At 38.9% G+C, this 144,179-nt stretch overlaps 1 long non-coding RNA gene and 2 pseudogenes across 3 annotated transcripts; 1 reads left to right on the plus strand and 2 right to left on the minus strand.

Annotated features, from left to right (window-relative positions):
* Nucleotides 1–23,772: 23,772 nt before the first annotated feature.
* On the minus strand, nt 23,773–25,343 carry LOC143676121 (keratin, type II cytoskeletal 8-like; annotated as a pseudogene).
* Nucleotides 25,344–27,769: 2,426 nt separating this feature from the next.
* On the minus strand, nt 27,770–118,889 carry LOC143676123 (uncharacterized). 3 transcript variants are annotated; one of them, XR_013171833.1, is made up of 3 exons: nt 118,653–118,889; nt 36,795–36,854; nt 35,502–36,106 (listed from the first exon to the last, which is right to left on the minus strand). It is a non-coding gene; the product is annotated as an uncharacterized LOC143676123 (long non-coding RNA). The 3 variants fall into 3 exon arrangements; XR_013171835.1 differs by lacking the exons at nt 35,502–36,106; nt 36,795–36,854 and adding an exon at nt 27,770–27,867; XR_013171834.1 differs by lacking the exons at nt 35,502–36,106; nt 36,795–36,854 and adding an exon at nt 96,056–96,242.
* Nucleotides 48,890–49,330, plus strand: LOC143676122 (ubiquitin-conjugating enzyme E2 variant 1 pseudogene; annotated as a pseudogene).
* Nucleotides 118,890–144,179: the final 25,290 nt, after the last annotated feature.

Below are 144,179 nucleotides of genomic sequence, written 5' to 3' on the forward strand. Positions count from 1 at the left end.
ATATACTCACCATTATAGCACCTTACGGAATAGGTGCCCTGCCCTAAAAATGCCCCATGCTCCACCAGTTCATTCCTTCCCCTGACCCCTTGGCCCCTGGTCATCACTGGTCTGTTAACTGTCTCTATAGCTTTGCTTTTACTAGAGTGTCAGACAGTGGCGAACTGTTTCAGACTAGCTTTTTAAACTAAGCAATATGATTTAAGATCCCTGCAGATGTTTTCGTGGCCTCATGGCTCCTGTTTCTTCATCTCTGCCTAATTCTCCATTGTGTGACTGGACCGCAGTTTTTATACAAACTGTGGAAGGACGTCTCGGCTGCCTCCAAACCCTGGCCTTTATGAACAAAGCTGCCACACGTTCTTGTGCTGGTTTTTGGGTGGACTAACACTTGACTTTTCTGGGTAAAGACCTAAGAGTGCCATTGTGGATTGTGTGGAAGTACGGCACTCAGCTGTGAAGAATCTTCCAGACTGTTTTCCAAAATCACAGATGTGATGTTGGCAGCTGGAGCTGAGGCAATGCTGGAGGGAGGGAGGTGGCCTGAGCCGGGGAACACTTACTCAAGTCTCGGTGTCACTTCTGGTTGGGTGGCAACCCACCAGAACACGGTTGTGAATTACGCAACAGAATGTCCTGTAGATAGAAAGAGCCAGAAGTATGTTGAATTGTGCACAATTAAAAGAAGACAAGACCTGCATGTCAAAGCTGCAAACAAAAACAACAAAGTTTTTGTTGTTCTTGTTATTTGTTTTTGTTTGTATATTTGTTTGTTTTCATCAGGAAAAATGCAGAATTTGGCTCTGGGCCAGAATAACCCATTATTTGAGGAAATAATGTTTTTTTTAAAGAAAAAGAAAGTTTTTCTTTAAAAATTTTAGTTACGCAGGCAAGCCTTAGGCACTGGGGCTAGACAGACAAGAAAGGAACGGTCCTGCCGCCCGGGAGCACAGAGCCTATCTGGAAGGACAGGAGTGGCAAATGTTGCAGAGAACTGGCTTGCATGGGTCCTCCTCGCCTTGTTTGGGGTGTGAAAGAGAAGGGAGGGGGTTTTCCAGGCTCAGGGACAGGACGTGAGGCGGAGTCCTGGGCAGAGGACCAGCGCACATGAGGAATTGCTTTGGCTGCTCAGCCTCTTCCAGAGCTGGAAGGAGACCCGTGAGGCTGAGTTCTGGGTGGTGGCAGAGCAGAAAGAAGCAGGAGAGCCTGGAGGCTCTTCTAGACTGCAGGACCCTGACTTCTAGCGAGTGATCATAACCTGACATGGAACACCTGGATGCTCCACAGATGCAAAGCAAATGCCGCCAACTGGTCTTGGGAAGGTGTACGTCATAATTAGCCTGAATGTAGGAACAAGAACCTTGGTTCCTAAAGTTGTGGCAAAGTTTGAAGAGACTTGGGCTGTTAAAATCACAAAGAATTTGCAAACTGAAAACTTAGCCCCTCAATGCATACATCCAAATTCAGATCAATTATTGTTTGCTCTTGGTGCCATGGACAAGGTCCTGTGTGTTCATTTTTCTCGTGCATTTGCTGATAGCTGACTGGGAACATAGGACTAAAGCAATGTGTGCATATTCATTCTGGTTGCTTTCTAGCTGGGGAGTGTGACGTTTTGCTGCTCCACTGTTGACATACTGCTAATGCTGAAGAAAGAATAATCCAGAATGTTCTGGAGTTCCACCATGAACGTTCTGATGTGATTTTACTATCCTTTGGAGGCCATAGTTTAGGACCGTAGGCTTGTAGATGAGACTGGGGTTTTCCAAAAGGGGAGGTGAATACCCCACTATCAGTCATGCTAGGATGAGACTAATTTGGGGACAAGATTCTAAGCAGGAGAGAATCTCTTCCCTGGGGCCACGTGAGAGCCAAAGGTGGAGAACGTTTGTGTTGGGGAAGAGCTGGAGCCCTGCTTCACAGAGGGAGGTCAGGGTCACAGAGCACAGCCCTATTTTGGACACACAGAGGGTGGATCTGCATGTGGGCACTGCAAACTTGACGGTTGCAATGTCCTCTGCATTGTTCTTCTGTTGCCCAGTGAGCCTATTGTTTCAGAAAGGGAAGAGCGTGGTGGCTGCAAATGCAGCCCTGGTGGTGGAACACAAAGACCTTGCTCCTGAGAACCATGACGTAGTGCCTTGGAATGGTTTGGTAATGGGGGTATGGTTGGGGTCTGAAGGCTGGAGCTCCTTTTGTAATGTAAGAACCTTCAAAAAATATTTGTATTGAGAAATCTTCATACACATAAAGTCCATACATGGTGTGCAATCAGTAGCTTGCAATATCATCACATAGTTGTGTATTCATCACCACAGTTGTTTTTAGAATATCTGCATCACTCCGGAAAAAGAAAGAAAAAAAAAGAACAAAACTCATATATATTACACCTCTTACTCCTCCCTCTCATTGACCACTAGTATTTCAATCTACTCAATTTTTTCACCCTTTATACCCCCCATTATTTATTTATTGTTTATTCTGATTTGTTTTATGCATCTGTCCACAGCCTGGATAAAAGGAAGATCGGACGTAAGGTTTTCACAATTACACAGTCACATTGTAAAAGCTATATCTTTATGCAATCATCTTCAAGAATCAAGGCGACCGGAACACAGCTCAACAGTTTCAGGTACTTCCCTCCAACTACTCCAATACAGCATAAACTAAGAAGTGATATCTATATAATGCATAAGAATAACCTCCAGGATAACCTCTTGACTTTGAAATCTCTCAGTCACTGAAACTTTATTTTGTTTAATTTCTCTTCCTCCATTTGTTCAAGAAGACTTTCTCAATCCCATGATACTGGGTCCTGGGGAATCCTAAGAGTTCTATCCTACGTTGCCAGGGAGATTTACACCCCTGGGAATCATGTCCCATATGGGGGTGAGGGGGTGGGCAGTGAGTTCACCTGCTGAGTTGGCTTAAAGAGAGAGGCCACATCTGAGCAACAAAAGAAGCTCATTGGCAGTGAGTCTTAGGCCTAACTATAAGTAGGTTTAGCTTATCTTTTGCAGAAATAAGATTCATAGGGGCGAAGCCCAAGATGAGGGCTCAGCCTATAGAATTGGTTGTCCCCACTGCTTATGAGAATATCAGGAATTTCCCACATGAGGAAATTAAATATTTCCTCCTTTTTCCCCAGTCTGCTAAGGGTACTTTACAAATGCTTTTTCATCTCTGCCCAGATTAATCTGGGATATAACAGGGCACCACACTAACCTGTACAACCCAACAAAATCTCATGCCCTATTCAAAACTCCATGTACTTTTGTGTTTAACTAAACTGACCATACAAATTACAGTAGGTAATATACTACCCAAAAATAATTTTAGCATCAAGTAAACATCTCTTTCTTTGGTCTCACACAGAAGTTGAAGTTTGAAAATATGGGCCATATCTTCCTTTATCTGTATTCTGATTTACCCTAATCCTATCCAGATCAGCTTCGTTCATATCTCTACTCAAAGTCTGATCACCTTTTCAAATTGTTAAAGAGTTCCTTTGTGGGGTATTGTTAACTTTCATAGCTTCAGAGCTCTAACTCTGAGTCTCTAGTGTCACAGAAATACCCAAAGTTTTGGGGAATGACCAGGTTATATACAAACATCTCGGTATCTCAAAACTTGGAAATCACAGTTACAACTCCTGAATACACGTGACTGCTGTAAGAGCTTACAATCTAGGACCCTTTACAATAGGCCCCGATCTGCTAAGCCATACCCTCAACTTCAATGCATTGTGAGAATTTAATGGAAATGTGGTTGGAGAGTGCTGGCCAAACTGGTAGGTGGGTGAAGGGGTGGAAGCATACTGGGAATTCTGAAGGGCATTGAAGAGAGAGGGTGTCAGAATGTTAGAGTGGGTTTGGAGAACAGAGAAAAGTCGCCTTCCCTGGGGCTTAAATGAGACAGAGGGTAAGTCTGAAATGCAAATAGACCACATTTTGAAGGACCTCACAGCAGTTTGGATATAGAGCTAAGGACTACTTTTAAATGGGGAAATGGCATGGTCAGATTTGGATTTTAGAAAGATTGGTCTAGTTTCAGTAGGAGAATGAAGCAAAGGAGGCACATTTGGTGGCAGGAAACTAGTCAGGACACTGTTGCCACTGTACCGATGCAAGGCAGGAGAAGTCTGTCCAAGGTCAGTGGTGGTACAGTGAAAGGGAGGAGGGAGATATTTGATAGGTGAGAAGTGGGATTGCATATTCTGAAAGTTGATTGGCTGTCGGTGGGCAGGCAAGGAGGACTTCAGTTTGTGCTGTGGTCTGCAACCATTTCGAACAGCTTACATAGCTTATTTAGATGGGGTGAATGAGTATAAATTAACCAAGTTGTCTAATTACTCAGTTAATGTATGTTTTATACTTGTAATGTTTGAATAATCAGTAAGCTATTAGAATAAAGAGACCAAATTTCACTTCTTATTTCAAAAGAATTATAGTAAACCTACAGAAAGGCCACAGGAGAGAGGCATTAGGTGGAGAACCGAGGGTCTTCGGTGGGCTTTACGTGAACAGGTCACGTAAGGAAAACAGTCTAGGAGGCAAACTGGCCAAGACCGGCTCCTTGGAATGTTCAAGACTCAAGCTCCAAGTTACATCCAGATGTTTGGTGTCCTAAGGCCCCCAAACAGCTGGTTTCTAACGTGCAAAGTGGCCTGGGGAAGAACACCACTTTCTCCACACAAGAAGGATGAGGAGATAAGGATTTGGCCCCAGAGACGGTGTGTCTGGCCGGTAAGCAGAAGGGGGATTCTTTCATCACAGCCAAGTGGACCTGCAGATGCAGCCAGGGGCATGTGGGTTGAGACAGAGGCCCCTGAGTGTCTCCAGCCCCTCTCGCTCCTTCGGAGGCTGTAAGAACTGCTTCGTCTAGAAGCAGGAGGCAGAAGCTGATGATTCAGATGTCCTTTCACCTCTGAACTTTGGTGATAGTCATCCTCCTGCGAAAACCCTTTATGTCTGCTCAAGAGTAAGGTCCAAAGCTGGTGTTAGGTCTTCATGCAAAGAAACCTTACCTTGCTGTCATTTAAATTTGGGGGCAGACAAATACGTCTACAATATTTGCAACAGTCCTTATCCTTTTGGAGAAATAATCATTTGACTCAAGCGAGGATGAATGCCCTGAAGGAAAAATATATGTTGAATTTAAGTACAGTTAATTTATAATTTGTAATTATCTGAAGTGCAGTAGATCCAAAATTACACTTGCACCATTTTATGGAAAAAATGGAGGACTTGATGTAGTTGCAGAAACGCGTCTGCTGAGAGATAGTTAAACCCTTTTTCAGGAAAAATATTCAGTGATTAATAAAAAATCTATAAGTGTAAAACAAGTATATTTACTATGCACATTCTTGTTGGCTTGGGAACTGTGTGCACTTTTTGTGAATTTTCTTGACTTTTTCCTAACCATGACAGGAAGGATTGCCCCCATTCCTTTATGCGCTGTACTGCAGTACTTGTCCCGTGATGGCGTGCTGTGCCTGTGATAGTTGCTGTTTGGGGGTTGTGCCCCTGCAAGGCCATGAGCTTCACTTGGCTAGGGCCCACTGCCTCTGCAGCCCTGGCTTCTAACTCTGCACTTTGCACAGACCAGAGGCTTGGGCATTATGTGTTGGATTGAAAAGTTCTTCCAAAAAGCTCATGAAGAAGTGAAAGAATGAATATTGAGACTTTAGGAAGATGGCAGAATAGGACAGACTGAGTCCACCCCTGTTCCAAGGAGCAGCTACAGAAGTGACTGAAAAATGACCAGTTCCAGGATACAGGTGACCTGAGAGGGTCTTCCATACTGTCTGTGGAGGTCCTGCATGAAACCACAGTTGAGGAACTGTGGTGCAGAGAACCGGGTGAGTGGGTTCCATCAGGACTCTCCCAGGGACAAGAGGCTGTCCCAGGAAAGTTCCTGCCCCAGCAGCTAGCTTGGGACATCAGCTCCTCAGTTCCACAGCCCAGAGTTTCCCTTGGGGAAACCAGAAGCCAGTAAATTGTCTCCCCTGCTCATAGAGACCACCCAGCTAGGATACACAGCCGCTTCCTTTTCCAAACGGAGGCCCAGAGCCCTCAGAGCACACTGACAAAGAGGCATGGATGAGGAAGCAAGCTGCACTAAGTCTCTGTTTTTTTACATTCCCAGCTGATGAATTAACTGGATTTTCTGGAGTGGTATAGATCTGGCTCCAGCACCCCTGGCTTGTTATGGGGAAAGCACACTTCCATCCAATGTGACATGAAAGGCCCAAAGAGGAAAGTAGGGCACTGATGGGGTGATTGATGATTTTAAATAATTGTTTTCAAGTGTGACAGTATTGTGGTTGTGTTTTTTAAATTCTTATATTTTGGACATACTTAATGGATTATGCACAGGTATGTGATACTATGTCTGGGCCTTGCTTTCTGATGGTCAGTGAAGGATGAGGACGTGGCTGTAGATGGAATAAGACAGCCCATGGCCTGATTGATGGCTGGGCTGGGTGATGGACACAAGGTTCACTCTCTACTTGTCTATGTATTTGGCATTTTCCACATTCAAAAAGTTAGGAAAAGAATCTTAGTAATATTGTAGTATTTTCAGATTTGTTGATAGTGATCAAATGGTCAACCATGCAAATCTTGAGCTCCACTGAGCAGAGGAGATAACCAACTGGACCATAAGGCAGCGAGAATGTAGTGCCATCCTAGTAAGCTTCTCAACAAGAAATGTTGGGTGTTTGCTCTACAGCTCTACAGCCAGGTTTGTTGAGCACATGGGTCTTTTGTCTCTGGGTCTAGGTCTGGAGACTCTGTGGAGGAAAGAGGAGGGCACAGGGAGCAGAACCTGGAGGACCAAGTGGAGGGACTTGGATGTGGTGTGAGGGTCAGAGTCAGTCCAGAGCCTTTCTAGAGAGGGCAGGAGACCGTGGAGAGGGGGTACGCTGGTGGGCACACTTGGGCTGGCTGTGCACTTGCCCTGGGCTGCCCTGCTCAGACACAAGTTTCATGCCTCTGGTTTCCAGTAGGGACTGTGGGTGTGGAAAGAACTCCCAGGGGACCCTGCAGGAGCAGTGTCAGCAGGTGTGGCTGGTTAATTAGATTACAGGGAAAGAGGACGGAGTGGGGAAAAATATGAAAGAGACTTGTCTGTATGATCTCAAATAAAATTTTGCCTCCTCTGAGGGAAGATAAAGATCATGTCAGTATGCCCGGATATTAGTCAGTTGCATATGACATTAAGGCAAAGGTAAAACCAAATGTACCCTCATATGGAGGGTTTAATAATTCAGAACAAACTCATACACCTCCGTGCATGTCTGCACACTACTGAACTTGTACTTGAATAAAAATAAATTAAATTAAATAAAAATAACCACTAAATTAAATATTACATGTACATACGCTAGCTGAACAAAAGCTGTGTTTTGCTGACTTAGACCAGAACACAGCATGCATTTTTCTACACCATTTCAGTTCCAAGAAAAATGGACAGTAAGCCACAGTTTTCCATTTCCTTTGAAAAGCCTAGCTTATAAAGAACCAGAAATGTTGTGCTGGTTTGAATCTGTGGTAGATCCCAGGAAAGCCATGTCCTTTAATCCTCATTCAATATTGCTGGCTGGGAGCACTTTGGTTGACCCCATGGCGGTATGACCACCCAATTGTGGGTGATAACTTCTGATCAGATAGCTTCCATGGAGTTGTGACTCCACCCATTAATTCTTTAAAAGAGGAAACATTTCAGACAAAGCTCCAGAATGACAAGAGCCATGAGGAGAACCCATGCAGCCAGAGACCTTTGGAGATGAAGAAGGAAAACATCCCCAGGGGTAGCTTCATGAAGTAAGAAGCCAGAAGAGGAAGTTAGCGGACTTCACCACATGCCCTTCTAGCCAAGAGAGAAGCTCCGAACGTCATCGGCCTTCTTGAATCAAGGTATCTTTCCCTGGATGCCTTAGATTGGGCATTTCTATAGACTTTCTTTAATTGACCTTAGAATTGTAAATTAACAACTTATTTTAAAAGCCATTCTGTTTCTGGTATGTTTCATTCTGGCAGCTAGCACACTAGAACTGATGGTAACATAGAGGCTGTGTGGGAAATCCCCAACCTCATTCCCTGTGTAGACTTCCAAGACTTAGGAATAAATATATCCAGGGTTATATTCCAGAGGAAACCACAACATTTTCTCATGCTCTCACGTGGGACAAGTCTTTATTTTCTATATGATTTAGTAATAGTAGCATTGCCCTTGGAGTCAGTGAGACTTGGATTAAATGCCAAGCTTCATGACCAGAGATAAGTTACTTAGAGCCTTAGTTTCCTGACCATATAATGGGAAAATATTGTCCAACTTTGAAAAACTATAAGCTATAAAAGTGCTGTGCTTTAAAGTGCTAAAAAGCATTACCAATTATCAGAACTCAGAGGGTCAAGGTGTTTTGCTTTTGAAATGTGAAGAAAGACAGGAAGGTTTCTTGTAAAATTATACATTTTGGACCTCTGGCTGCTTCAGCGTCTACCACAAGATTGATGGTTAGTAAATGCCTGTTAAGTGAAGCACCTTGACTAAAAAAAAAAAAATTTATTTGTGGCAGATATTTATATCAACCATTGATGATCACGATTAGTCCATTGCTCTGCTATTAGAGTCCAGCAATGAAAGTACTGAGAACAGACCATTACGTATATATATTTTTGAGAAGCAGAAATTAATATCATATAATAAAAATAATATAAGAACCAAGCTAAATGTATTCACCATGACACATTATGATGTGATATGCAGTAGGATAATACACAAACATTTCTTGAAACTTCCAGTTTCTTTTCAAATAGAAGAGAAAGTAGATTTTCCCATGCTTTACTCAGATGTGTCTCTTCACTTTCTCATGTTTCAGTGACAGAAGCAAAATGCATGGCTGGGCGTTGCAATGGTGGCTCTGTGGCAGAGTTCTTGCCTGCCATGCCAGAGACCCAGGTTTGTTTCTTGGAGCCTGCCCATGTGGAAAAAAAAAAAGTATGGCTATAAGCTCCCTGCAGCAGCTCTGGCCTAGCCAGCCTGTCATGGCTATTTTGCAGAGTGGTGACATTAGAAGGCAGCTTCTGCTACAACAGCACAAAAAGACTACACGTGGTGAACACTGTTTTGTAGGCAAAAATGTTCACTGAAGTTGTGCATGTTCTAGTCCCTGGAACCCATGAATATGCTATGCTACTTGGAAAAAAGGGAGTTTGCAAAGGTAAATAAAGTCATTCTGGATTATTGGGTTAGATGAGTCCAATCGGGCCATATGAACCCTTAGATTGGCAGAAGGGGGAGTACGAGCTTCAAGGCATGCAGAGGACTCCATCCACTGTCGTAGGCTGGAAGTCGGGGCTGGGGGCAAGGACCTGAGAGACGCCCTCACTAACAGTCAGCAAGCCCATGGGGACCTGAATTCCATCATCAGCCTGGATGGCCTGGAAATGAATTCTTCCCCCAGGAGAACCCAGCTGGCCTTGTGAACAGTGTAGCCCAGGGAGAGCTTGAGGCTGAGCCCAGCTGAAGTGGGGAATGATACAATGATGCACTTGTTTCATTTGAAGCCAGGGAGTATGTGTAATTTGTTACAGCAGCAGGAGAAACTAACATAATTGGCAATTCTGAAACACTAGCCATGGACAGTGGGGTTCTCCAGTGATAGAAGTAGACATCCCTAGAGAGATAAAAATAATTATGAAGAATAAACATACCAGAAGCCCATAATGCCGTGCAAACCTTCAGAAATATTTCCAGAAAATGTGAAGTATGGTGGTGGTGGTGAAAGTGTGTGTATGCATAGAAATACCCTCGAAATTGGGAATAAACAATAGAATACCTGAAATAAGCATTTATTTTTTGTGAATCTTCTATATATTTAAGGTCACATTTTTCTAAGTGTTCAAAAAAAGGTATTAATTTTAATATTAAGATTAGGTAAATTCCACTTATACAATTACAAGTTTAATTCATTTTAAAAATGGCTTAATTTTCCTAACTGAAGTGATGGTGCAGAATTTTAAGGAATCAAGTATTAATATTTAGTGAACTTTTCTTTGAATATATATATGTATAAAAATTTGTGTATGTAGGTAGGTAGGCAATATATATAGATTGTTCTAATTTGCTAGCTTCCAGAATGCAATAGGTCAGAAATGGAATGGCCTTGATAAAGGGGGAATTATTAAGTTGCTAGTTGACAGTTCTAAGGCCATGAAAATGTCCAAATTAAAGCAAAGCTATAGAAATGTTCAATCTATGGCATCCAGGGAAAGATATCTTGGTTCAAGAAGGCTGATGATGCTCAGGGTTTCTCTCTCAAGTGGAAAAGCACAGGGCAAACATGGCAATATCTGCTAGCTTTCTCTCCAGGTTTCCTGTTTCATGAAGCTCCTCCAGAGGCATTTTCCTTCTGTATCTCCAAAGGTCTCTCCGTGGGCTCTCATGTTTTTTCCAAAATGGTTCCCTCTTAAAGGGCTCCAGTAAGCAATCCCAGCTTGAATGGGTGGAGACACATCTCCATGGAAACCATCTCATCAAAACTTACAATTGGGTGGGTCACATCTCCATGGGAACAATAAAGAAGCTCTCATCCAGCAATATTGAATGAGGATTAAATGACATGGCTTTTCTGGGGTATACCATAGACTCAAACCAGCATATTCCACCCTTTGGAGCCCCCAAAGACATGTTCTTTCCAAATGCAAAACATATTCATTCCATAACAATATCAGAAAGCCTTAAAGCATTTCAATAGCAATACAAATGCAATACAAAGTCAGAACCAGTACAAAATCTCATCAAAGCCAGCTACAGTCCTAGTCTGTCATAAGGCAAAATTCTCCTCTGATTCTGGACTCAGTACAAATTATTTGCTCCAACATACAAAAGAGGGACAGTCATAGCATACATATTCCCATTTCCATAGGGAGAAATTGGCAGGAACACAGGGGTCACTAGACCCACGCAGTTTAAAAAACCTACAGGGCAAACTTTATTAGATTTCAAAGTCTGAGAGTCATTTATTTCAGAGTTTCAGAAAGTGGCAGTCCTACCCTCTCTAATGGCCTATGCAGTGGCCTGCCTTCTCCAAATGCAACCTTGGGGAACACTGGGGAGACTACCGTTTTCTCGGCTCCACCCTCTCCAAACATTGCGGCTGCACCTGGGCTCTCTGCCATCTTCGGGGTACATGCTCAATCCCTCCATGTGGTGGCAGCCAGGCCCTCCTCAAATCACCAGGAATGTGTGCCACCCCCTCCAAAGCTTGAGGTGGCACAACTCTTACACTGCAATGCATTGGAAGACTCAGCTTCTGACTTTGGGGCAGACTCACCCTCTCCAAGTGCTTGGGTGGGTCTGCTTTCCTGGCCCATGGCTCCTTGATTTCAGACTTAAGCTTCCATAGTTCTGCCTCTGAAATTATTTTACCTCCAATGTGTCCCTTTTTAGTCCTTCTCGGTCCAGACTGGCAGTGGTTCTGTTTATACAAATCCCACAGCACTCTTGATGGCTTTCTACGGAGTAGGTTTGGATCATATCCATTAGACAGAAGAAGTTTCCACAAATCTTTCCTGGATAACTCCATTTCCAATCCTGGCTCTCTGAAATGGCTGATTGGTTCCACATTTGGTTAAACCCTCACATGGGGCACCACTCTCTGGCGTCTCCATTCCTGGAAGCCTAGGATTTTCCAGAATTATCAATTTCTGGTTTAATTGTACTCAAGAATTCTGTTCTCAGCTTATCTCTTTCCTGTCACATTTTGCTATAAGTTGCAAGGAGAAACCAGGCTGCACTTTCCCCATTTAATTTGGACATTTCTTCTGCTAAATATCCAAGTTCATGGCTTCTAAAATCTGCCTTCCATCCAAAGCCAGCTGTCAATTTTGCCAGATTATCTTCCACTTTAAAACAAGGATTTCCTCCCTTCCAGATTGCAGTAATACATGCCTCATTTCTGTCTACAGCCTCATCCGGAAGTATATTTAGAATTCACATTCCTACCAACAGTCTCTGCAAAGCATTCTAGGCCTTCTCTATCAGGCTCCTCACAACTCTTCCAGAATCTTCCCCTCATCCACTTAAAAAGCTGTTCCAACATATTTGGTATTTGCAAACCCCAGCAGCACCCCACTTCTCCAGTACCAAAATCTGTTCTAGTTTGTATACTACAAATGGAATGGCTTTTATAAAGGGAAAATTATTAAGTTATTAGTTGAAAGTTCTAAGGCCATTAAAAATGTACAAATTAAATTAAGGCTTTAGAAATGTCCAATCTAAGGCATCCAGGGAAAGATACCTTGGTTCAAGAAGACCGATGATGTTCAGGGTTTCTCTCTCAACTGGAAAGACACATGGTGAGCATGGCAATGTCTGCTAGCTTTCTCTCCAGGCTTCTTGTTTCTTGAAGCTCCCCAGGGGCATTTTCCTTCTTCATCTCCAAAGGTCTCTGGCTGTGTGGGCTCTCATGCTTTTTCCAAATTTGTTCCATCTTTAAGGGCTACAGTAAGGAACCCAAGCTTGATGGGTGGAGCCACATTTCTATGGAAACCATCTAATCAAAAGTTACCCCCCACAATTGGGTGAGTCACATCTCATGGATAATCAAAAAGCTCCCACCCAGCATACACACACACACATACATGCACATACATAGTTTATAAGCTAGATATACATATGCATAAACATATGTGTGTGTGTGTATTAGGAAAACAATTTGAGGAAGGATGCTTAGGGCAGTCAAAGAAATAATATTTCTAGATGAAATACTATCTAATCTGTGCTTTACTCTGAATATAATGAACTTCAGAGGGTAGAAGGTAGGAAGTGGACTTTGGAAAGGCTGGAGCTAGAGAATTCTAGGAAATGACCCTTGCAAAGTCACAGAAGTACTCATAAGGTTGGTTTGTCCATATGTAAAGGAAACGCGAAATTTCTTAAACTTTTCATTTAAATTGTGCTTTGGGAAAAAAGTGGCAGAAGTAGAGTGTGGCTATATAAGTAAGATATAGCCTATTAACGGACTTGCATACCACTCAACGTTTTTATTTTAGTGTAAAATCAAAAAGAGTACTTTGTTTTGATTATAGGTCATATTTTCCTGTTTCTTCGTGTCTAGTAATTTTTTTTATATTATGTTGGACATAGTAGGTGATATGTGGAAGTCCTGATTATGTTGTCTTCTTTCAAATAGCGTTTAGTTTTTTGTGGCAGATAGTTAATTTACTAGTAGCTCTTCTTCAGCATCACAGCAGCTTCTCTCTGCTGAGCCACATGGAGCCCCAGACTGATCCTGTGCATCAAATCCTTCAGCTGTAAGCCTGCAGTGACCCTAAGACAGAACTCTGGAGCTTCTCCTCTGAAATGCTGCCTTCTCTCTGGTACCCAACCTAGAAATTTCATTTAAGCCATTTCAGCTTTGAACTCTGACTTCTGATTTCTTGGCTCTCCATGTCACCATACTTCCTTGGTCTCTACCTTTCTGTGCTGTGCTTAAGAAATTATCTCTGTGCAGAGAGCTGGTGCAAATTTGAGGCTCTCGTTTTGTGTCTTCATTCTGTAAGTGATTACAGTCTTATAACGTCTATTAGTCAAAACCTGGGAATAGTCTCTTTAAAACTGTTTATTTTTAACTTTTAAAATTGTATAACATATACACAAAACAAAGAAAGAAAAGAGCAATAAATAGCTGTTTTTTTCAACTTTTACTTTTTATGGTGGGAGGGCTACTCTAGTACCAGTTAATCTATAATAACTAGAAGTGGAAGCCAAACATTTTTGGGTGTGATGATGGCATGATGCAATTTGTGTTTTTAAAATCAACAATCATTCGTAGACTTCTGGGAAGACGGCTTGATAGAGTAATAAAGTAGCTCAAGATTAGCCCTGCTCCACGGAAAAGTTAGAGAAGGGACAGGAGGGAGACTGAGACAGCGATTCAAGAGTGTGGCTGACCTGGGAGAGCCTTCTGCACCACATGTGGCAGCCCTGGTTGCAGAGGCTGAGGAACTGAGAGGTAGAAAGCTGGAGCATGGTACAAAGGTGCGGAGACTGCAGGAGTGCATGGATGGGAGCTAAGGACTAGGCAGCAAGCCAGGCCCTATTTCTTGGGTGCACCACCCTCACTAGCACAGCCCCATAACCAGCAATTCACCCCACACCCCACACACCCAAACCCTGTCAACCTGCTCCCATTCCCTGTGCTTCAGGTACCCCCACCCCACCACCCCCCAGTGCACATGCCTGTCCCATACCCACACCCCAAGTGCAGCCCAACCCACCTCTCCTATACCCTTCCTGAGCACTACCTCCCTCTTCCTGCTCCCTGCAGGCTGTTGCCAGTGCATAAAGTCTGCAGGCACTAACCTCCATACCCAGGCTACCCCTGCTCCCACCCATAGTGTCGTACAGCCTCACTGTGCTCTGCCCAGCTCAGAGCATCCATTCATGGCACTCCCAGGCCAACACATGCACATGGGCCTCCAATCATGGCATTCAGCTCTGGGCACCAAATTTGATAGCAGTCCTAGAACTGCGCATGTGCACAGCCCTCAGCCACACTTCCCAGCTCTGAGAATGTGCTGACTTGCACAACCAGGTCACATCTGCCCCCAATCCATGAAGGCGTAACACCAACCTGCTGCCACAGCTCCATGTATGTGCACAAAGGGCCCTGTGCCCTAGATCAGTGCACAAAAGGATTATGCCCCCAAGATCAGTGCACCCACACAGCTACATCCTCCCTGGCTTCTGGGTACCCATGTTCACAAGCATCACCCTAACATTCCCAACCTGTACTATACCGGCCCTGAAGCAAATCATTGGACTGAGTGCCCCACCCCATGTCCTGCTCCCTGCTGGACAACCATCCCACAAACACAAGGCCTTGTGACTACTGAAAGAAATTCCCAAAGTAAATCAATCAAGATATTTACATGCCATGAAGACAGCAGAAGATCACTAAGCCTATCATAATGCAGACAGACATAGCTCTGCCTAATGACCAAATTAAAACACCAGAGAAGACACTGATGTTGGAACAACTAATCAAAGATGTTCATACAACTCTACTTAATAAAATAAGTGGGATAGCATATAACATAAAGGAGATCAAGAAGACAATAAAAGAGCATAATGAGAAATTTGAAAGAATAAATAGAAAAATAGTAGATATCACTGAGATTAAAGACTCTGTTGACCAAATAAAAAACATACTAGAGGTACACAACACCAGATTTGAAGAGATGGAAGAAAGAATAAGTGATATAAATGACAGGATAACTGACTTTGAAGACTCAAAATAGCAAACGGAAAAAAAGTTGGAAAAAATTGAATTGGATCTCAGGGAAATGACAGACAAAACAAAGTGCACAAATATAAGAATCATTAGTGTCCCAGAAGGAGAAGAGAGGAGTAAAGGGCTAGGAAGAGTAGTTGAGGATATAATGGGAGACAACTTTCCAACCTTCATAAAGGACATAAATATACAAGTCGAAGAAGCCCAATGAACTCCAAACAGAATAAATTCAAATAGACCTTCCCCAAGATGCATACTAATCAGTATGTCAAATGTTGAAGAGAAGCAGAAAATCCTGAAAGCAGCAAAAGAAAAATAATCTCCTACATACAAGGGAAACCAAATAAGACTGAGTTCAGACTACACAAATAGCACCCTGGAGGTGAGAAGGCAGTGGTATAATATATTTAAGATCATGAAAGAGAAAGACTTCCAGTCAAGAATTCTGTACCCAGTCAAAATGTCCTTCAAAATTGAGAGAGAGGCGGGCCGCGGTGGCTCAGCGGGCAAAGTGCTTGCCTGCTATGCCGGAGGACCTCGGTTCGATTCCCGGCCCCAGCCCATGTAACAAAAACGGAGAAACAGAATACAATAAAACAAGAAAATGTTTAAAAGATGTTTCCCTTTCTTCCTTCCTTCCTTCCTTCTATCCTTCCTTCCTTCTCTCTGTCTTTCCTTTAAAAAAAAAAAAAAAAAAAAAAAATTGAGAGAGAAGTTAAAGTTTTAACAGACAAAGAAGTCCTGAAAGAATTTGTCATCAAGAGGCCAGTCCTACAAGAAATGCTAAAAGGAGTTCTGATGGCTGGGGGAAAAAAGACAAGAGAGGGAGGTCTGGAGGAGGGCACAGAATTAAAGAATACCACTAAGGATAATTCAAAGAATACAGAGAAAGAGGGAAAAGAATATATAGATCTGACAAATAAAATAAAAAAGATAAGATGGTGGAATCAAGAAACACCTTTTCAGTAATAACTTTGCATGTTAATGGGCTAAACTTACCAATTAAAAGATGCAAATTGGCAGAATGGATTAAGAAACATAATCCAGCTATATGCTGTTTACAAGAGACTCATCTTAGGTGCAAGGATACAAATAGATTGAAAGTGAATAGATGGAAAAAGATTTTCCACGAAAGTCATAACCAAAAGAAAGCAAGAGTAGCTATACTAATATTGGACAAAATAGATTTTAAATGTAAAGACATCATAAGAGACAAAGAAAGACACTATATACTAACTAAAATGTCAGTTCACCAAGAAGACATAATAATCATAAATAATTATGTTCCCAATCAAGAACCTCCAAAGTGCATGAGACAGACATTGGCAAAACTGAAGGGAGTGATAGATGCTTCCACAAGAATAGCAGGAGACTTCAATCATCACTTTCCTCTATAGATAGAACAACCAAACAGAAGATCAACAAGGAAATAGAGAAGTTAACATGATAAATGAATTAAACCTAACAGACATATATAGGTCATTGCACCCCAAAGTACAAGGATATACACTCTTCTCTAGTGCTCATGGAACATTTTCCAGGATAGATCATATGCTGGGGCACAAAACTCATCTTTATAAATTTGAAACATTGAAATTATTCAAAGCACTTTCTCTGGTCACAATGAGATGAAGCTGGATCTCAATAAACACCAAAGAATGAGAACATTCACAAATATATGGAGATTAAACAACACACTCTTAAACAACAACTGGGCCAAAGAAGAACTTGCTAGAGAAATCAGTAGCTATCTGGAGATGAATGAAAATGAGAATACACCTTATCAGGACTTATGGGACGCAGCAGAGTCTGTGCTGAGAGGGAAATCTATTGCCCTAAATGCCTATATTATAAAACAAGAAAAAGTAAAAATTGAATACTTACCAGCACACCTGGAGGAACTTGAGAAAGAACAGTAAACTAACCCCATAACAAATAGAAGAAGAGACATAGCAAATATTAAAGCAGAGATAAATGAATGGGAGAACAAAAGAACAATAGAAAGGATCAGTAAAGCTAAAAGTTGGGTCTTTGAGAAAATCAATAAAATTGATAGGCCACTAGCAGGACTGAGAAAGCAAAAAGAGAGAGGATGCAAATAAATAAAATCAGAAATGAGTGGATGCATAACCACAGACCCTGAAAAAAATAAAAGAAATCATAAGAGGATACCATGAACAACTGTATGCCAATAAACTAGACAACCTAGATGAAATGGACAAATTCCTAGAGACATGCAAACAAGCTACACTGACTTAGGAAGAAATAGAATATCTCAACAAACCAATCACAAGAAAAGAGATTCAATCAATCATCAAAAATCATCGTACAAAGAAAAGCCCATGGCCAGATGGCTTCACAGGGGAATTTTATCAAACGTTCCAAAAAGAACTGACAGCAATCCTGCTCAAACTTTTCCAAAAATTGAGGAAAAGGGAGCTCTACCTAACTCATTGTATGAAGCTAATATCATTTTAATTTCAAAACTGGGTAATGATGCTATAAAGCAAAACTATACGCCAATCTCCCTAATGAACATAGATGCAAAAATTCTCAATAAAATATTAGCAAAGTGAATTGAACAACATGTTAAAAGAATTATACACCATGATCAAGTGGAGTTTATACCAGGAATGCAAGGATGGTTCAACACAAGAAAATCAATTAATGTTATGCTACACATTACCAAATCAAAAGGGAAAAATCACATGACCATCTCAATTGATGCTGAAAAAGCATTTGACAAAATTCAGCATCCTTTTCTGATAAAATACTCCAAAAGACAGGAATCGAAGGTAATTACCTCAATATGATAAAGGGAATATATGAAAAACTGATAGCCAGCATCAAACTCAATGGAGAGAGACTGAAAGCTTTCCACCTAAGATCAGGAACAAGACAAGGATGCCCACTGTCAACGCTATTTTAAACATTGTACTAGAAGTTCTAGCTAGAGCAATAAGCAAGAACAAAGAAATAAAAGGCAACCAAATAGGAAAAGAAGAAGTAAAACTCTCACTATTTGCAGATGGTAAGATACTGTAATTGGAAGACCCTGAAAAATCTACAGCAAAGTTACTTGAGCTAATAAACAAATTCAGCAAGGTAGTGTGATATAAAATTAATATGCAAAAATCAGTAACATTTCTATACACAAGCAATGACCGAACTGAGGAGTCAGTTAAAGAAAAAGTTCCATTCAAAATAGCCACTAAAAGAATCAAGTACTTTGAAATTTTTAACTGGGGATGTAAAGGACTTGTACACAGAAAACTATGTAACATTGCTAAAAGAAATCAAGGAGATCTAAATAGGTGGAAAGACATTCCCTGCTCATGGATAGGAAGGCTAAATATAGTTAAGATGGCAATTCTCCCAAAATTCATTTATAGATTTATAGATCTATAGATTCAACAAAGTACCAAACAAAATTCCAGTAACTTGCTTTGAAGATTTGGCAAAGCTAACTACCAAATTCATCTGGAAGGAAAAGATACCCTGAATAGCTGAAAGCATCCTAAAAAAGAAGAGCAAAGGGGGAGGATAAACACTCCCTGACTTTAAAATCTATTATAAAGTCCCAGTGATCAAAACAACATGGTGCTGGCACAAAAATAGAAGCATTGACCAATGGAATAAAATCAGGAATGCATAAATAGACCATCAAATCTATGGTCAACTGATTTTTGACAAGGCCCCCAAAACCTCTGAACTGGGACAAAATAGTCTTTTCAATAATTGGGCATGGAAAAACTGGATATCAATAGCCAAGAGTATGAAAGAGAACACTAATATTAACTCAAAGTGGATCAAATACCTAAATATAAGAACTAGCACCACAAAGCTCCTAGAAGAAAATGTAGGGAACCATATTCAAGACCTAGTAATAGGAGATAGTTTCCTAAACTTTGAACCCAAAGCACAAGCAACAAAAGGAAAATGAGAACTCCTCAAAATCAAATGCTTCTGTACCTCAAAAGATTTGGTCAAAAAGGTGAAGAGGCAGCCAACTCAAAGGGAGAAAATATTTGGAAATCACATATTGGACAAAGGTTTGATTTCCTGTATATACAATGAAATTATACAACTCACCCACAAAAGAACAAAGAACCCAATTATAAAATGAACTAAAGATATGAATAGGCATTTTTCTGAAGAAGAAATACAGATGGCTCAAAAACACATGAAGAGATGCTCATTTCACTGGCTTAAGGGAAATGAAGATCAAGAATAAAATGAGATACCATCTCACACCTATAAGAATGGCTGCTATTAAACAAACAGGAGACTATGAATGTTGGAGAGGATGTTGAGAAATTGGGACATTTATGCACTGCTGTTGGGAATGTATAATGGTGCAGCCACTATGGACGACACTTTGGCGGTTCCTTAGGAAACTAAATATTGAGCTGCCCTATGACCCAGCAATAGCATTACTTGGTATATACCCAGAAGAGCCGAAAGCAATGACACAAACAGACATTTGCACACTGATGTTCATAGCAGCATTGTTCACAATCGCCAAAAGATGGAAACAAACCAAATGCCCATCAACAGACGAGTGGATCAACAAAATATGGTATATACATATGATGGAATATTATGCAGCAATAAGACAAAATGACATCCTGAAGCACATGGCAAGATGGATGAATCTTGAGGACATAATGTTGAGTGAAATTAGTTAGACACAAAAGGATAGATACTGTATGATTCCACTTTTATGACCAGCATGAGGGTATAATCAGAGGCTTATAATACAGAATATAGAGGACTTAGAGATACATAGAAGCTAGAGATCGGTGAACCATTAGCTAATGAGGTTGAACTCCAGTGTAAGGGAATAGATAGAAGTGAAGGTGGTTCTCTAGTGGGTCTGTAAGTAATATTACCATATAGAAGATGAACAAGATTAAAAGAGATTGTGTAGACCTACATGTCCCATTGATTAACACTACAAATATGAATTAATTCTTACAAGAATTACTTAAAAGAAAGGATTCTTGTAGAAAGAGTGTTTAAGTCCAGGGTACAAGGGGAAAACTGCTATTGCATGCTATGAGCTATGTTCAAAAGGTAACCATCAATGCTACCACAGCAACAGCAGAGGTAAATAATGGGGGGGGGGGGGGACAAAAGTTAAGGGGAGGTTTAGATTTCCTGTTTGGCGAGGGTGTGTTTGTTGATTTCCTTCCTCTTGAGAACAATGAAATTATCTGAAATTGAGAATGTTGAAAAACTGTGGACTTTGGGTCCTATACATGATGTCCAATGAATACAAGTGGCTGAAGGATGCACTGATGGAGAAGTAGATTGATGACCAAAGGTGTATACTTAGGAATGAAGGTTGTACTGCTATAAAAAGGAACAAACTTGCAAGGCATGCAATGATGTGAATGAACACGTGGAACATTAGGTGAGACAAAATAAGCTAGAAACAAAAGAACAAGAATGGCATGGTAACCTTTAGAAAATGCTGATAAGAGAAAAGGGGCCTAGATTGTAAGCTTTTAGAGCAGACGCATGAATCCTGGAGTGGTGATTTTTATTTCTGGATTTTGAGAGGCTGTTTTATATATATAACCTGATACTTAGAAATAAGAATGAAGCTGAACAGGTTGGGGTTCAAGTAATTCAGAACATAGGAGTAAGGAAGACAGTGTCTATATTTTAGAACCATGCATACTCTTTGAGACCAATGGAAGAAAGGTTTAATTGGTCTGGAACTGAATTTTTCTGTAGTGCATAATCTAATTCAACCTATCTGAATAGTTCATTTGAACAATTGAAACACAAAGAGTACAGAATAAGAAAGAGGTCCTTTAATCCTGTTTGGGTTATTATAATGTCTGGATACATTGCAGCGTATTTTAAGCAGATAATCAAAAAGTTTTGGCAAAGTTCCCTGAGGGATGGGAGAAAGACTATGGAATTATTAAACCTTATCATCATGGAATCCCTTGATACTGTGTCAAACTTTAGGGACACTCAAATCAATAAGCCACACCCTCGATCATGAGGCTTACCTTGTGAAGCTTGTGTAGGTAGCGGAGAGGTTTAGAATATGTATAGGTATGCCTAAGAGTTATTCTGGAGGACCTCTGTTGTTGCTCAGATGTGGCCTCACTCTCTCTAAGCCCAACTCTGCAAGTGAAATTGTTGCCCTCCCCCCTAAGTGGGACGTGACACCCAGGGGTGAAAGTCTCCTGACTACATGGGAGATGACTTTCAGGGATGAATCCAGACCTGGCACTGTGGGATCAACAATTCCATCCTGACCAAAATGGGGAAAAGAAGTGTAATCAATAAAGTATCCATGTTAGAGAGAGTTCAATTAGAGTTGCGAGGCTACTCTGGAGGTTGCTCTTTGCAAGCTTCAGGTAGAACTTGCTACCTATCATAACCTGTCAACCCCCAACCAGGACCATTCCATCCAAATCTAAGGAACACCTACGGCAATATATAAGATTTCACAAGGGTTCCCCAAAGACACCCATCTTGAAACCTGGGTCCACGAAAAAAAAAAAAAGATTCCACAAGGGTTACATGCACTAGAGTAACTTTCTAGAAACCTACAACCTCCAGAATGGTCCCTGTTCCAAATATGTCCTGAAACCTAGCCCAGACTCTCCAGAACATCGGATAGTCCCATCTTCCTATCCCATATTAGTGACAGACCCTTCCAATATGGAAAATTTAGAATTATCATAGCCTAAACACCCCTAAAGACAGGATGGAAAGATCAAAGGTGATGGTGGAATTATACATGAATGAATATGAATGCTGAATCATTAATTTGATATCTCTTTTAGTCTCCAGTATCTCAGAGCAGCTAGAAGTAAAAACTTAAAATTGTGAAATTGTAATCCATGTCAAACTATAGAATATGTTCAACAACTAATTGTGGTGCTGTGCTTTGAAATTTATAGCTTTTTTGTATATATGTTTTTTTCACAAAATAAGAAAGAAAAAAAGTTGATTGCGATGATAAAATATTTAAGTTCTCTAGCCTCCTATATTCTGGAGCAGCTAGATGGAAAAAAATGAGAGGCTCTTATGGTAGCCCATGACAATCTCTGGGATCTGTCTTGTAACTAATTGTTGAAGAGTGCTTTGAAAACCACTGCATTTTTTATTTCTTTGCTTGTTATATATGTTATACTATACGATAAAAAAAGTTTAAAAAATCAGCAATTATTATACCAAAGAGAAACAGAGAGGAAAGATGTTTTGCACTTAGAATTATTTGGTTGTGGTAGCAAACTGAATTGATTTTTAAGGGAACGGGAGTAATACAGAATGACAATGAGATTTTTAGCTAGAAAATTTTGTATGCAAAGGAGGGAACTCCTAAAGAATAGCAAGTTCCTTTGGTGACTTTGGATTGGAGGACTTCTCAGAAATAGATATCAGTTGTCTTTCCACCACTTTTCTAATCTTTTCTTTGACTTAGGGATAGTTAGAGTTTATACTTTTGACCACCTAGAATGTTACAAAATCAAACATAATAACCAAAATTACCCAACATTGTAAGAACATCATTAAATTTTTATTTAGATGGTATATTCCTGAACAAATTCCGTTATGTAATTTTAATTAGTGTTCTATTTTAATTAAGAAATTGTTTCCAATATTTTCCATTTTCCTGAAATTATTTCACTGGAATTTCTTAATTTTCCTATAAATTTTGGTGTAAACATTTAATTTATTAACAGTTTTGGGTTCTAATAAAACTCACACAACATAGTGACTGTAATTAACACCAATGAATTATAAATTTGAATGTGGTTAAAAGGGGAAATTTTAGGTTGTGTTCTAAGTTACTAGAATTAAAAAAAACAAATAGGACTGTCCAACACAGTGAACCCTAATGTAAATCATGGACTACAGTTAATATTACAACAAAAACAGTAAAAATATTCTTTCACTAGTTGTAACAAGTGTACTACATCAGTTCAAGGTGTTAATAATAAGGGAGTATGTGGGAACTCTGTATTTTCTCCATAATTTTTCCTGCATCTTTTCTTAAAAAAACAAAACTGGGCAGGCCGCGGTGGCTCAGCGGGCAAAGTGCTTGCCTGCTATGCCGGAGGACCTCGGTTCGATTCCCGGCCCCAGCCCATGTAACAAAAACGGAGAAACAGAATACAATAAAACAAGAAAATGTTTAAAAATGTTTCCCTTTCTTCCTTCCTTCTATCCTTCCTTCCTTCTCTCTGTCTTTAAAAAAAAAAAAAAAAAAAAAAAAAAAAAAAAAACAAAACTTACAGCTTTCAATTTTTGCTCTGTGCATTTTCCTGGTGGGGCTATTATTTCTAACAAATTCAATTTTTCTAGGTAACATTTTAGATGTCCAACTTCTCTCAATAATATTTTATTCATAATAGCTTTAGTCATTAATGAATTTTACCAGTTTTTGTCCTTATTTTTATTTATTTATTTGTTTATTTTTTAATTTTGGGGGGCAGTTGGCAGAGCCAACTGAGGCTTTATTTCGGAAAAGACAAAATTGGCTTCTAGGTGGGGGCATGGTCAAGAAGAGGTACACCAGTTCTGTTCCCTACCCCCCTGCACGGGTCCTTGCCCCCAGGCTCTAGGGCAGCCACAGCAGGCCTTGGAGTGGCTACAGTGGAAGTTCACTTTGACAGGGTGTTGGATAACTTGGACACCAGCTTCCCAGCGTGAGTCTCAAGCATCTTCACAACCACAGCCTTGGCGGTGCTGTTGAGAATGAAAGAGCTGGACCCCCACCGGATTTGAAGCTGGACTGGAAGGAGCTCAGGCTGTAGTTGTTACTGGTGCCCATGAGGCCCCCGAAGGTGGGGCTCAGTGGACTCCAGGAGCCCCTGGAAGTCTTTGTATGAATACTCATGTTCTGCATCCCAGACTCCAGCCGGCTCTCTCTGCCCTCCAGTAGCTTGTAGTAGGTGGCAATTTCAATGTCCAGGGCCAGCTGAACATTCATCAGCTCCTGGTGCTCGTGCAACTGCCATGCCATGTCCTGCCTGGCCTGGTGCAGTGCACCCTCCAGCTGGGCCAGCTTGGCATTGACATCCTTGACAGCCCGTTCTCCACACTGTTCGGCATCAACAGTGATGGCCTTCAGGGAAGCCTTCTCTCCCTTCAGGCCACTGATCTCAGCCTGGAGCCGGCCAGTGCTCAGGTTCATCTTGGAGATGTCCATCTTCATGTAGTCGAGGCCAGTGTCTGAAGCTTTTCCTGCTGAATCTGGTACATGCTCTCGGCCTCAGTCTGGCTATGGTTAGCAGTATCCTTACACTGGGTCTTGACCTCAGTGATGATGTCATCCAGGTCCAGGGAGCAGCTGCTGTCCATGGAGAGGACTCCTGAGGAAGTTAATCTCATCAGTCAGCCCTTCCAGGTGGGACTCCAACTCTATGTTGTTCACGTAAACTTCATCCACATTCTTCTTGATAAGGACAAATTCACTCTCCATTTCTGTTCACTTGTTGATCTCATCCTGATACTTACTTTTGAAGCCCTCCACCAGCTCCTGCATGTTGCCAAGTTCTGCTTCCAGCTTCAGCTTCTCCTGGCCCAGCATCTCCAGCTGTCTCTGAAGATTGCTGATGTAGCTCTAAACATGTTGTCCATGTTGGTCCAAGCCATCTGCTGCTGCTGCTGCAGGAGGTTCCACTTGGCCTCCAACATCTTGTTCTGCTGCTTCAGGAACTGAACCTTGTCAGTGAAGGAAGCAAACTTGTTATTGAGGGTCTTGATTTGCTGCTTCTGCATCTGTATGACCTGGAGGTTGGGGTTCACCTCCAGCTTAAAGGGGCTCAGCAGGCTCTGGTTCAAAATGATAGCTGTGATGCTCCCTGCAACCCCTGCCCCACTGTCGCCCCTGACCAGACCCATGCCAGTGCCCAGGCTGCCCTGCAAGCTGCAGCAGCTCATGCCCACCAGGCGTAAGCCAAGTAGCTGATTTAGATTCTAGACCTGCTCATGTAGTAGCTGTTGAAGGTCGGGGGCCTGAGGTGGACATCTTGTAGGACTTCTGGGTGACCCTGATGGACATGGTGGAAGCTGAAGAAGAAGCCGAGGACTGCTGCTTAGTGGTGGTCATTTTTATTCTTGTTTTACTTTTTCTATCAGTAATGTTATTATATACTGGATAAAGACTAAACATTTTATTTAATCCATAAAAAAAAATTGAGAGCAATTCCAGGATTACTGTATTGTCAAAACTGTTTATCAGCATCAAAATGGATTTTTTCACCTTTATGCATTTCAGTGTGTTGCTGTCAGTCATTTCCTGCATAAGGCGGGCTGCATGTGCTCTGATTCCCTCCTGGGTGGAGTCTCTGGATTTCACTGATTAATTTCCAAATCGTAGGATAACTGCTTTGAATTCTGCTTGCATGGAGAATGTGCAACTTGACAAATATTCATCCAGTTATATTCTTGGTTGATCATAATATACTGACTAAATCTGGGGAGGGAGACAAGCAAATTGCTAAGTTCCAGGAATCCTTGGGAGTGAAAAAATAGGTGTATTTCAAACAGCATGAGATAAGCCAAAGCCATTTGCCTATTGACTGCTGATTCTTTGAAGCACAGCAGGCTAGAAGGAACTTGAATTTGAAGTTGGTAGGGCTCTAACATCTGGCTTCACAAAGAAACTGCTGCTAAATTCTGAGAAACAGTTAAGAAAGAAAGAGAAAGTAGATTATCACCTTCAGAGTTGTAAAGATGATAAGTTAGGGCCCTAGATTGAGTGTCTTATAAGGGCAAGTTTTATGGCCAGAAAGCATTTCTTTTCCTGAAAATTAATTAAGTGAAAAACAAAACACAGAACAAAACATAGAGAGCAGCTGCATTGTAGTAGCATTTCCAGTCGAAACTTTGAGCCATGTTTTCTGAGCTTGTACTGTCAATAAGCATCATTTAGAAAATGTCTCTGACTTCACAAAACAAAAATTTTACTGCAGTGGGCTCATGGTTTTGACTGCATATTTTATTTTTTCATGTGTTGCACATCCAAAACAGGCTCATTTCCTCCATGTACTCTAGAAAACAGAGCAGAGACGGAAAGTAGATGCACAGGAGGAATTAACCGCTGTGAGTTCCTGGAACTGCCACTACTGGCAGGACAGCCAGACTCGCTGGGACGAGGACAGCATGGATGGCATGTGGGGCTCACCAGGAGCTGGGTCTGAGCTTCTGAAGCAAACGTCTTGCTGTCCCATACTTCCAGGACTACTTCACAGTGCACTGCTGGCTCTGCAGGTCTGGAAAATGCTTTTATGCCTTTCCCTTAGTCTTCAAACTAAGAGATTTGTGGCAGAAAAATTCAGAACACAGAGTACTAGTATATACAGACAGAACTTTCTAGTTCAAACCTTGCCTCCAAGATCCTCCCTTCCAGTGGCCCCTGCTTTAGAAGCCATTTGTTGGCTGCCAGGGCTCCTGACTGGCGGGTGAATTGGGTAAGTGATTCTCACAAGTCTGCGAGAAGAAGCCAATTCTCCTTTGAGCAATTATACTGTTCCATCTGGCTTGCAAACTCCATCCTTTTAACCAAATGAACAGTCTCCCTCGATCTCAAATTCTGTTTATCATTTTCAAGATCTGTTGTTGCCATTTTTTTTGCTCATATTAAATAATTAATTTAATATTAATAGTAGATTCTGTGGCAGGGGAAGGGGGTAAAGATGAGCACGAAAACAAACGCTGGTGTTTTCACCACGTGCCTTGGAAGCAAGAGCACGGCCCACCCTTCAGAAACTCATTTGCAAGCCTGGGGGCTCTGCTTGGATCTGGCAGTGTCCCCTCCCCCGCCCCAAGTTGGGTCCAGTTGAAGTTTGTGTCTGTCATCGCGCTGACCTCTCCTCATGCTGTGCTCACTGATGAGCGTCTGTGGCTATGCAAATTGCCTCTTTGCAAAATATTGAACTGCTTCCAGGCCAGTAGGTGACTGGTCTCTGCCTCAAGCCCCTCTGGGCCCACCTGCCAGTCAGAAATGTTTGGATGTTCGCAGGGCCCCAAAATAAAGGATCACTGCTTGGCACCTCAGAGCACTTCCAGGAGCTTTCTTCCCATCAGGCCAGCACCTATGCTGATTTTTCAGCACTTGGGTGGTACCAGAGTGTCCATAAATAACATATTCAGTTTTTAAAATATTTCTTTTGATCATTTAGTTATTTTTAAATGGTTGTAGCTAATTCTTACTCCTATGTGTTATTCCATTGTATAATTAAATCAAAATCTATGTTAACCCAGCATATATTTGGGTTGTTTCCATTTATTTGATATCATAAACTGCTAAGAATATTTTTAATATTTGCTCCCGTGCAAGAGTTTCTCTAGATAAATTCTTCTAGGAGAGATGACAGGCTTTTGAGTCTGTGAGTCTTTAGGTTTGCTAGAAAACGTCATTTTCCCTAAGAAGGCTGAAATAAATTTCACTCCCATCAGTAGTGCAAAATAGTGCCTAATACTCACGCGATTGCCAACAGCGGATATGGGCTGACTTCGTAAGTGTAAAATGAGATCTTAGGAGTCCGGGTCCTGGTCCCAATCCCAGGTGTGATTCTTCAGGCCTGAAATAGCAAGTTAAAGGGTTTTAGGGGGGCAGTTCATGGGGGAGTCGCCCTCCTCTCGCAGAGCTGGGGGTATGGACTGCAGTGTTGGAAGGAGCCACTGACAAGGACTCAGCCCCCCGCTGGCCCTGCTTTGGCCATACCTGCATTCTTAACAGTAGGTCTTCCCTGGGCGCCTCCACTGAGACCTCCTTATCAGTGGGGAGAGGAGACCTTGAAGTCACTTTTCCAGTCCTCGAGCCCTCCCAGCTGCTAGATCTGCAGCACTGGTGGGGACTTTTGTCCAGGCCCCTGCCACGGTGAGATGGCCCCCGTCTGTGCTGATGCCTCTGGGACCTGTGTCTGGGTGGTGCCATCTTATAAGGGATCATGGAACAGGGTCCAGCCCTTTTCTTCTGTGCTAGCTTCTTGCTTATCCATTGCAATGTAAAAGTTCCACTGCGATTTCCAATCTGGCTTTGATTGCCCTAATTGGCTACTGTCACACTTGACAGTTCAGATTAGCTCTTGGCAATAGCTTACTGGATTTTAGGCATTACCCTACCCTTTTATAAGATTGGATATTTTCATGTTTATTCACCATCTATGCATTCTGTTCTTTGAAGTTCTTGTTCAACAGTCTTGCTCATTTTACTAAAGAAGTTTTTTTTTGTTTGTTTTCTTATTGATTTGTAGCCTTTCCTCATATATTTTTTGGTACTAACTGTGGTGGTTTGAAGCTATGAATTCTCTGAAAAACATATTTATTCTCTGAAAAACTCAGTCCATTCCTGTGGGTGTGAACTCTTATAAATAGGAACTTTTGATGAGTTACTTCATTAGGCTGTGTCCCAGCTGAATTAGGATAGGTTTGAATCCTGTTATCAAACTCCTTATAGGGAAGGTCATAGAGAGAGAGAGTGAAAGCCAGAGGGAGCAGCCAGAAGCCAGAAGTCAATGGAGCCCAGAAGAGAAAGAAGAAATCAGGAAAGGCCGCCATATGCATTTCCAAGGTAACTGAAAAGTCCAGGACCAAGGATTGCTGGCAGCCAACCCCAGGGGGCTACAGACTTCTGGGAGGAAACATCACCTTGCTGACACCTTGATTTGGACTTCTCCTAGCCTCAAAACTAAAATAAAAATAAATTCCCATTGTTTAAGCTAACCATTGCATTCAATTTGCTTCAGCATCCAGGAAACTAGAACAAACTACTTTTTCAATTATATGTTGCATTTTTCACCTCACAATTTGACACTTGCATTTCAAGTTCTTCATGGTATTCTTTGATAGAAAGATTTTAAATTTTAATTGTATGTAAACTTATTAATATTCTTATTTTGTTGTTTTTTGTGTATAGGAAATTCTTCCCTAATCTGAAAACATAAAAATATTCTTCTGTATTATCTTACAAGAATTTTGTACCTCTACCCTTCATATTTAGGTCTTTCATTAATCTTTAGGTCTTTCATTGAACATATATTTTTAATATGTTGTAAATTAGGGATATAATTCTCTTTTTATGATATGAATAATCAATTTTCCTAGCACCACATATTTTTACATGCTCTCCTAACTGATCCTAATTGCCAGTCTGTCATAATGGAAACTTGAATATATGTATGGGTTCCTGGGTTCTTTTATTCTGTTCCACAGGTCTGTGTGCCATAGTTTCTTAATTACTATACCCTTATAACAATTCTTGATACCTCGAGCAACAGGTATTACAGTATTATCATCTTTTCATAGTTTGAAAAATTCATTTTATTGACGTATAATTTGTATATAATAAAGTACATCTTTTAAAGTAAATAGTTCAATAAGTTTGACCACATATACTGTGTAACAGCCATGGTGGCTTCAATGAACACCCGCTTTAATATTTGGATGATAGGAAGGCTGTGATCCCTGAGACAAGGAAACAGATCTGGGAAGCCCTACAGTTACCCTTCTTTCCTGGGGGCACTTACAGAAACATGGCCATGTAATGTGGGGTGGGGAGCCCAAGAAGAGCATGGAGTGATTGCTGAGTTGAGGAGACAGAGATTGCAGTTCAAGGTTGAGGCAGCTGGAATTTCCAGTACAGGGTACTAGAGGAGAGGGAGCTGCATAGAGAAGGCACTCCACTAGTCTATATAGGGTCTTCTTGGGATAGTCATTGAATATTAAGCTGTGCATGTATATAGTGAAGCTTATACATGAGACCAGCCTGAGAAAGACCATAGATCTGTAAGACAAGCAATTCACAGAGCTCCCATGGAGCTGAGACATTTTCTTTCCGACCAGTCAGGGGAAAAGACACCTGTGAACTCCTGCAGCATTCAGGTGAGAGCTCAGGAGGGCCAGGCTTTAGAAGCAGAGCTAAGCCAGTCCTAGGGTATTCTACACCTCTCCAACCAGGCATAAGAATAAGCTTTGAAAGTATCAAAATGAACTGCAAGTAACTTAAGAGCCTACCAGAACAATGTCCAACAAAATTCAGTTCTTGACAATATAATTAACAATGCTCAGCATCCAATAAAAATTACTAGATCTACAAAGAGCAGAAAAATGCCTCACTTAACCAGGAGCAAATTTCATCATGGCAATCACCTAAGAATGACAGCAGATGAGGACTTTGAACACATGCTCAGGGAACTAAAAAAAACCACCTCAAAAGTGAGAAATGGAAGATGAAAAATATGGGATTTCTAAAGCTGAAAAATACAATATCTGAAGTGAAAATTTTATTGTATGGGATTAGCAGCAGGTTAGACACATTTGAAGGATGTCCTGTGGTGAGAGATTCTCCTAGACTAATATTGAAGTGGGAATGTTTCCTTGCTTTCCCCTTCTGTAAGGTATCTTTATTCTTCATTCATCCTAAATCCAGGGCTTGGTTATATAGGATTACAAATTTATATTGAGATCTCTTATTTGTCTCTGCACTTTGGACAAACTCTAACTTTATATCCTATTCTGGCATTCTGTGCACCTTCAAACTAGAGGCTCAAGACACATTGATTTGGGATCTATTCTCTCATGCAAAAGAAAGTGTTAATGCTTGCTTATTTCCTAAGGTTTCTACTTTCACAATATTTTTAGCTTCCATGGATTCTTTACTTTCTTGCCAGCTTCATGAATCCTGTGAAAACATTGTTTTCAGTTGTTTGAATTGTTTTCATGAGGAACATCGAGGGTGTCTAATCCATCATATTTTCAGAAATATAACATCTATGGCAGTTTTTGAAAAGTATGTAAGATACTGAGTCATGCCAGCATGTGACTAATTTAATCTCAAGCAGCCATGTGCATTTTCACTCTTTGCCTGATGTGAGCTGTGGCCACATGCCCCAGGTCCTTGGGAATTCCAGGGAATAAGGGTGCATCCCACTGGGACCAGTGAAGTGACTATTTCAACCCAGAACCATACCCGCCCTCAATATAAAATGATGGTGTTACCAAGTGACTTGAGAGTAAGAGGCAATTGACAGGGTAAGCTGAATGCAGGATGGAAGGCAGAGGCTCATGGGGTGGGGGAATGTGTGCACAGAGAGTCACCCTAAGCCTGTGGAGTCAGAAGACCAGGTTTGCACTGGCTACCCACTGTGTTTGGGATCTGGTCCAAGACGAGGCCTCATTAACGTGACCATTGCCTCATTAACGGAGAGGACCACACACAGTAAAAGCATGCTAATATAATAGCTTGCAGCTTTTATAATGGCAGACATTTCTGTATGCCAGGTAGGCACAATGTCACCTGGGGTGTAAATCAGTTTTTTTTTTAATTAAAACCTGCGGTGGTGTCACTCAGCCCAGTGCACCCGTGCTGGCTCTCAGGTCCATATTCTGTGCTCCTGGTCCCCACCACTGACCCCCTCTCCAGAGCTCTGTTCCAGCCTTGCATCCTTCCTTCCCCCCTTCACTTGACTTTATGAGAATCAGGGAAAAACAGAAAACTCTGTTCCAAGGTGATAAATTACAAATTGTCATGGAAATAACTGGCCTGCCCCTTTCATAACAATCTTCACTCATGTTTGGCTTGACCAGAAGCTCACCTGTGATATTTTGAATGTAGCTAAATTTGTGATGGCATGAGAAAATGATGGCATGAGGCAGACGTAGGGTTTTCTGACTCTTTGGGCACTTGCTCTCACTTTCTACAGACTGCTGGCCTCAACTTCTCGGGGACATTCATAGATAATTTTATTTTGAGAATCCCTTGGGGAAATCCCCTTAACAGTTAGCCCCTGGGACCCATGACAGCATAATGTAATATTTTCTCCTTTCTTTAAGAAAAGTAGAGGTGAATCGACTGTGACTATTGTTGTCGACAAACACAGGTCGAGGTCTATGTGTGCTTTATGGTCAGGAAGATGCATTTTAAGACAAGGCAGTTGAATGTGAAACATCTTTCTAAGAATTGCATAAAGCTTAGAAATCGTGTAGGCCTGATTATAATGTTTTTATAAAATTAGGAAATTTATCCTTTTGTGTCCCAAATAATTAAATAAAGAAGATATATTTGGTTGTGGATGCACAATTTTTACCCTGAGTGTACTCGTGGAGGGGGAGAACCTCTCCTTCTCCTTTCCCCTTTCCTTAGCTGGGACACAGAAACTGTGGGGAAAATACCCTCTCTCTCTCTCCTGCCCATTCACCACATGATATATTTGCCACTCTTTGCATAGTTGCAATTTCCTGTTTTTAGGGGATTTGGTACATCATCAGAGAAGGCTAACTGCTCTGAGGCAGCCCCAACTCTTAGGTACAAGGTTCCATATCCCACGGGGAAGGGTGAAAAGCTCTGCCCTCTTTCAGAATCTCAGGGTCCTCTCCACTCAGTGCCAGATGGAGACAGAGCAAGGATAGCAGGTGAAGGAGTTCTTGGACCAGGCCTGAAAATGACCTCCCCCAAGCAGACTTGCATCGCACAGCCAGCACCTACCCATAGTGCCCACCCAACGGCAGGGGAACTGGGATGGGCAGCCTTGCTCTGAGGCCACGACAGAGAGGAGACTGTGGACATGGTTGAGTAACACAGGACCCCTTTGGCCACCAAATACCCATTTCATTTCTTCACACACATTTCTCCCCCACTGAGACCACCTAAATCCTATGCAGCTCCAGGGGTGGCATCTCTGGGCAGTATGCACCTTTTTCCTCTGGTCTCGTTGTGTCGTGGGTGGCATGACAATATGAACTAAAGACATGTCCCTACCCTTACCCAAAGGTAACAGCAACAAGGAAGGATGCAACATCTTCAGTTATGAAGAGGAAACATGAGAAAATCCATCCACTGGTGATGCCTAGCAGCTCTGAAATCTCACTGCACAGGCTCCCTGCAGAGTCCTGCCATGGAAACAGAGCACGCTTCCCGAGAGAGAGCTCCCTTCTTTCTTATTACCGCAGCATTTTGATCTGCTGTGGGAGTTTCTCTCCTGGCTCTTTTTCTCTGTGGCTACATCTGAGATATTGAATAATATCCCCTCCTTGGAAGCTGCTGAAGTTTCATAACTGTCTTCTGCTGGGGCAATATGGGGGTCTGAAGTTGTTTAAACTCTTAAATGGTCAAAAGATGTCATTTGTTATTGATTGATGGGTCAATTGATCAGGTTCATGCTTTTGTGCTTTTTTTTTTGGCAATATTGCGCCTATAGAGACTTTGTAACAACTTGTCTGCTTCCTTTCTATCACCTTTTTGTGCCAATGGCCACACATGAAGTTACATACATATTTTTTGTATGCTGCATGGCAGGCTCACATTGCATTCTTTTTCCATGTGCATACCCCATTATTGCAGCACCATTTGTTGAATTTTTGTTTGTTTGGTTTTTGTTTATTTTGTTTGTTTGTTTTTTAGGAAGTGCATGGACCGGGAATCGAACCCAGGTCTCCTGCATGGCAGATGAGAATTCTACCACTGAACTACCATTGCAGCTCCTGAAGTTATATTTTTAAACATAAGTTTCAGTCTTATGTGTGTCTTTGATTTCTGGCCCACAAATATTTCTTTGTAAAATTAATGGGGCCGCCTTGACTGTACTGGACATAGCAAGTTTGAGTGGAAACATTTTTAATCTGATTTTTGACAAAAGGCTGGGAGCTAGTGGACATTTGTTACTCAAAACTTTCCTCAGTCTCTTTCATCTCTTTTATGTCTACAAGCTCAGTTTTTCCAAACCTGACAATTCCAAAATATTTTCTCGTTCTATTCTCTTTTAAATCAGGTAATGTTTTCCCAAACTCAAGATCTTCCTCTAATGCCTTGCTAAATACAGCCAGTTATATACAATATACACCACTGACCTCCTGTTTTTCTGTCCCATCCCCTGGAGTTAAAGCCCCAGGAGACAACTGTTCTGCCTTCTTTTGTATCAAAGAGATCAGTTTAATCAAATATTTTTCCCACAGTAAAAGGGCTCTTCAGTTTTCTCTAGTCTGCTCTTTATTTTCTTGTTGCTTACCTCTTGATTGCTAAGTTAACACTGTGTGCTTTAGTTTTTGTTGCAATGTCATTTTTTAAAATTCTAATTTCTCAATTTAGGCTAGCTTCTGCAACACACAAGTCCCAAAAGCTGTAGCTTTACTTAGGAAAAGTTTATGTCCTGCTACAGTCCAACATAGCTGTGTTCGTCAAAAGATTCTAGTCAAGTGACAATTTAATCAATAGAATTTTGACTAACAAGGAATAATTGGAGAATGCAATTTTGACTGATTTCAGGCTTTATCTCATTGTGATAAAAAGAGAGAGTGGAGTGAGTCCCAAATTTGGCACCCATCAATCATAATGGGTACCCACAAGATGCTCAATCTACAGTCCACATTGATGATGAAATTTTCCAGGGTAGTGGACATTTTTCGGACCTGCACTGTGCAACATAGTAGACACTAGCTCTATGCGGGTATTAAGCATTGTGATGTGGCTGGTATAACTGAGGAACTGAATTCTTACTTTATTTCATTTTAATTATATTAAGTTTTAAGTAGGCACATGTGTTGGAGGGCATGCAATTATCAATGTCAAATTTTCAGAGGCAAGGGACAGAGTACTCTTTTCCTTCAGAACTTGTCATAAAATTTTCATAGAAGGGAGGCTGTGGCCAGGGAAATAGGGCTTCCTCTTCCTGTTTCCAATTTTAGATTTGGAAAAAAAGAATCTGTCTCCTGCTAGAATATTCTCTACGATACAAAGTAGGTCCACTAAAGATAGCAATCTACGATAAATGTGCACCAACTCATTTGTTTGAGTTGGTGCACATTTTTTCATTGGTCTTGATTTCTTCTCCAAAATAGAACTATCTAAGAGAGAGAGGAGAACTTTTATTTTTTATTAATGGCACCTTAATGTCATACCCTGGATTTGTACTTCTCTTCAAATGACTGTGAAACACACAAAGAAGATCCTACAAGAAAAACTCAGCTGAAAGAGTTCCCCCAAGTCTTCTTTAACATTGGCTTCATAAAATGCCATTTGACTGGGCTTTGAATGCCTTTTGACACCAGTGGAGTTTTCCAGCCTGGCAGTAGATACAGGATCTTATATGGAACAAATCAGTGGAAAAAATTTCCAAGTGAAAAATCCACTTTCTTAACAGAGGTGGAAAAATGGTGTGCTGTTGAGTGCAATCCTTAAACAATTGCCATCAGGTAATTTCCCTGACAGCTACCTGGCATTTCTTAGAAATAATAAATGATGTTCTCTGTAGCCATTCACCAGTATTAGCAAGAGAATGAGAAACTTGCAGCTCTTTTTTCCTCTACTTAGTAGACTAGATATAAGTTCCAAACACAAAGGGTTATTTTTAGAATTAGATCTGTAAGCACATTGTACCCATGATGGGATTTGAGTGAACTCCAATGCAGAAAAAGTCACTTTGCAATCTGGAGTCATATCACATGAGGAAATGTGTTAAATAATACTTTTCTTTCCAAAATGATTGTGTCTTGTATAATTAGCTTCTTACCTCAAATTCATTTTCTAAAGTTACCTTCAACTGTAATTAGCGAGATCTAATTATGTTTAGGCAAAGGCCACATCCTCATGGTAGGTTCCACTTTCCTTTCTACTTTTCCATAACAGATTCTTAAACTAGCCCCTCTTCCTTTAGCCCCAGAGTCTGCACCAATGCACTGCTTCCTGAAGTTCAACTGTGCTCGGAGCCCTGTGACAGTCGCCTCTTGCTTTGTGCTTTTTAACCTGGCTCAGCTCTGTGAACATGGAGGGGGCAGTTCCAGGGTGCAAGTGACCAGCAAAGGTCTTCAACTCTATATAAGGGGGTCCTAGATGAAAAAGTAGAGAAATGGAGAGATCAAGATGCGTGTGTGTGCTCAGTCATGCTCCCACCAAAGACAAGAGTGCACAGGGAGGAGCATGTCCTGAGGGTGCAGAATTCTCCTGCACACCAGACTACCCCACAGCTAGATGTGGAGAACTTCCCTTCCAGCTCCACAGTTGGGAGCTCCCATAGGGAACCCACAAGACAGCAGAATTGCTTTCTCTGCACACAACCAGCCAGCCAGTGCACAGTACTTGCCCCTGACCCCTGAGACAGGCTGCTGTAAGCATCTGGTTATTTCTCAGAGACTGGGAGGAGGGGGAGATGCAGAGAGGAGCTGGTCTGACAACAGGCCAGGGAAAGAGACTCATTGGGTTCACTACTGATTCCTTATCTCCCCAAAGACCTGGAGCCCTCCCATGTGCATGGGTGGAGAGGCATGGCCAAAGAAGTGAGCCTGAGTCATGCGGTGCCAGGCCACCAGGCATTTCCAGGTTGGCTGAGGGAAGGGACAGCTGACATACCCAATCCCACAGTCCAACATCATTCCAAGTAAGAGTCTGCTTGGACCACAATTGGATTCTCCACTGAGGTGCACACTGCCCACGCCAAACCCAGGAGTTGGTGGTTTTCATAATGCGCCAAGACCAGTGGACATGGCCGGAATTGCATCATGTCTCCATCCAACTCACCTGTCTGCTGCAGTTGGGGAGAGGTGGGCCTGAGGTGAAGAGAAGGTCCAAGAGTGGCATCTGTTGGGAAGAAACAGAAAGTGCAGTCTAGAAATCTACCTATCTGTCTAGCTTCAAACAGATCTTCAAATAGAATTGCATCCCCTGCATGTGGTTTGGGCCTGGAATTACTGATGAACCAAGTTCAAAAGGAGACCTTTAATGCAAACCCAAGCAAACACAAAACCTTAGACAAGTAAGGGATATGAACTTTCAAAGTAACATTATCAACATAAAAAATGCCTTGAAGGCAATAGAAAAATCTCAAAGCACATGAAGATGCAAACAGATACGGCCCAGCCAAATGACCAAATTAAAACACTGACAGAGACACAGAATTGGGAACAACTAATCAAAGATGTTCATAAAAGATCTCCTAAATAAATTCAATGGGTTGGCTAATGACATAAAGGATATCAAGAAGACACTAGAAGAGCATAAAGAATGATTTGAATGAATAGAAAAAGTAGCTGATCTCGAAGAGATGAAAGATACTGTAGACCAAATAAAAATATACTAGAGACACACAGAAGCAGATTTGAAAAGGCAGGAGAAAGAACAAGTGCTTTAGAGGACAGGACAACTGAATTCAAGAACACAGAAGAAAAAAATGACAAGAAAGATGGAAAGACTGGAACTGAATCTCAAGGAAATGATGGATAACAAAAACAGCGCAAATATAAGAGTCATTGCTGTCCCCGAAGGAGAAGAGAAAAGTACGGGGCTAGGAAGATTAGTTGAGGAGATAATTAGAGAGAACTTCCCCACCCTAATAAAAACATAAATATGTGAATCAAAGAAGTCCAATGAACCCCAAATAGAATAAATCTAAATAGGCCTACTCCAAGACATGTACTACTCAGTCTCTCAAATGTTAAAGAGAAATGGAAAGTCCTGAAAGTAGCAAAATAAAAGCAACTCACCACATACAAGGGAAACCATATAAGACTGAGTTTGGACTACTTAAGAGGCATGGAGGTGGGAAGGCAGTGGTATGATATATTTTAAGTCCTGAAAGAGAAAGACTTTCAGTCAAGTATTCTTTATCCAGTGAAGTTGTCTTTTAAAAGTCAAGGAGAGATTAAACTTTTTACAGATAGATAAAAACTTAGAGAATTTGTCAACAAGAAACATGCCCTATAAGAAATACTAAAGGAAGTTCTGTTGGCTGAAAACAAAAAGACAGGAGAGGGATGTCTGAAGAGGGCACAGAATGGAAGAGTATCAGTTAGGGTAACTTAAATGATAGAAATACAGAAGGAAAAAAAAAAGAGAGATTGAGAACAATATATAGATTTGACAAACAAAAACCAAAGGAAGCTCAAGAACTTCCTTTACAGTAATCACTTTGAATGTTAACATGCTAAACTCTCCATTTAAAACATATCATTTGGCAGAATGGATTAAGAAATATGATCCATCTATATGCTGTTTACAAGAGACTCAACATAAATACAAGGACACAAATAGATTGAAAGTGAAAATACATTCCATGCAAGCTGTAACCAAGAGAAAGCAGGAGTAGCTATACTAATAACAGACAAAATAGACATTAAATGTAAATATGTCATAAGAGACAAGGACGGGCACTACATATTAATAAAAGGGACAATTCATCAAGAAGAGATAACAGCCATAAATGTTTATGCATCCAGTCAAAGGTCCAATCAAATAGCATGAGGAAGATATGGACAAAATTCAAGGGAGTAATAAATGTTTCAAAACTTCAATACACCACTCTCCTCTATAGATAGAACAATCAGACAGAGGATTAACAAGGAAACAGAGAACTTAAACAATATGATAAATGAATTAGCCTTACCATGCATATGCAGGTTGTTATACCCCAAAACACCAGAAAATACATTCTTCTGTAGTGCTCATGCATTGTTCACAAGGATAGATCACATGCTGGGGCATAAAACAGGTCTATATAAATTTTAAAAGACTAAAATTATTCAAAGCATTTTCAAAGCATTTTTCTGACCACAACCTGGAAGCTGGAAATCAATAACCATCAAAGAACCAGAACTTTCACAAATACATGGAGATTAAATAATGCACTCTTAAACAATTACTGGGTCAAAGAAGAAATTGCTAGGGAAATAGGTAAATAAATAGACATGGATGAAAATGAGAATACAAATATCAGAACTCATAGGATATGACATAGGTAGTACTGAGAGGGAAAGTTATTATCTTAAATGCCTATACTAAAAAAAGAAGAATGGGCAAAAATCAAGGATTTAAATGCTCAGCTGGAGGAACTAAGGAAAGATCAGCAAAATAACCCCAAAGCAAAAAGAAGAGAAATAGCAAAAGTTAAAGCAGAAATAAATGAAATGGAGAACAAAAAAACGATAGAAAGAATCAATAAAACCAAAATTTGATTCTTTGAGAAAATCAATAAAATCAAATGGACCCCTAGCTAGGCTGACAAGAAAGAAGAGAGAGGATGCAAATAAACAAAATCAGAAATGAGAGGGGGGGTTGTTGCCATAGACATAAAAAAAATCCTAAGAGAATACTATGAACAACTACACATCAACAAACTAGAGAACCTATATGAAATGAACAAATTCCTAGAAACACACAAACAGCCTACACTGATTTGAAAAGATATAGAAGATCTCAACAAACAAACCAATCACAAGTAAAAAGATTCAATCAGTCATCAAAAATCTTCCTATAAAGAAAAGCTCAGGGCCAGATGATTCCACAGGGGGATTTTATCAAACATTCCAGAAAAAAATTAACTATCTAACTCATTTTATGAAGCTAGCATCATTCTATTACCCAAAATGGGATAAAGATGTTACAAGAAAGAAATACAGGTCAATCTACTAGTGAACATAGATGCAAAAATTCTCAACAAAATATTAGCAAGTTGATTCCAAAGACACATTAAAAGAATTATACACCAAGCCAAATGGGGCTTGTACCAGGAATGCAGGGGTGGTTCAACTCAAGAAAATCAATTAATGTAATAAAGCACAATAACAAATCAAAAAGGAAAAATCACATGATCATCTTGATTGGTGCTGAAAAAACATTTAACAAAATTCTACATCCTTTTCTGATAAAAACACCTCTAAAGGTAGCAATCAAAGAAATTTTTTTCAGTATCATAAAAGGCATATATGTGATGATATCAAGAATTACTGATTGTACATGTAGAATGGAATGATTTCTAAATGTTTTGTTAATTTTTTTTAGTTAATTAAAAAAAAAGGCATATATGAAAAACCCATAGCCAGCATCATGCTCAACAGTGAGAGATTGAAAGCATCCCCCTTAAGATCACAAATAAGATAAGGCTGCCCACTGTCACCACTATTATTCAGCATTGTACTAGAAGTTCTTGCTAGAGCAATCAGGCAAGAAAAGGAAATAAAATGCATCCAAATTGGAAAGGAGGAAGTAAAACTTTCATTATTTGCAGATGACATGATCTTATACTCGAAAACCTTGAGAAATCTATGATAAAGTACTTGAGCTAATAAACAAATTCAGCAAAGTGACAGGATACAAGATTAATATGCAAAACTCAGTAATGTTTCTATACATAAGTAATGACCTAACTGAGAAGACAATTGAGGAAAAAATTCATTCAAAATAGCAACTAAAAGAATCAAGTATCTAGGAATAAACTTGACCAGGGATGTAAAGAACCTGTACACAGAAAACTACAAAACATTGCTAAAAAAAAATCAAAGTAGATCTAAATACATGGAAGGACATCTGTGCTCATGGATAAGAAAGTTAAATGTAGTTAAGATGTCCATTCTACCCAAATTGATCTACAGATTCAATGCAATATCAATAAAAATTCTGACAACCTACTTTGAAGACTTGGAAAAGTTAATAACCAAATTTATTTGGAAGGGGAAGAAACCTCAGATAACTAAAAATATCCTAAATAAAAGAACAAAGTGGGGGGATTAACAGTTCTTGATTTTGAAGTTTATTATAAAGCCCCAGTTATCAAAACAGTATAGTACTGGCACAGAGATAGAAGTATTGACCAATGAAGTCAAATCAAGAGTACAGAGACAGACCACCAAAGCTGTGGTCAACTGCTTTTTAACAAGGTCCCCAAATCAACTGAACTGAGACAGAATAGTCTTTTCAATAAATGGGCATGGGAGAATTGGATATCAATAATCAAAGGAATGAAAGAGGACCCCAAACTTATACCCTATATAAAAATTAACTCAAAATGGATAAAATCAACTCAAAGTACTATAAAACTTCTAGGAAATAGAGTAGGGAAACATCTTCAAGGCCTGGTGATAGAAGGTAGCTTCTAAAACTTAAACTCAAAGCACAAGCAATAAAAGAAAAATAAATAAATGGGAACTCCTCAAAATCAAATGCTTTTGTGCCTCAAAGGGCTTTGTCAAAAAGGTGAAGAAGTAGTCAACTCAATGGGAGAAAATATTTAGAAATCACATATTACATGAAAATTTTATATCCTGTATATATAAAGAAATCATCAACTCAACAACAAAAGAACACACAACCTAATTATAAAATGGACAAAAGCTATAAATAGACATTTTTTTCTGAAGAGCAAATACAAATGGTTAAAAATCACAAGAAGAGGTGTTCATTTGTTTTCATCAGCTCGTTTCATGCCTCACAACTTCATTCCTCTCTGTAGCCACACAACATTCCATCCTATGTACACACCACAGTTTGCCTTTCTGCTTCTCAGTCGATGTACTCTGGCCACCTCCATCCATTGGGCATCATGAGTAATGCCTGAAATAAGCAATCCATGTCTCACATTACCTCATTTAGTTGAATAATCACCAACACTCTCAATTTTAGACAATTTTCATTGCTCCGAAAAGAAAAATAACAGATAAACACACCCTGACTAAATAAAATACAAACTTCCCCTTAACGCTTGTTCCTCATTCCCCTCCCCCCAATTATTTACTTCTTGGGCTACCATGGTATGCAAATGCAAATGAAGGGAAATGCAAATGAAGTCTACAATGAGATATCCACTCACACATATAAGAATGGCTACTATTAAACAAACAGAAATCTACAGATGTTGGAGAGGATGTGGAGAAATCGGGATATTTTTGCACTCCTGGTGGGAATGTATAATGTATAGTTGCCACAGAAGACAGTTTGGTGGTTCTTCAGAAAATTAAATATTGGGTTGCCCTATGACCTGGCAATACCACTATTTGGTATATACCCAAAAGAGCTGAAAGCAGTGACACAAACAGACATTTGCATTCTAATATTCATAGTAGCATTATTCACAATTGTCAAAATATGGAAACAACTCAAGTGCCCATCCATAGACTAGTGGATAAACAAAATGTGATATATTCATACGATGGGATATTAAGCAACAGTAAGATGAAATGGGATCACAAAGCATATGACAACACTGATGAAGCTCAAGGACATAATGCTGAGTGAAATAAGCCAGATGGAAAAGGGTAGGTATTGTATGATTTTGCTACTATGACCCTGGTAAAGGTAAACTCAGAGGTTTATAATGCAGAATATAAGGGACTTGGAGAGACACAGAAGTCAGAGATGGGTGAGGAGTCACCTAGTGAGGTTGAATTCAAATACAAGGGAATGGATAGACGTAATGGTATTCATTATTGGATTTATGAGTAATATTGCCATATTGGTGGTGAACATGATTGAAAGTGGTTGTATAGAGCCATTTATCCCACCAATTAACATTACAGATATAAATAAGTTCTTGCATGAACTACTTCAAAGACATGAATCTTGTACAAAGAGTCAATAATAGGGAGGTATGGGGGAAAAGTATTATTATGTGATATAGCCCATGTTTAGTAGGGAGACATCAACAATACCATGGTAGCCCAAGAAGTAAATAATTGGGGGGAGGGGAATGAGGAACAAGCGTTAAGGGGAAGTTTGTATTTTATTTAGTCAGGGTGTGTTTATCTGTTATTTTTCTTTTCGGAGCAATGAAAATTGTCTAAAACTGAGAGTGTTGGTGATTATTCAACTAAATGAGGTAATGTGAGACATGGATTGCTTATTTCAGGCATTACTCATGATGCCCAATGGATGGAGGTGGCCAGAGTACATCGACTGAGAAGCAGAAAGGTAAACTGTGGTGTGTACATAGGATGGAATGTTGTGTGGCTACAGAGAGGAATGAAGTTGTGAGGCATGAAACGAGGTGAATGAACCATGGAGACATTATGCTGTGCAAAATAAGCCAGAAACAAAAGGAAAAATATTGCATGGTCTCTTTTTGAAAATACTTATAAGAAAATTGGAGCCTAGATTGAAAGCTTTTATGGCAGTCACATTTAGTCTAGAGTTGTAGGTGTTACTTTTAGATTCTGAAATGCCATGGTATATGTGCATTTAGTTTGTTAATGCTGCCGGAAAATGCAGTACACCAGAAATGCGTTGGCTTTTATAAAGGGAATTTATTAAGTTACAAGTTTATAGTTCTAAGGTTATAAAACTGTCCAAATAAGGCATCCAGATAAAGATACCTTGACTCAAGAAAGGAACGATGAAGTTTGGGATTTCTCTGTCACCTGGAAAGGCACATGGCAATGTCTGCTAGCTTACTCTCCCAGCTTCTCATTTCAGATGGCCTCCCCAGGGACATTTTCTTTTTAAAGTCCTGATATTTCCCTGGAAGTTTGGGTACCTGTGTAGCACCTGTCAGCCTTGCTACATGCAAGAACTGTTAAAAAACAAAAACAAAAAAGAGAGCAGACTTCAATTAGAGATATGAATGAAACCAATCTGATTGGGACAAAAGTAAATCAGAATACAGGGCAAAAGATGATATTGCCTGCATTTATAGCTTCACCTACTACATTGCACCAAAGGAAGAGAGGTTTATTTTGCCCAAAATTTAAAGTTTGTAGCACACAATTTTACTCAACCTGCCTGGGCTGCTCATTTAAACAACCCAAACACATGGAACCTAGAATGGGAATGAGGGCTTGTAATTCTATACAGTTTCATGTAATACCTGGATACATGCTAGAGTATGCTAGGTAGATAACAAAAAAGTATTGGTAAAGTCCCTTAAGGGGTTCAAGAAAAAATATGGAACTATTAAACTTCCCCATCTGGGAAACCCCTGATATACTCTCAAACTTTAGGGACTCCCAAGTTAATAGGCCAACCCCTTGATCTTAGGCTTGCTGTCATGAAACTTATTTCTGTAGTAGATAAGTTAAGTCTACCTACAGTTATGCCTAAGAATTCACAAAAAATCTCTTTTGTTGCTCAGATGTGGCCTCTCTCTCTCTGTCTCTCTCTCTCTAAACCTAACTCTACAAGGAAAATCATTAACCTCCCCTTTACATGGGACATGATGTCCAGGGGTGCAAGTCTCCCTGGCAGCATGGGACATGACTCCCAGAGATAAACCTACCCCTGCCACATGGTATTAACAATGCTTTCCTGACTAAAAGGGAAAAAAGATATGCAACAAAATAATAGATCAGCAACTAAGAGAAACCTAATAGGATCAAGAGGCTATTCTGGAGGTTACTCCTATACAAGCTTTAGCTAGATATTGCTAATTGCCATGGTATGCCAAGCCCCAACCAAAAGTACTCCTGTAAACCTTTAAGAACATTCAGGGCTCTATGTGAGATTGTACAGAAATTTCATGCACTAGGTTTACTTTCCAGAAACCTATACCCTCCAGATCGTTCCTAGTCCTGAAACCCAGAGGGGCCAGCCTCTCCAAGAATATCAACTAGTTCCATCCCCTTGTCCCATGTTGTTGACACCCCTTTTCAACATGAGAAATTCATAATGAACATAGCCCAAATATCCCTAAAGTTTGGGAGAAGGCTCAAAGGAGAAAGAAGAGTTATAACAAAGAAGATAAGATTTAACAAATGAATATGACTGCTAAATCATTACATTGATATTTCTTTTCATCTCTAGTGTCTTGGAGCAGCTAGAAGGAAAAACCTGAAATTGTGGAACTATGAGCCATACCAAACTTTGAAATTGGTTCTATAACTATTTGTTAAAATGTACTTTAAAATTTGTTGCTTTTTTTGTATATATATTTCACAATTAAGTATGCTAAAACATTTTTAAATTTCTTGGTCCTGCAGATTTGAATACCTCAGATGATGATGCTTTTAAAATTTTATGGAAGTGCCCACATTTTTATTCACTCAGAAACTTGTAAAATACTATATTGTATATTTTAAATGAATAAAAATTTAATTATACAAAGTTTATGACAAAACATTAAAAAAACCACAAAAGACAAACATCTCTTGACTTTCCACTGAGTTTCCCCAAAATACCACTGATGTCTCTATATTTCCCTCCATCTCAATTACTCCATTTTACTTTCCAACTTCTCTCAGCTTAAACTCTGATCCATAAAATTTTTTAGTTCTCTACGTGTGTTTAATTTCTCTAAAAATTAAAAATGAACAAGTAGCATTTACATAATTATGACTGTTAAGAGTCATTACTGCAAAGCTGTGAAGACTTTATTCTTTTCTGTCGGTCCAGTCTCAAGATTTGTGCTACTTCGAAGAAAATGTTTCTACCGTCAAAACCAAAGGGATTTTTCCTTCCTACAGTTTGTGTAATGACTTTACTCAAGCCAAGTTTTCATTTGCTTCATATTTGGGTCATGCTTTTCTTGTATTTCTTATACTTTTCTGGTGCTGCTGTTGATAGTTTGTTTTTCCTAAGCTAATTCATTTTTGATGGGAAAAGGGATGTGTGCATTCTTAACTGTGTCACTAAATCACTGAGCTCATCCAGCCTCTATTCATTCTATTTATTTCCTGGATCCTATTCCATTCTCATCTCGAAGACATTCTTCTTGGAGCTCATTCATTTCCTGTTCTAACTTTGATGCTCTGATTGCAACTGACTTCCTGTGATTTAATTCACTCAAACCCCTGAGTTATTTCATCATTTCGTCTATTTCTTTTGCCTCATTTTTACCGTGTATGAACTCAAGTAACTTCCTCAAACAAAGCACCTGAAGAATAAACAGTCCTGATCTTATATGTCTGAAAATAACCTTACTTTAGAACTATGATTGGATTTAGAATCCGAGGAGGGAAATGACTGTTAGAATTTAAAGCCATCTCTTATTTGTAAATAGACCTGCTGTGAGGGTCAGACATTTCTGTCCTCTTTTCAGCAAGCCCCAGTCCCTTGGTTTATTACAATAAGTCTGATCAAAGTCCATTTCCCTGCTTGATTCGAGCTCCTCACTTTTCTACCAACTTGTGTCCCACATTGATCACTTCCTTCTGTTAACAAGGCTTCAAAATCTCTAGTAGCTTCACAGGTCTAATGAAAGACCAGAACTGATTTTGCATCCTTGTAAGCCCCAGCATATATCTGACATAATCAGTTGTACACAGATATGTGAAGTACAAATAACTCATGGGAACTAATGAAACCTGTTCTAGTTTGCTAGTTGCTGGAATGCAATATACCAGAATCAGAATGGCTTTTAAAAAGGGAATTCAATAAGTTGCTAGTTTACGATTCTAAGGCCAAGAAAATGTCCAATTAAAACAAGTCTATAGAAATGTCCAATCAAAGGCATCCAGGGAAAGATACCTTGGTTCAAGAAGGTCGATGATATTCAGGGTTTCTCTCTCATCTGGAAAGGCACATCGCAAACACAGTCACAGTTTCTCTCTCGGCTGGAAGAGCACATGGCGAACAAGGCATCATCTGTCACTTTCTCTCCTGTTTCATGAAGCTCCCCGGGATGCATTTTCCTTCTTCATCTCCAAAGGTCACATTGGCTTGTGGGCTCTCTGCTCTCGTGGCTATGTTGTTCTTCTCTGCTCTCTCTGAATCTCTTATTCTCCAAAATGTTTCCTCTTTTATAGGACTCCAGTAAACCAATCAAGACCCACCCAAATGAGTGGAGACATGTCATCACCTAATCCAGTTTAACAGCCACTCTTGACTAAATCACATCATCCAGGGAGATGCTCTGATTACAGTTTCAAACATGCACTATTGAACAGGGATTATTCTACCTTTATGAAATGAGATTTTGATTAAAACATGGATTTTCTAGGGGGCATAGTTCCTTTCAAACTAGCACAGAATCCCGCACAAGTTCAAGTCCCCCAATGTGAACTTTGCATCATTTCCTCTATAACCTGAAAGAAGAAGTCTCAGATACACTGGGCTCCCAAAGCATAAATGAAACATAATTCAGACTCAACATTTCTAAGAGGGTGAGTAGATGATCAGTCCCAGATGATGTTTCCAATTCCTGATCAGCACTCAACTTAGTAACACTTCATTTGATGATGGGCCATTGCTTTGCATTTTGAATCCCTGCCAAAAAGTAATAAAGGACATTCAATATTAAAAAAATAATAATAATAAGAGTTTATCTTGAAAGCACATATAGGAGAAACTATTGCATTTTAAATGACTCATGTGGTGTCTAATACAAAAAACCTGAGCTAGGGAAATGAGAGTCCCATTTTATAAATATTCATTTCTCCAGTAAAATGGCAATGCAGTATAATGTTAGTGGTCTTTGGCCTAAAATGGCCATATTTTGAATTTTACCCCTTAAAACTCACATGATCTGAGGCTAGTTACCATCTCAGTGCCTGAGTTTTCTCATCTGTAAACATAATAATAAGTCTTCTACCCAGGGTTGTTGTAGGTTCCATGAGCTAATGGTGCCTGGTGCATAGAAATAATAAGTACTATTATTTATTGGGGACTTTGAAAGGTCCTTGTCATGGTCAGGTTCATGTGTCAACTTGGCCAGGTTTGTCTGGTTGGGCAAGGGCTGGCCTATCTGTTGCAATGAGGACATTTCATAGAATTAAATTATGATCATGTCGGCTGCATCCACAGCTGATTCCATTTGTAACCAGCCAAGGGGAGTGTCTTCTGCCATGAATAATGCTTAATCTAATCACTGGAAGCCTTTTGAGGAGGATTTAGAAGAGACAGGCTCTCTTCATGCTTCGCCGATGAGCCTCTCCTGTGGAGTTCATCCAGACTCTCCATCAGAATCGTCGGCTTCACAGCCTGCCCTACAGATTTTGGACTTTACATTCCCATGGTTATGTGAGACACTTACATAAATTTTATATTTATGAATATTTCCTATTGATTCTGTTTCTGTAGAGAACCCTGACTAATACAGCCCTCGTTAAAAGTACTCCTCTTTCCCATCCTATTTCTAGAGCAAATGACAGGTAAGACAAAATTCTGGCAGATGGAGACCAGAATGTCTCCATGATCTCAGATGCACCTGGTATGGAACGTGCGTGTTCTGGTGAGACTCACCTCCCTTAGACAGGTGGCTGCACAATGAAGGGTGGGAAGTGCTAGGTTCTAGCACAAAGATGCATGTGGGTCTCTAAGTCTTACTGCTCCCCAGAGAAAGAGGAAAAGGAAGGGAGATGAATGTCCTGTTCACCTTCAAACACCAAACTGTAACACATTCTCTCTTCTCCTGGGGTGTGATGGGTGGGAGAACCGAAGTGGGGCCATGGGTGATAAGACAAAGAACTGATTCTACAAAGGAGGAAACATCCGGGTGGAGAAGGGTCACCTCCTGAATATTGTGTGACAATTATAGTGCATTACGATTGTAGTGCCAGCTCATCTCTTGGACTACATGTGTAAGATTCCGTGTAGGGTTAACAAAATGGATCCATGATGCATTCAGAGAGAAGATGATTTTCTAAAGTAAATATGGAACAAAAACCACTTTAGTCCTCTGTACACATGTGCCCCTGCAAGAAACACTGGAGATTTGTCAAGCATCACCAGTGTCCACATAGTTGAACTTCTGAGATCAAGAAAGTATATTTAAATTGGTTCCCATCATAATCTGTGGGGCACATAACTCAACTGTTAAACGACACATCACACAATCACCTTGCTACTGATTGCAGGTAGATAGAAGAGCTCAAAAACTTCTTATAATCCCTCCACATAACTAAACAACTACTGACAGGAAAACATTTAAAGAAGTATCTTGACTCAATCAAAAATTAGCTAGGATAGGACAGCAACACAAGATGGCAGCCATTACAGACTCTGGAGTAAAAGTCCCTCACAATCTCTGACTATTGAAAGAACTCAAAGAAGGCCAAAAAGGAGTAGGAGATGGCACAATTAGCTGGGGTCTAGAAGATGATGAAGACATGACACTTAATGAGATGGGCAGGGATGATAACTGGGCCACTAAGAACAGTTGATAAAAACTGAATATATAGCCTTAAAATAGAATGTGGACCTAAATACCCAGAAGCAACCCCCTTTGTAAGATTTGTAATAAAAATTAATATGAATGGAGTTAGTTCTAATGAAGTGGTGGAACCAAGAGCCATATCAGTGCTAGTAAAATGGCAGAATTCACAAGCATCAAAGTTGTCCTGCAAGAACTTTAGCAACTAATGATGTCTAAAGAAAATATGAAACTCCCTCAACTGCCTAAAGGGCAATGTTACAGAGATTAATCAAAAAGAAAAACCACAGACACTCCCTGTACCCCCATTCAGTTTAAGCAGTCTTCATTGCCTAGATACGTTGTGTAGACCTCAAAGTACTGGAAAGGAAGCTCCCGTTCAAAGGCATTTTATCTTAAGATACGATGAGTGATATTAAGTTTTTGTCCATTAGAAATATATAAGTTGTGCTATAACAAATCATACTGCCAAGTGTTACCAGTGTCTACGTACTTGAACTTCTGAGATTAAGAAAGTATATTTAAATTTGTTCCCATCATAACTAGTGGGGCACATCTAACTCAATTGTGGAAATACACATCACACTATCACCTTACTGCTGATTACATGGCCTGGGGTCTCTGCCTTCGCCCCCTTGCTTCCTCCTTCCTTGTCTCCCTCCAATAGCCCTCCAGATTGGGGTGGCTTATTAGAATAAATGTGAAGGTTTCAGGTCACAGGCTGTGGGACTACTACTGGATGTGGCGGTGCTTCAGCTGGCCTGCTTGATTTCTTTTTTCAAGTCCTAAATGACTACCCCCTCCCAGCGCATCATCTATTCCCACTCTCCACTACCACCCATGGCCAAAAAATAGATTGTAATTCCCGACCCCCCCAACTCTGCTCCCCTCTGAAATTGGTGAATTTGGTGAAGAATTCTTTCAGGATTTTCCCCATATCCATCCCCCTCACCCTTTTATCAAGGGGTGTTGTTTTTTTTCCCTCTTCCTCCTCCTCCTGATGTTTCTTCCTGCACCATCACTACCCAATGCTTTCCATGACACTTCCTTACTTTGGCCAGAAGCTGTCAGGTAAGGTTGGAAAGAGTCTCTGGCCTCCCTCATTTAGTTTCAGAGCCACATTTCTTCATTCTCCACCAGCCTGGGAAATGAAAATTGGGACCTCAGCCCTGCCCCTCTCTGCTGTCATGGTTAGCTGATGCATTTTTCTTTAGCTCATGTATTACCATGGTAAAAAGAACCAGGGATACTCCGACCTGCCAGCTCTCAAAGTTCTTGGTAGTTAAACTTGAAGAAAGGACACATGAAGACACTTGTAAGAACACACAAGCCGTCTGAATGAATTATTTTCTTTTCCTGTAATTGTTTTTGCTTTTAAAAATTAAAGAAGTTTTAAACAAGGCCCTCATTTCATCCTTGCAATCCATTTGAGTCTAGTTTGGAATCTGACAACTGGACCAAAAAGAACCTTGAATTCAGTGCATGCTTTGGTTTTAGTGCTGCTACCTCTCATGGTCCTCTGAAGAGAGTAAGAAAGAACTCAGTGTGTACAGTAGGTCCCTGAAATTGGCAGGCTTGCTTTCTGACAAATTGTTGCATTTTCCCACTTTTCTCTTCAGGACAATTAAGTGCTAAAATGTGGATGCATACCATAATAAAAACAATTCACTGTTTCCTAAAAAAAAAAGACACCTTAAATTATATTAAAATAAACTGAATTGCAATGGCTGACCACTATAAGTTCATAATACAGTTTTATAATTGCTGCTTTTTGTAATTTTGTTTTGTGTCATAGGAGAAAACAAGACTTACGAACACAAAGATCCATTTATACAGGCCTTTCATCGTTACATTTGTCAGCACTGTTTCTTCACAAGGATTTGGAAAACCATCTGGCATTCTTTCCATTTCATTCTGAAGGATTTCCTTAAGTATTTCTTGTAGGGCAAGACTGCTGGTGACAAATGATGTGTTCTTGTACATATGTGATGATCTAAATTTCTCCTTTGTTTTCAAAGAATACTTTTGCTGGGTATAGACTTCTTAACTGGCCTTCTTTGTCTTTTGAAAAGGTCTCCCTGCTGCCTTCTGGTCACCATACTTTCTAATAAAGCTCAGCTATTAGTTTTATTGAGGATCCTTTAGAGGTGATGGGTCAGTTCTCTGTGGTAAATTTCCAGTGTCTTATGAGTTTTTAGCTACTAATAGTTTGACCATATTGAGTTTGGTGCGAATCTCCTTGAATGCATCCTACTTAGATTCATCGAGCTTCTTGGAAATGAAGATTTGACTTTTTTTTTTTTTTTTTTTTTTAGCAAATTTGAGAAGTTTTCTGACACTGTGTCTCTTGCTCTTCTGGGCTCTCATGAAGCCTCTATGCACCTGGGTGACAGTGTCCCACAAGTTTCTGCAAGTCTCATGCTTTCCTCTTTGTTGCTCAGACTGGAAAATGTTCTTTAGGTCCTCTACGATTTCCTGATTCTTTCTTCTGTTAGCTTAAATCTGATGTTGAGTTCGTCTAGTGATTATTATTTCTAGTACTGTAATTCTCAACTTTAAGGTATATATTTGTTTCTTTTTATATTATCTCTAAGTTTTGGAAAAGCTTTTCTTTTCCAAAGAAAAGAAAAAATTTGAACAATTTTATTGCTCATTTAAAGTGATTTTAAAGAATGCTTATTATCTTCAACTTCCATGTCTCATAATTTTTTAATTGGAAGTGTTGTAAGTTTACAGAAAAATCGTACAATAAGCACAGCGTTCCCAACAAATCAGTTTTCTATTATTAGTATTTTGAATAACTATACTTTCGTTACAAGGAATAAAATAGAATTATTATAATTATGCCATGCCCATCGTTTATATTAGGGTTCACTGTCTGCATTGTATAGTTCTATATTTTCATTAAATTTTTATCTTGGTACTCCATAGAATCTAAAATTTCCCATTTCAACCACTTGCGGACACACATTTCAGTGATCTGAATTCCCCTCACTCCTCTGTGGTCCCCCCACATCATCATTACCATAGTGTCATTACAAGACACTTCCATCACCCCGAAAGAAACTGCCCCAGTGAAGCATTAGCTCCCTGCCCCCTTCCCCCTCCCCAGTTCCAGATAACCTGTCCCCAGCTCCGACTCCATGAATGTGCATTTTCTAATTTTGTCTGGGGTGAAACATGTGGGGAGCCCGAAACCATCGCTCCTCTCCAAACCTGCTAGGCTACTGGTTTTCACAGCGTAGCTGCAGCTTCAAGGTTGTTAGCTTACTGTTATGACTGATATTAATCCATATTCTTGAATAAATGCAAGCTCTCTGGGAAAAAGATGATTTTCAAAATCATTGTCTGGTTCTCATTAGTTTCATGGAGTAGTGGATTTTTGAATTTCCTTACTCCTTCATTTTGGATGTTCCGTTCTCCAACATTTTTTAATAACTTAAAAGTTTTACATTTGCTGTTTAGTGCTTGACTTGGCATTGATCTTTAGTATGCCGTGAAGTAGGGACACAATTACACTGGCCTTGAAGCTGGGCTTTCAGAAGACTCCACCTCTCCAGCTAGCCCATACCTACCCTGCAGCACCGAGTGAACTACACAGTGTGTGGTCCCAATCCACTCACTCCTGAGGAAAGATTTGTCCCTAGTAAGCTTGGACTCTCTATATTTGTCTCTCCAGTTTTCATGGTGGGGGGTGGCTCTGTGGCCTTGATTCTGGGATGGATCTAAGAAGAGTTGTTGGTTTCTGGCTTTCAGCTTTTTTATTTTTGTGAGGATGGAAGGACAATTTGCAAGACCTTTGCATGTTGGACCAGATACTGGATGTCTCCTCAATTGCTTTGTATACATCGATGTTTAATCCATCAACCTTGCCAAGTTATTGTCTTAACTCAAATTTACCTGTAAATTCCTTAGAATATTCTCTGTACATAGCATCTGTGAATGAAGGTTTTGTTTCCTCATTTCTTGTCATGATAACTTTTCATTTCCCACTGCATTATTTCTCAAAGCAATATAAAGTGGTGCATAAAAGTGGATGCAGTAGACATTTTTGTTCTGACATTCATGGGGAGGCTCTGGGTGCTAGGCTGGAAGTCTCTGTGCTCAGCTGCAGTTGGATTTGATTGCCCCCTGCAAAAGGCCTCTCCTGGACCATCTCTTTCCATTTCTTATGGATCCTTTTGTCCCTGGTTTCTTTTGCACTTCTGCACTTCTTGTTCTTGCCCTCTTTTCTTCATCTTCCCTTTTGTTAGTTTACTGCCCGTTTTATATGGAACACTCCTTCTGGGAGTTTTCCTGAGAAATGATTAAGAAGAAAAACATTGATACTTTATGTGCTTGGGATTGTTTTCTGCTCTCTTACTTGAATGATAATTTGACTGGATTTAGAACTCTTGTTTGGAGGACTTCCACCTCCAGCCGAGATGGGATGATTGGAGAGCTGTTTCGTTGGAACTTTGAAGAATTGTTCCATTTTCATCTATATTTTAGTAGATGTAGAGAGAAATTCTAAGCCATTCTGATTACTGATCCTTTATTTGACCTTCTGTCTCTCTTTGGATGTTTTATAGATGTGGTCTTTGTACCTATTTTTCTGAAATTTTATTATGATGCTTCTTAGAGTAGGTCATTTTATATCCCTCTTGCTGGGCAAATGTGGTACCTTTTATTTGGGGAATATTTTAGGAATATGTGCCCTTAAGCACTAGGGAATTTCTGTATAATATTTCTTTGATATTTGCCTTCCTTATATATTTTTTATTCTCAATCTTTGTGGAATTTCTCTTATTTGAATATGGAATTTTTTAAAACTTATTCTTTCATTCTATTAATCTCTTACTTTTATATTACTTTTCTACTATCTGAGAAGCTTCCTTTACTTCATCTTCCACCATTCTATTGAAAATTTTATTTCTATTACCGTGGAGTCAATTACTGTTTGTTTTGCTTTATTATTTGAATTTTAGCATCCAATTCTGTAATCTTTGTCTTGTAGATGGAAAATTTGGCTATTCATATCCTGGAATCATTTATATAATTGAATCCATATCTGCTGTCCTATGTTCTGTTTACTCTGTGTCTTGCTCTCTCTTTTCCCTTCTGACTTTTTTCTCTTAATTGATGAAATATTTTAAAAATTCTATTTAAAGTTCTCTACTTGACTTTGTAGTTATGACTTCTATTTCTATTCTTTTAGTGGTTACTTTTAAAACCGTGCTGGTTTGAAACTGTTATGTACCCCAGAAAAAGTCATGTTCTTTTAATCCTAAACCAATATTGTGGGGGCAGTCCACTTGCTTGGGTGGGATCTTTTGATTAGTTTGTTTCCATAGAGATGTGAATGGGTAGGACCTTTTCATTAAATGGAGATGTTACCCGACCCATTCAAGGTGGGTCTTAATTAGTTTTCTGGAGTCCTTAAAAGAGCTCACAGAGCAAGAAAGAGCTCAGAGCAAATAGACTACTGGAACCAGGAACTGAAAACAATGAAACCTGGGAGCAAAGGGCCAGCACACATCACCATGTGCTTTACCCTGTGACAGAGAAACCCTGGACTGTATTGTCCCTTCTTGAGTGAAAGTATCCTCTTGTTGATGCCTTAATTTGGACATTCTAATGACCTTAGAATTGTAACTTTTAACTTAATAAATTTCCTTTATAAAAGTCAATCCATTTCTGACATATTGCATTCCAACAGCATTAACAAACCAAAATAGATTTCGGTATCAGAAAAGTGGGGTGCTGTGGTTTGTAAATACCAAACATGTTGGAAAAACTTTTTAAATGGATAAGGGAAGATCTTGGAAGAATTTTGAGGACTATAAAAGGAAAGGCCTAGAATGCTTTGAGGAGACAAGCAGAAATTGATGGTCTGGAAGATTCTAGGCTTCTAGAAAATGAGACCACATGGGGCACTAAGCCGTGAGCAAAGGGTCTTAATGAAATGCGGAAGTAGTCGTTCATTAGAGGACAAGTAAGGATAGGAGATGGAATTATTCATAAAGGATTTGTGAAAAGTTCTATCATCTGATGGATTTGACCCCTGTATGCTGCATACCAAGTCAACAATTTTTTTGTAAGACCTGTATAAATGGAACCATTGCCATTTTGGACTAAAAAAGGATAGAAAAATGCCAAATTGAAGGAAAAATTAAAGGCAACACCATGGAAGGAGAGATCTGAAGCCAAAAACACTCGGTCCAGGAGGGTGGATCCATCCATTCACGTGGGAAAGTGAGTTTGCCCTGAAGGCAGAGGGTGGATCTTTTGCTTCATTTCTCAGGAACAAGTTGGGCTTCAGAGAGGGTGGAGCACATCTTTTAGGGATTGGGAGAGCCTGATCACCATCCCATTGTTCTGAAGGGGTTGAGCATGTGCCCTGGAGATGGCAGACAGCCCAGGTGCTGCCCTGATGCTTAGAGAGGGTGAATCTGAGTAAAAGATGGTCTTCCCAATGCCCCCTAATGTTACAACCCACCTCCCAGAGTTTGTAGAGAGAAGAGCTGCTGGGTAAAATCTTGGAAAGGGTAAGCACTCTCAGACCCTGAGGATAAAATATCATTCTATAAATGACTCTCAAACTTTGAAATCTAATGGAGTTTGCCCTGCTGGTTTTTGGAATTGTCTGGGTCCAGTGACCCTTGTTTTCCTTTCAACTCTCCCCTATGGAAATGGGAATGTTTATCCTATGACCTTCCCTCTTTTGTATATTGGTAGCAGATAACTTTTCCTGTTTTATGGGTCCACAGCCAGAGTAGAATTTTGCCTTAGGGTAGACTCCTCCTATAAATGACTTTAATGAGACTTTGGAGTGTTTTTTACTTTGTATTGTGTTTGTGCTGTTACTGAATTAGTTTAAAGGTTTTTGTGGTATTGTGATGGCATGAATGTATTTTGAATTTGGAAAGAATATTTCTTATTGGGGTCCAAAGGGTGGAATGTGCTGGTTTGAAACTGTTATGTGCCCCAGAAAAGCCATGGTCTTTTAATACTAATCCAATAGTGTGGGGGCGATCCAATTGTTTGAGTGGGACCTTTTGATAAGTTTGTTTCCATGGAAATGCAACCCAACCAATTGTGGGTGGGATCTTTTCATTAGATGGAATTGTTACCCCATCCATTTAAGTTTGGTCTTATTAGTTTACTGGAGTTCTTAAAACAGCTCACAGAGAGAGAAAGAGCTCAGATCAGATACAGCTAGACAGAGACATTTGAATATGCTTGGAGACAGACAAAAGCTCAGAGAGGAGGCTACTGGAACCAGGAACTGAGAACAATGAAACCAGGGAGCAAAGGGCCAGCACACATCACCATGTGCCTTACCCTGTGACAGATAAACCTTGGTATGATTGGCCTTTCTTGAATGAAATTATCCTCTTGTTGATGACTTAAGTTGGACATTTTCATAACCTTAGAATTATAAATTTTAACTTAATAAATCCCCTTTATAAAAGTCAATCCATTTCTGATATATTGTATTCTGGCAGCATTAACAAAACAGTAACATGCATAATCTCTTAAAAATATATATAGTGAATTGCTTTCACCATCATTCTCCCCAATATTAAGACTTTAGAACATGTTAACTCTGATCACCCCCACTCCCTCACACACCATGTTATCTTCTGTTGTTATGAATTCTTAGAAGAGACTTTTTCTCCTTCTAAGACACCAACCTAGGTAGAAAATTCCCTTAAGATGACTGTCCTAATGAGTGGGTGGACAAGCTCTAATCTATCCTTCTTGTCAAATTTTAACCAATTTAGAGTACTGACAGATGATAGTCAGTGCCAATTCCTGCTCTACATCTTTTGCTAACACCATGAGATTTCTCTGTCTTCCTAGGTTGTTGTGTCTCACAGGTATAGATTAACCATGTCAGCAGTCAGAAATTCAGTAACCTTGGGTTCAGCAAAAAAAATGCACCACTATAATTTCTAGCTGTCTTTTTACTTTTGGTTGTTGAGAGTATTCCTTATTTCTTTCACAAACACAGCTGCAATTAAAAAGATATTGTAGATATTTATCCTTCATTCTTAAGATGTTCCTTCATCCTAAGACTTCATTCTCATTCTGTTTTAAATGAGAGGGTTTTTTTTCCTGAGTACATCTTTTTGACATATTCTAGAAATTGAAGTTTTCTATTTATATTTTATTATTTTGATGGTTCCATTTTTACTTCCTTTTATATTTCTCCATTATTTCACTCTAATACCTTTACTGTGATTCTCTGCTCTTGTTTGTCTTGATGATTGTGCCAGTTTGAATCCTTGGTGGACCCCCAAAAAGCTACATCCTTTAATCTTCATTCAGTATTTCTGGGTGGGGCATTTTGATTGTTTCCATAGAGGTGTGACTCCACCCATTGAAGGTGGAATTGCTTACTGGAATCCTTTAACAGAGGAAACATTTTGGAGACAGTCCCTTTTTGTAGAGCCATGAAAAAGCAAGCAGATGCCTTCTTGTTCACCATGTGCCCTTCCAGCTGGGAGAGAAGCATGAACTTCATTGGCCTTCTTGAATCAAGTATTTTTCCCTGGATGCCTTAAATTGGACATTTCTATAGACTTGTTATAACTGGGACATTTTCTCACCCTTAGAACTGTAAACTAGCAACTTATTAAACTCCCCCTTTTAAAAGCCATTCCATTTCTGGTATATTGCATTCTGGCACCTAGCAGACTAGGACAGATTTTGGTACCTGAGTAGTGGGGTGCTGCTGTGGTTTGCAAACACCAAACATGTTGGAACGGCTTTTTAAATGGATGAGGGGAAAGTTTTGGAGGAGTTGTGAGGAGCTTGATAGAGAAGGCCTAAAATGCTTTGAAGATACTGTTTGTAGAAATGTGGACTCTAAAGATACCTCTGACCATGCTCTAGACAGAAATGAGATGTGTGTCATTGCAGACTGGAAGGAAGGAGAACATTGTTTTAAAATGGCAGATAATCTGGCAAAATTGACTAGTGGCTTTGGCTGGAAGGCAGATTTTAAAAGCCATGAACTTAGATATTTAGCAGAAGAGATCTCCAAATTAAATGTCAAAAGTGCAGCCTGGTTTCTCCTCACAGCTTATAGTGAAATGTGACAGGAGAGAGAGAAGCTGAGAACTGAACTCTTGGGTACAAAGAAACCAGAAGTTGATGTTCTGGAGTATTCTGGGCTTCCTAGAAGGGATACCCCAGGGAATAGTGCCCTATGTGAGGATTTGGCTAAGTGTGGAACCAGCCAGTCATTTCAGAGAAAGCCAGGATTGGACACAGAGTTATCCAGGAAGGACTTGTGGAAACTCCTTATGTCTGATGGGCATGATCCAAGGCTACTGCCTAGAAAGCCAACAAGAGTGTTGTGGGATCTGTATAAAGAGAATCACTGCCAGTTGGGACTGAGAGGGACAGAGAAGGGACACATTGGAAGAAAAATAATTTCAGAGGCAAAGCCATGGAGGCTGAGGTCTAAAGTCAATAAGACTCAGGCCAAAAGAGCGGACCCACCCAAGTACTTAGAGAAGGTGAGTTTGCCCAAAGGCAGAGGATGGGCCTTCCACCTCATTGTAGTGGAAGTGTATGCCACCTCAGGCCTTGAAGAGGGTGAAGCACATTCCTTGGGGTTTGGGGAGAGCCTGGCTGCCACCACATGGAGATGTTGTGCATGTGCCCCGAAGATGGCAGCCCTGATGCTTGGAGAGGGTGGAGCCAAGAAAAAGGTGGTCTCCCCACCTTGAGGTACTTTCAGAGAAAGGCAAGCCACTTGTAGGCCCTTGGAAAGGGTGGGACTGCCACTTTATAAAGCCCCGAAGATAAATGACTCCCAGAATTTGAAATCTAATGGACTTCGCCCTGCAGGTTTTCAAAACTGTTTGGGTCCTGTGACCCTTGTGTTCCTTCCTCCCTATGGAAATGGTATATGTATCCTATGAATGTTCCTCTTTTATATGTTGACAGTAAATAACATGTTCTGAGTTTTACAGATCCAGAGCCAGAGGAGAATTTTGCCTCAGGACAGACCATACCTATAACTGAATTGATGAGATTTTATACTGTTTCTAATTTTGTATTTAAATGTATTTTTACTGAAATGGTTTAAGGCTTTCTGATATTGTTATAGAATGAATATATTTTGCATTTGGAAAGGACATGTCTTTTGGGGGTCCAAAGGGTGGAATGTGCCAGTTTGAATCTGTGGTGGACCTCAGAAAAGCCACATCCTTTAATCTTCATTCAATATTGCTGGGTGGGAGCATTTTGATTGTTTCCATGGAGGTGTATCTCCACCCATTGAAGGTGAAGTTGCTTACTGGAATCCTGTAAAAGAGGAAACATTTTGGAGAGAGTTCTTTTTTGTAGAGCCAAAAGAAAGCCAGCAGATGCTGTCATGTTCACCATGTGCCCTTCCAGCTGAGAAAGAAACATGAACTTCATCGGCCTTCTTGAACCAAGGTATCTTTCCCTGGATGCTTTTGATTGGACATTTCTATAGACTTGTTTTAAGATATCTTTCCCTGAATGCCTATAGAAATTTCCCTGGACATTTCTATAGATTTGTTTTAATTGGGACATTTTCTCAGCCTTAAAACTGTAAACTACCAACTTATTAAATTCCCCTTTTTGAAAGCCATTCCATTTCTGGTATATTGCATTCTGGCAGCTAGCAAACTAGAACAGTGATACTCTAATCATTGTGCACACTTGTGGTGAGCAGGAGAAATAGTGCATTAACAGCTTTACAAATTCTGAAGGACCATATTTATACCACAAACATGTACCGGGGGTCTCTTACATGCCAGATACTTTGCTGTTCCTTTTCAAAAGTTACTTTGCTCTTTACAATGATCCTTACTCTTCACCAGGCAGTAAAACAGGGAAGGGAAGAGTTAACTAGAGTCCCAGGACTGCAGGGCCACATGCAAGGTGCATTGAGCTGGAATTTGAGCTTGGGTCTCTTTCCACTTGACCATATGGTCCCACTGAGCTCTGCACCGCATGTCAGTGTCAGTCCACAGGCAGGGTCCTGAGCACCATGACCCCTGATCAGCCTCCCTGAGTGCATGGCTTGCAGGGCAAAGGACAATGAATGCAAATGAATTAAGCAAGGTGGTCACAGTTCTCCAGTTAATTACAGGAAAGGTATCATTTCCCATCTTGATCAGGATTCTTTCATTGAACATGCCAATTTTTAGCCACCATCTGATAACATGTAGGAGGCATTTTGAATAATTTAGAGTCATTTATTTTAACTTTTGTATAGTAGATACCCAGCCTACACATCAGTAAGTACCTGAAACATGAAGATGAATTTAAAGTATAGGTACTGGAAGTGGTACCTATTTAAAACAACTTTTCTGATGAAAGATGGCTATTTTAGTCACACCAAAGGAAGCCTGGGGTGCTTCTTAAGTGGTCTCTGCAATAAAAAACTCTCCATTTGTCAGAAGTGAAGTACACTTGTACAAGCTGATTTGATAGCGCAAAATGGACCCAACAGGTGAAAAATTTTAGTTTTTGTTAATTTTTTTAAAGAATATTTATTAAGGAGAACTTGATTGAAATTCTTTGACCAGATTGATGGCACTAACCAGCTCTTCTATGAATAGATTTTCTTCAAACCAGAATTGAAATTTCCTCTTTTTTGCATGGTTAACATTTAAGTTATTGAAATGTATGTTTTCTGATTAAAATTTTGCCCTTCAGCAAGAAAGCATGATTCTGACATCTTCTATGGTGCTTTCCACACTCCCACTTTTAATATCCCCTTGACATGTACCTTGCCTCCTTTTGTTTCCGTACTGTTGCTAAAATAAAAGGATGAGTCATTCCAGTGGAGCTGGAATGGAAAACTCATATGGATTTTCCAAGATTGAAAAACGTACTGAGCAAATTATTAGAGAATGTTAGAGCTTAATGAAATAATTTTCAATGACTGGGAAACATTGTTTAATCATATCTATGGGAAAGTTGAAGGCCTGTTTTATGCCACTGCCAGAGACTGTGTCTGCTGGGGATTCCAGAACATATGTCTTCCCATTTTATATCACTTGCATTTGAAAAACAAAACAAAACAAGAACAAGCAGTAAAAACAAAAGGTAGCAAAAGACTTACTAACAATCTTTAACTTAAAGATAAAGTATAAGGTTCAAATGGCTCTGGTAAGAGAATCAGCAAAGGAAGTTTGAGGTTTTGTCTCCCTGCAAAGTTTGCTGCACACTCACCATGGATACAAAGCCTTTGGCATCTGTGGTTAGACTCATCCACTCCTTTATCTAATGACCATGCCCACAAATCATATAACATTCAGTTACTGCTTTTGTTTATGTGTGTCTAGGGCTAGGGAAAGGGGAAGGGACCAGTAGAACACTTATTTAAACCTCAGTGGAGAGATGGGAAGATTAGGACTTTAAAAACTTGTTAGAGTCTCATCCAACTAGAAATGTGTCCTTAGATCCTCTCTGGACCTCAGCTTTCTAATCTATAAAATGTGGTAAATAGTACCCAACATATTGCCCTGAGTTTTGCATAGTATATATGAGACTGGAAAAGTTAATATTACCCAGACCAGGTATGGTAAGAAAAGCTATAAGTGAAAAGACTCGTTAAGTGTCTTCAGTTATTTTGTGATAAAACTCATGTTTTAGAGACCTTTTAAATATCTAATTTATTTTTCTTGATAGTACTAAAGACTTACTTTTAAAGCTAGGGCATCTTAGAATAGTTATCTATCACACTTCACCAATGCCACACCCAACACCCATAGCAATTTTTCAGAATGACATCTTAGGTAGGAGGTCAAATCCAAATGTCTCTCAGAAACAAAACATGAACCATAGATGTCCTCAGCACGTTCTGCAGAGAGGATTTGGCCCATTCTTTCAGAGGCAAGGAGCTCGTTTGAAAGCAGTTCTAATTCACTGGCAATTCCTTTTTGTATTGAGACAAAGAGAGATTGTAATTTTCAAACATTATCTTTACTTGAGAGTTATATGGGATGAGTTTATACATGTTTTGTGCTTCCATCCTCATGTCTTCTTTGTAGTTTGTAATTGCCATAATGTTACTTTTATGCAACTTTGTCAGGTAAAATATTGCATAAGACATACTCATATTGAAAATTGTGTGTTGCTTATCTGAAATTCAAATTGAATTTAATGCTTTGCATTTTTATTTTCTAAATCTTACACATGTCTTAGCTTCCAGAACCTTGACAAACCTACTACTCCTTCTCTGGTTTGTCTTTTTCATTTAAGAGTGAGCTATACCTGGACTCAAGGCTCAGTTCTATCATTTATAAATATGTGACTTGGGCAAGTTATCTTTTCTCTCTGAGCCTCCATTTTCTCATCAGAAAATTGAGAACAAAGCATCTAATGACAGAGACTGCATCTGCTTTCCAAAATCTATGCATCCTCTTTTTCCTTTTCATAGCTAGACCCCATTTCCCAGCATCTCTTGCAATTAAGAATGGTCCTCTGACAATGGAAAGGAAGCAGAAAGGATATGTGCAATTTGGGGTAAGGCATTAAAGCAGTAGCAAAATCCCCCAACACCCCATGTTCCTCCTTTTGCCAGATGGTGGCAGGACATGGTGGGGCCTCAGGCCTGGGGAGGTCACACATGAAAGGGGCCTGGGTCTCCCGAGTCACCCTATCAAAGGAAAGCAGAAGCAGCTACCCCTGACTAGCAACAACTGCATCCTCCTCTATACTTCCATTTTCCCCATTCACAAGAACACTTTAAAGATGACTTGGTCAAAGGAGAGATGTGAAATGAAAGGAACTTGGGTCCCGGAATCAACATGTGCAAGAAAGTTGTTCTCTAAACCAAACTGGGAGCATCCAACTATAATTTGAAAGAAAAGTGCACTATTTTGTTAAATTGTTGAAATATAGTGATTTATTTGTTATAGTAGCTAACTAGTTGTGCTGGTTTGAAAGGATTTTGTGTCCTAGAAAATCCATGTTTTAATCTTGATCCCATCTTGTGTGACAGCCTTTTCTTTTAATCTCTATTCAGCAGTATAGGTTGAAGCTTGATTAGATTATCTTCAGGGAGATGTGACTCACCCAGTTGTGGGTATTAACCTTGGATTAGAGGGAGATGTGACTCCACCCATTCCAGGTGGGTCTTGATTACTTTACTGGAATCTTTTAAAAGAGGAAGCATTTTGGAGAAAGCTTTAGAACAATGAGAGAGCCACGAGAGAGCCAAAGCAGTGCCACGAGAACCACGAGAGCCCACGCAGCCAGAGACTTATGGAGATGAAGGAAAACATCCGCAGGGGAAGCTTCATGAAACAAGAAGCCTGGAGAGAAAGCTAGCAGACATTGCCATGTTCTCCATGTGCCCTTCCAACTGAGAGAGAAACTCTGAACTTCACTGGCCTTTCTTGAGTTAAGGTAACCTCTTGTTGGTGCCTTAATTTGAACATTTTTATAGACTTGTTTTAATTGGGACATTTTCACAGCTTTAGAACTGTAAACTTGCAACTTAATAAATTCTCTTTTTAAAAAGCTGTTCTAGTTCTGGTATATTGCATTCTGGCAGCTAGCAAACTAGAACACCAGTGTTTTCCTAGTATGCTCTTTAATTTCCAGGCCCCTTGCAGCCATAACATTATAAGATCCTATGATAAATTTCAAGGGTTGTGACATAACTGGTAAATTAAAAATAGCAGGACTGCCACTGATTGTGCCAGAAACTTTCTAGCTGCTTTGCATATTATTTACTCTTAAAATGAAAGATAATACCGATATGCAGCTACCTAATAGCTGGTTGCTGTTGCTATTGACACTTCCAGGTATTAAAATTTCAACATAGCTCGCTCAAGGAAACACAGAATTATAGAGTTTTCAGACAAGAAAGAACCTACAAGTCAGAAGGCATTGCCTTCATTTTACAGATGAGATATATAGGGTCAGAGAGTTTAAATAAATTTGCCCAAGTTCAAATTACTCTTTAGTTACAGACACTGGATTTGTAATCTTACTTTTACTCCAAAGACAGAGTGCTTGCAACTATATATCACTGTGTTTATGCTACTTCGCCATCAATCCTGTGTGCACTGCTGATCTGTCTCTGAAGTCTGGGAAGAGCATATTCAAATTTTACTCAGTTTCCTGCCTGCTGTATGGCCAAGTCTTAGGTCCCTCATCTGTTATGTGGATATAATAATAGCAGCTAATACATAAAATTGTGCTGGGGATTAGAATGTGATAAACTTCATAAAACATAAAAATATACAACCTTTTAATAGGAAGTAATTGGTGATAATGGCTGTCATCATAAGGAACATGGCTTTTAAAAAAGAGAAGTTTTCAGTTACATGTAGTCTCATCTATGAGCTAAGAGGAATCAAAAAAAGACTTAAAAGACTTTCACACATCCTTATGACTTAGAGTAGAAAATGTGTACTTTTTTCATAAAGAGGAAGTCTGCCATTTCACTTTAATTGACAAAGCATTAAAACATTCCATAAACAAGAAAAAAGACCTTTACCCCCAATGGAAGTAGTGGAATTTATCCCCATTATCTTTGAAAACAGGAAGGTTAAGGGCCTGGTATGATCGTGAGGTGCCATGATCTAGACAGAGAAAATTCATAATTTGTTCTTACAAAAATTACAAGCAAAATTCAAAGGAATGTAAGTAAAGGACATAAACACCAATGGAATGTGATTTCTCTTTTCAAGCAATGGTGACTGATGAGATTTCAAACTCAAAGGAATTTGATATAACATTTCACAGTTCATAAAGCATTTTTCACATTCACAACCCATTTAGGCCTTCTAACAATCCTTTAAAAATTGGAATTATTTTTGCCCTTATTCTGTGCATAAAAACTTTGAGACTTGTAGGTTTTAAATGAATAGTCCAAAGTAACGTAATAAGTCTTTGAACTGAAATGAAGCTAAGGATTTATTTAAAACGTCCCCTAGGTTTTCCACTAATAACACATTAGATATAAACTTTATTTAACAGATGGGAATGCTTGGATGAAATAAAGGTTTGAACAGCAACTGAAGCATTTGCTGAAAGATGAACATATATCTAATAAATTGACTCATTAACAAAAATGAAGCAAACCATATGGACAATTAGAGGTCAGTAAGAGAACAATATGTTTGGTAGGAATAGAACTCAAAAAAAAATGATTGCATTATGAGAAAGTTCTATGAAAAAAGCATCATATAAAACTAAATTTGCTGGGATAAAGACCAGTGCTCTTTTTAGTATCAGTAAGCTCCAGAATACCACCTACTTTCAATGTTCCTCTTCACTAATTTTAATTTGATTACAAAAGTAAGTATTTTGAGATCACCTCCCTTACCTGCCTCTCTTCTCTCCCCACCAGGTGTACCCTCCTCTCAAACACACTAGTCTCCAGGCTGGGCCTTTTAGATGCCATTTCTCCTGCTTGCCTCAAGACCCTTCTAACACCGCACATGCACACACACACACATACACACACGTGCTTTTGTGTTCATGGATGCTCTGCTTGCATCTCCTTCATTATCTTGTTTAGGGGGTTGATCACACCATTATTTTCAGGGTGATCAACCCCTGTATTACCAGATCCCACTAGAATGGCAGAGCAGCTTTGCTCAGCTCCTGCAGCATGTTTCTCTCCACCTAGAGCAGCTCTACAGAGCTGTCTTCACTTGCCCATCTCCTCTCCTTTGAGAGCAGCCGACTGCAGTTTGCTTCTGTGTTGTTGTGCCTTGTGGGGTGCTAGTTACACCCTTACATTTTGGTTTTCTTAAAGACTCTATTGTTAGTCTTCATCTCTCTGTTCTTTAAATTATCCTTCTGGGAGATCTTATCCATCCTTTCAAATGTCATCCACATGCCATTAATTCCAAAGTCTTTATTTTTGATCCCTAGCTTTTCAGGAGCTGCAGACTACCTTCTCCCTGGGTCATGCCATCAGGACCTCCAAAAGTAGCTTTGAATCCAGTCTGGCTAAGTTCTACCCCATTTTCATGCTACCTGTGAACCTGCCACTGTGATAGGTGCTCTGTATAGCCCCCCACACAACCACACTATGAAGCAAATCAGAAAACTTAAGATAAGAAAGATAAAGGATGAGCAAAAGTATTACAGAATCTAAATTCTGGCAGCTGAAAAGCATCAGCTATTCCAGAATCTTTTGTGACTCAGTGAGCGGCAGAGTCCAGGGTGGCAGGTCAGAGGCACTGTTGGCCCAGCCCTGGTCAAACGACCAACGAAGAAAAGGTGATCCTGGTACAGAAATCCACTACTAGCTGTACAAGCTTGGGGCTAGAAACTTTGGTTCAGATTACTTTCCATTCTTCTCCTGCTTGTATACACTCAGGCTCTGCCTTGGCCTGGCTGTCAGCTGTATGCGATGATCAGTTGAGATCCTCCTCACCCTTGAAGTTCAGACTGAAGTTTCCACATTATCCCAGTTCTTAACGTGGGAACAAGTCCCTTCTCCACTTCTGCACACAGTGTTCTGTTTCCATTGCCACTGGAGCTTGTGGGCCACTTTATTTAAAATTGACATTAGTTGTTGAAGCTTCCCATGGCTTTATTGGCAAGCGAATTTCTGGAAGCATTCCTGCTCAACCCTGTCCAACTCACTTCAGGATCCTTCACATGCCTGCTTAGATAATTGCTTAGGTAAATTTTCCAAATCTTGTATAATTAAATAGTTGCCCAATAAATGCAGTGTCAGTTACGTTATTATCACAGTTCTTTATTACATAAACAGAGGAGCTTAAATATGCACTGAAATAAATGAACAGATTTACCAGACTTTCAACAGTAAAGATAAAATTCATTGAGCACCTAGCCCTTGGAGGGCTAATTGACATTAACTTTTGCTTCAAAACATTTCTGAGAATATGGGGGGGGGGGGGATTCTAAAACAAAGGGAATTTCAGAGATAGTTGAATCCATTTAACTTTACAACTTAGACTGCAATAACCCTGAGAATTATAATTACAGAACAGAAAGAATTATTCCATAAATAGTATGGGGACAACTGGATAACCATCTGGGAAAAAAATGCTCATGTCTCTTTTATAACTTACATAAAATAAATTTTGGAAGAATCCAAGATTTAGGCATATAAGGTGGAATCTCACACTAAAAGAAATCATTGGAGGATGAAAAATAAAGCTTAGAGTGGGAAGGTCTTTACAAGTAAAATTTAAAAAATCCAAAAACCACAAATTCCATTATATGATAAAACAAGAAAATAGGAAAATATTTGCATAGAAATCATGATGCAGTTATGCCCTTTATATATAAAGAGTTTTTGTGTGCTCATGAGAAAAGACCAATAATTCAGTAGATTAATGAGAAAACGATATGAAAGGAAAAAATCATAGGAAAAAAGTATATATTAATGGCTATTAAATATGTGGAGAGATACTCAACTTTACTCATGATAAGAAAAATGCAAATTGAATTACATTGACACAACTTTTCTTATCTATCAGATTGGTAAAGATCAAAATATTCAATACTATGTCCATGAGAAGCTGCAAAAATGTATACTTTTATGAATTGTTGATAGGAGTTTAAATAGCACAACCCATGAAGAATAATTTGGCAACATACATCAGAATGAGAAAATGAATGTACCTTTGGAGTAATTCTACTTCTGGAATTTTACCTTACAGATAGTTTTGACACAGGTCACATACATACTCAAGGCTATTAATTACAGAATCTTTGTTTTGGTATTGTAGCAGAATGAAAATAATTTAAATTCTTTTCAGTAGGGAAACCAGTTAATAATTATAGTAATTCATACAATCAAGTATTATGCAGCCACCTAAAAGAATGAGTCAGTTTCATTTAGCTAATATGGGAAGATCTCTAAGTTACATTATTTTAAAAATTGTTAAGTGAAAGAAAGAGGGAGCAAACTAATATGGATAATGTTTTAATTTGTGCAAAAGAACACATACATAAATGTCTATCAATCATAAAATAATTCCAAAAGAAATTATACTGAGAAGTTTACATTTTAGAGGAAAGGACAGAAAGAATCAGCAATGTTATGACTTGCCTTCAAAGTCAAGCAGTTAGTAAGGTAATAGATTTGAAACCAAGTCACATGATTCTACTCATTTTGCTTTTTCTCCCTGACTATGTTGCCTGGTGTGAGCAATGGAAGTTCAGGGGTAAGAAATGTGGCTCTCACTCTGGAAGAACTCAGAGTGCAGAAGGGGAGGCAGGTACAATTATGTACAATTACACCATAATGACAGCTCTAAACTCAGCGTTCTGTGGGATCACAGGATGAGTCTCATAGGCTTACAAAGAGATATAGAGATTAATGCCTGAGTTGTATTTCAGGAGGAAACTTATAAGCATATCATGTCAAAAGTGGGCAAAAAAAGGAATCAATATGACTGAAGGTTCAGAATTCAGCCATCCATCCTATCCAAGAATCCATCCATCCATCCATCCATCCATCCATCCATCCATCCATCCATCCATCCATTCAAAGCATGTTCATTGAGCACTCACTATCTCCTGAGCATGAAGTGATGACAAAATCAGACAAGGTTTGCAGTCTGATTATTATATCCTTGCGAAGGAAGAAGACACTCTGAAGATGTAAACAGATAAGGCAATTTCAGAGTAGTAAACACCATGAAGTTTTATGATACGGAGTCAATGGAGGAGGTTAAAGGGCTATGCAGCCAGGTAAGACCTCTCTGAGCAGGTGACTTTTAGGCAGAGAATTGAATTATGGGAAAGAACTGTTAAGAGCTAACGAAAGCTATTTTCAGGCAATGAAGCAAGAGGGGCAAAAGACCTGGGGTGGGAGCAAACCTGGCTTGTTCAAGAATCATAAGGAAGGCCAGTATGGCCGCAAAAGAATGAACAAAGAGAAAATTAATCACAGATGAGGTTGGAAAGATAATCAAAAGCAAGGCCATTTAAAGCAATGATAAAGAATATGAGGGTGGGCCACGGTGGCTCAGCAGGCAGAGTTCTCACCTACATTGCCAGAGACCTGGGCTTGATTCCCAGTGCCTGCCCATGTATAAAAAAATAAATTAAAAAAATGTATTTTATTCTGAATTCTATGAGAGGCCATAGGAAAGTTTTAAGAAAGGGAAAGTTATAATCTAATTTACGCTTCTCAAAGACCAACTCTGATAAGAATGTGCAGAAGGAGCAAGGCTGACACCAGGAGATTTCCAAGGAGGCCATTAGAGTAGTCCAGGCAGGGGGAGAGAGTAGACAGAAAATTCAAGATCCATTTTGGATTTAGAATTGAAAGGCTATGGTTAGGGTGTGAGGAAAGAGGACAAGAGAAGGACAAGAAACCATAGATGACTCTTAGCTTTTGTTCTCAGCAACTGATTATTTATTAGTTTTGTTATTGGCTGAGACAGGGAAAATGGTCTTGGAATGAATTTTAGGGCTAGCGGAAAAGGGGGGCCCATTGTCATAACTTGTAGTTAGCTACACGAAATCCATTTGGTTGGAATTCAGGAAGAATGGGAGAATGGGGAGGGCTAAAAATAAGAAGTGGTGGAAATAATTGTACACAAAAATATTGAGTACTCCAAGTGCCATGAAAAAGATTTTGGACTACACCTCATAATGAAAACAAATACCGGCCGTAAGTGTTAATTCTTTACAACGGTGCTAAAACAGTGTCTTCTATCTCTATCTTCATATTACAGAGAAGGGAACTGAGGCACAGGGAACTTAACAGCATGGTCACGGTTACCTGGATCCATCACCACCACAAAGGCTGAGATCCCAGACCCAGGCCACGCAGTCCCAATCAGCATTCCTCTCTCTCTCTCTCTCTCTCTCTCTCTCTCTCCTTCTAATCTCTCCATTGCTACCTGTCCATTCATCTAACTAATCTATCTTTCCATCTCTGTCTATCTACTATCAACAACTTATTTTAAATTTTCTAATAGCCACATTAAAAAAGTAAAAACAAGCAGGTGAAATTCACATTAATAATATATTTTATTTGCTCCATATATCCAATAGAGTATCATTTATATCAATCCTGTAATTGGTATAAAAAGTATTGATGATGTTTTACCTTAGTTTCAATATCAAACCCTTAAAATGCACTGACCCTGATACATGAGCAGCACATCTCACAAAGCTCAGTGGCCATGTGTGACGCAGAGCTGCCCGTAGAGGGGCACAGATCTGGAGCCTGTGCTTTTCATCTACCGTTTCCACCGAGCTTTTTAGAAGGAAATGCAATGATTACCATTTGTAAAAGCATTATAGCTGCCTATGGAAATGTAATGGATGAGGAAAACATGAAATTAAGAGTTGGGACCAGATGAAGAGAGGTAAAGGATTTTTGGACTTAATTGCAGCTTATTTCCAGAACGGCAAAATTCTCCTCCTAAGGCTTTGCCATTTCTTGCCCCAAATACCCAACTGCCTCTTCCAGTTTCTCTGGTTCCTTCTCTTTTTTTGAATGGGTAGAGGAACAGAGGGAATGAATAAGAATTCTGATAACAACATTCACCTTTGCACCCCAAAGCTTATGTGAACATCACGTCTCTCTATACACAGTCTGAATGCACAGCATGCAGCCAGGTAACAGTAAAGAACAATAGTGTCGTCTTGTACAAGAACATCATTCTACAAGGATGAAGTATCATCTTCAACAATTTAGGGGTCCTTTTCAAACATTCTAAAATCCCCATGGAGCAAATCCACAGCCTGCATTTCCAAATATCTCCTTAATAAAACAGAAGATTGCTTCCTTTCCATCACGAATAATATTTATGTTTACATGTAGGTCAGAGTCAGCTGAACAGCTCTTGTGTCTGCAAGTCTATTTTAGACTTGGCTGCCATGACAACCACGGGATTTGGCCCAGGTGTCTCCTATCCCCTGATACAAAGACAGCAAGTTTGGAAGCCTGACTGCAATTTCCGGGGAGCAGTATCTAAGACCTGTTGTTGGATGATTCTGCCCATTCGGACTTGGTGGGGTACCCGCCCAGCAGACTGGACAAAGATTCTGTTCCCTGTGGGGCCTTAATTTTCAGATTTTAATTAGAAGCAGATATAGTGGGCAGGGTTGGGTTTACTAATGGGCAAGTGGTCCATGGTATGAGTGTTTTCGAGAAAGGCTGAGAACGTGTGTTTAAGAAGCAGAATCAAAAGCGTGCTGGATCCTGGAATTCAGATTTGAACTTGAGACTATTCGGCTCACATTCCAGGTCAAGACAGATCCAGAAGGAATTTCCTAGAGGTGGCTGTAAAATGGCACATACTCCCTGGTTAAACCTCCTGGCCAATTTCACTCCAGTGCCCACCTGCCCTAGTTACTCCTCCCACCAGATAGCTACTTTTGTTGATTTTTGTACATTCTCCCAGAGTTTCTACATGCAAGAAAAAGCAAACCCAAATTAATATTTTATGCCTTCCCCTTTATTTTGCCCCAAATAGCATATTTCATACATTGTTTTGCGCTTTACTTGAATAATACACCTTAGAGAAACAGTGTATTTTTCATCAGATTTTGGTAATAAGTTTCTTCGTGATTACTGTCAAATTACCTAATGCATGGAATCATCTTTGCCCTAAGACTAAAAGGATAAATGCAAAATCCAATAGATCTATATCCTCAACATATAACTCTACTGCTTAATTCCTAAAAGAGTAAGAATACAATTTAACAGAAAAAAGTCCTATTTCCTGATAACAAATGTGAAAAATATAAAAAGATTATATGGGACAGAAACAATACATAGAGGGGAACTGGAGGGATTTGTGAGCAGGGAATGTGTATACTATTGAAGCTAGGTTGGAATCTTTACAAATCAGTAGGTTCTAGACACAGGTTGTATAATAAAACCTCCAGGGTAACCAAAAAGAAAGTATTTAAAATAAATACAGAAACAGAAGTGAGAAAGGGATCAGACAGATTCATCACAAAAATCACCTAAACAGGAATAGAGGCTTCAATAAAGAAAAAGGGAGAAAAAAAGCTATAACATATAAAAGTAAAAGTACATAACTGTTGAAGTAAGTCCTGCCTTTACAATAATAACATTTAATGTTAATGGATTAAATTTGCCAATCAAAAGACATAGATTGGCAGAAAGATTAAAAAAAAGCACATATCAATGATATGTTCTTTACAAGAAGCTCATCTTAGACCAAAAGACACAAATAGGTTGAAAATGAAAGCATGGAAAAGATGATCCATGCAAATAGTAACCAGAAAACAGCTGGGGTAGGTATCCTAATATTGGAAAAAACAGGCCTTAAGTCAAAAGCTGTTATAAAAGACAAAGAAGGACATTATGTATTAATGCATAAAGAAAAATTAATCTATAAAGAAAAAATAACAATCATAAATATTTAAAAACCTAACCATGGTACCCCAAAATACATGGGGCAAACTCTGGCAAAACTGAAGGAAGACATACACACATCTGCAGTAATTGTTGAAGACCTTACAATAAAACTCTCTTCAATAGAAAGAACATCCAGACAGAAAATGAAGAAAGGAACAGAAAACTTGAATAATATGATAAATAAAATAAGCCTATCAGACATATACAAAGCACAGTACCCCCAAACAGTGGGAATGTACATTCTTCTCTAGTGCAGTAGGACCATTCTACAGAATAGATTACGTGATGGACCACAAAACAAGTCTCAATAAATTTTAAAAGATTGAAATTATACAGAGTAACTTCTCGGATCACAATGGAATGAAGCTGAAAATCAGTAACAGGCAAAGAACTGGAAAGTCCAACAAAATATGGAAATTAAATAACACACTCTTAGTAAACAATGAGCCAAAGAAGAAATTACAAGGAATATCAGTAAATATCTTGAGATGAATGCAAATGAGAATACACCATATTAAAACTTATAGGATACAGCAAAGGCAGTGCTGAGAGGGAAATTAATAGACCTAAATGCTTACATTAAAAAAGGAAAGAACTAAAATTAAACACCTAATTGCAAACCTGGAGGAACTAGAAAAAGAGTATAAACTAAATCCAATGCAAGCAAATGGGAAGAAATACTGAAGACTAGAGCAGAAACAAATGAAATAGAGAATTAATGAAAATGGAGAGCATTAACAAACCAAAACTGGTTCTTTGAAAAGATCAATAAAATTAACAAAACTTTAGCTGGACTGACAATGGAAAAATCAGAAATGAGAAGGGGAAAATTACTACTAATCCCACGGAAATAAAAAGGATCATAAGAGCATACTATGAACAACTCTATGCCAACAAATTAGACAACCTAAATGAAAGAATTGTTTTTAGGAATGCATGAACAACCTATACTGACTCCAGAAGAAATAGAAGACTTCAGCAGACCAATCACATGTAAAGAGACTGAAATACCTCTGAACAAAGAACAGCCCAGCCCCAAAAGTTTCACAGGTTAATTCTACCAAAATTTCCAAGAAAAATTAATATTAATCCTTTTCAAACTCTTCCAAAACATTGAAGAGGAGGGAATACTCCCTAATTCACTCTCTGAGGCCAACATGTCCCTAATACCAAAGCCAGATAAAAAGGCAAAAAAATTAAATTATAGAACAATTTCTTTTGTAAATATAGATGCAAAAACCCTCAACGAATACCAGCAAATAGAAACCAACAGCACATGATCAAGCGGTATTTATCCTGGATATGCAATAGTTGACATAAGGAAACCACTAAATGCAACACACCACATTAATAAAAGGAAGGTGAAAGTTCACATGATGATCTTGATTGATGCAGAAAAGAAATTTGACAAACCCAGCATTCTATCTTTTCTAATGTTTTTTTAATTGCAAAATATAACTTATACATAAAAAGTAAACAATAATAGAAAAGAAGCAATAATTTTCAGAGTACATTTTAACAAGTAATTGAAGAACAGATTTCTGAGTTTGGTATGGGTTACTATTCCACATTTTCAGGTTTACGGTCTAGCTGCTCCAAAACACTGAAGACTAAAAGAAACATCGATAGAGTGGTTCAGTTGCCATAGTCATTTGTTAAATCCCATCTTCTCTGTCGTACCACCTCCTTCTCCTGTGATCCTACTCCCAATATATAGGGGTCTTTGGGCTATGCCCATTCTCACTTTTTCATGCTGAAAAGGAGTATCAAGGACATAGCATAGGGGGATGGAATTCATTGAAATTCTTGGAGAAGCTGGTTCCTCTGGGTTTCAGGACTTATCTGTCCTAAGAACTCTCTGAAGGTTGTAAGTTTCAGGAACATAAACTTAGTGTGTGAGACTCTGTAGAGTCTCAATTAGAGCCCTAGGTGTTCTTTAGGATTCACAGTAATGACATTGGTTGAAGTTTAGCAAAATTTGACAACTAGCAATATCAAGCTGAAGCTTGTGTAAAGGTACCCTCCGGAATAGCTCTCACCTCCATTTGAACTCCCTTAGCCAGTGGCACCTTATTTTGTTATACTTCTTTCATTGTGGATCTCATGGTGCCAGAGTCAGGCTCATTCCTTGGAACCATGTCCCATGCTTTCAGGGAGACTTTCATCCCTGGCTATCTTATCCCAAACAGGGGAAAGGAGTTGGGCCTAGAGAGAGAGAGAGGCCACATATGAACAATGAAAGAGGTTTCCTGGAAGCAACTCTTAGGTAGAATCTAGAAATACTCTTACACTCTAGACAAGTGTTACTACTATAAGAGCTCACAATCTAAGCTCCAGATTTCTTATAAGTATTTTCTAAAAGAGACCATACTGTATTTGTTCATTTTTTGCTTATTTTACTCAGCACAATGGCCCCCAGTTTCACTCATTTTGTTCTGTACCTCACGACTTCAGTCCTTTTTGTAATCACATAATATTACATCATATGTATACATCACTGTTCACCATTTTGTTTCTCAGGCACCATGCCCTGCAGCCCCCTCCATCCATTGGGCACCATGGATAATGTCCAAAATAAACAACCAATGTATCATAGTATCTTCACTTGGTTACACAATTATTAGCATTATCAATTCTTGACAGTTTTCATTGATCCAAAGCGCCAAAAAACTGATAAACACAGCTAGATATCAAATCTGAACACTGCCCCCTTACCCTTTCCCACTCCCAGTTATTAGCCCCTGGCATTGCTGTGGTACTGTTGATGTGTTGATGTCTTCTTGTTAACTACAGGCCATAGCATGAAATTTTAGTTTTCCTCTACACCCCTCTGTTACTGACTGTACAAGATCAAAGCTTTAAAGTAGTTCATGAAAGAACTGATTTATATTTGGAGAGCTAATTGGTAGAATACATGACTCTATACAACTTGTTTCAATCATATTCACTTTCAATATGACAGTGTTATTTATTTCCTCACTAATGAACTACTGTCACTTTTAGTTCCAATACATTTACATTCATTCCCATTGGGAAACCAACTATTCACCCATCTTTAGCTTCTTTGTACCTCTAGGTCCCCTATAATCTACCTGCAAGCCTCTGAGTTTACCTTTACAGAGTCATAATAGCAAGACCACACAGTATCTATCCTGTGTCTAGCTCATTTCACTAAGCATTATGTACTTGAGGTTCATCAATGTTTTTATATGCTTCATGATCTCATTTCATCTTACTGCTGCATAATATCCCATTATATGTATAAACCACATTTTCTTTATCCATTCTTCTGTTCATGGGCACTTGGATTGTTTCCATCTTTTGACAATTGGAAATAGTGCTGCTATGAACACTGTGTGCAAATGTCTGTTTGTGTCACTACTTTTAGCTCTTCTAGGCTTATAATAAGTATTGGGAATGCAGGTCATAGGGCTACTCAATATCTAGTTTTCTGAGGAAAACAGTGTGCAAACTGTACCATTATACATCCCCACCAGCACTGGATAAGTGTTTCAATTTCTCCACATCCTCTCCAACATTTGTGGTTTTTAATTTGTTCAGTAGTAGCCATTCTTACAGGTGTGAAGTGATATCTCATTGTAGTCTTGATTTGTGATTCCCTTATAGCTAATGAAGGTGTGCTTTTTAGCCATTTGTATTTGCTCTTTGGAGAAAGGTCTATTGAAATCTTGAGCCCATTTTATAATTAGGTTGCTTGTTCTTTTGTTGTATAATTTCTTTATGTACACAAGATATCAAACTTTTATCTGATATGTAGTTTCCAAGTATTTTCTCCCATTGAGCTGGCTGCCATTTCACCTTTTGGACAAACTCCTTTGAGGCACAGAAGCTTTTGATTTTGAAGAGTTCCCATTGATTCATTTTTTTCTTTCATTGATTGTGCTTCGGATGTAAAGTTTAAGAACTACCTCCTGTTATTTGATCTTTAGATGTTTCTTTATATTTTCTTCTTGGAGTTTTATGGTACTGGCTCTTATATTTAGGTCTCTGATTCATTTTGAATTGATATTTGTATAAGGCATAAGGTAGGGTACTCTTTCATTCTTTTGGCTATTGATAACCATTTCTCCCATGTCTGTTTATTGGAAAGACTATATTTTTCCCATTTCCATGGATTTAGAGGTCTTCTTGATTGACCATGGATTTGGTGGTCAATCTCTGCACTCTCAATTCAGATCCATTGGTCAATAGTTCTTTGTGCCAGTGCCATGCTGTTTTGACCACCGTGGCTTTAGAGTAAGTTTTAAAGTCAGGAAGTGTTAGTTCTTCCACCTGGTTCTTCTTTTTTAGGGTATCTTTTGCTATTTGAGGTCTCTTTCCCTTCCAAGTTGATTTGATAAGAAACTTTTCTAAGTCTTCAAAGTTGGTTTTTGAAATTTTGATTGGTATTGCATTGAATCTGTAAATCAGTTTGGGTAAAATTGACATAATGACAACATTCAAACTTCCTATCCATCGGCACAGAATGTCTTTCCACGTATTAAGATTTTTGATTTCTTGTAACAATGATCATCAGTTTTCTGTGTACAGGTCCATTACATCCCCAGTTAAGTTTATTCCTATATACTTGATTTTTTTTAGTTGCTATTTTGAGTGGAATTATTTACTCCAATTGTCTCCTAATTAGGCCATTACTTGTGTGTAGAAACGTTACTGATTGTCATACATTAATCTTGTATCCCGCCACTTTGCTATATTTATTTATTAGCTCATGTGGCCTTGTCATAGATTTCTCAGGATTTTCAAAGTATAGAATTATGTCATCTGCAAAGAGTGAAAATTTTAGTTCTTCCTTTCCTGCATGAATGCCTTTTATTTCTTTCTCCTGTCTAAGCACTCCAGTTATGACTTCTAGTACAATGCTAAATAATAGCAGTAAAAATTGGCTTTCTTGTCTCATTCCCAATCTTAGGGGGAATGTTTTCAATCTCTCACTACTGAGTATGATGCTAGCTATGGGTTTTTCATATATGATATTGAGAATGTTTGAGTTCTACCTTTTGGAATGTTTTTATCAGAAAAGGATGCTGAATTTTGTTGTATGTTATTTCAGCATCAATTGATATGATTTTATGTGATTTTTCCATTTTGATTTGTTATGTGCTATATTACATTAAATGACTCTTGTGTTGAACCACCCTTGTACTCCTTGGTTGGGCTGTATAATTCTTTTAATGTATCATTGGATTCAATTTTCTAGTATTTTGTTGAGAATTTTTGCACCTATGTTCATTAGCAGACTGGCCTGTAGTTTTCCTTTCCTGTAGCATCTTTATCTGGTTTGGGTATTAGAGTGGTGAGGTTCATAAAATGAATTAGGTAGCAGTCATTTTTCCTCAAATTTTTTGAAGAATTTTAGCAGGATCGGTATTAGTTTTTTGTTTTTTTTTTTTAATATTTGGTAAAATTCCCTTATGAAACATGTGGCCCTGGGTTTTTCTTTGTAGGAAGATATTTGATGACTGATTGAATCTCTTTAAGTTCAATTGCTTTGATGAGATTTTCTATTTCTTCTCTAGTCAGTGCAGCTTTTGTGTTTCTAGGAATTGCCCATTTCACCTAGTTGTCTAGTTGTTGTTGTATAGATTTTTTATGGTATTTTCTTAGGAGTTTTAAGATTTCTTTAGGATCCATGGTAACAACCCCTGCTCATTTCTGATTTTGTTTATTTGCAGCCTCTCTTTTTTATTTTATCAGCTTAGCTATGGGTACATTGATTTCATTGATTTTCTCAAAGAATTAACCTTTGGTGGTGTTGATTATTTCTGGTTTTTTTTTTTGTTGTTGTTGTTGTTCTCCAGTTCATTTATTTCTACTTTAATTTTTATTTCTCTTCTTCTATTTTCTTTTTGCTATTTTTCTCTAGTTCTTTCAGGTGAGCAGTTATGTCCTCAATTTTTGCTCTTTCTTTCTTTTTATTTTTTTTTAAATATAAGCATGTAGGGCAATAAACTTCTCTCTCAGTAATGCATTTGCAGCATCCCATAAATTCTGATATGTTGTATTCTCATTTTCATCCATGTCCAGATATTTACCCAATTCTCTAGCAACTTCTTTTTTGACCCAGTGATTGTTTAAGAGTGTGTTAATAATACTCTCCATTTTTTGTGACAGTTCTCGTTTTTTGGTGGTTAGTAAATTCCAGCTTCATTTCTTTGTGCTCAGAGAAAGTCCTTTGAATAATTTCAAACTTATTAAATTTATAAAGACATATTTTGTGTCCCAGCATATGATCTGTTCTGGAAAACATTCCATGAGCACTAGAGAAGAATGTATATCCCTTGTGTTTTGGAATGTAGTGATCTACGTATGCCTGTCAGGTACAATTCATTTTTTGTATTGTTTAAGTTCTCTGTTTCTTTGTTGATTCTCTGTATGGTCATTCTATTTGTAGAGGACACTCACAGTATTATTGTTGAAACTCACAGTATTATTGTTGAAAGGTATATTGCTCCCTTCAGTTTTGTCAATGTCTGCCTCATGTACTTTGGACCTCCTGTATGGGGAGCATAAACATTTATGATTGTTATTTTTTTCCTGGTGAATTGTCCCTTGTATTAATATTTAGTCTCCTTCCATGTCTTTTGTGACATCTTTACATTTAAAATCTGTTTTTTCTGATATTAGTATAGCGGGTTGGATTAGTCAGGGTTCTCTAGAGAAACAGAACAATACAGGTAACTTTAAACATGAGATTTATAAAAGTGTTTCATGCAACTTTGTGGATGCAAGCACCCAAAATCCACAGGGCAGGCTGTGAGGCTGGCAACTCCAATGGAGGGTGTCCACAGACTCCACAAGAGAGGCTATGAAGCAGTGAAAATTCTCTCTTCTCCTTTAAAAGTCTTCAACTGATAGGAGAAATCCAACTGATTGTATTCTCTCATTGGTGGAAGACATACCCTTGGTTGATCATAATTGTAATCAGTCACAGCTGCAACCAACTGATTGATGATTTAATAAACCAGCCTTCTGGTTTATCAACTAGCTATGGAATATCCTTGCAGTAGTAATTGGGTCAGTGTCTGCCTGACTAGACACCTGGGCACCATCACCTGGCCAACTTGACATCTGAACCCAACCATCACATTACTCCTGCTTTCTTTTAGCTACAGCTTGCATGGAACATCTTTTTCCATCATTTCACTTTAAATCTATTTATATCCTTAAATCTATGAAAAGTTTCTTGAAAGGAGTATATAGATGGATCATATTTTTTAATCCATTCTGTCAATAGATATCTTCTAATTGGTGAAGTTAGTCTATTAACATTTAAAGTTATTACTATAAAGGCAGTTCTTGAACTTACTATCTTATCCTTTTAGCTTTTATTTGTCAGATCTACATTTTCCCTCTCTCTCTCTTTTTTTCCTTTACCCTTACTGATACTCTTCAATTCTGTGCCCCACTCCAAACCTTCTTCTCCTGTCTTTTTTTCTTTTGCACCTGCAGAACTCCCTTCAAAATTTTCAGTAGGGCATGTCTCTTCTTGACAAATTCTTTCAGTTTTTGTTTGTTTGAGATTTTAATATCTTCCTCAGTCATGAAGGACAACTTGGCCAGATAACAAATTCTTGGCTGGAAGTCTTTTTCCTTCAGGGTCTTAAATATATCATACCATTGCCTTCTCACTTCCTTGGTGCCATTATGAACTCAGTGTCATGTGGTTTTCCTTGTATATAGTGGATTGCTTTTCTCTTACTGCTTTCAAGACTTCCTGCTTCTCTTCAACATTTAACACTGATTAGTAATAGGCTTATTTGGATTTATTCTATTTGGGGTTCATTGGGCTTCTTTGATTTGCATATTTATGTCTTTTATAAGGGTTGGAAAGTTTCCCCCATTATCTCTTCAACTAACCTTTCTAGCCCTTTACTCTTCTTCTCTTGGGACGCCGATGATGCTTACATTTGTGCTCCTCATGTTGTCCCTCATTCCCCTGAAACCCTGCTATGTCTTTTACATGTTTCTTGTCATTTGTTCTTTTGTACACCCAAGTTCAATCATCCTGTCTTCTAGTTTGCTTATTCTTCCTTCCACCTCTTCAAATCTGCTGTTGTGTGCCTCTAGTATATTTTAAAATTTTGTGTACAGCATCCATCCTCACTGTGAGATCCACCATCTCTCTATTTATTCTTTCAAATTCTTCTTTATGCTCCTCCAGTTTTTTTTCTTGATATTGCTGATGTCTGTATGAATATCCTTGGGATTAGTTGTTCCAAATTCAGTGTCCCTTCTTTTAATTTGGTCATTTGCTAGGCCATATCTACCTGAATCTCCATGTGCTTTGTGATTTTCTCTTTTGTTTAGGGCATTTGTTTATCTTAATGAGGTTATTTTGCAAGTTGATTTCCTTCATCATATAAGGTTTTGTATTGCTTGGGTTTGTGTTGAAGGTCCCCTTTTGTACTTGGTTTGTCTGTGGTTACTCTCCAAACCAAGGTCAAATCTCATGGAGTGGATGCAATTCTACTTGAGGTTTCCCAACAGATAGTACTTTGAGCCTCATTTTTCCCTCAGCCCTGCCTTTCCCCTACTGCAGTAGCCAGCTGAGCAAGATTGCATGGGTATTGGTATCTATTTTTGACACCTGGAAGGGCTGCTCTTCTCTGCACCCCTTGGGGCAGCTATTTTTGGTGCTCTGTGCGGTGGCTATTCTTTGCACCCAGTGGGATGAATATGCTCTGTGCCCAGCAGGGCAAATATTCTCTTGCCCATGGTGATGACTATCTTATGAACCTGGTGGGGTGGCTATTCTTGTACATTGCAAGGTAGTTTATCCAGGCAGGTGGAACAGGGCTTCTCATTCCCTCAGTGAGCCAGTCTGCTGTGCCCATGGGGGAGGGTTTCCACAGTTTGGGAAACTTTCATTTTTATATGTGATCTTGACTGCTCCATCATTCCAGACTGGCATAAGATGTGCATCTAGTCCCTGAGGCCCCTTGAACTGCTATTTCCTACAGTTCCTAGCTATTTACTAACTGCCCTAGTTGATTAACTAAATTTTATTCATCACTATGCTGCCATCTTGCCCCACCTTCCAGCATTGTTTCTTGATAAAAACACTTAGAAAAACAGGAATAGAAGGAAACTTCCTGAACATGATAAAGGGAATATGTGAAAAACCCACTGACAATATCATACTCAACGGTGAAAGACTGTAAGCTTTCCCTCTAAGATTGGGACCAAGACGAAAGATGTCTATTGTCTGCACTATTATTCAAAATTGTAATGTAAGTTCTAGACAGAACAATTAGGCAAGAAACCAAAATAAAAGGTATTCAAATCAGAAAGGTAGAAGTGAAATTTTCCCTATGTGCAGATGACATTATCTTACATACAGAAAATCCTGAACAAAATCACAATGAAACTCACAGAGCTAATAAATGAATTTAGCAAATTAGCAAAGTCAACACACAAAAATCAGTAGTGTTTCTATACACTAGTAATGAGCAATCTGAAGAGAAAATAAAGAAAAATCAATTTACAATAACAATAAATCAAATACCATGGAATAACTGTAACTAAGGCTATAAAATAATTGTATATGGAAATCTAAAAACCTTTGCGAAAAGAAATTTAAAAAGATCAAATAAATGGAAGGACGTTCCATGCTCATGGATTGGAAGACTAAATATTGTCAAAATATCAATGCCGACCCAAATGATTTACAGAGTCAATGCAATCCTATTCAAAGTTAAAACAACCCAATTTACAGTAATGGAAAAGGGAATTATCAAATTTATTTGGAATAGTAAAGGGCCCCAGGGAGCCAAAACCATCTTTAAAAAGGAAAAACAAAGTTGGAAGATTCATGGTATCTATTTTAAAGTTCATTACAAAGTTACAGCAGTCAAAACAGCATGGCTCTTGTACAGGATAGTTATATAGACCAATGTAATTGAATTGTGAGATCAGAAATACACCCTCACATCTAGAACCAATTAATTTTGACAAGGCTTTCAAGTCCACTCAACTGGGCCAGAACAGTCCCTTCCACAAATGGTGCTGGGAAAATTAGATACCCACATGTAAATGAATGAAGACCCCTATCTTACACCATAAAGAAAAATTAATTCAAAATAGGTTAGACCTAAATATAAGATCTAGGACAATAAGGCTCCAGGAAGAAAATATAGGGAAACAACTTCAAAATCTTTTTTGCAGACAGTGATTTCTTGGACTTATTCCCAAAGCAAAAGCAACAAAAGAGAAAATAGATAAATGGGACCTTATCAAAATGAAAAACTTTTGTGTATCACAGGACTTAATCATGGAAGAGAAAAGACAACTTACTCAATGGGAGAAAAGATTTGGAAACCACATATTCAGATTATACAAAGAAATCCTAAAACTCAGCAATAAAAAGACAGTAACCCAATTTTAAAAAATGGGCAAAAGACTTGAATAGATATTTCTCCAAAGAGATGTAAAAATTGATTAAAAAGCACATGAAAAGATGCCCAATATCATTAGCTATTAAGGAATATATATTTCCCACCCACTACAATGGTCTATTATATATATATATATATATATATATATATATATATATATATACATACATACAGAGGAGTGTAAGTGTTGGAGAAGATGTGGAGAAATAGAAACACTCCATCACTGCTGGTGGGAATGTGAAATGGTGCAGTCTCTGTGCATGACTTTCTGGTGGTTCTTCAGGAAGGTAGGTATAAAATTACCATATGACCAGGCAGATCCACTAATAGCTATCGACCCCAAAGAATTGAAAGCAGGTATTCTAACAGCTTTTTGCACACTGATGCTCATAGCAGCATTATTCACAATTGCCAAAAGATGGAAGCAACTCAAGTGTCCATGAACCAATGAATGGATATACAAAATAGCAGATATATAAATAGACAATGGAATAATATTCAGCATTAAAAAAGAATGAAGTTCTGATTCATGTGACAACATGGATAAACCTTGAAGACATTATGTTGACTGAAGTAAGCCAGACTCAGAAGAACAAATATTGTACAGTCGCACTGATATGAATTTCTTTTGAGTTAGATTATAAAATTTTAGCAACGGATGGTGGTGATTGTCATATAATATTGGGAATGTGATTAACAGCAATGGTTATATAAGCCAATGTGGTTAAAAGGCAAAATTTTAAGACATATATATGTTACTAGAAGGACCATTAAAGGAAAAAATATAGGACTGTACACACAGTGGAACCTACTTTAAATGATGGACTATAGTTAATGGTACATTTATAAAAATGTTTCCCATAAAAGAAGAAATAGAAGTTGAGAATAATTTTATATCTAGTAACATCATTAAATCCACAATAAATCTGCAAACATACACACATGTGTATGTACACAAGCATCTGTCATGTGATTTCCTTGACAAATTTTACCTGATACTTTCAGAAGAAGGACAAATTTTCATGAAGTCTTCCTGAAAATAGGTAAAGGAGAAACAATCTTCAACTTGTTTTATGAAGAAATTTTACAAGAACAGAAAAAGAAAAGAAAACCAAAGGCCCATATTCACATAAATGCAAATCCCAGAAGAATTTTTAGCAAAATGAATCCATAAATAAATAAAAACAGTAATATATTAAGAATATTTTCATTTATTCCAAAAATGCACAGTAAATTATCTGCTTTTATCAGGAAAGAGAAAAATCATTTTAAACAGTAGTATCTGTTGACAATAAACTGCTTCAGCAAATTAGCAATAAAAATGGATTTCCTTAATATGCTAGAGGTTATATAGAAAAAGACCTGTATTAAAGATCATATTTCATGGTAAGTTGATGATTATTTCCCTTTATATCAGAAATGAGTTAAATGTTTGCAATCACCACTTCAGCTAGCATTGTACTGGAAGTCTGAGCCAGTATAATAAGGACAAAAACCCCCACATTATTTAAAATATAATAAGGCATGGGAAGTTAGAAATTTACTTCCATTATAAAGAATCTGCAAATAATTATTATACTTAGTGTTCATGTGTAAATTGTTCAAGGTATTTGGACAGCAGAAGTATATGATATTTATCTGAAACATCAAGAAAACTTATAAAGTAAAAAGGTTAAGAAAAGTTATAAAGTAAAAATGTTAAAAAACTGCTATTTATAATTGCGCAAAAAAAACAAGTACATAGGAATAATTTTAGTGAAGATATACAGAACTATTACACAAAAAAACCTTTAAAATATAATTGATGTAAATTATGGGAGGCATGAATGAAATAGAAAGAGATACCAGGTTCAGTGAAGGCAAAATTGTAAATGTGCTAATTCTCCCCCAACTGATCACGAATTGAATATGATCTCAACAAAAAGTTCAACTTTTTGGATTGAATTAACAAGCTGACTTTAAAGTAAATGGATTTTACTTTAAAGACTAAGTAACTAAGTTCAAGAATAAGTAAAGGAGAGAGGATTGTGGGAAGATGGCAGAGTAAGAAGCTCCAGGAATCTGTCCCTCCACCGAAACAGCTAATGGACTCACAGGAACCAGATGAATCAACTATCTGAAATTCCAGAGACTAGAGGAACAGTGTGCAGCATCCAGGAAGAAAAAGGAGGAAGAGGCCAACAAATTCTCATAAATATAAATGAATTTCACCCTTGTGCAGCAGCTTCCAGCCCCCAACCCATCCATGTGGCTGCAGCAGTGGGGTCTGCAGCCCAGATGCCTGGCTCTGGCTCAGTGATAAGAGGTGGGACATAAAGACCTCTGAACTGCAGGGTGGTGGCCTGTTCTTATCACTGCTTCTGATCAACCACTTTGGAGCACAGGGGGCCTGGCTCTGAGGGCGGCCACTGCTCCAAGCCTCTGGGCAAAGGTAGCAGAGGAGTCTTAAAGACAGTGCCCTTCCTCAAAACTATGGAAAGTAGTTAAAGGGCTGCAGTGACCAGGTGAGTAATAAACCAATAAACGCAGCTTCAAAAGCCACTCAAGGAGCTCCCGGAGCCCTTGTGACCCCAGCCCCATGTGCACATCTCAACAACTTGGGGTGGAGCTGGCCTGCACACCCACTGTGTTCCCTGGCCCTGTTCCAGAGGGAGCAGAGTGGCCCTGGTTGGGGTACATGTAGGACAATGTCAGTCTATCCAGAGAAAGTCTGAGGACTGAGCCAGGCTCTCTGGCTTGGCCTCACAGAGTTGGCTGTCCAGGCAAAAGCATCTTGGCAGGTCTAATGTAAGAAGTTGTTAAGTCAAGGAAGCTTGTGGAAAAGCATTACCTGTCTTAAGGCATACAATAAAGCACCAAACAGAGGGAGGGAGTCTACTAAGTAAGGAGTGGGGGCATTTGAATTCCTGTAACAGGGAACTCCTAAGGCTATGAGGAAGCAAGAGTCCAGGACAGGATACAGGCTGAGAGATGATAGGTAGGAGAGCCTCAGTTTCCTCTGACCTCTGGCTGGCCTTCCAGATGGGAGGGCTGAACTCTGAAGGAGAGCACCAGCCAAGCACAGCCAATTGGCAACCACTGGGAAGGGGGATTTTATTTGTTTTGATTTGTTTAGTGTGTTACTTCCTGGTACTCAAGGAATTCTCTGTCATAACATGAGCTGGATACAATCAGACAGCTCAGTGACTAAATCCCAGCATTCATACTTTAAAATATTAAAATTTACAATCTGCAAAGAAAAGATTACAAGACAATCAAAGAATGAGGAATTGATGGCACATCCAAAGGGACAGGATAAACATGCAGGAAACTTCAAGAAAGAACAGACTGGACACATTGGACAAAGAATTAAAAAAATAATCCTCAGTGAGCTCAAGCAGATGAAGAAAAATGCAGAGCAGGAAATAAAGGATATGAGGAAAGCAATGTATGAACAATATGAATATCTCAATAAAGAGAAAGAAAATTTAAAAGGGAAACAAAAATATTGGAATAGAAAGCACAAAACTGATTTGAAAAATTCCTTAGAAGGTTTTGAAGCAGATTAGAGCTGGCAAAAGAAAGAATCAGTGAATGTGATAAGACAACTGGTTGAGTCTTATCAACCAGTCAGGTTCAGGAGCAGAAAGAAAAAAAAAATGAAAGCAAAAATAACCTCAGAGACCTGTGGGACACCATCAAGCATTCCAATACATGCAAAAGGAAGAAGGAGATAAAAGGTCAGAAGAAATAGTCAAAGAAATAATGGCATAAAACTTCACAAATAATGAATTATGCCAGTATACACAGTCAAGAAGATTGATGGACCCCAACAGGATAAACATGAAAAGAAACAGGCCAAGACATATAACAGTTAAACTTTCAAATGCTAAGGATAAGGAGAGAGTTCTGAAAGCTGTGGGAGAAAAGCAACATGTCATGTTCCAGGGAGTCTGAATTAGATTAAGTGCAGATTTTTCATTAGAAAACATAGAGACAAGAAGGCATATTTGAAGTGCTAAACGAAAAAAATTACCAACCAAGAATTTTATAACAGATGAGACTGTCTTTCAAAACTGAGGTAAAGATTAAGACATTCCCATATAAACAAAGGCTTGGAAATTTTTGTCACCACTAGACCTGCCTATGAGCAATGCTAAAACAAGCACTTCAAACCAAAAGAAAAGGACACCGACAGTGGATCAAAGGATAGAAAGAAATGAAGACTCTGGTAAGGATATTATATAGGCAACTATAAATGCCAGTATTATTATATTGTATTTTTTGGTATTTAATTCTGTTTTTTAGTTTCTATAAGTTCAGATATTCAAATGCATAAAAATTAATGGCAAACCTCTGGTTTGGGAAATACAAGGTAGAAAGATATAATTTCTGACAAGTACAACAAAAAGAAGGGGATGGAAGGGTACAGCACCAGTGTATGCATGCACTATTGAAGTTAAGTTGGTGTCAAATCAGAAGTGATTGCTGTAGATTTAGGCTGCTATTCTTTAAAAAAGGAAAAATAACAGGTGTTGGAAAAGACATGAGATATTGAAATATGTGTTCATTTAGGTAGGAAGGCAAAATGGCGTGACCACTGTGGAAAACTTTATACAGCTGTTCAGAAAATTAAGTATGGAGCTATATTATGACCTGGCAATCCCACTTCCAGGATTATACCAAAAGGTTTGGAAAGCAGGGACTTGTATAGGTATTGACTCATTGATATTCATAGCAACATTATTCACAGTTTCCAAAAGGTGAATGCAACCCAAATGCCCATCAATCAATGAGTGTATAAGTAAAATGTGGAACACACATACAATGGAATATTATTCACCAATGTTCCAGCCCAGCACAACCCTGACACCAAAGAACATGCTAGACAGAAGATAAGTTTAATTAGGAGCAAATAGAGAGAAGGAAATCATCCCAATGGAGGCCAGTTGGGAGATGAAAGTCTGCACTCCATTCAAATCTAAGAGAGAATAAAAGAGAGCAAAGCATGCCCAAGGAAAGGCTTATGAAATGCAATGGTTTCATAAGATTTGGTTACAATAGAGTTTCAGCAGACTCTCCTGAGATTTGATTATCAGAGAAGGAGGGATTACATTCTCTGACCTTTAACATCTGTCCCAGTCATGTAGGTGGCTGTGTGACTTGCTCTCAAAATGAAAGAGTGGGCAGGGCCCCACACAAGACCATATTGACCCTAGGACAGACATTGCATTCATCAGCAGTGTAAGAAATAATAGAACCTAAGGAGTTCCCTACAAAGAGATAGCAACTCCACAAAGTGAGGCCATTAAGGCCAAAGGAGGGAATTAAACCATTCTAGTGATAGGTGATGAAACCTGTGATTTCATAAATGAGAAGATTCTTTTCCAAACTTTTCTTATGGGCTGAATTCTGCCAGGTCAGCAAGGTATTCTACAAAGTCCAATTCACAGGGATCCAAGTTCAAGGGAAGCCAGTGGCACCTGACAGTGGCAGTTTAGTGCACACACAGCATTGAGATCTATTGTGCATGTAAGTTACTGCAGAAGCCTGTTGCAGGACCGTATTTGCTATGACACTAAGGGCAAAAAGAATACAAGCTAGATTTTCATTAGCAGATAGATGCCATATCTATCCCCCCTGCAAAACTGGAGGCAAATCCACAATTAGCTTGGGCATAAGTATCCACGGAGTCATACATACTATACCTTTGGATATGGGGGGTCCCAGGTTGGTTACATATACAACTTTTGGAATTTTTCATATAAACTGTGTTCTAATACTTAAATTTTGGGTAACCCCAATACCCCAGGGACCTAGGACTCCCAATGAGCATGGCTACATTGGCCAGGGACACAGGCAATGGACCTTATTTTCCCAATTTCTAATGCTTGTGGTACAGGCAAGAGCAAATTATTTTCATTACCTCATTGTGGCTACAGCATTACAGGTACTTTTACCTGAATTTGTAGCCCTGCATGGGTCCCATCATTACCAGTTCATCAAAGGTGGGAGCAATTGCTTGGGGCTGTGAATTGAAGCAAGTGAAAGCTGGATCTTATCATTTTTTAATCATGCCTTTAAAAGTCATTCAATTGACCCTGCTACTGTGGGGTTGTAAGGCAAATGAAATGCCCATAAGATGTCATGTTCAGTAGCCCAGGCTTGGGTTCCTTGTCCAGTAAAGAGAGGCCTCCCATCACTGTCCACCTGTGTGGGAACCCCAAAGAATGCACTAAACTTGTCTAAGCTACATATTGTAAGTCTCTGGTTAGTTTTATATACTGAGAAAATCGTAACAGTCCAGTGGTCATATCTGTCTGTAAAGCATATTTTGCACCTTTAGATAGGGAAGGAGCCTCATGAAATTTACCTGCCACTTGGTGACTTGAACCTTTGCATGGCCAATAATACCAAGTTGATGAGGAAGCATCCTTGGAATTACAGTGAACAGGAGGGGCACATGACCAGGACTGCTATCAGTTGTTGTCTAGTGATGGGCAGTTTGGAATTGCTGGGCCAGTCTCCACAGAGCCTGGTACAGTTAGTGTACTTTCTTTTTATGGAACCATTCATCAGCCTCATGCAATGTTGGCTTTAGTCTATGAATTTTTGCTAAAACATCTGCTTCAGTATTGCCAGGCAGAGTCAGTGTTATAGGCAGAGACATGAAACATGGCATACTAGTTTGTTAATGCTGCTTGAATGCAATATAGCAGAAACAGAATGGCTTTTAAGACAGAAAATGTATTATGTTGCAAGACTACAGTTCTAGGCCATGAAAATGTCCAAATTAAGGCATCAACAAGAGGTTACCGTCACTCAAGAAAGACTGATGCCATCCAGAACACCTCTGTGAGCTGGGAAGGCACACGGCTGGCATCTGCTGGCCCTTGCTCCTGGGCTTCATTGCATCCAGCCTCTGTTCCTATGGGGGTTCCTCACTTGGCTTCTCCAGGACTCAGTTTCATCTCTTGGCTTCCCTTGGCTCCCTCCAGGTTCTGGCTTACTGAGCATCTCAGGAAGGCACATGGTGATGTCTGCTGGGCTCTACATTTCCAAATGTCTTGATCTTGTGTTGGCTCTGTCAGCTCTCTAAGCATCTCCAAACATCTGTTCTCTGCCAGCTCTGAAGCAACTGTTCTCCAAGTGTCTGCATCTGAGGCTTATCCAAAATGTTTCTCCTTTTAAAGGACTCTAGTAAATTAATCAAGGCCCACCTTGAAAGGGTGGAGTCACATCTCCATCTAATCAAAAAGGCACACCCACAATTGGGTGTGTTACATCTCCATGAAGGTAATCTAACCAAAAGGTCACACCCATAACTGGGTGTGTCACATCTTCAAGGAAATAATCCAATCAAGGTTTTCCACCTTATACGATAGGTCTGGCCCCATAAGATTAAGATCATGATTAAAACATGGCTTCTCTGTGGTATGTAATAGTTTCAGACCAGCACACATGGTTACCTTTCACTTGTGACAGGTAATCTGGATGTCTCCCCAGATTTCTTTTCCCCATAGGGGTGGCTGATAGCAGTTCATTACTCTTGCTTCCACATGGTCATCTGCACTGCCAGGCCTTGGTACACTGCCCAATTGTCAGCACAAATAGTTAATGTATCTCCCAGTTTGTGAGCAATGACCCCCCATACATCCCTTAACTCAGCTCATTGGCTGCTCTGTGCAGTCCCAGTTTCCCGCAATGTAGTGCCCGTACTAGGTTGCGTGGCTACTGCTGTCCAGGTGGCAGACTGCCATTGTGTGCTCCATCAGTGTACCAGGCCTATTTAGGCATACTGCTCCATACATCAATGGTGAGATCAAAGGCATCTACCTCAGGAACATCAGCAGAGAGGGGAAAGCATTCTTCCACATGGGAAACTGACCTCAGGATACCATGAATTTCTGCACAGAAGAGTCTGTTGTCGAAAACGCTGTGCTGTAGCAGATAAGTATGTACCCACCCCTGTATGGGGAAGGCTGTTCTTAATTTTACAAGGCATTTCTGAGTTAGTCCTTCAACTGGCAGTAAAGCAAAGGCTTACATTGTTTGTCTAAAGGACTGTACCACAATTCAGCTCCTTTCCAGGACTAAAACCAAAATCTGATGGGAACTTGCTTTGTCTGTTGACTTTGCTGCAAGCCCCACTCAAAGCTGATATCAGAACTGGCCATATCTAATTCACAAGTCACATCTGTGCCCAGCTCCCACGAAGCCTGAGCCAGTGGGATGATCTACCTGGCTTTTTCAAAAGCAGTCTGCTGGGAAGTATCTCATTCCCTGGGATAACTTTTCCTAATTAAAGCATACATAGGTTTTAACATTTGGGCTAAGTGAAGAACAAAAGGTTTCTAATACCCAGCAACCCCAAGAAAGGCTTCAGTTGTTTTGGCTTATGCAGCATAGAAAACATTGCATGTTATCAATTATTACAAAAGGAATAAATTTTGCCTTTCCCTACCATACAATACCCAAGAATTTGACAGGGCAGCCAAGGCACTGCAGTCCACCACAATCAATTGTCCACCCCTGGCTGTTACAATGAAATAGCAACAAGCCTGAAGCTTTTTTTTTAGTTCTGGAAAAGAGTTACTGGTCAGTATGACATCATCAATATAATAAAATACAGCTACATTTTCCATTTAGTCAAACCTTTACTATGAGCCCATGGCAGATGTTCAGGATGTGTGAATAGTCTCAAAAAAGAATTAACCCTTTGTTCTCTTTCCCAGGTAAGGTCAAAAATGGGTCGACCGGCCTTATTTAAGGGAATACTAGATAACTGAGTGTTAATTCTTTGTAGGAAAAAGGCAACATTTAGCAATGTGGCATACAGAAGTCCACCCTTTGCTTCCCAAAGTTCTTCTTTTTTCTCCTTTTCATTATCAGATAAAGAGTCTGTGGGATCTCAGTCAGAGGAAGTCTGGATGTGCCTTCTTACTCAGTATACCAGTATACTAAATATTTCTAAACTCTTATCTACAAGGCATAGCCTCTCATTCAATACATTCTCCAAATCTGCTGATTCCTTTGTCTTTTTGAAACAGTCCACTGCAAAGGCCCCCCATGGACTTGTGAATTTCTCTGTCTTCCTTGGGAGAGCCTGCCATAGTTTGCCACACCACACAAAATGGCCAATGAGTTGACTGCTTGCACAGTCAAGCAAGTGGGCAACCCCTTCCCAAACCAAGGAAATGGGCCACCCCAGCATCACCCTCACAGACCCTCCTTCCCAGACTCATGCTCTCTACTGCCAGGGGCTCCTTGGTCTCCTGCCTAGCTTGCCGAAGTTCCCAGCCCAGCACAACCCCAAGACCAAAGAACAAGCTAGATAGAAGACTACCCATGAGTTCAATTAAGGACTTACAGACAGGATGAAGACCACCAGTGGTGTTCAGTTGAGAGATGAAAGTCTGTATACTACCCAAAGCCAAGAAAGAGAACGGCATGTCCTGGGAAAGGCTTATAAAAATTAACAGTCTCATGGTACTCGGCTACAACAGAGTTTCAGCACACACACATGAGATATGGCTATTAGGGGAGGCTAATTGACGTTCTTTGGCCTTTAATGTTTGTCCAGGTCATGTAGGTGGCTATGTTACTTGATATCAAAGTGGAGGTGGGGACAGGGTCTGGACTCTGGGTCCTCACCAGCAGTGAAAAGAAATGAAGCCCCAATACATGGCAAAGCATGGATGAACCCTGAGGATATCATGTGAGTGAAATAAGCCAGATGCAAAAGGACGAATTTTGCAGAAATTCACTGGTATGAAATGATTAGAATAAGTAAATTCATAGAAGTATAAAACAGGCTGTTAAAGGAAATGGTAGATGTAGGGAATGGGGAATTAATGCTTTATTGGTACATAGAAAAGTTTTGGTGATAGGAAAGTTTTGTTAATGGACAGTGGTGATGGTAGCACCACATGGTAAATGTACTTACTACTGAAGTATATATCTGAATGTGGTTAAAAGGATAATTTTAGGTGGCATTAATGTTACTAGAATAAAACTTACAATAAAACCATAGGACAGTATAACATAAACAGGAACCCTAATGTAAACTGTGGGTCATAGTTAATAGCACAATTGCAATAACACTCTTTCTTCAGTTATAGCAAATTCACCACATTAAAGCACAGTATTCATGTTGGGGTGGGCATATGAGTACCTCTTATTTTCTGCATGCTTTTTCTGTAAACTTACAACTTCTCTAATATAAAATAAAAGAACAAGTAAGGCAGTCTTGAAGAGTAGGAAAGAGGGAGCTCTTACTTTAGTGGATATCAAAATTATCACAAACCTTCTCTAACTGTAACTGGGGCTCGGGAATTAACAAATGATTAAGACTGATGAATCATTATATTACTATTCTTTTTCTTTCTGGTGTATTATCACAGACAGAGGAAATACCTGAAATCTCTGAACTGTGATCTTCTGCCCTGGTCTCTGATAAGGTTGTAAAAGTCCTTATCTTATGCCTTTTGTGATAGTAAAAGCTGGGACTTCCTTTATCCATTTTATTTACTTTAGAAACTTGTAAGGGCAAATGCCCTAATGCTTTTGGAGGAACTTGAGTCAGCTCAAAATGGATCATTAACTGGGCCCATCACTCCTTTCCATTTGTAAATTGTTCCTGCCTATATCTGCTATTAAGATGATAACTCTGTCTCTCTCCCTTTCTGCTTCTACTTGCTATTGGAATTGTAATGATTTCATTTCCTCTTGTTAGAATCCATAAAAACCTTGAACCCCCTAGACTTGTGGAAACAGATTTTTTGGCCATCAGGCAGTCTGATCTCCTGCCTTAAGCCTACCAATAAACTCTCTCTTTGAAAGCCCAGGGACTCAGGGAGTGGTCATTCGAATGTATTGGGTAGAGAACTCACCACTTTTGTCCAGTAACACACTGCACACAAACATTTATTCCTGTGAAGTCATAGATCTAAATAGGGTATTCAAAACCATAAATTATCTAAAAGATAATATGGGAGAATATTTTCATGATCAAATACATAAAACGTTCTTAAAGAGGACCAAAAGATAAAAGGTATATAGAATAGAAGTGATAATTTAGACTAAATTAGAGTCATCATGTTAAGTTTTCTATAAGAGTAAACAGGAAAACCACAGAGTAATAAGAGAGACGTTCAACATAAGTATTTTATAAAAGTGTTATATCCTAAATATATAAAGAATTATACCCAACCATTATGAAAAAAGAAGATGATTTCTTGAATAGTCACGCCATTTAATAAGCTGTGCAAATGGCCCATATTGAAGTGCTACTTATCATCATTAATCATTGGAAATTAAAATGACAGTTACAGTGAGATTTTATACATCTATTAGAATGGTTACAATTTAAAAGGCAAATGATAACCTATTATTAGGAAGCACAAGGAAAAATGTAATTTTCATATTCTTTTTGAGAACTTAAATTGTGTGCAAGCACTTTGGAAAACTTTTTGGCACTTTCTACTAAAGTTGATTTAACTGATAACCTGTGACTCGGCAATTCCACTGCTAGGTCCATATACAATGGGAGTGGGTACAGTTACCAGACAAAGGCAGTGGATTTTTTCGTCTGTGCGCTCAAATGACCAATTCCTGAGACCCTGGGGTTTGAAAGAGAGAAAGAGTTTATTGCTAGGCACAAAGCAGGAGATCAGATGGTTTATCAGCCCCATAATCTGTCTCCTTGAATTGCAGCAATTCTGAGAGTTTTATAGGATTGAAAGATGGGCAGGTTTTAGGATAATGAGCACAGTGGTTCTAGATGATATAATTAAGGGTGATTTAATACTTGAGCATGTGCAGATTAATTGCATGCTTAGTCACAGGGCATACGTAAGAAAATGATGGCCTTAACATGATGATGGGTGTGATTTTTAGTATTATAATGAGGTATAAGTGACTTTGTAGGTTAAAGTCTAGACTTCTGCACATGTCAGGCAGCCCACTTTAGTTAGATCCAGTCCTGGTTATCAAAGTAACTTTAGACTTGGGGTGGGTCAGTTCTGGGTTGACCCAAGACCCTCTACTAATAAACATTAGATGACAAAACTCGAAATTCAAAAAACTGAATATATTGGTACAAGTGAAGGTTAGTTACAAGGTTTTTCAATCACAGGGGCACAGGATAAAGGCTATACCATCATTCTCAGATCAAGGCAGCTGGGTTACAATTTTAAGATTTCAGGTATTTCCCTCTGTCTACTCCAATATACCTGAAAGCAAAAAGAGATATCTATATAATTCAGCAACCACAATCATCCTTTAAATCCCAATTTCTAAATTACACTGAGGTGGACAAAGATTTGTGATCATGAATGTCCACAGCAACCTTATTTGTAGTAACTACATCTGAAAACACATCAAATGTCTATCATTAGAACAGTGGGTAAATTATGGTATATTTATATGGTGTAATGTTATATAGCAAAGGATATGACAATGGCCAGCAACATGGATGAATTCATGATCACAAAAGAAGGGGAAAATGCCAGACACAAAAGAATAACTGCTTTATTTCTTTCCTATGTAGTTCTAAAACAGACACGATTATACTATGTGCTAAAATACAGCATAGTGTTTCCACATGAGGAGAAGAGAGGACATAGTCACAACTGGAAAGGGACAGAAGGCAATTTAGCACGTTTCCAATATTCTATTCCATGACCCAGCTGTGGTTTCCTGAGTGCTGCTTTGTGATTATTCATTGCACTCTATATTCATACTGTATATTTTTCTTTGAGTGTCTTACTTCAATAATAAAAGTTTAAACAGGGTGTTTAATGGTCTGCTAAACAGGTAACGCTTTTTCTTTCTGGGATCAACTTTATAATTATTTTCATTGTTATCATATGGACACTTGAGAAACCCAAGGAAAAGGAATGGTCAAATGCCTTCCACAATTTACCGTGGATGTGGTGTGTGTGTGTTTTTGTGTGCGTGCATGTGGGTGTGTGAGAGAGATATAATTGTATTTTGTAAACAGGGGGCGGAATGGTCAAAATTAAATGAAATTGTAAATGTCATTTGAGAATCATAAATCATGTATTTTATTACTTCTGGAACAAGTAAGAATTGTAATTTTCACCCACCAATGAAAATAACCAAAACCATTTCATGTCTATGTAATCTGTGCTATCACACAGTCTTCAAATAAGGAACCATTTGCTGGAAAAATAATTATTTCCCTATTTTATTGCCCTAGTAGCCTTTCAGAAAAGCAATTGTCCAGAAACATGAGTTTATTTCTTTACTTTCAATTCTATTTCATCAATCATATGTCTATTTTTTTGTCAGTATCACACAATCTTGTTTACTGTAGCTTTGAAGTAAGTTTTAAAATAAGGAAGTGTGAGTCCTCCAACTTTATTCTTTTTCAGGATTGTTTTGTCATCCCTTGCATTTCCATATGAATTTTAGGATCAGTTTGTCAATTTCTGAAAAAAGCCAAATGGGTTAAAAGTCTCAATCAATTTGTGGCATATTGCTATCTTAACATTACATCTTCCAGTCACAAATTTCAGCATTTTGTAGTTTGCGCTGACAAACTTTTTTTTTTTAATTTTTTTTATTAATCAAAAAAAAGAAAAGAAATTAACACAACATTTAGAAATCATTCCATTCTACACATGCACTCAGTAATTCTTAGTATCATCACATAGATGTATGATCATCATTTCTTAGTACATTTGCATCGATTTAGGAAAAGAACTAGCAAAACAGCAGAAAAAGATATAGAATGTTAATATAGAGAAGAGAATTAAAATAATAATACTAATAAAATATATATATAAAAAGGAAAAAGAAAAAACAAAAACAAAAGATACAAACAAACAAACAAAAAACTTTATTTCAGGTGCAGCTTCATTCAGTGTTCCAACATAGTTACATTACACTTAGGTATTATTGTGCTGTCCATTTTTGAGTTTTTGTATCTAGTCCTGTTGCACAGTCTGTATCCCTTCAGCTCCAATTACCCATTATCTTACCCTGTTTCTAACTCCTGCTGGTCTCTGTTACCAATGATATATTCCAAGCTGATTCTCGAATGTCGGTTCACATCAGTGGGACCATACAGTATTTGTCCTTTAGTTTTTGGCTAGACTCACTCAGCATAGTGTTCTCTAGGTCCATCCATGTTATTACATGCTTCATAAGTTTAGTCTGTCTTAAAGCTGCGTAATATTCCATCGTAGGTATACGCCACAATTTGTTTAGCCACTCGTCTGTTGATGGACATTTTGGCTGTTTCCATCTCTTTGCAATTGTAGATAATGCTGCTATAAACATTGGTGTGCAAATGTCCGTCTGTGTCTTTGCCCTTAAGTCCCTTGAGTAGATATCTAGCAGTGGTATTGCTGGGTCATAATCCATTCTGCCATTCTATGTCTTTTGATTGGGAAATTCAGTCCATTAACATTTAGTGTTATTACTGTTTGGATAATATTTTCCTCTACCATTTTGGCTTTTGTATTATATATATCATATCTGATTTCCTTCTTTCTACGCTTTACTCCATACCTCTCTCTTCTGTCTTTTCGTATCTGACCCTAGTGCTCCCTTTAGTATTTCTTGCAGAGCTGGTCTCTTGCTCACAAATTCTCTCAGTGACTTTTTGTCTATAAATGTTTTAATTTCTCCTTCATTTTTGAAGGACAATTTTGCTGGATATAGAAGTCTTGGTTGGCAGTTTTTCTCTTTTAGTAATTTAAATATATCATCCCACTGTCTTCTAGCTTCCATGGTTTCTGCTGAGAAATCTACACATAGTCTTATTGGGTTTCCCTTGTATGTGACAGATTGTTTTTCTCTTGCTGCTTTCAAGATCCTCTCTTTCTCTTTGACCTCTGACATTCTAACTAGTAAGTGTCTTGGAGAATGCCTATTTGGGTCTATTCTCTTTGGGGTGTGCTGCACTTCTTGGATCTGTAAATTTAGGTCTTTCATAAGAGTTGGGAATTTTCAGTGATAATTTCTTCCATTAGTTTTTCTCCTCCTTTTCCCTTCTCTTCTCCTTCTGGGACACCCACAACACATATATTTTTGCGCTTCATATTGTCATTCAGTTCCTTGATCCCCTGCTCAAGTTTTTCCATTCTTTTCCCTATAGTTTCTGTTTCTTTTGGGAATTCAGATGTTCCATCCTCCAGTTCACTAATTGTAGCTTCTGTCTCTTTAGATCTACCATTGTAGGTATCCATTGTTTTTTCCATTTTTTCTTGTTTGTCCTTCACTCCCATAAGTTCTGTGATTTGTTTTTTCAGATTTTCTATTTCTTCTTTTTGTTCAGCCAATGTCTTCTTCATGTCCTCTCTCAATTTATTGATTTGGTTTTTGAAGAGTTTTTCCATTTCTGTTCGTATATTCAGCATTAGTTGTCTCAGCTCCTGTATCTCATTTGAACTATTGGTTTGTTCCTTTGACTGGGCCATATCTTCAATTTTCTGAGTGTCATCCATTATTTTCTGCTGGTGTCTGGGCATTTGATCAGCTTTCCCTGGGTGTGGGACCCAGATGGTTGAAAGGTTTTTCTGTGAAATCTCTGGGCTCTGTTTTTCTTTTCCTGCCCAGTAGGTGGCACTCGTGGTGCTCATCTGTCTGCGGGGCCCACCAGTAAAAGATGCTGTGGCTCCTTTAACTTGCCAATCCGAATCTCGCAGTCGGCCCGGAAACCGCACGTCAAGGGGGGGGTCACCGGCCGCCGCGGCTTGGGGGAGTGCCGATCCAAATTGCCCAGCTGGCCCGAGATGCCAAGTGTGGTGGGAGGGCCCTGCTATCCAACATTCCCAGTCAGACTGGGGAGCCACGTGCGTGGAGGGGACCCCAGTCGCCAGCCGCCCTGGCCTGGAAAACACGCACCCCTCGGGTATCTCACCGCAGCGGATTCTCCCTGCCCATTCAGCCGTTCCAGAATGGGGTATGCTGTCTTTTTGGTCTCTGTCGTGGCTCCGGGAGCTGTTTTGTATTGTTTCTGTTTCTTTAGTTGCTTTTCTGGAGGAGGAACTAAGACCCGCGCGTCTTACTAAGCCGCCATCTTCTCCAGAAGTCTCCAATATTGCACATGGCCCTAGTACTCCACGAGTTATGGGGGCCTCCTCCGTGGGTCCCACAGGAAGAAATTTGCACTGACAAACTTTTATCTCCTTGTTTAAATTTATTCCTAAGTGTTTTATTCTTTTAGATGTGCTTGTAAATAAAATAGTTTTCTTAATTTCCCTTTTAGATTCTATATTGCTGGTACATACAAAGAAAGTTCAATTTTTTAAAATTTTGTATCCTGAAAATTTTCTGAATTTTTTTGTCAGGTTTTAATAGGTGTTTTTGGTTATTTGTATGTCACTAGAGATTTTCTGTATATGCAATCACAACATCAGTGTATAAAATGGTTTTAATTTTTCCTTCCCAGCCTTGTTGACCTTCATTTCTATTTCCTGTCTAATTGCCCTGGATAGTACCACTAGTACAATGTTGGATAGGAATAGTAAGGGCAGGCCTTTTTGTCTTACTGCTGATCCTCAGAGGAAAGCCTTAAATCTCTCACATTAAGTATGATGTTAGCCATGAGTTTTTTCATAGATGGCCCTTATCAGGATGATAACATTTCTTTCCATCACCATATTGGAAAAGGTGGTGGATTTTGTGAGATTATTTTTCCATCTGTTTAGAAAGGACTGTTTACTTTTTCCTTTATTTTCTTCCTTTTGTATTTTTGTCCTTTCTTCTCTCAACACTGGCTTACTTTTGTATGTTGACCCAATCCTGCATCACTGGGATAAACTCCCTTGGTTATGCTGTAGAATGCTTTGTATATGTTGCTGGATTCAGTTAGTTGGTATTTTGTTGAGGATTCATACATCTATATTCACAAGGGAGATTGGTCTGTACTTTTTTTTTCCTCCTAGTAGTGCATTTGTGTGATCCTGGTATCAAAGTCATACTGGACTCATAGAATGAGTTGGGAAGTATTGCCTCCTGTTTTGATTTGTTAAAGGTGCTGGAATTCAATATATCAGAAATGGGTTGGTTTTTTCAATGGGGATTTATTAGGTTACAAATTTACAGTTCTCAGGTCATGACAATGTCTAAATTAAGGCACAAGAGGAAGATACCTTCCCTGAGGAAAGGTTGCAGGCATCTCGGGTTCCTCTGTCACATGGAAAGTCACATGGTGAAGTCTGCTGGCTATTCTCTCCTGATTCAGGTTTCAATGGCTGTCTCAAAAATGTCTCCGGATATTTCTTTCTCTTAGCTTCTCCTGGAGTGTTATCTCTAAGTGCTCTCTCTCTCTGTCTCCATGAGCTCTCTTAAAGGGCTTTGTAAACCCACCTTGAATTGGATGGGTCACCTGTCCATGAAAACAACCTAATCAAAACGGCCCACCCACAACATGTCTGCCCCCAGAAGAATGTATTACAAGAACATGGTCTCTTCTGGAGTACATGACAGATTCAACACACCCTCTCTTCCTTTTTTTTTGAGAATTTGTAAAGGATTGGTATTTGTTCTTCTAAAAAGGTTTGTAGAATTCAGCATGGCTGTCATTTAGGCCTGGGCTCAACTTTGTTGGATTTTTAAAAATCTACTTGCCTGTTATAGATCTATTCAGCTTTCTCTTTCTTCATGAATCAGTTTTGGTAGTTTGTTTCTTTCCAGGAAATCTGTCCATTCATCTGGGTTATCTAACCTGGTAGATAATTTTTGGTTGATATTCTGTCTAACTGTTCTATCCATTATTAAAAATGGGGCATTAGGGTGCATTTAGGGGTAGAATGCTCACCTTCCATGGAGGAGAACCAGGCTCAATTCCCAGACCATGCACACACCCCACAAAAAATGCAAAAGTGGATCATTAAAGTCTCCAGATAGTTTATTGGTGAATTGCATCTTCCTTCAATTTTGTCAGTTAGTGCTCCATCCATGTTGGGTCTATCTTTTTAGGAGCTTATATATTAATAATTATTCTGTCTTCCTGATTGGTTGATCATTTTACCATCCCAAAATATCCTCCTTTTTCTCTAGTAATATTTTATACTTTAAAACCTATTTTTTATATTAGTATAGATATTACAGCTTGTCCTTTGATTACTGATTTCACAATTTATTTTTTCCATTCTTTTACTTTCAAGCTATGGATCTACTTGTGTGTTTGAATTCAGTATGTCTCCTGTAGACAGCATATTGTCAGAGGATGCTTTCTTATCCATTCTGTCACTCTCTGTCATTTCTTTGGATTATTTGACTATGTGGATTTAATGTGATTACTAAAAAGGTATGATTTACCTCTATCATTTTTAATTTGTTTTCTAAATGCCTTATGTCGTTTTTGTTCCTCTATTTCTCCATTACACTTTCTTTGGAGTTATATAGGCATTTTATAGTGTGCTATTTTAATTTCTTTTTGAGTTATTTTCTTAATAGTTCCCTGTAGATTACAACTAACATCTTAACTTGCAAAAATGTAGCTCAGATTAATAACAATTTAACTTCAATAGCATATAATCTTTCTTCTCCTTTGTGTCATTATTATCATGCAGATAATATCACTATAGATTATGAGACTCAGAGTGATTTCATAATTAATGCTCTATGGAGTTGTCTTTTAAATTAGATAGGAGTACAAACAACATTACACTTCTGCTATCATTTTTATGTATCTAGTAGTTACTTTTGCCAGTTGTTTTTATTTCTTCATGTGGATTCTATTTACTTCATAGTGTCCTTTCATTTCATCCTTAGAATTCCCTTTAGTATTTCTTTTAGAGTACTTATTTACTCAGTTTTTGTGCATCTGGCATTGCCTTCGTTTCTTTTCATTTATTAAGGTTAGTATTGCTAGGTATGGAATTCTTGGTTGAATATATTTTTTAGCACTGCCCTCTGATTTCCATTGTTTATGATAAAAAAACTTTAAATCTTATTGAAGATACTTTGTACATAGTGAGTCTCTTCTTTCTTTCTGCATTCAATATTATCAGTTTTGTTTTTGGTTTTTGCTTTTAACAGTTTGATTATGATGTGTTTAGATGTGGCTCTCTTTGAGTTTTTCCTACTGAATTCATTGTGATCCTTGGATGTATAGATTAACATTTTTCATTAAATGTGGGAAGCCTTCAGATATTATTTCTTCTAATATTTTTTCTCTTTTCTTTTTATACTCCTTTTGATAGATTCAGTATGCGTAAGTTGGCATGCTTTTATCTCACAGGATTTTGAGCCTCTCTACAATTTCCTTCATTTTTTTAATCTTATAGGTCCCTCAGGCTGTATAGTCTCAGTTGACTTTTTTGGGGGCTCACTGATTCTATCTTCTGCCTGCTCATATTTACTATTTATCCCCTATAGTGCCCTTTCCATTTCAGTTATTTACTTTTCAACTCCAGAATTTCTATTTGATTGTTTTCTTCTGTCTACTTCTTTATTAATATTCTTTATATAGTAAGACATCATTATCATACTTTATTTTCATTAAGACTTAGTTTATTTTAGTTGTTTGAATGTATTAAAAATTTCTAATTTAAAGTATTTATATAGTGAATACAACATCTAGGCTTTCTCAGAAACCATGCCTATTGATACTTTGCTTATATAAGGTCCATACATTTTTTTTCACATGTCTTTGTAATTTTTTTTTGTTCTATACTGGACATTTTAGAAACTATAAAGTGGCAAGTCTGGGTATCAGAGTGTCCCCTCCCCTTCCCAGAGTGTGATTTTGTTCTTGATTGTTGTTTTTGTTACTGTTGTTCTTTCTTTATTTAGCAACTTTCCCAGACTAATTATGTGAAGTCTGTTTTCTTGGCCATATATGGCCACTGAAGCATCTTCTGAGTAACTTAATGGCCATCTAAGGATTGAATAGATATTTTCTTGAATGAATTCAACCAGTAATTCTCCTAAACTTACTTCAGGGGGTTTGTATGCAGTTGGTGCTCATCTTCAACATGCCTTATGAAACTCTACCTTAGCCTTCACTTCCTGCTTGCATAGGGCTTGAATGTCAGTCACAGTTGAGAGATTAGGGACTTCTCAGGTCTTTCCTAGCTATGTGCACAACTCTGCACAAGCACATGACATCCTAAGTCCCCAGAAATAAGGTTAAAACTTCCAAAGTTCTATATGACCAAACCATTCCCCAACTTTTCCCCCTTTTTTGTCACACCCCACTATTTCTAGCTGTTATTCCTTCCTTAGATAGTTGGAATACAAAATTATTATCATGGGTTGGTTTTGAAAAACACACTGTTTGCTCAGAGTGAGCTCTGAGTCAGGTAAAATAAAGACATGTTCTGGGAATTAAGCTTAACAAGGAGCTACCAAACAGACAAAATTGTGTCAAATGTCTGGGAATGAGACTTTTAGGGAGCTTCAAACACAGTGCTCCCTTCTGACTGCATATAAGCTTCTTTTTTCACAGCTAATCCAGTTGCAAGACTACTGAGGTGCTGTGGAGAGGGGATAGGATAAGAGTAGAGCAACTTATAATGCCATGAAGCTCACTGTTCTTACTGAGATCAGCCATTTTCTGAAAAATGTTCACCAGATTGCTGTAAGGCTTAGAATAATCCCCAAAGTTCTGAAAACTTTGACTTTTGTGAAGAAAAAGTTGAATTTTGTTGTTGTTCTCATGGTTTTTCTGGAAGAACACATTGTTGAAAGTCTTTAGTCTACCCTTCCTGCAGACATCTGGTACACTTCATCTAGCAAACTGCTTACTGTATTATAATTATTTGCTTACCTGTCTTCCTAGTTGACAGATACGCCAATACTCAGGTCTATTGTACAATGTTTTGCACATAAGAAGTATTTACAAACATTTGTAAAACTAAATTGAGAATTTAACTATAAATCTCACTGAGGAAGTAGAAGATTCTAAGAAGAATTCTTGATCTTAGAGGTATAAAAAGCATGAGCAAGAGTATTCAGCACACATATCTTATTTGAAAGCCAGACAAGCCTTTATATATTATCTAGTGGTGTTCAACACCCTTTATTTTTATGATACCACAATACTTCCTCTGTATGGGTGTTATAAAAGCACAGATATGAGCAAAACATCTCAATAGGCTCAAGTGACAGATTTTATTCCCTGTTCTTATTTTCTTCTCCAGTAAATATCTTTTTATTGTATATGTTCTTATAAGTATGTATTATTTTTTATTAAAGGAATTGTCAAGTTACAGAAAAATCATGCATAAAATACAGAGTTCCCTTATTACCCCCATTACTAACACTTTGAATTAGTGTGGTTCATTTGTTGTAATTGATAAAAAAAATTATAACAAGTGTACTATTAACTATAGCCCACAGTTTACATTAGGGTTCATTCTTTGCGTTGTGCAGTCCTATTTTTTTAATGTGTTTTTTTTTAATTTTGAAATATAACATATATACAAAAAAGCAATAAATCTCCAAGTACATATTAAACAATAGTTATAGAGCAAGTTTTAGTGTTTGGTATGGTTACAGTTCCACAATTTTTCATTTTTTCTTCTAGCTGCTCCAAGACATTGGAGACCAACAGAAATAATATAATGATTCAGCAGTCATACTCATTTATTAAATCCTATCTTCTACCTTATACTCCTCCTTTGGAAAATAGAGTAAAATGCTTGCTCTAGACAGATCCATGCCCTTATTTGAGTGAAAAACTACACCTTATGTTAACACTCAACTAGTGCTCCCAGAAACGAGTGTGTAACCCCGTTTTGAAAATAGAATGAAATGCTAGCTTCATTGACTTTCATGAATTTCTTTGAGTTTTCAACTACATCTTAGAAAAACACTCACCTAGTACTCTTGGAATCTATTATGTAAGTCTGTTTTGAAAATGGAGTGAAATACAGGCTTCACCCACTTCCATACACCTCTTTGAGTGAAAATATCCATCTTAGAGAAACAATCTGTTAGTGCTCTCTGAAACAAGTGTGAAACTCCATTATGGAAATTGAGTGAAGGGGTTCAAGGGTAGTTCAGTGGTAGAATTCTTGCTTGCCATGCGGGAGACCTGGGTTCAATTCCTGACCCATGCACTTCTCAAAATGAACAAACAGAAGAAACCAACAACAACAAAAATTCAACAAGTGGTGCTGCAATAATGGGATACTCACATGGAAAAAGAATGAAATGTGACCCTGCCATACAGCATACAAAAAACAATGGGGCAAAATCCTTGCTCCACTCACTTCCATACAGTTCTTTGACTGAAAAAAAAAGTGTCATAGGGAAAAAAAATTCACCTACCGCTCTCTGAAATGTGAATGTAACTCCACTTTCAAAATGGAGTAAAATACTGGTTCCACTCACTTCCATGCACCTCTTTCAGTGAAAAACTGCATTTTTAGGTAAATACTCACTTAGCGCTCTTTGAAATTATGTATGTATGTAACTCCGTTTAGAAGAGTACTGCCTCCACTCACTTACATGCACTTCTTTGTGTGAAAAACTGCATTTTAGGAAAGCATGTGTGTCTCTAAACAACAATAAATTTCAAAGTACATCATAACAATTAGTTGTAAAGTAGATTTCAGAGTTTGGTATGAGTAACAATTCCATAATTTTAGGTTTTTGTTTCTAGCTGGTCTAAGGTACTAGAGGCTAAAAGAAATATCAGTATAATGATTCAGTAATCATACTCATTTGTGAAACCCGACCTTCTCTGTATAACTCCCTCCATCATCTATGATCACTCTTTAGGGATATTGAGCTATGCCCATTCTACCTTTTTCATGTTGGAAGGGACTGTTGACAGTATTGGCTGGGAGGATGGGACTAGTTGATGTTCTGGAAGGACTGGCCCCTCTGTCTTCCAGGACATATCTGGTCCAGAGACCCATCTGGAAGTTATAGGTTTCTGGAAAGTTACCATAGTGCATGGAACCTTTGTAAAATCTTCTATAAGGCCCAAAGTATTCTTTAGGATTGGCAAGAATGATTTTGATTGGAGTTTAGCAAGTTATTGTAGGTAGCAATGTTTAACTGAAGCTTGCATAAGCGTGGCCTCCCATGTACCTTCTTGACTATATTTGAACTCTCTCAGGCACTGATACCTTATTTATTACACTTATTTTCCTCTTTCAGTCAGGATGGCATTATTGATCCCATAGTGCCAGGGTCAGACTCATTCCTGGAAGTCATCTTTCACATTGCCAGGGAGACCTTCATCCCTAGATGTCATGTCCCATGTAGGCAGGAGACAATGAATTCACTTGCAAAGTTAGGCTTAGAAAAAGGCACATCTGAGCAATCAAAAAGGTCCTCCAGAGGTGACTCTTGGGCTGACGTTAGGTAGGCTGAGCTTTTCCACTACAAACATAAGTTTCACAAGAGCAAGTCTCAAGATCTAGGGCTTGATTTGGGTTTTGTAATGTTTGGCACAGTATCTGGGATTTTCCTGGTGGTAAAGTTTAATAGTTCCATCATTTTTCTCCCATCCCTCAAGGGATTTTTGCCAATACTTTTTGATAGTCTGCTTAATATATTCTTGGATGTATCCAGGCACTACAATAAGATAACCAGGGTCAAAGGCTCTCATTCTTACCCTGGGCTCCCTGTTTGGATTGTTTAAATGATCTATCCAGCCAGGTTGAGTTAGACTATGTGCTACAGAAAATGTAAGTTCCAAACATAATAAAGCTTTCTTCCTTTGAGCTCAAAGAGTAGGTGAAGTTCTAAAATACAGGCAATGTCTTCCTTATCCCTCTATTATGAATTACCTTAATTCCAACCTGATTGGCTTCATTCTTATCTCTAAATACCAGGTTTTACGTATATAAAACAGCCATTCAAAATCCAGAAAGAACAATTACCACTCCAGACTAAATGTGACTGCTATAGAACTTACAATCTAGGCCCCAGTTTTCTAAATATAGTATCTTGTTATCTGCAAATAATGAAAATTTTACATCTTCCTTTCCAATTTGCATTCCTTTTATTTATTTGTCCTGCCTGAATGCTCTAGCTAGAATTTCTAGTACAATGTTGAATAATAGTGGTGACAGAAGGCACCCTTGTCTCATTCTGATTTTAGGGGGAAAGCTTTCAGACTCTCCCTTGAGTACAATGCTGGCTATGGGTTTTTCACTTATGCCTTTATCATATTGGGGACATTACCTTTGATTCCTATCTTTCGAAGTTTTTTTAATCAGAAAATGATGTTAATTTTGTTAAATCCTTTTTCAGCATCAATCAAGATGATTGTTAGAGTTTTCCCTCTTAATTTGTTAATGTGCTGTATTATATTAATAGATTTTCTTGTGTTCAACCATCCTTTTATTCCTGGAATAAACCTCACTTGGTCATAGTGTATAATTTTTTAATGTGTTCTTGAATTCAATTCGCTAGTATTTTGTTGAGATTTTTGGCATCTATGTTCATTAGAGAGATTGGCCTATAGTTTTCCTTTTTTTGTACCATTTTTACCCTGTTTTGGTATTAAAGTGATGTTAGCTTCATAAAATGAGTTAGGTAGTGTTCCTTTTCCCTCAATTTTTTGGAAACGTTTGAGCAGGATTGGTGTCAGTTCTTTTTGGAATGTTTGATAATTTTCCACTGTGAAGCCATCTGGTCCTGGGCTTTTCTTTGCAGGAAGATTTTTGGTGACTGACTGAATCTCTTTACTTCTGATTCATTTGTTGAGATCTTCTATTTCTTCTTGAGTCAGTGTAGCTTGTTTGTGTGTTTCCAGGAATTTGTCTATATTCATTTAAGTTGTCTAGTTTGTTGGCATATAGTTGTTCACAATATCATCTTATGATTTATTTTATTTCTTCAGGGTCTGTAGTAATGCCCCCTTCTAATTTCTCACTCTGTTTATTTGCATCCTCTCTCTCTTTTTCTTTGTCAGCCTTGCTACTGGCCCATCGATTTTATTAATTTTCTCAAAGATTGAACTTTGATTTATTGATTTTTCTATTATTCTTTTGTTCTCCCATTCATTTAATTCTGCTTTAATCTTTGTTAATTCTCTTCTTCCATTTCCTTTGGGGTTAGTTTGCTGTTCTTTCTCAAGTTCCTTCAGGTGTGCTGTTAAGTCCATGGTTTCTGCTCTTTCTTGTTTTTTAATATGGGCATTTAGGGCAATGAATTTCCCTCTCAGCACAGCCTTTGCTGCATCCCACAAGTTCTGATATGTTGTATTCTCATTTTCATCTGTCTCCAGATAGCTACTCATTTCTCTACCAGTTTCTTCTTTGACCCACTGGTTGTTTAAGAGTGTGTTTTTTAATCTCCATGTATTTATGATAGTTCTCATTCTTTGGTTGTTATTGACATTCAACTTCATTTCATTGTGATTAGAGAAGATGCTTTGAATAGTTTTGGTATTTTTAAATTTATAAAGACCTGTTTTGTGTCCCAGCATGTGATCTATTCTGGAGAATGTCCCATGAGTTGTAGAGAATAATATATATCCTCATGTTTTGGGGCTGTAATGACCTATATATGTCTGTTTGGTCTAATTCCTTTATCAAGTTGCTTAACTTCTGTATTTTCTTGTTGATTTTCTATCTGGTTGTCTATAGAGGAGAGTGGTGTATTGAAGTCTCCTACTATTATTGTTGAAATGTCTATTACTCCCTTCAGTTTTGCCAATATCTGTCTCATGTACTTTGGAGCTCCTTGATTGAGAGCATAAACATTTATCATTGTTATTTATTCTTGGTGAATTGTCACTTTTATTAATATATAGTGTCCTTCTTTGTCTGTTATGATGTCTTTACATTTAAAGTCTATTTTTCTAATATTAGTATAACTACTGCTTTCTTTTTGTTACAATTTGCATAGTACATCTTTTTTCATCTTTTCACTTTCAATCTATTTGTATCCTTGTGTCTAACATAAGTTTCTTGTAAGCAGCATATATCTGGACTAAATTTCTTAATCCATTCTGCCAATCTGTATCTTTTAGTTGGTAAGTTTAGTCTGTTAACATTCAAAGTTATTACTGAAAACACATTTCTTGAATCCACCATCTTATCCTTTGGATTTTGTTTGTCAGATCTATATGTTATTTTCCCTTCATCTCTTTTTATCCTTTAAGTTACCCTTACTGGTACTCTTCAATTCTGGGCCCTCCCCCAGACTTTCCTCTCCTGTCTTTTTTCTTTTTTCCAGCCAGCAGAACTCCCTTTAGTATTCCTTGTAGGGACAGTCTCTTATTTATAAATTCTTTCAGGATTTGTTTGTCTGTGAAAATTTTAATCTCTCTCTCAGTTTTGAAGGATAACTTGGCTTGGTATAGAATTCTTAGCTGGAGGTTTTTCTGTTTCAGGATCTTAAATGTATCATTCCACTGCCTTCTCACCTCCGTGGTGCCAGTTGAGTAGTCTTAACTCAGTCTTATGTGGTTACCCTTGTATGTAGTAGATTATATTTTTCTTGCTGCTTTTGGATTTTCTTCTTCTCTTCAACATTTGACAGACTGATTAGGATTTGTCTTGGGGAAGACCTATTAGGGTTTATTCTATTTGGAGTTCATTGGGCTTCTTTGATTTGCAAATTTATGTCCTCTCTAAGTGTTTGGAAGTTTTCCCCTCATTATATCCTCAACTAATATTCCTATCCCTTTTCTCTTCTCTTCTCTTTCTGGGACACCAATGATTCTTTTATTTGTGCATTTTGTTTTGCCCATCATTTATTTCCTTGAAATCCAATTCAATTTTTTCCATCCTTTTTGCCATTTAATGTTTGGAGTGTTCAAAATCAAACTATCCTCTAGTTTGTTTTTTCTCTCTTGTGTCTCTTTAAATCTGCTACTGTGTGTCTCTAGTATATTTTTTTTATTTGGTCTACAGCATCTTTACTCTCTGTGATATATACTATTTTTCTATTTATTCTCTCAAATTCCTCTTTATGCTCTTCTTGTGTCTTCCTGATCTCTTTTATGTCATTAACCATCCCATTTATTTTATTTAGTAGATTTACATGAACATCTTTGTTAGTTGTTCCAACATCTGTGTCTCCTCCAGTGTTTTAATTTGGTCATTAGGCTGAACTATATCTGTCTGCATCTTGATGTGTTTAGTGATCTTCTATTATCTTTGAGGCATGCAAATATCTTGGTAGGTTTACTTTGTATGTTGATTTCCTTCACTAGTCTAAAGCTTTGTATTTGCACGATGGATGTGGAGAAAGATGTAGGGCATGAGGCATGGCCCAGTGTAGTGATGTATTGCAGTACAGATATAGACACAGGTTGGGGATGCTACACTTGTGCCTTTAGGCATGGAGTATGGGTTACATGGTTATGGAAGTGTGGTGTGGGGTCCTTGGGTATGTCATGCAGCTTGTACAGACGGAGTGCAGGAGCAGGGTGCAGCATGGGGGAAACAGAGGTAGAGCATTCCTAGTCCTGGTTTCCCTATCTGTGCTCTCCTGAGGGCTCCAGGTGTCCATGTGGAAAGGGGCATGTTAGGCCATTCGCACCAGCTGGACAGTCTCTATATCACTGCCTCTCACTTCTTTAGCTTTTGTAGCCAGGGCCTCCCCATGTTATGTAGAAGATCCTCATGGGTCACTTACATCCTGGAATCACCATCTTAGTCTCCTTCCCATCCCTTCTCTAGCTGCTCCTTGGAGCAGGAGTGAACTTGACCTATCCTATTCCACCACCTTCCTGGAAACCTCTATTCTGCCATTTTCCCAGAACCCTAGGTCGAACCCTTTCACTGGATTTTGTGCTGTCTGACTAAAAAAGCCTCTCTCTCTTTTTTTTTTCATCAGCCCCACCCCTCTCTGCAGCGGGGGAAACTCTTAGTACCTTTAATGCTTATTCCAAGTTTCTCTCTGCTTGGGGCTTATTTTCAGGAGTCTAAAATTAATTCTGCAATTGGAGCTTGGTTAAGCTAAGCCCTTGCTGTTAGTAAAGGCTGTTTCCTTTTTCCTCAGGGAACCAGCCTGCTGTGCCTATGGAGGAGGGGTACCAGTCTCTGTGGCTTGGGGGACTTACAGTTCTGTGTGGGGTCTCAGCTGGTCCAGCCTGTCCAGACTTGTATATACTGTGTGTCTAGTCATTGATGTAGCCCCAGAAGTTGTTCTGTACTGTTCCTGGCTATTTACTCACTGCCCTGGAGGATGAACTAAATTCCACACCTCACTAAACTGCCATCTTGCCCCCATCTTATGTTCTTGTTTTTAGAGGTTGAAAATAGAAACTCACCCATTCTTGGAATTATTTCTCAGTATGTGGGGTAGCTTATATATAATTATTTATTTTAATTTTAAAAGAGATCCAAAGTAACATTTCATTCACCCCAAAGTTGGTTTCCCAAGTGAATGGCTTTGAATTCAGTTCATTGTGATATTCAACCCCTCTTCAAAAGCACAGTCATCTCTATGATCTAATTACATGGATGTGTATCCACTGTTTTCCAGCCATACAAAATCACAAAAAGATATTACTCATGTACCTTCTTTTTGTTTTATTTGGTTTTGTTTTTGAGAACTGTATAGGTTTTTGCATTAATAAATGATCAGTAAGAAAAGATTGATGAAATACATTTTCTGTAATAATAATGATTCAGTACATTGTTTCAAAAAACTAATACTATAATAAGTTAACATAGTAATCATCACTGAATACCTTAATTGTTTACTTATTTTAGCAAGGGTCTGAGGTAAACTTCATCATCCATATTTTATAGACAAGGAAAATGAGACTCAGAGAAATTAGGTGACCTGCCTACTGTGAAAAGCTTTTAGGACACAAATAGAAGATTCAATTCTAGGGTATGTTTAACACAAAAGTCCTTGCATATCTGGGAGTATGAAATTGTTATTCTGTAACCCTGAGATCTATTGACACTCAATATCTAATTCACTGTTATGTGAATATTTATTTTTCTTTATATCAAATGAGCAATATATATTCTTCCACCAAGTTCTTACCTTTAAACAACAGCCTCCTTTAGCTTAGATAAAATAAAATTTTAAAATGCTCCACATATGGAGAGAAGTGAGCGATAATAAGTTATAATTTTACAAATCTTCAAAAATAAACACACCCATGTGTTTTAGTTGGCTCAATATAGCGGGGATGCAATATAGCAGACATGGGTTGGCTTTTTAAAAGAGAATTTATTAAGTTACAAGTTCACAATCCCAAGGCCATAAAAATGTCTAAACTAAGGCCTCCAGAGAAACATACCTTGAGTCAAGAAAGGGGCAATGACATTCAGGGTTTCTCTGTCAGCTGGGAAGGCAAATGGTGATGTCTAATATCTGTCTTTCCAAGCTTTTCATTTCAAATTACTTCCTTGGAGATGTTTTCTTTCTATTAAAAAATGGTTCCCTCTTAAAGGACTCCAGTAAGCCACCCACCTTGAGTAGGTGAAGGCACATCTACATGGAAACCACCTGATCAAAACTTTCCACCCACAATTGGGCGGGTTACATCACCATGGAAACAACTTAATCAAAGAGATCCCACCCAACAATGCTGTATCAGGTTTAATGAACATGACTTTTCTGGGGTGCATGACAGTTTCAAACCGGCACTTTCCACCTTCTGGACCCCCGAAAGACATGTTGTTTCCATGCACAAAATACATTCATTCCATCTCAATATCACAGAAGCCTTAAACCTTTTCAGTAGCTGTAGAAATACAGTACAAAGTCAGTTACAGGCATGGTCTGTCCTAAGGTAAACTTTTTCTCTGGATCTGGACCTGTAAAACACAGGACAAGTTATCTGCTGCCAATATTCAAAGGTAGTACAATCATATGATAAATATTTCCATTTCCCCAGGAATAAATTGAAAGGAACACAGGGGTTACTGAACCCAAACAACTATCAAAATCTGCAGGGCAAACTACATCAGATTTCAAAGTCTGAAAGTCATTTATCATCCTCACATCTTGGAAGAGCAGTAATCCTAGCCTTTCCAAGAGCTTATGCAGTAGCCTTATTCTCTCCAGGTAGTTTGTTGAGAATTACAATCTTGAAGAACTTTAGACTAACTTTTCTTGGCCCTACGCTCTCCAAGTTTCAGAGCAGCACCTGGGCTCTCTGCCATCTACAGGACATGTGTTCAACCCCCTCAGAACAATGGGGCAACAGCAAAACTATCCTCAATCCCCAACTAATGTGCTCCACCCTCTGAGGCCTGGCACACCAAAACTCTTTTTGAACATCGAGGTGGAAGACCCACCCTTGCCTTCAGGGCAAATTCACCCTCTCCAAGTGCGTGGGTGGGTCCACTCTCCTGTTTTAAGATTTCTTGGCTTCAGATATTAGCTTCCTTGGTTCTTCCTTTGAAGTTATTTTTCTTCAATGTTTCCCTTTTCTGTCCCTTTTAGTCCAAACTGTCAGTGTTTCCATTTATACAAATCCAACAATACTCTTGTTGGTTTTCTATGCAGTATACTGTGTCATATGCATTGGACTTTCCACAAGTCCTTTCTGGATTACTCCATTTCCAGGCATAGTTTGTCCTGTAAAGGCTGACTGGTTCCAAGTTTGGTTAAATCCTCATGTGGGTGCTATTCTGTGAGGTCTCCCTTTCTGGAAGTCCAGAATTTTCCAAACCATCAATTTCTGGTTTCCTTGTACCCAAAAGTTCAGTTCTCAACTTATCTCTTTCCTGTTGCATTTTACTATAAGCTGCAAAGAGAAACCAGGCTGCATTTTCTAAATTTAATTTGCAAATCTCTTCAGCTAAGTATCCCAGCTAGTGGCTTTTAAACTCTGCCATCCATGCAAAATCAGGAGTCAATTTTGTCAAATTCTCTGCCATTTTGAAAGGATTGTCGACCTTCCAGTTGGCAATAATACATGAGTCATTTCTGTCTAAGGCCTTAACAGAAATATCGTTAGAGTCCACATTTCTACCAATTGTCTCTTCAAAGCATTTGGGCCTTCTCCATCAAGCTTCTCACAACTCTTTCAGAATCTTCCCCTGAATCATTTAAAAAGTCTTTCCAACATGTTTGGTATTTGCAAACTGCAGCATCCCACTCTCAGTACCAAAATCTGTTTTAGTTTGCACCATACATGGAGAAAGGTGAACCAATAATAAATTATAGTTTTACGAAACTTCAAAAAATACACACCCATGTAACCATCCAGATTAAGAAATAGAACATTGTCCAAATCTCAGAAACCTCCTTTTTGCCACATAAAGTGATATTCACAGGTGGTAGGGATTAGTACCTAGTAACTAAAGGGCCATTATTCAGGCTAATACTATCAGGAATAGAAGTATTCATATTTCCTTTCTCTTTCAGTTTTGGTACTAGTCTTTTTTTACGAATTTTTCCATTCAATCTAAACAGAAAAAATCCTTGACATAATTTTGTCCATAGAATTTTTAAATGTATCTTAAATATCTGTAGGATACCTGGTGGCCATGTCCTCTTTTTCATTTCTGATAATGGCAATTCACTTCTCTCTCTCCATTGAACTTACTAGGGTTTATAAATTTTATCAGTCTTTTCAGGAATAAAATTTTTGTTCTGTTGATTTTCTCTGTTGTCATTTGTTTTCTATTACATTTACATTTATTTCTGCTTTTGTGTTTCTTATGTGCTGTCTTTTAATTTACTTGTGTTCAATTTGGCTATGAATTTCCCTTTAAGATGGTCTTTAGCTACATCTAATGAATATTGAGAGTTCTGTATTTATTATTCATTTGAAATATTTTCTATATTCTGTTGTGATTTTAATTTTGCTCTTGTATAATTTGCTAGTATCTTTCTTAATTTAAAAATATTTGGAGGCTTTTATCACTATCTTTTTTGCTATTTCTAAGTTAATTATTTTTGTGACCAGACAATTTATTCTGTATGATTTTTAATCTTTTGAAATGGACTTAGTCTTACTTTATGATCAAGCACATGGCTTGGCCCATGGAAATTTTTGTAAGTTCCCTTGTAAATAGTTTGCAATTCTGGGCTGCTGTTTTGCAAATATGTCAATTAGGTCAATTTTAAAAATAATGTTTTATAGATCTACTATCTCCGCTTTGTCTGCTTTATTGTCTACTTGTTTTAATATTTACTTACGGAAATATATTAAAACTTCCTCTTATGGTTGTAGATTTTTTTATTGCTAATTTTTGTCTCTCCAATTTTTAAGGCTGTGTTTTAAAGCTATTTTTAAAAGGCTAATTTAGAATTATGTCTCTCTGATGTATTTACCCTTTTATCATTAAATCTTTGGTAATTCTTGTTTAAAAGTCATTTTGATGTCAGTTTTAGTTCTGATAATGTTTGCAGGATATAGCTCTTCTTATCCCTTTACTGCCATTCTGTATTCTTTTATTATAGTTGTTTTCTTATAAGCAGCATTTGGTTTCTTTTAAATACATTCTGATATTTTTCAATTAGTTACATATTCAATGTAATTCTGATATATTTAGGTTGATAGCTACCATCTTAATATTTGTTTTCTATTTTTCTCAACTCTGTATTTTCTTCTGTGTCTTTTTTCCTTTGGTTTAAATTACTTAGTTTTTGATCATTTCCTCTTTTACACCTCAACTGAGAGCTTGTTAGTTATACATTCTTTTGTTGGGAACCCAATGGTTATGCAATATATTTTTCAACACACAGGAGTTCAATAGTAAGTATAACTATCACTTAGACAGTCGAAGGACCTAAGAACATTTTAACTCTATTTCTACTTTCTCATTGTTTATATTTTTCCAAATTTCAATTTTATGTCTTAACCTAAAATTATGTTATGTTTTAATATCCCAAAACATTACATCTTTTTTGTAGTCATTATTCATCCATATTTATCTTTTTATTAACTATTTTCACTGCTCATTCCTCCTTACATCTCTGAATTTTCATCTGGTATAATTTTTCTTCTGACAAAGGAATTCTCTCTAGTATTTCCTAAAGTGACTTTCTATTGGTGAGAAATTATCTCAGTTTGTCTGGAATTATTTCATTGTCTGTTTGTTTTAATATATATCTATCTTACTGTTTTGAAGACTTTTTCTCTTGCTATAGAATTCTAGGTTGGCAGTAATTTTCTCACAACATTTTAAGATGTATTTCTATCATATTCTCTATACTTTCTGTTGATCTTGTTATTTCAGTAGAGGTAATGTGATATTTTCCTACTCTGGTTAATTTCAGGAATTTTTATTTGTCTTTTGTTCAAAGTTAAACTATAATGGGCTTAATGGAGATTTTCTTTTTGTATTTATCCTTCTTAGGATGTCTTATAGGTTTTGGAAAACTGTCATGCATTGTTTCTTCAAATATTAGTTTTGTCCCTTTCTTTTTTTCTCTCCTTCAGGCATTTCCATTATTTGATTGTCAAACCTTTTTAGCACATCTCATGTGTTTTTTTTCCTTCTCATATCTTCCATCAATTTCTCTTTGGGTTTCAGGATGGATATTTTCTAAGCACCTACGTTCCAGTTTACTCAGGCTCTACAGCTGTGTACATGTTACCCTTGAACATGCTCGTTGAGTATTTCATATCATTATCTTATTTTCATTTCTGTACTGTTTCCTGATGCAGTTATCATCTTGCCTTCCCCTTTATTAGGCCTATTAGGGTATTTTAAACCCCCATGGTGGGGGTGCAGTGATGAATCAGCCAGACCGTGTGGAGGGGCAGACATGAAAACAGAAAGTGACAATCCAGTTGACAAGTTCGTTGATAGGGCGCCCAGTGTGGCAGTGATGGGCCCAGACTGTGGGAGCTAGGGCAGACGTTCCGGAGAAGCTGAGGTGAGAGGATGAGGATGGGACCATCTGGTGAGAGGAAGAGGAGCCACTTTGTTCCTGACAGCAGTGGACGGACCAGGTGGGCGTATAGTGCATCCACGATGGGTTCTACGTGGCATGGGCATGTGGAGAGGGGTGCAGGGAAGGGTGGCTGTGTGCCGGGCTGAATCCAGCTGTAGAGGTGCTTCTTCCCTGGACATCACCCTGTCATCAATGAAAGCCACTCAATGTAGGTAGAGGAGTGACACTGCCAATTTGTGTATGAGGAAGTTGGATGGAAAGAAGCAAGAATGGGGGAGAAGAGGCCAGGCAGGAGCGTTAGATAAGGAACCATCACACTGAGTGCTCAAATGATGGGTTCAGACCTCTCTTCTCCAACCCGGTGCTGCCCCCTTCCCCCCATCCTGCCATTCTGAATGCTCATGATGGGTTTTGTCTATTTCCTTTGCATGTGGACAGTACTACTTTCCTTCCTCATAGTAGACTCTTGCTCTCTTTCCTCATGATGTAACTCCTCTTTTACGCTCAATTCTTCACAAAAAGTCATCCACAAGAGAAGGTCTCTGGGTAGTCTTATAGTAAGGAGTCCTGGAAGTTCTTCATTCAACGCCCTCTCTCCCCTTCAGTTCCTCAAATGTCTAAACTACATGGGATCACAGAGTCTTAAGTAAGGAGTCTGCGTGAGGATCGCAGAAGGGGCAACCTGTGGTGTAAATGAGCTAAGACTCCGCTGAGGCTTAGCAGCAGGTGTGCGAAGCCCACCCGTCAGCCCCGACAACACAAACGCACAAAAGTGCCAGAGCCACTCTTGGCTGCACTGCCTTTTAAACTGATGACTTGCCTCTAGAATACTGTCCAAAAAGTCTGCCCCTAAACCTTCCTATTTGGTGCAGGGAAAAGAGAATGAGATTTGGGGACAGACTGTTTTGAGTGTTTGTTCACCTCTCTGCTCTCTAACCTTGAGGAACGTATTTACCCTCATGCCCACACCGCGGAGTGCTTCAAACAAAGGAGAAGTTCACCAAGTAGGAACCCCCACCCCCTGCAGTTTATCTCACTGTATCTCAAGGACAATGCAATGTCAGGGACCATCAGTGCCCATACTTGTTGCAAAGGGGAAGCTGTGCCTGGAACCTAAATGGGAGCTGACCTGGCTTGGATTAACCTGACTTGGATTAACCAAGGGAGACTGCCAGAGACAGACCTCCCTGCTCACGCAAAAAGAAAGAGGAAATGGGCAGAAAAGAAACAGCCTGACATTTCTTTGAAATTAACCCACCAGGGCACCCACAGTAATGAATTGCTTTTCTGTCACCCACTGGTCCTGCAGGCAACTTTCAGGTAGAAATACCAGATGTCCCAGTGAGGGGCAGAGCTATGAAAATTCAAGCAGAATGACATTTTCCAGGAAGAGCTGGATTAGTGCAGGGAGAATGCTGCCAAGCTGAAAACCTTTCAGGATGGAAAAAAGATGAACTGCGTAAGCAACCTCATACCTTAAACTGGGATTTTATTCACAATGAAGTGATTGTGACCTTTGTGTTAAGGAAAACTTGGGCTTCGTGTTCAATCTTTTCCTGTGTCTAATGCTAATGCTTTTCTAACCAGCTGCAAAACCCATCTGCACCCTTCTAATGCTTTCCCTCTCCTTCCTGCTCTGGTTTTTTTTTCAGGCATTCTTCTTAAACTGTCGGTGCTTAATACTGCTTTATAACCCAGAACCAAACTGTGGTAGTTTGGAGAATAACTGGGAGATGGAGAGAACTGTCAACTGGCCCCTTTAAACGCACAGGCTTCTAGGATAAGGGAGAGAAAATGTCCGAGACTCTGTAGTGCGCAGTCAGAACTGTTAACCCTTGACTGAACCAGTTTGCGCTGGACAGAATCTCCTTAAGAACTCCCCTTTGCTGAGACATTCTCTCAAGGACCCCTTGAGTGCGGTTACAGAGAGAAACTGATTCAGGCGACTACAAAACAGAGTCCTCAAAGCCTCCACGGCCCGCAGACCAAGGACATTTTACATGCTCTCTAATCTTTAAAACAATTCTGAAGAGCTGGTGTCACTAAGCCCATTTTACAGATGAGAAAACAGGGCTCAGAAGTTTTATTTACTCAATGTCACATGACTAGTAATTATGCAATCAGAATTTACATCTAAGTTTACTTACCTTCAATTCCATGATGAGAACAACTGGCATTTTCTGAGCCTTTCGCACACCCCATGCCCTCGAAGGACTATATAAATTATCCTAAGCTCTATCTTCATACCTGTTTTCCGATGGAAAAAATCAAGGACTTGAGAGATTTTGTAACTTACCCATGTATGTAAGGAATGGAGCTATGTGTGATGGGGAAAATTAAGTGCAGACTGAGAGCCACAGTTTCCTTTCACCTGTGCACCAGGTGTTACAGTGTACAATCTTCAATTATTATGTTGATGTTATCATAACCTAACAATAATGATGCAACTGAAGAGCAGTTGTAAGCACTGTCATGTCACCAGGCAATACTTCTGCCCACAAGCAGTTATAGCAGGGGGCTAACTGATTGTGTTCAGTGACTGAAGGCTCACACCCAAGCTGAATAGTGTTTTCTAAATGTGATTGTCATATCACCATCACTGAGCATCAAGGATGAATGTCTTTAAGTTGTCCAGTAGAGAAACATATATTCCAGGGGAATGTGTTCTGTTTTGGTAAATTTGCTAATGTTTATTGAGGTCTTGCCATTCACTCAATTACTACACAACAGGTATTCTATTTGAAGGTTTCGAAAAAGTTATCTTATCTAAATTCATCAACCACTTTTGGTAGGTCATTTTCCCCACCTTGCAGGTGAGCAGATTGAAAGCCAGTGAGATATGGGCCACCAAATGACCAAGTGACAGAGCAGGGGTTTGAACTTAGAACTCCATCTATGCTATACTTTGTATGATACAATTGTAAGAACTCAGGGCTTTCTAATTTTGATGTTTTGGTTAAAAAACAGTCTTTTTGGTATTTGAATATTTTTTGTGTGTGTCAAATCAACCCCAGTCCATACACGCAGAAGCTCTGCACCAGCAGTTCTTCCAGGATTCTTAAATATAGAGAGGAGTCAGCTGGGCTCACCTCCTCCTCAGACTGGAAGCAAAACAGCTTTTTCAAACCTGTAATTCCATTTTCATAGCATTTGGGGGGAGTACAGGAGAGGAAAGGAGGGCACACAGACTTACTTGCAAGGATTCCAGCTGTGTCCATCAGGCAGCAAGCTGAAAGGAAGTTCAGAGAGCTATTATGGCATAATTTTAACAAGAAAAATACCTTTTAAAGTTCATTTCTGCTGTCTTCATGTGGAAAGCAGCCCTGAAGTTCCTGCAAGCCTATTTGTGATAGAAGATATTTGTGATTACTTCATCACAGACACTCACTTTCCCTTGGGTGTTTATACCATACCTGAAATGTCAGAAGAATTTGAACCTCAGCTTTATTATGCAGAGACAGGGTCTGTTATATTGTCAATGTTCATTATTTATTCAATAAAATATCATACTTAGAAGTATAATCCTTTAAATCCTTTCACTTTAAAGGATTCCACAATTCTAATTTTCAGCGAGGAATTCTGGGCTGATATTTTCTTCACTGCTTATAGTGTTGTTATTTCCTTTTATTAAAGCTATCTCTTTAATAACCACCATTTAAGAATTAATTGATTGCAGATGAATACTTGACATACATTTTACTGATTCAAGGAGCCATTAGCTTCTTATTCCATATAACTTTAAAAAAGATAATCATTTTAGAACTGCTTACCGCATTATATTATGTTTTTTTGTGTGCACACCCATTCCATGAAGCAATGACCTGAGGTGTGGCCCTTTCCTCCTAGGGTGGCTGTGGGAGGTTGAGCAGAATGAAGAGGGTTTAAAATGTGTCTAATAGCAGCAATTTCCTGTGGCTCAACTCAGTAGCACTCAGGCAGTAGGGTAGGGCATAAATATTTGTTGAATGGATGGATGGAAGACACACATCCAGGTATGAAATTAGCAAATTGAAATTTCAAAGTGGGTGAGTCTGTGAACTTCTCAATAGAAAAATTTCCCATTTTTTTTACTTTCTGCATTCAGTGGGCTCCTATCCTTGGAGATAAAAACAAATCAATATATTATTTTGCTGTGATTCATTCATCTATCCATCTGTTGACCCATTCAGTAATTACTTAACATTTGCTACATGCCAGCACCACGTCAGCTTGGCAAATGCAGAGAGCCTATGGCCAAATTTAGGAGACAGAGCTAGTGACCAGCTGGTGACCAGACAGTGTGTGTTTCCCAGCAGAATTCAGCCAGGGGCTGCGTGCTGCTAAAAGACAGGCATCCAAAGCTCCCCTGTGTGCAGGGGCTTCTGAGTCAGTAATGGTCTTGGGAGAATGGGAGATGCAGTGGGGATGGTGCAGAAAGAGAAAGTAGCAACTACAATGCCGGGAAGGGGGACTGAGCAGAAGTTCCAGGAAGGCTGTTTGAAGAAGGAGTCTGTACTTGATCTTGAGGGAAATGGGGAGCCATGCGCAGGTTTGACATAGCAGTGGTCTAGTCAGCTTTATTTATCAGGCCACCTGAAGAATAAATTTGAGAATCAGTTTCTCAAGTTCGAAAAACAAAGGAGGTTTCTGCTGGAATTGAATCAAATTTGGAGGTAATTTTGGTAAACATAGTGATGTCTTTATATCTCTACCACACTGATGACTTGAGGACACTATTTTTTCCCATCATTTGGGGAGGTTTTAAGTTTTCAAGTTGGTTCAAATCATCTATCCCACTGTTACTGAAAATGGAAGTTCCCCTTACCTAGAATTTAGGAATGAGAATATTTAATTTTTTCTTTTTCTTTTTTGCATGGGCAGGCACTGGGAAGCAAACCCAGGTTTCTGGCATGGCAGGCGAGAACTCTGCCTGCTGAGCCACCATGGCCCGCCCAGAAATGTTTAATTTTTGCAAACATACTTTGCTTTAGCTTGGACTCCTAAAGAACAAGGCACGAGTGCCTTGGGCTTAGGAGGAAGCACCCATTTACCTTGTGGCTTTGTGCGGGCACCGGGAATCAATCCCAGGTCCCCGGCATGGCAAGTGAGAATTCTGCCACTGAGCCACTAGCGCTATTTGTACCTTGAATCCTCTCTTCAGCAAGAGCCTGCTACTGAGCCAGGCTTTCGAAGAGTTCTTTTCCCACACTCACCCTGTCTTTCCGTTAGCATCTCGGCATTTAAACAGCAGGTGGTAGGCAGTTTGGAGTATTCTACCCCCAAATTCAAATATCAATTTAAAAACTTTTACTGAAACACTTTTTTCTTTCTTCTTCTTCTTTTTTTACACAGAGACAGAAAAATACCTCCACTGCATTCTTCTAGGCATTTATCCTTTCTTTATTTCTTGGCATATTAATTTAATTTTGAATGGGTTTGTTCCATGTGGAAATATTTGGACCACCTCATCATAGAACTGTTCCCACATTAAATTAGCATTTATTCAGTGAGCACAGAGAAGGTTGAGGAAACAGTGTAGGCTGTTGACAAAGACATGGCGGGGGGCTGGTAAAGAGGAATTGGGAGGGCCAATTCCCTGGGTTCTCTGAAGGCTCATGACTTGCAGTGACAGCTCAGTTAAGTGCAGAAAACAATTCATTTCCTAAGAACTGGGATGGGGAGGTGTTTCAACCATGGTTTACAGATTCCTTGCAACACAGCATTGATTTAATCTCTCATTTGTTCAGAAAATGATGATTGATTGTTTAGGGAATTAAATAATCCAAAATGAAAGCTTCTTTGAATTCATGGTCTGGTAGTTGAGATAAATCATAAACATAATTATTTCTCTTGATAATCTTTTAACTTTTTTTTATTATTAATTTAAAAAATTAACAAAACATTTAGAAATCATTCCATTCTACATATATAATCAGTAATTCTTAATATCATCACATAGTTGCATATTCATCATTTCTTAGTACATTTGCATCGATTTAGAAAAAGAAATAAAAGACAACAGAAAAAGAAATAAAGGACAACAGAAAAAGAAATAAAAAGATAATAGAGAAAAAAAAAACTATACGTACCATACCTCTTACCCCTCGCTTTCATTTACCACTATTTCAAACTGAATTTATTTTAACATTTGTTCCCCCTATTATTTATTTTTATTCCATATGTTCTACTCTTCTGTTGATATAGTGGCTAAAAGGAGCATCAGATACAAGGTTTTCACATTCACAGAGTCACATTGTGAAAACAATATCATTGTTCAATCATCATCAAGAAACATGGCTACTGGAACACAGCATTTTCAGGCAATTCCCTCCAGCCTCTCCACTACATCTTGAACAACAAGGTGATATCTACTTAATGCGTAAGAATAACCTCCAGGATAACCTCTCAACTCTGTTTGGAATCTCTCAGCCATTGACACTTTGTCTCATTTTACTCTTTCCCCTTTTGGTCGAGAAGGTTCTCTCAGTCTCTTGATATTAATTCTCAGCTCATTCTAGGGTTTTTCTCAGTCCCTTGATGCTGAGTCTCAGCTCATTCCAGGATCTTTGTCCCACGTTGCCAGGAAGGTCCACACCCCTGGGAGTCATGTCCCGTGCAGAGAGGTGGAAGGTGGTGAGACTGCTCGTCATGTTGGCTGGAGAGAGAGGCCACATCTGAGCAACAAAAGAGGCTCTCTTGGGGGTGACTCTTAGGCCTAAATTTTAAGTAGACTTGATCTATCTTTTGTGGGGTTAAGTTTCATGTGAACAAACCCCAAGACTGGGGCTTAGCCTATAGCTTTGGTTGTCCACACTGCTTGTGAGAATATCAAGAATTCAACTTGGGGAAGTTGAATTTCTCCCCACTCTCACCATTCCCCGAAGGGGGCTTGCAAATACTTTTCCAGTCACTGATCAAATCATTCTGGGATTCGTCGGGGGATCACTCTGGACAAACCAACAAAATCTCATGTGCTACCTGTGATTCCAAGTACTTATGACATTCAATCAAACTATCTACATGAGTTATATTAGGAAATGCTCTAGTCAAAATCTAAATTTTGTAACAAATAAACATTTTTTGCTTTAGTCTCACACAGAAGGTGACATTTTAAAGTATTAGTTATCATCTATTTTCAGCACCCTGCAATAATGACAATCCTTTGTTCTTCCTCATGCAAAAACATTTTTAAAATTTGTACATTGTACATTTCACTATTATTATACACTTTAGGCATTCCTAGATTATACCATCTCGATCTTTAACATCTATCTTTCTGCTTTCATTTATGTCCCCAGCCCTCCTCCATCATTCTTACATGCAGCTTCATTCAGTTTTAACATAATTACATTACAGTTAGGTAGTATTGTGCTGTCCATTTCTGAGTTTTTGTATCCAGTCCTGTTGCACAGTCCGTATCCCTTCAGCTCCAATTACCCACTATCTTACCCTATTTCTATCTCCTGATGATCTCTGTTATCAATGACATATTCCAAGTTTATTCACTAATGTCGGTTCATATCAGTGAGACCATACAGTATTTGTCCTTTAGTTTTTGGCTAGTCTCACTCAGCACAATGTTCTCTAGGTCCATCCAAGTTGTTACATACTTCATAAGTTTAGTCTGTCTTAGAGCTGCATAATATTCCATTGTATGTATATACCACAGTTTGTTTAGCCACTCGTCTGTTGATGGACATTTTGGCTGTTTCCATCTCCTTGCAATTGTAAATAATGCTGCTATAAACATTGGTGTGCAAATGTCCATTTGTGTCTTTGCCCTTAAGTCCTCTGAATAGATACCTAGCAATGGTATTGCTGGGTCATATGGCAATTCTATATTCAGCTTTTTGAGGAACCGCCAAACTGCCTTCCACAGTGGTTGCACCATTTGACATTCCCACCAACAGTGGAAAAGTTTGCCTCTTTCTCCACATCCTCTCCAGCACTTGTCATTTTCTGTTTTGTTGATAATGGCCATTCTGGTGGGTGTGAGATGAAATCTAATTGTGGTTTTGATTTGCATTTCTCTAATGGCCAGGGACATTGAGCATCTCTTCATGTGCCTCTTGGCCATTTGTATTTCCTCTTCTGAGAAGAGTCTGTTCAAGTCTTTTTCCAATTTTGTAATTGGATTGGCTGTCTTTTTGTTGTTGAGATGAACAATCTCTTTATAAATTCTGGATACTAGACCTTTATCTGATATGTCGTTTCCAAATATTGTCTCCCATTGTGTAGGCTGTCTTTTTACTTTCTTGATGAAATTCTTTGATGCACAAAAGTGTTTAATTTTGAGGAGCTCCCATTTATTTCTTTCTTTCTTCAGTGCTCTTGCTTTAGGTTTAAGGTCCATAAAACCGCCTCCAGTTGTAAGATCCATAAGATATCTCCCAACATTTTCCTCTAACTGTTTTATGGTCTTAGACCTAATGTTTAGATCTTTGATCCATTTTGAGTTAACTTTTGTATAGGGTGTGAGATACGGGTCCTCTTTCATTCTTTTGCATATGGATATCCAGTTCTCTAAGCACCATTTATTGAAGAGACTGTTCTGTTCCAGGTGAGCTGGCTTGACTGCCTTATCAAAGATCAAATGTCCATAGATGAGAGGGTCTATATCTGAGCACTCTATTCGATTCCATTGGTCAATATATCTATCTTTATGCCAGTATCATGCTTTTTTGACCACTGTGGCTTCATAATATGCCTTAAAGTCAGGCAGCGTGAGACCTCCAGCTTCGTTTTTTTCCCTCAAGATACTTTTAGCAATTCGGGGCACCCTGCCCTTCCAGATAAATTTCCTTATTGGTTTTTCTATTTCTGAAAAGTAAGTTTTTGGGATTTTGATTGATATTGCATTGAATCTGTAAATCAATTTAGGTAGAATTGACATCTTAACTATATTTAGTCTTCCATCCATGAACATGGTATGCCCTTCCATCTATTTAGGTCTTCTGTGATTTCTTTTAACAGTTTCTTGTAGTTTTCTTTGTATAGGTCTTTTGTCTCTTTAGTTAAATTTTTTCCTAAGTATTTTATTCTTTTAGTTGCAATTGTAAATGGAATTTGTTTCTTGATTTCCCCCTCAGCTTGTTCATTGCTAGTGTATAGAAACACTACCGATTTTTGAATGTTGGTCTTGTAACCTGCTACTTTGCTGTACTCGTTTATTAGCTCTAGTAGTTTTGCTGTGGATTTTTCAGGGTTTTCAACGTATAGTATCATATCATCTGCAAACAGTGATAGTTTTACTTCTTCCTTTCCAATTTTGATGCCTTGTATTTCTTTTTCTTGTCTAATTGCTCTGGCTAGAACTTCCAACACGATGTTGAATAACAGTGGTGATAGTGGACATCCTTGTCTTGTTCCTGATTTTAGGGGGAAAGTTTTCAATTTTTCCCCATTGAGGATGATATTAGCTGTGGGTTTTTCATATATTCCCTCTATCATTTTAAGGAAGTTCCCTTGTATTCCTATCCTTTGAAGTGTTTTCAACAGGAAAGGATGTTGAATCTTGTCAAATGCCTTCTCTGCATCAATTGAGATGATCATGTGATTTTTCTGCTTTGATTTGTTGATATGGTGTATTACATTAATTGATTTTCTTATGTTGAACCATCCTTGCATACCTGGGATGAATCCTACTTGGTCATGATGTATAATTCTTTTAATGTGTTGCTGGATTCGATTTGCTAGAATTTTGTTGAGGATTTTTGCATCTATATTCATTAGAGAGATTGGTCTGTAGTATTCTTTTTTTGTAATATCTTTGCCTGGTTTTGGTATGAGGGTGATGTTGGCTTCATAGAATGAATTAGGTAGCTTTCCCTCCGCTTTGATTTTTTTGAAGAGTTTGAGCAGGGTTGGTACTAATTCTTTCTGGAATGTTTGGTAGAATTCACATGTGAAACCATCTGGTCCTGGACTTTTCTTTTTAAGGAAGCTTTTGAATGACTGATTCAATTTCTTTACTTGTGATTGGTTTGTTGAGGTCATCTATTTCTTCTTGAGTCAAAGTTTGTTGTTCATGCCTTTCTAGGAACTTGTCCATTTCATCTACATTGTTGTATTTATTAGCATAAAGTTGGTCGTAGTATCCTGTTATTACCTCTTTTATGTCTGTGAGGTGAGTGATTATGTCTCCTCTTCCATTTCTGATCTTATTTATTTGCATCCTCTCTCTTCTTCTTTTTGTCAATCTTGCTAAGGGCCCATCAATCTTACTGATTTCTCATAGAACCAACTCCTAGTCTTATTGATTTTCTCTATTATTTTCATGTTCTCAATTTCATTTATTTCTGCTCTAATCTTTGTTATTTCTTTCCTTTTGCTTGCTTTGGGGTTAGTTTGCTGTTCTTTCTCCAGTTCTTCCAAGTGGACAGTTAATTCCCGAATTTTTGCACTTTCTTCTTTTTTTTTTTTTTTTGACACTGCAGAATCTGCTCACTCTTTTTTTTTTAAAATTTTTTTTATTAATCAAAAAAAGAAAAGAAATTAACACAACATTTAGAAATCATTCCATTCTACAAATGCACTCAGTAATTCTTAGTATCATCACATAGATGTACGATCATCATTTCTTAGTACATTTGCATCGATTTAGGAAAAGAACTAGCAAAACAGCAGAAAAAGATATAGAATGTTAATATAGAGAAGAGAATTAAAATAATACTACTAATAAAATATATATATATATATAGGAAAAAGAAAAAACAAAAACAAAAGATACAAACACACAAACAAACAAACAAAAAACCATATTTCAGGTGCAGCTTCATTCAGTGTTCCAACCTAGTTACATTACACTTAGGTATTATTGTGCTGTCCATTTTTGAGTTTTTGTATCTAGTCCTGTTGCACAGTCTGTATCCCTTCAGCTCCAATTACCCATTATCTTACCCTGTTTCTAACTCCTGCTGGTCTCTGTTACCAATGACATATTCCAAGCTGATTCTCGAATGTCGGTTCACATCAGTGGGACCTTACAGTATTTGTCCTTTAGTTTTGGGCTAGACTCACTCAGCATAATGTTCTCTAGGTCCATCCATGTTACTACATGCTTCATAAGTTTAGTCTGTCTTAAAGCTGCATAATATTCCATCGTAGGTATATGCCACAGGTTGTTTAGCCACTTGTCTGTTGATGAGCATTTTGGCTGTTTCCATCTCTTTGCAATTGTAGATAATGCTGCTATAAACACTGGTGTGCAAATGTCCGTCTGTGTCTTTGCCCTTAAGTCCTTTGAGTAGATACCTAGCAGTGGTATTGCTGGGTCGTAATCCATTCTGCCATTCTATGTCTTTTGATTGGGAAATTCAGTCCATTAACTTTTAGTATTATTACTGTTTGGATAATATTTTCCTCTACCATTTTGGCTTTTGTATTATATATATCATATCTGATTTTCCTTCTTTCTACACTTTACTCCATACCTCTCTCTTCTGTCTTTTTGTATCTGACTCTAGTGCTCCCTTTAGTATTTCTTGCAGAGCTGGTCTCTTGCTCACAAATTTTCTCAGTGACTTTTTGTCTATAAATGTTTTAATTTCTCCTTCATTTTTGAAGGACAATTTTGCTGGATATAGGAGTCTTGGTTGGCAGTTTTTCTCTTTTAGTAATTTAAATATATCATCCCACTGTCTTCTAGCTTCCATGGTTTCTGCTGAGAAATCTACACATAGTCTTATTGGGTTTCCCTTGTATGTGACAGATTGTTTTTCTCTTGCTGCTTTCAAGATCCTCTCTTTCTCTTTGACCTCTGACATTCTAACTAGTAAGTGTCTTGGAGAACACCTATTTGGGTCTATTCTCTTTGGGGTGCGCTGCACTTCTTGGATCTGCAAATTTAGGTCTTTCATAAGAGTTGGGAAATTTTCAGTGATAATTTCTTCCATTAGTTTTTCTCCTCCTTTTCCCTTCTCTTCTCCTTCTGGAACACCCACAACACGTATATTTGTGCGCTTCATATTGTCATTCAGTTCCCTGATTCCCTGCTCAAGTTTTTCCATTCTTTTCCCTATAGTTTCTGTTTCTTTTTGGAATTCAGATGTTCCATCCTCCAGTTCACTAATTGTAGCTTCTGTCTCTTTAGATCTACCATTGTAGGTATCCATTGTTTTTCCATTTTTTCTTGTTTGTCCTTCACTCCCATAAGTTCTGTGATTTGTTTTTTCAGATTTTCTATTTCTTCTTTTTGTTCAGCCCATGTCTTCTTCATGTCCTCCCTCAATTTATTGATTTGGTTTTTGAAGAGTTTTTCCATTTCTGTTCGTATATTCAGCATTAGTTGTCTCAGCTCCTGTATCTCATTTGAACTATTGGTTTGTTCCTTTGACTGGGCCATATCTTCAATTTTCCGAGCATCATCCATTATTTTCTGCTGGTGTCTGGGCATTTGATCAGATTTCCCTGGGTGTGGGACCCAGCTGGTTGAAAGGTTTTTCTGTGAAATCTCTGGGCTCTGTTTTTCTTTTCCTGCCCAGTAGGTGGCGCTCGTGGCGCTCGTCTGTCTGCACGGCAGTCGGCCCGGGAAACCGCGCGTGGAGGGGGGGGTCGCCGGCCACCAAGGCTTGGGGGAGTGCCGGTCCAAATTGCCCAGCTGGCCCGAAACGCCAAGCGTGACGGGAGGGCCCCGCTATCCAACGTTCCCAGTCAGACCGGGGAGCCACGTGCATGGAGGGGACCCCAGTTGCCAGCCGCCCCGGCCGGGAAAACGCACGCCCCTCGGGTATCTCACCGCAGCAGCTTCTCCCTGCCCATTCAGCTGTTTCAGAATGGGGTACACTGTCTTTTTGGTCTCTGTCATGACTCCGGGAGCTGTTTCGTATTGTTTCTGTTTCTTTAGTTGCTTTTCTGGAGGAGGAACTAAGACCCGCGCGTCTTACTGAGCCGCCATCTTCTCCGGAACTGCCCTTTCTTCTTTTTTGATATAGGCATTTAGGGCAATAAATTTCCCTCTTAGCACTGCCTTTGCTGTGTCCCACAGGGTTTGATATGTTGTGCTTTCATTTTCATTCACCTCGAGATATTTACTAATTACACTTGTAATTTCTTCCTTGACCCACTGGTTGTTTAAGAGTGTGTTGTTGAGCCTCCATGTATTTGTGAATTTTCTGGCACTCTGCCTATTATTGATTTCCAACTTCATTCCTTTATGATCTGAGAAAGTGTTGTGTATGATTTCAATCTTTTAAAATTTGTTGAGACTTGCTTTGTGACCCAGCATATGGTCTATCTTTGAGAACGATCCATGAGCACTTGAGAAAAAGGTGTATCCTGCTGTTGTGGGGTGTAATGTCCTATAAATGTCTGTTAAGTTTGGCTCATTTATTGTAATATTAAAATTCTCTATTTCTTTATTGATCCTCTGTCTAGATGTTCTGTCCATTGATGAGAGTGGGGAATTGAAGTCTCCAACTATTATGGTAGATATATCGATTTCCCTTTTCAGTATTTGCAGTGTATGCCTCATGTATTTTGGGGCATTCTGGTTCAGTGCATAAATATTTATGATTGTTATGTCTTCTTGTTTAATTGTTCCTTTTATTAGTAGATAGTATCCTTCTTTGTCTCTTTTAACTGTTTTACATTTGAAGTCTAATTTGTTGGATATTAGTATAGATACTCCTGCTCTTTTCTGGTTGTTATTTGCATGAAATGTCTTTTCCCAACCTTTCACTTTCAACCTATGTTTATCTTTGGGTCTAAGATGTGTTTCCTGTAGACAGCAAATAGAAGGATCCTGTTTTTTAATCCAGTCTGCCAGTCTATGTCTTTTGACTGGGGAGTACAGTCCATTAACATTTAGTGTTATTACTGTTTGGGTAGTACTTTTCTCTACCATTTTGCCTTTTGTATTTTATATATCATATCTAATTTTCCTTCTTTCTACACTCTTCTCCACACCTCTCTCTTCTGTCTTTTTCTATCTGTCTCTAGTGATCCCTTTAGTATTTCTTGCAGAGCTCGTCTCTTGGTCACAAATTCTTTCAGTGACTTTTTGTCTGAAAATATTTTAATTTCTCCCTCATTTTTGAAGGACAGTTTTGCTGGGTATAGAAGTCTTGGTTGGCAGTTTTTCTCTTTTAGTAATTTAAATACATCATCCCACTGTCTTCTTGCCTCCATGGTTTCTGCTGAGAAATCTACACATAGTCTTATTGGGTTTCCCTTGTATGTGATGGATTGCTTTTCTTTTGCTGCTTTCAAGATCCTCTCTTTCTCTTTGACCTCTGACACACTAACTAGTAAGTGTCATGCAGAATGTCTATTTGGATCTATTCTCTTTGGGGTGCGCTGCACTTCTTGGATCTGTAATTTTAGATCTTTCATAAGAGTTGGGAAATTTTCAGTGATAATTTCTTCCATTAGTTTTTCTCCTCCTTTTCCTTTCTCTTCTCCTTCCGGGACACCCACAACACGTATATTTGTGTGCTTCATATTATCATTCAATTCCCTGAGCCCCTGCTCATGTTTTCCATTGTTTTCCCTATAGTTTCTGTTTCTTTTTGGAATTCAGATGTTCCATCCTCCAGTTCACTAATTCTAACCTCTGTTTCTTGAAATCTACCATTGTAGGTTTCCATTGTTTTTTTCATCTCTTCTACTGTATCTTTCATTCCCATAAGTTCTGTGTTTTGTTTTTTCAGACTTTCCATTTCTTCTTTTGTTCATTCCTCGCCTTCTTCATGTCCTCCCTCAATTCATTGATTTGGTTTTTGAAGAGGTTTTCCATTTCTGTTGGGATATTCAGAATTAGTTGTCTCAGCTCCTGTATCTCATTTGAACTATTGGTTTGTTCCTTTGACTGGGCCATATCTTCAGTTTTCCTGGTGTGATTTGTTATTTGTTGCTGGCATCTGGACATTTAATTACCTTAATTAGTTTATTCTGGAGATTGCTTTCACTTATCTTACCTAGGGTTTTCTTGCTAGATGAGTTTGTTGTCTATCTGTTCATTGACCTTCAGTTCAGCTTTTTCTGGGCCTCTAGCTTAAGTTTTGTTTAACAGAGGGTAATTTTTCAGTTCTTGTTTTCTTGTTTCTTGTCCTGCTTGTAAGGTGCCTTTTCCCTCTCCACCCTTAGGAGGGTCTACATAGGCATTACAGACTCCAGCTGGGTTTTCCCAGACTAAGCTGGCCTCTTTTCGGGGGGAAGGAATCACCTGCGTCAGTTTTCCCTGAATGTGAGACCCAGCAGGTTGAAAGACTTTCCTGTGAAGTCTCTGGGCTCTGTTTTTCTTATCCTGCCCAGTATGTGGTGCTTGTCTGTCTGCAGGTCCCACCAGCAAAAGATGTTGTGGCTCCTTTAACTTTGGAAGGCTCTCCCTGCTGGGGGCATGGTGGAGACAGGGGAAAGGTTGTAGGCTGGTTTTAATGGCTTCAATTGCAAAGCCCTGGGGTCTGAATTTCTTGAGAGAGGGATTCCACCTGAGTTGAATTTGACCCCTCCCGTGGGGAAGGTTCAGGTGGGAGACAGCCCTGAAAGCAGCCTGTTTCTGCGTTTGGGGCAGTTGCAGCCTGTGTAATCCCAGCGCTGAATCCAGAGGCAGCCAAGCCTCTGTAGAAACAGCCTCAGAAGGCTCTGTTTCATCCCCTTTCCTCTTTTTCGGTTATCCCAATAGGCAACTTCCACCTTGACCAGTTTCGCCTGAGCTGGGGGCCTATTTTTAGTAGTCAGAATTTGTTTATTAATGCCACTAATTGGTGTTTGGTTGGACTCAGTCCCTGCTACTGTTAGAGACTATTTCCTTTCCCTCCGGGAAGCCGCCTGTGGGGGAGGGGCGCCAGGCGCCGGTTGCCGCAGTTTGGGGAACTCACTGTTCCAGAGACTCGCAGCTAGTCCAGCTGGTTCAGACTGGGGTACGCTGTGTGTCCGGTCACTATCGTGGCTCTGGGAGCTGTTCTGTACTGTTTCTGGTTATTTAGTAGTTGCTCTGGAGGATGAACTAAAACGCACGCACATTACTAAGCTGCCATCTTGGCCCCCCTTTTAACTCTTTTCATCATTCAATACCTTCCCAAAAAAGTGCTTTGAGTTTATAACCTGATAAACTATAGTATTTATCATTGAGTAACTTTTATTCGCTGTGTAAGCATGCATTAAAAAGTAAGCTACAGGGTAGTGTGGCAGTGACTCAGTGGCAGAGTTCTTGCCTGCCATGCTGGAGACCTGGGTTCGATTCCTGGTGCCCACGCAAGAAAAAAACAAAACAAAACAAAACAAAAAATAGAAAAAAGTAAGATACATTTTGAAAATGATTTATTTTGTCCAATGCACTAAAATATTTTTTACTGAACTTTACACCATGTATAATGAGAAAAAAGTTATTGACTGTGCTTTATTTTTAAAGTCCTCATTTAATTAATTCTGTGAGATGTCGCAAGAAAATCCTTTTTACTCTTCTTTTATTTAACTTCTTAAAAACAGTTATCATAGCATATATAGATATATTCTTGGCAAAGACAGAGAGGTTCAAATGGGAGAAATGCATCCTTACCTTTTCCTTTTAAATTGGAGAAATCCGTATTTTAGTTTCAGTTAGCAATCTTTTGACACAGGCTTTTCTCCTGTATTTGATTTTGAAACTTGTTTAACAAATGCCATTCTTTCCTGAGGCCTATCAATTGTTACTACAAACTAACCTGAAGGGGTGTCATTTTCATTTATTTTAACATAGGAGATCAAATCCACTAAAGCCCTGCATTTGGAAGGTGAGCCAGTGGGAGGTGGGATCCGCGGGAGAGAAAAATCCTTAGGTGTAGCGTCCGCGATGCACAGGGGCCAAGGGATGTGCTCCTGCCTAGCCAGCCAGGGGGGCCACTGCCGTCAGTGAGTCGTTTTCACTCGACTGATTATTTCATTGTCTGTCCCCTGAGGTCCAGCAGTCTGCTTAGCGGTCTCTCGGCCCCTCCCGCCCCCAGCCGTCCTGCTGAACTTGGGCTCTGCAGGTCTGCAGGCGGTGAGAGCGCATACTAACCCTTGGAGACCCGCCTTAACTGGGCAGTCCCGGGCAGCCCCAAGCGCGCCTCGCCCAGCAGGGCATGGAGCAGAGCAGCAGCGGGGCGGCAGCCGCCGGACCGGACCGCTGGCTAGTCCTTGGCGGAACCCTCTAGCGCGTGCACAAAGAAACTCTTCATCCTGAGCGAAGGGCAAGAACTGCTGGCACCCAGGCAGTGAAATTGGCCTCGAAATTACCACAAAATAAAAGCATAGGCGTGGATAATTCATAAAAGCACATAAAGGAGTTAGCGGTGTAATGTGAACCAAATACCCACAGGCTTAGAAGTAGAACCTAAATAGATGGTCATATTCAATGGAAAAGAGCATGATCTTCATAAAGAACTCAGGATGAACCACTTATCAATGAGGAAGGCGATTTTAAAAGTAATTTTCTCCCTGTAACTGATAATAGAGCAATAGAACATATATTTGTTTTAAATTACATGCCAACCATGAATTCACGTTTGGTTTCTTGTTTGACCCACAAGTTGTGGGAAATATCAGAGGATACGTTAAAATGACATTGTATAAATTTTATTTAAGATTAAACTCAAACGCACATGAAACTCATTTGTACAATGAATTAAAATTTTTTTGAAAAAAAAATTCCTTCAAAATTATCAAAAGCAGTAACTCCAGATGAGTATTTTGAAATAATTTGTCACCATTGTCACCACCTATAAAATTCCCTTATTGCTCCAGAACCATTGTATTAGTGGAAAGTTCCTTCTGAAAATTAAGATATCAAAATTCATGTGCAATGTTGCATTTGCTAAGCGGCTGAGGTCATTTTCAATTATATAGATTGAAAATGAAGTTTTTAAAAGAATAAATTTGGATAACCTAATAACTGAATTTTCATAAAAGCAAGCCACAAAAATTTTATGAACAATTAAGATATCACATAAAGTATTACTATGCATGTATTTTATAAAATTGACACCAAAATATTAATTTTTCGCCATTTGTACATTTACGTAATATTCAAGTATTACTATTACCTCTGTTTTGTTTTATAATAAATAAGCTATTTTTGGAAGCAAAAAAGCATATTTTAGTACCTTTAACTGCACTTTTCTTCAGGCTTTTTGAACAAGGGGCTCCACACTTACATTTTGTCCTGGTCATTGCAAATTATGTACCTGACCCTGGACATATGCATGATGTGTGACTTACATCAACTCTTTCAGGAAAATCAAGCTTTCAACTACATTCCTCTAAGGGAAAAAAAAGTTTAAGGGTCAACAGTAAAAAAGAAAAATTGATATTAAAAAAAAATGCTTAAGCAGAATGTCCCTGTTCTCTGGCTCTGGCCTCTTCCCTTCTCTTAGACCAGCCAGAATTTTATATTGAATGGAGTTTGCCTGGAATTTTCTGAACTAGAAGCTGCAGGCAAGATTGACAATGTGAAACATTGTCAAGGTAAATCAAAATCAATAGTTCATTATCAAAGTGTTCCAAACTTGAAATTGGATTCAATTCAGCAGCCAAAGAGAGGGAGTGAGATTTTGTAGCAACCAGTCATTTATATAACACACGTTTTATAGGGTTTTTTCCCTATACATTGTTACTTCCTCCTCATAACAACCATATAAAGTTATTAACTTAATTTTAAGTTAGACAATTGATGCATAGAGAAGTCAAATCTAACTCTTGACTCTGTTGAGTGCTTATTTGGATCTTGCACTAGGTACAAGACTGTATTAGTCCAGAAGAAGCTGTGTTTGCCATTTACAGCACTTGCCAAAGGCACCAAGAACACTTTAATACATTTGCTCTCTGCCCTCTAAGGAAACAGGCGTCTTAGAACCAAGGCTACTTATTTTAGTTTTCAGAGCACAGAAAGAAAGGAAGCAAGTTCTCTAAGATAAAGATCTTTCCCAAGATGCTCCCATTTTAGCATTAAACCTTGCCTTCCAGCATTTCCTGTTTCTCATCCGTTATGCCTCTGCCAATTAAGGGGTATTTTTTTCTTCTGCCCTGCCTTTTCTTCACTTTGGCTATTTATTCCCCATTTGTAAACCATCTAAGTTTGTATCTGCAGTTAATATTAGACTTTCTGTAACTTTTGACATGACGCAGGCTTCCAGCCAATTTCTGTGCTATTCTTCAGAGAGAATAAACAAGCTGAGCTGTGGAAATGAGGTTTGGAGTCACCCTGCTGTGATAAAGGATGTGGAAAACGTCCAGACCCCACCGACAATTCTCTAGCATGTCCTGACAGGCTGGCAAGACAAGTGCCAGCTCCTCTGTTTCCCCAAAGCACTGATGGAGAAGGCATTTTTAGGACCTCAGAAATGGATTTGTCACCTGTTGGAGCTTTGTCTCTGAATAGCTGCCAATTATGGCATTACAGTGTGATGGTCAAGAGGAAATCCAGTAACCTGGGTGAGGCAATCTTGGGTTTGAATCTTGGCACTGCCATTTATTATGTATGTGCCACTGGGAATGTTGAATAACTTCTCTGAGCTTCTGCCTCTGCATCTGTAAAATTGAAATATCAATTATAACTATCTTCTCCTGGAGGGTTATTTTGATGATTAAATGAGATGTCTGGCTCAAGTAAGCATTTACAAAATATTAACCAATTCAATTTGTGTAGAACTTCCATAATGATCAAATCAACCCTCTGTTCTCTTTTACATAACTGCAATTGGAGTGTACTTTTATTTATAACACAGGGGAGAAATCTCACCAAGTCTGGATAAAATAATAAACGAATCACACCTTAGAATGTGCTGTTAGAAAGGAAGCCAACCTGTTCATCTGAAAGGTATATATATATATATATATATATATATATATATATATATATATATATATCGCCTGTTGATTTTGTTTCTTTGGAAATTCCTGACTAACAAAAGATTTTTGTAGAAAGAGTAGTTCCTGAACAGCAGAATCTTAAGGTTAAAATTTCTGAATTGGTTCTGGGGTTCGTGGAATTAATTGATCTCTAATCTGATTAGATGAAAGCCACTAATCATTTTGTTTCCAATGATCAAGATGGCATTGGCAGTCCATGGTATGAATTGGCAATGGAGATATGTAAAATATCACTATTGGAAACGGCTACCCAAATACCTATTGGAAGAAAGGATTTTCATGTGTATTTGATGACTTAACAGAATTTAGTGAAGTTGAAATGTATAGTGATAATGGGGGTTGTCCTTAAATATGCCAGATAAAGTTGTTGAAGCAAATGTGAATGAGCTCAATGTCTCAAATTCCCAGCTTAAGTACCACCTGAAGGACATGAGTGTTTCTATGTATGCCCTGAAAGAAAATCTTATTTGTAGCTGCAGATGAGACTTCTGAAAACAAAATGCAGAATCTCATTTTGCAAGTGGCTGAATTGGACTGCAGATTGAATTCACACCCTTACAGGCTGTCTGCTGTTAAAGTGAGGGCATTGATTATTGGTTAGGTGGGTATGAGGTCCTGAAAACTGGAAAGGGAACATATGGGTTGATAATAGTAACAACAATGGGGACAGTGAAACACTAGATCTTATTGAGTCTTCTTTGCTAGATAAATCTATAATGGTCCTCTATGAAGAATCAGGCATCCAACCTCTACCTGAAGGGATTAACCCTGGTTTGTCTGATAAGCCTGTACCTTCCTCCCCTGAGAAAACAGCCTATGCACCTCATCTGAAGAGCATAACTGTTTCACTAAGTGAAACTGCAATGGAATGCCCTGAGGTAGGTGGCTTGCAAAACACTAATTCCTTTTATGACCCAATCCTATCACCCTTTCTTCCAGATTTATAGCTAGATTACAATCCCAATAGGTCCCAAAGGATGAGGTATAAAGTGTGACCCATGAGGGAGTAAGCTGCACTGTAAAAAAGCTGCATGCTTTTCCCAACTTTCATAGGCAGAAACCAGGGGAATATGTGTGAGGATGGATATTAAGGATATGGGATAATGGTGGAAGGAACAAAAAGGGGGATATGGCTGATTCTTTTGATATGAGCCCACTAAGCAGAGATTCTGGGTTTAGTTTTGTAGTTTGAGGGTTTGGAAAGGGCATTAACAGTTTGTTTGGGTAGTTGGATGAAGCATGGACCAAGAGGTGGGTGACACTAAATGAGGTTGAAATGCCAAAACTGCTCTGGTATAATTAGATGAGGGGATCCAAAGTCTTAGAGAAATTGAAAGGCTATGGAAGACCTGCTTATACACCCAAAAATGTCCAGAGGACATGCCTTTCAGGACTGTGAGGAATAAATTTGTGAGACTAGCTCCATCATCCCTGAAGAGCTTTGTGGTGGCCCGTCTCTGTAGGTCAATATTACCATGGGATCTGCTGCTACTGAACTCGGGTCTTTAAACACAAGAGGGGTGATTGGATGTTGGGTTGGCAAGAGTCAAGTGGAGGCGCTTAATCTCCAAACACAAAGTGGGCTTGGCACCATAATTGACAGCAGACCCAAAGGAATGCTACCAACAGAGGTTACACAAAATTCTTTGCTTAGGCCTATTTTGGAATAAACAGCATTTCAGACACTCAAACTACCTGTGGTTCGACTGATCCCAGCAATGCTTTGGGAATATTCTTCCTCTCTCTCCCACCAAAGCCAAAGTTGGAGAGACCTATTTCCTTATAATCCCTGGGGCATCATTTTTTCTATTCTATACCTTGGTTAAGGGTATAGTAGTGGGTTTTCTTGACTTGAGGCAGAACTTTCCCACCCTGCTGCATTCCTTGGGCAGGCCCTAAGCTTAGCTTGCTGACCCCTTTGGCTTTCACAGAGCATTGCAGGGGCTCCCAGAGAAGCTTTAGTTCTTATTTTTTACCACTCTGGATTCTTCTTCCATTCTGGAACTTTTGGCCTCTGAGTATTTTCCTTAGACTCTTTTCACACACACACATAGACAAACACACATAGAGGTGCAATGTGCTACTCAAAAATGCTTTTGCTATTTTGCAGTAGGAGGGTTTTCCATGATATATAATGTACCATTTTGTCCTTCTCATCCTAATTTTATACCTTGCATTCTTGCTTTATTGCTATTATTGCAAAGCTCCAGTTTTCCTCGTTGCCATGCTCAAACAGTCTGCATTCTACCTTCCTTTACTCTTGCATGCATTCACATATTTAGTGAGGAGTGACTTACACTGATTATGAATCAAGCCTAATGCTGATTTTTTTGGGGGGACCCAGGGATGAATAAGACCCATGTATGTACATATGTATGTATGTAAGTATGTATGTATGTATGTACGTACATATGTATGTCAAATAACTCCTAGTATACTGAGCGAGGTAGACTGGTAAATGGGTCCTACCTTAGCATAGCATGTAATACATGAAGTAAACACTGTTTGATATGGCACACAGGAAGGGAAATTAACCAGAATAGAGTGAATAAACTTTTCCAGCCTCCTAGAAGACATGATACCTGAGATGTGTTTTAGGATGTGTGCCAGTTTGAAATTATTATGTACTCCAGAAAAGCCATGCTTTAATCCTGATCCAATCTTTTGGGTGGTAGCCATTCCTTTTAGTCCTGACTCAATATTTTAGGGCAGAAACATTTGATTACATTATCTCCATGGAAATGAGACATGCTGAATTATGGATGTGACCGTTTAGAGAGAGTTCAGAGCTGACAGAGACACTGATATTTGGAGTGTTGACAAAGAGAGCAGATGTAGACACTCAGGGAACAGTTGCTTCAGAGCTTACAGAGACATGGATGTTTGGAGATGCTTGGGGTGCCTGCAGAGAGAACAGATGCCTAGACACAGGCAGAGTCCAGCAGATGTCGCCATGTGCCTTCCCATGAGATGCTAAGCAAGCCAGAACCCAGAGCTGTGTCCCGGAGGAGATAAGCAAAGGCACACAGATGCTTAAAGAGGAAACCACTGGCATCAGAAGCTGAAGGCAATGGAACCAGTAACAAGGACCAGCAGATGTCAGCCATGTGTCTTTCCAACTGAAAGGGGTGTGCCAGATTGCATGAGCCTTTTCTGAGTGAAAGTAACTTCATTGGACATTTTCATGGCCTTAAAACTGTAAACTTGTAATAAATTTCCTTTTTTAAAAGCCATTCCATTTCTGGTATATTGCATTCTGGCAGCTTTAGCAGACTAATGCATGATTCAAGATAGAGTTTTAAAAGGTGGAGAAAGAGAAAGGAGTTTATAGAAGCAGCACATGAATTGGCAAAAATTACCCACCATCTAACCCTGTACTATATTTTTCTAGGAATATGCTTCTGTCCACTATTTTCCTTCAATTTTATGTCCTATTACAATTTTTGAATCCTTATGTTATATTAAGATTAAAACTTTATCTCTGAAGTTCACTTTGGGACTCTCAGTCAAAATTAATGTTTCTCCATATTGTCCTCAGTGTTTCAGGTCACTTTGTTGACAGTTCACTCATGGCAACTGTTTATCAAACTGTAGTTATATATTCATTAATTCTCATAGTTTGTGAGCTTCTTAATAGCAGAGTACTCACTGCTATTAATCTCATGTGCTCAAACTCTTACTTTATGTCCTCACTCACTAAATTAAATAAAAGGATCAAATATCTTTAAACTATAGTAGGATGGACCTTGCGGAAGCATTGCTTGATTGCAGTGGTTGTTAAAATGGAAACGATTTGAAAAGGGGCAGTACAAAATAGTAGAAGGCATTTGGTCCTGTTATACAGGCAATATAGTTTTGAGTTATTCTTCTGTTTCCTAATTGCTGTATGATTTTATAATCTCACTTCAAAAGCAGACTGGACCATGCAAAAGGCAAAGCTGGTTTGAGAAAAGAAGACAGAGAAGTAGCTAGGATGATTTGTAGAATACTGGCATGACTGCTGGAGTAGCTCCATCCCCAGAGAGAGAAGTCTAAGAGTCTGGTCTGGTGTTTGACAGGATGTGCGGCATGTGAGACATGTTTGTGGAGCCCAAAGGTGGAGAGGACCCATAGGTAATTGAGAATGCAGATCAGGATTGCCACGGTGTGGTCTGGGAAAGAGATGTGAAAGTAAGAGTAAGTTCAAATTGAACTAGACAATTTTTTTTCATGATTTAATAGACTTTGTCCATCGATTTTCAGCTTTCAAATGAAGCACCCAAAATATCTTACTATGATCCCATCAGAAGTATGTACCATCGCTTCTAAATCTTATCTATCAGCGTAGGGTTCTTTGAAAAGAAGGTGTGAGTTTGCACCTCCATTCTTTCTCCACCAGCCTAGCTGTATCACCTGGACATGGCACTGTCCCCTCTGATCACCAGTCTCCTTTCTCTGTAAAAGGCAGGGTTGGAAGAAAGAATCTCTCAGGTACTATATTCATCTAAAGTCTTCTGATTTTCCATCTGTTTTGGAGTGGAAGTTAGAATTGAAATTGGGAGCAGAACTTTGTCTAAAATTCCCTTGTTTTTCTTTGACTATTGCTACATTAGAGAAAGTCGAAGAATTACTTGACCTACCTGTGCAACAGAGTCCCCAAACAATTTTCTGGCCTAGACGATAAAATCAACAAAGGGTACCAGCTAATAAAAGATGTGATCTAGGTGTACGGTCATAGGTTATGTTTGCTTCATTATTTATCCTTTTCTGTAATAAATGTAAACAAATAAATAAGCCCTGATGAATTAAAATAATGATTGAAAAATTCCATTCAATTTTTCATAAGAGAAGTATCTCTTCAGTTAGAATGCTCCAGAGGCAGTGGTTTAGTAAAACAAGTATTTTAAGGTAAGTAGGTGATTAAACTCTAACAATAAAGGTGTGTGTTTGATGTTCAAGGAGAGCTGCTCTCATCTCATTTTACTATCTGTTGTTTTCATTGTTGTTTGAGCCTCTTTCTTCACACGGAAGCCCTGGGAGCCAAGGCTGAATCACTTCCATTCCTGTGTCTTCTGATCCTATAACATCCATAATTGAAGATGTTTGGCACTCAGTAAGTGTTTGTTGATTGAATGAAGGATAGTCACTACCAGAATTCCACAGTAGAAACTTTATACTTCTGAAAGGCTTTATAAAAATAAAACTGAAAAGTGGCATTAGAAGGTCAATTTTCACTTTTTATTTGCATGGGCTTCTTTTCCAGAAAAAATCCCTAGAAAGGTTTTATAGTTCTAAATGGGCCCTTGAGGATCAAAGCCCAGTAATATTTACAAATAGATTCAAGAGACTCTTGAGGGGTGAAGGAGGGAGTTGGTAACTCATACATTTTGCCCCATCAGAGGCTTTGGGGAAAGTAGGGAAAGTATATTGATATTTATTTCTATCCTACCATACTTTAATGAAATGCCCCTGTGAGCAGCATGGTGAGAAAGAGGTTCTTGAATCAAGGTAAGAGCTAATAGAGAAGTGAAATCAGGCAAATGCATTTGGTTTAGGTTGAGCTGAGTTTTGACTTACTCAAGAAACAAATTTTCAGCTTAATAAATCTGAAAATTCAAAGTGAAACTTGGGGTTATGTGAGTCATTGGGTGATAGAACTCAGTGTCTCCCAAGGCTTCCAGCATCTTCAAATCATACAATATCTTGGCCTGCTGAACCTTGCCTCAATGTGTCGACAAAGAATGAGGTATGAGGTAATAATCATGTGCAGGAAACATGCTGAATTTCTCTATTTGCTCACTTTATTCCATGTTCTAGGCATGGTTTATGCATACGACTTGTAACTATGAATGAAATTTAATCTATGCACTCAGAGCTGGGAGAAGATGCAAGGAATAGCTGAACTATTAGAGGAAAATGTAATAAATATGAGCACAAGGAGCTCTATGGACATAGAGGAATACTTACTGGACTTGAGGGGTGAAGAAAAGGTCAAGGAAGCAATATCTAAATGAAAACCTGGAGGAATTGTCAGAGTCAGCCAAGAAAAAGTGAGCCGGAGGAAGGAATAACAAGAATTACATGCTCTTAGACCCAGAAGTATGACAGTCTAATAAGTTCTTGAACTGGTGCCTCTTAGAATGTGTGCAGATGAGTTTGAAGGTGGGGAGTCATGCCAGATGAAGCTGGAAAGTCAGAGACCTAATCATGAAGGAGAGTTGTACTAGGGAGGGGTCTGTGCTCCCTCCCTCTGCAACTGGGGGGCCCTGATGAGGGAGCAGGGAAGTGACAGGAGCAGAGGCCACAGATGGCAGTGCATGGATTGGACTGAAGTGAATTAGGAACGAAGGCCCGTCTAGTGTAGGAAAGCTGGTTGGAGATGATGGTGGTAGGAACTAAGCTGAAGGCAGTAGGGATGGAGATGAATGGAAAGAGTCAGCAGAGCTGAATAGAAGCCATGGAACTTCCTACATAATTGCCAGCAGGACTGAAAGACGGTGGGGGAGGGAGGAGAAGGACAGGTTGATGCCTTAGTTTCCAGCCAGAGTTCTTGGATGCACTGCTAAGGAGGGCAGAGAGGCTTAGAGGAAAAGAGAGGTCAGCTGTGTTCCCTGAAATAATTGTGGGACATACGCATGGAGATGTCCTCTAGGTAATGGGATTTCAAGAGCACAGTTTGGTCTAGAAGTACAGATTTGGGAGACCTTACAATACTATGTAAATTAATTGAAGCTCTGGGGATGAGTGACATTTCAAAGTAACATTTGACAGAGTGAGAAGGAAAGGTTGATAAGGAAAGAACCACAAAAGAAATTGACCTTTAAGGGTTGGCCTAAAGAAGGGACCATGCATAGGCAGGAGTCCCTAGAGAACTGGGAGGGAAATTAGGGCACAGAGGCAGTGTTGCAGTTGAGGGAAGAAAGTGTTTCAAGAAGGAAGTGACAGGCTGGATGGGCCAGGGAGGGCAAGATCCAGATGGGGTCTGGTGGGTTGTGTGGTGCCCAGTGGACCTTGTATGGATGTCCCTCCAGTGCATGGGTCGGGAGGGAGCCAGGTGGCTCTGGTAGCAGAATGGCTGGGAATGGAAGGAGGGGTTGAGAAGGGTCCACATGGTTCCAAGAAGCACAGCCACCTTCACAGCCAGACCTGGCTGTCCTGAGTGGACAAACAGAGCAGTGCCCCCAGTGCTCTCTTTGCTTTTCTAATCCATCAGTGATTAGATAAAACCAATGGAAAAGGATTTACCAGTATTCAATACAGGACTGAATGGTGGTATCTTATGGTATAATTTAGGTGCCTAGTCCCAAATTTTAATTCTTTGCTTTCAAGACTAGCCATGCTATTCTCACCAAATTTCTTAATATCTCTAGAATTCAATTTCTTCTCCTGAAAATGGAGATACTAGTGAGTGCGTTATGGGCCAGTTGAGAGATTAACGTGATTATTGAATGTAAAGTGCCTCGTGGCATTGCTTTGGTAAGATGACCTGCTCCACTCCATTGATTTTGGGGGTTGGGGGGAAGCCTGAAGGAAAGGGATCTGACCTGACTTCACTTCATTCAAAATATTCTAAATGGATATTGAGTTGGGGTGAAAACTTTTATTCACTTTTCGCAGATGAGAAAACTGAGGTTCGGGAAGTTCCATGCTCAAGGTGGACCCAAGAACTACACATGGCACTGGAGCTTGGACCAGTCCTCTTTCTGCCTCCATCCAGACCCACCCCAGACTTCTAAAGCCTGGGATCATGTGGAGATGTAGCAATGCCTTCCCCCTGCCATCCTCCCCAAGCCCTGCTGTGACTCTAGACGGAGAAGGAGCAGGTTGACTTGTAGGGATGGATGAGTTTCTCCAGGACTGGTCTGGCCTCGAGACCGCCGAGATCTGAC

Source organism: Tamandua tetradactyla, chromosome 3 (genome assembly GCF_023851605.1).
Source record: "Tamandua tetradactyla isolate mTamTet1 chromosome 3, mTamTet1.pri, whole genome shotgun sequence".
NCBI lineage: Eukaryota > Metazoa > Chordata > Mammalia > Pilosa > Myrmecophagidae > Tamandua > Tamandua tetradactyla.